Source organism: Orussus abietinus, unplaced genomic scaffold, assembly GCF_000612105.2.
Source record: "Orussus abietinus isolate OABI.00-Male unplaced genomic scaffold, Oabi_2.0 scaffold3, whole genome shotgun sequence".
Taxonomy (NCBI): Eukaryota; Metazoa; Arthropoda; class Insecta; order Hymenoptera; family Orussidae; genus Orussus; species Orussus abietinus.
Window position 1 is genome coordinate 520,348 of NW_019395984.1, and position 137,114 is coordinate 657,461.

General features: G+C 45.2%; 16 protein-coding genes and 1 long non-coding RNA gene across 30 annotated transcripts; 8 read left to right on the plus strand and 9 right to left on the minus strand.

The window, feature by feature from the left end:
- Positions 1-432: 432 nt before the first annotated feature.
- Positions 433-10,028, minus strand: LOC105699211 (tyrosine 3-monooxygenase). Its single transcript, XM_012424041.2, has 6 exons — positions 9,585-10,028; positions 4,625-4,736; positions 4,326-4,433; positions 4,184-4,237; positions 2,692-3,511; positions 433-2,128 (listed from the first exon to the last, which is right to left on the minus strand). Exons 1-6 carry the CDS (start codon positions 9,651-9,653, stop codon positions 1,600-1,602), a joined length of 1,692 nt encoding a protein of 563 aa, XP_012279464.1. The 5' UTR covers positions 9,654-10,028; the 3' UTR covers positions 433-1,599.
- A 15,007-nt stretch (positions 10,029-25,035) lies between these two features.
- Positions 25,036-30,951, minus strand: LOC105699222. Of its 3 annotated transcripts, none has more exons than XM_012424056.1 (3): positions 30,691-30,941; positions 29,552-30,616; positions 25,036-29,474 (listed from the first exon to the last, which is right to left on the minus strand). In XM_012424056.1, exons 1-3 carry the CDS (start codon positions 30,815-30,817, stop codon positions 26,059-26,061), a joined length of 4,608 nt encoding a protein of 1,535 aa, XP_012279479.1. In that variant the 5' UTR covers positions 30,818-30,941; the 3' UTR covers positions 25,036-26,058. The 3 variants fall into 3 exon arrangements, with proteins under 3 accessions (XP_012279479.1, XP_012279480.1, XP_012279481.1); XM_012424057.1 differs by lacking the exon at positions 30,691-30,941 and having other exon boundaries at positions 29,552-30,164; positions 30,257-30,341; XM_012424058.2 differs by lacking the exon at positions 25,036-29,474 and having other exon boundaries at positions 30,082-30,164; positions 30,257-30,616; positions 30,691-30,951.
- A 10,333-nt stretch (positions 30,952-41,284) lies between these two features.
- LOC105699233 (ran GTPase-activating protein 1) lies at positions 41,285-43,793 on the plus strand. The gene is made up of 4 exons (XM_012424080.2): positions 41,285-41,605; positions 41,700-43,009; positions 43,083-43,310; positions 43,404-43,793. The coding sequence occupies exons 1-4, from the start codon at positions 41,485-41,487 to the stop codon at positions 43,608-43,610; spliced, it is 1,866 nt and encodes a 621-aa protein (XP_012279503.1). The 5' UTR covers positions 41,285-41,484; the 3' UTR covers positions 43,611-43,793.
- On the minus strand, positions 43,760-46,661 carry LOC105699234 (protein ABHD16A). 3 transcript variants are annotated; one of them, XM_012424082.2, is made up of 11 exons: positions 46,522-46,661; positions 46,376-46,429; positions 45,984-46,294; positions 45,696-45,901; positions 45,487-45,601; positions 45,292-45,427; positions 44,912-45,076; positions 44,709-44,836; positions 44,445-44,644; positions 44,232-44,383; positions 43,760-44,164 (listed from the first exon to the last, which is right to left on the minus strand). In XM_012424082.2, exons 1-11 carry the CDS (start codon positions 46,591-46,593, stop codon positions 44,036-44,038), a joined length of 1,668 nt encoding a protein of 555 aa, XP_012279505.1. In that variant the 5' UTR covers positions 46,594-46,661; the 3' UTR covers positions 43,760-44,035. The 3 variants fall into 3 exon arrangements, with proteins under 3 accessions (XP_012279505.1, XP_012279504.1, XP_012279506.1); XM_012424081.2 differs by having other exon boundaries at positions 46,504-46,661; XM_012424083.2 differs by having other exon boundaries at positions 46,500-46,591.
- A 309-nt stretch (positions 46,662-46,970) lies between these two features.
- On the plus strand, positions 46,971-49,728 carry LOC105699019 (putative RNA polymerase II subunit B1 CTD phosphatase RPAP2). Its single transcript, XM_023433899.1, has 8 exons — positions 46,971-47,199; positions 47,320-47,434; positions 47,514-47,888; positions 48,402-48,743; positions 48,850-49,010; positions 49,113-49,286; positions 49,363-49,511; positions 49,598-49,728. The coding sequence occupies exons 1-7, from the start codon at positions 47,141-47,143 to the stop codon at positions 49,505-49,507; spliced, it is 1,371 nt and encodes a 456-aa protein (XP_023289667.1). The 5' UTR covers positions 46,971-47,140; the 3' UTR covers positions 49,508-49,511; positions 49,598-49,728.
- Positions 49,661-52,029, minus strand: LOC105699238 (negative elongation factor B). Its single transcript, XM_012424089.2, has 8 exons — positions 51,901-52,029; positions 51,343-51,819; positions 51,102-51,269; positions 50,896-51,021; positions 50,556-50,825; positions 50,195-50,479; positions 49,915-50,115; positions 49,661-49,825 (listed from the first exon to the last, which is right to left on the minus strand). The coding sequence occupies exons 1-8, from the start codon at positions 52,027-52,029 to the stop codon at positions 49,661-49,663; spliced, it is 1,821 nt and encodes a 606-aa protein (XP_012279512.1).
- Positions 52,030-52,606: 577 nt separating this feature from the next.
- On the plus strand, positions 52,607-63,794 carry LOC105699210 (type I inositol 3,4-bisphosphate 4-phosphatase). 6 transcript variants are annotated; one of them, XM_012424036.1, is made up of 18 exons: positions 52,607-52,911; positions 53,326-53,515; positions 54,804-54,896; positions 56,709-56,864; positions 56,970-57,170; positions 57,240-57,394; positions 57,666-57,838; positions 57,918-58,056; positions 58,133-58,248; positions 58,323-58,409; positions 58,468-58,628; positions 58,701-58,884; positions 58,969-60,020; positions 60,088-60,353; positions 60,422-60,639; positions 60,974-61,296; positions 61,444-61,711; positions 62,138-62,270. In XM_012424036.1, the coding sequence occupies exons 2-18, from the start codon at positions 53,398-53,400 to the stop codon at positions 62,268-62,270; spliced, it is 3,843 nt and encodes a 1,280-aa protein (XP_012279459.1). In that variant the 5' UTR covers positions 52,607-52,911; positions 53,326-53,397. The 6 variants fall into 6 exon arrangements, with proteins under 6 accessions (XP_012279459.1, XP_012279457.1, XP_012279460.1 ...); XM_012424034.1 differs by having other exon boundaries at positions 56,970-57,394; positions 62,138-63,794; XM_012424037.1 differs by lacking the exon at positions 54,804-54,896.
- A 3,199-nt stretch (positions 63,795-66,993) lies between these two features.
- Positions 66,994-71,311, plus strand: LOC105699020 (protein scabrous-like). The gene is made up of 3 exons (XM_012423718.1): positions 66,994-67,220; positions 67,914-68,253; positions 70,013-71,311. The coding sequence occupies exons 1-3, from the start codon at positions 66,994-66,996 to the stop codon at positions 71,309-71,311; spliced, it is 1,866 nt and encodes a 621-aa protein (XP_012279141.1).
- A 444-nt stretch (positions 71,312-71,755) lies between these two features.
- On the minus strand, positions 71,756-73,699 carry LOC105699215 (zinc finger protein 37). Its single transcript, XM_012424046.1, has 3 exons — positions 73,399-73,699; positions 73,143-73,307; positions 71,756-73,073 (listed from the first exon to the last, which is right to left on the minus strand). Exons 1-3 carry the CDS (start codon positions 73,513-73,515, stop codon positions 72,045-72,047), a joined length of 1,311 nt encoding a protein of 436 aa, XP_012279469.1. The 5' UTR covers positions 73,516-73,699; the 3' UTR covers positions 71,756-72,044.
- Positions 73,700-73,954: 255 nt separating this feature from the next.
- Positions 73,955-76,721, plus strand: LOC105699216 (protein ABHD13). The gene is made up of 5 exons (XM_012424047.1): positions 73,955-74,531; positions 74,614-74,845; positions 74,920-75,113; positions 75,200-75,360; positions 75,895-76,721. The coding sequence occupies exons 1-5, from the start codon at positions 74,366-74,368 to the stop codon at positions 76,165-76,167; spliced, it is 1,026 nt and encodes a 341-aa protein (XP_012279470.1). The 5' UTR covers positions 73,955-74,365; the 3' UTR covers positions 76,168-76,721.
- A 76-nt stretch (positions 76,722-76,797) lies between these two features.
- Positions 76,798-79,358, minus strand: LOC105699214 (leucine-rich repeat neuronal protein 1-like). Its single transcript, XM_012424044.2, has 3 exons — positions 78,097-79,358; positions 77,491-77,681; positions 76,798-77,149 (listed from the first exon to the last, which is right to left on the minus strand). Exons 1-3 carry the CDS (start codon positions 79,297-79,299, stop codon positions 76,879-76,881), a joined length of 1,665 nt encoding a protein of 554 aa, XP_012279467.1. The 5' UTR covers positions 79,300-79,358; the 3' UTR covers positions 76,798-76,878.
- Positions 79,359-85,769: 6,411 nt separating this feature from the next.
- LOC105699064 lies at positions 85,770-90,326 on the minus strand. Of its 2 annotated transcripts, none has more exons than XM_012423766.2 (7): positions 89,973-90,326; positions 88,783-89,145; positions 88,103-88,345; positions 87,661-87,727; positions 86,898-87,059; positions 86,726-86,831; positions 85,770-86,240 (listed from the first exon to the last, which is right to left on the minus strand). In XM_012423766.2, exons 1-7 carry the CDS (start codon positions 90,142-90,144, stop codon positions 86,151-86,153), a joined length of 1,203 nt encoding a protein of 400 aa, XP_012279189.1. In that variant the 5' UTR covers positions 90,145-90,326; the 3' UTR covers positions 85,770-86,150. The 2 variants fall into 2 exon arrangements, with proteins under 2 accessions (XP_012279189.1, XP_012279188.1); XM_012423765.2 differs by having other exon boundaries at positions 88,771-89,145.
- Positions 90,327-90,657: 331 nt separating this feature from the next.
- Positions 90,658-98,003, minus strand: LOC105699240 (xenotropic and polytropic retrovirus receptor 1). Of its 3 annotated transcripts, none has more exons than XM_012424093.2 (11): positions 97,823-98,003; positions 97,204-97,357; positions 96,371-96,627; positions 95,976-96,237; positions 95,713-95,888; positions 94,976-95,077; positions 94,667-94,904; positions 94,376-94,570; positions 94,133-94,302; positions 93,643-93,776; positions 90,658-92,411 (listed from the first exon to the last, which is right to left on the minus strand). In XM_012424093.2, the coding sequence occupies exons 1-11, from the start codon at positions 97,889-97,891 to the stop codon at positions 92,168-92,170; spliced, it is 2,001 nt and encodes a 666-aa protein (XP_012279516.1). In that variant the 5' UTR covers positions 97,892-98,003; the 3' UTR covers positions 90,658-92,167. The 3 variants fall into 3 exon arrangements, with proteins under 3 accessions (XP_012279516.1, XP_012279518.1, XP_012279517.1); XM_012424094.1 differs by lacking the exon at positions 90,658-92,411 and adding an exon at positions 93,219-93,279; XM_012424095.2 differs by lacking the exon at positions 97,823-98,003 and having other exon boundaries at positions 96,371-96,622; positions 97,204-97,227.
- On the plus strand, positions 97,573-100,796 carry LOC105699241 (methyltransferase-like protein 17, mitochondrial). 2 transcript variants are annotated; one of them, XM_023433917.1, is made up of 10 exons: positions 97,573-97,718; positions 98,344-98,384; positions 98,477-98,630; positions 98,750-99,146; positions 99,278-99,431; positions 99,497-99,640; positions 99,751-99,804; positions 99,887-100,025; positions 100,115-100,253; positions 100,328-100,796. In XM_023433917.1, the coding sequence occupies exons 2-10, from the start codon at positions 98,349-98,351 to the stop codon at positions 100,449-100,451; spliced, it is 1,341 nt and encodes a 446-aa protein (XP_023289685.1). In that variant the 5' UTR covers positions 97,573-97,718; positions 98,344-98,348; the 3' UTR covers positions 100,452-100,796. The 2 variants fall into 2 exon arrangements, with proteins under 2 accessions (XP_023289685.1, XP_012279521.1); XM_012424098.2 differs by having other exon boundaries at positions 97,626-97,718; positions 99,718-99,804; positions 100,328-100,795.
- A 362-nt stretch (positions 100,797-101,158) lies between these two features.
- LOC105699046 (actin-related protein 3) lies at positions 101,159-103,640 on the plus strand. The gene is made up of 6 exons (XM_012423744.1): positions 101,159-101,317; positions 101,759-101,939; positions 102,018-102,332; positions 102,428-102,742; positions 102,820-103,038; positions 103,116-103,640. Exons 1-6 carry the CDS (start codon positions 101,256-101,258, stop codon positions 103,293-103,295), a joined length of 1,272 nt encoding a protein of 423 aa, XP_012279167.1. The 5' UTR covers positions 101,159-101,255; the 3' UTR covers positions 103,296-103,640.
- A 786-nt stretch (positions 103,641-104,426) lies between these two features.
- On the minus strand, positions 104,427-107,408 carry LOC105699251 (transcription factor 25). The gene is made up of 8 exons (XM_012424112.2): positions 107,086-107,408; positions 106,527-106,897; positions 106,212-106,434; positions 105,886-106,139; positions 105,509-105,818; positions 105,134-105,427; positions 104,863-105,053; positions 104,427-104,788 (listed from the first exon to the last, which is right to left on the minus strand). The coding sequence occupies exons 1-8, from the start codon at positions 107,215-107,217 to the stop codon at positions 104,755-104,757; spliced, it is 1,809 nt and encodes a 602-aa protein (XP_012279535.1). The 5' UTR covers positions 107,218-107,408; the 3' UTR covers positions 104,427-104,754.
- Positions 107,409-107,689: 281 nt separating this feature from the next.
- Positions 107,690-108,690, plus strand: LOC105699071. Its single transcript, XR_001103985.2, has 3 exons — positions 107,690-107,820; positions 107,918-108,051; positions 108,254-108,690. It is a non-coding gene; the product is annotated as an uncharacterized LOC105699071 (long non-coding RNA).
- The last annotated feature ends 28,424 nt before the right edge of the window (positions 108,691-137,114 follow it).

A 137,114-nucleotide genomic window follows, 5' to 3' on the forward strand; every position in this document is an offset into this window, starting at 1 on the left:
AAGAAAACGAGCCATCCGTAAAAATAGGACATGTCGTCCGAGCACCCTGGAGACGTTCTTTCGTATCAATGAGCAGTCCTTAAAAAATATGATAACTGTAGGACAACCATGTAATTTGCCTCTTACCGATCCCGTCATGCTCCTTATCCGCTAAACACGGGCCCGCCACCGCGAGGAGGAAAACTATGAATTTCATAATTCCTAGATTATCACTTAGTCATATCCAACTAGACACGTCACCCGACGTTGTCAGAAACGGGAATTGCCGTGAAACAATATGTCATCGATGACCTGAACTTCCTTATATCGGTGTCTAAATATGTCGAAGCGATATTTACGCTATCTTACGTTTCATTTTGCACACTGCTACAATTATTCCCTTAAACTTTACGACTTATCAGGCGCGAAGGGAGGAAAATAGTGGAAAAGGTGTAAGATTCGTATCTTAATTTTTATTATGCTCGTACTTTACAATATAATACAAACCAAACGATTCGTATACTTGTCTCGCGGCAACATAATCAAGCATATTACGGTGCTCTTCGCGTACAGTTAGCAGAGGGTGGGTGCAGAGTGCATAAAAGGGCTCCAACTACTCTCTAGAGGTTCTAAATAGCAACTTTGGTCCTCTACACACGCAAGGGGCCGCTCCGGCGGGAGGGAGCCTCGGCGAGTCCTGGAGATTGTCTCGAAAATGGAACGCTCCCCGAGGTCCCGTCGCTCCTTCGAAAGGGTCCCGAGACAAAATGCACGGCTAACAACATCTAGAGTTGCACTTAAGTACGACAAAGACACCTCCTCTACTGGGGTAAACGAGGCCGCCACTTCGGCGGGACCAAGATGGCCGCCCGAGATCGACGCCGCCATCTTGGTCCCGCCAGAGGACTCGGTGGCACGCTGACACGTATCCGAAGGTTCTTCCCCCGAATCACTCGGTCTTAACACGCACGTACCTAATATCGGTGAGATCTACTCGAGAAGAGAGGTCGATTCCCGTCAACCGCGACACCTAGGGCCACAGTTGACGTTCTAGGTTAGTCGATTCTCAAACGCGGCCAACTAAGGAGGATCGGCGAGGCCTGGGCCCCGCGCGGATGGGTTAGGGCGAATACGATACAATAACAGCGACAATTATAACGCTTGACGGTCGTCCCGACTACGGGCGCGGGCGTATAAATAAAAAAAAAGAGAGAGAGAAGAGGAAGGACGAACGCCGCGGCGGGGAGGGGGACAGGCGAATGACGACTTTATACACGAGGCGAATTACGACGAGGGATGGCGATGAGGGATGACGGAGGAGACGGAGAGAAACGGAAAAAGACCTACCCGAAGCGCGGTGGCGCCATCTTGGCGGCCCTCCACCTCGGGATTTCCGACCCCTGTAACTCTTCGCGTGGGTGACCTAGCGCCACCCCCGACGGCTCGTCGGAAGCCTGGCTTTGGCACCTTGAGCGAGGTCCGGGAAAACGATGAATCCCGGGGAGGTGGCTCGGACGAAGCGAGATTCGAGGAGGGCCATCTCGGGGGTCCCTGGAGGACCCCGAGGTCTGCGCTCCTTCGGGGCCTGTGGAGGGTCGGGCGCGAGTGTGGCGGCCTCCTTTACGCGAAGGACGCCTTGATTTTGTTCAGGGCGTTCGTCAGGTGGGTCATCTCGGTGTTCAGCTGGGACACCAGACCCTCCAGCCGGTCCACGCTGTCCAGGACCTCGACGCGCTGCGTATGGGGGTTGAAGCGGACCTCGAAGGGCCGGCTCATGGTGCTGACCCAACGGCGGAACTTCTCCTTCGCGTCCTCGAAACTCTCGGCCACGTAGTACACCGGCTGGTACTCTTGGTCCTGGTAGGGCTGCACTGCCGTGATGGAAGGGTCGAAGGGCCGGTGCTCGCACTTGTCGCTCAACGAGTGCAAAAGCTCGCCGTATGCCGAGAGCAGACCGGCTCCATAGGCCTTCACTTCCTTGCCCTCCTTGCAGAGCCCGAACTCCACGGTGAACCAGTAGATCGTCGACAGCTTCTCGATCTCCTCGTCGGAGGCGCCCAGCGACGCCAGGCCGATCTCCTGAGAGAACTGGGCGAAGCTGGGGTCGGCCAGCAACGGCATGTGACCCAGCAACTCGTGGATGCAATCCCTGAAATCAGACCACGGCCATTCTCGTCAACGAAAGCTCGATTTTACTTACGAATATAGTTCTGTAAAAGCTCTCGTCCGAGAACCAGCCCCGGAGGATTTCCGTCATCGTCCGGGAACATTGTCGAGCTATCATGTCGGGCATTCTCGCAATTAGGAGCCCTGAAGAAATCGGAGCAAGGATGCGAGCAGCCTCCACGACGGGAGTTTAGGTCGCAGGACGAGTTCGGGACCCGGGAATCGAGTTATCAGCACTATCGTATCGTTAAAAGCCAATTAGAGTTCCATTACACGCTTAGAGAGGCGCGGTAATTCTATTATCATCGCTCCCTCTCTTCCTCGCTTTCTCCACCCCTCTTCCCTCTGCGAGCACGCCCCGGCGACGCATCGCCATAACGATATTGATTGCCGCGCACCAAACTCCGAATCAAGAGCCCCATAGGAAAATCTTTGTCTTTCGCAAGGTACTTTAGGAACTGGGGAAGTATTCGTAACCCTGAAGAACGCGAAGAGGACCCTGCTGATGGCCTTAAAGAGGCGAGATTTCGAGAAAACCATACTTACGGCTCAGGGGTGTGGTACGGACTGTTGATGTGGCGGACATATTGAGTGCTCTGGAATATCCTGAAGGCCAAGCTGGACAGGAAGTCCCTAGCCGTGAGGAGCCCCGCTGCAGGACGCAGAGAAAAGCCGGTGTTCTTCCTCAGGAAGTCGCTGACCTCTTGCAATTGCGGGATGCGGTGGGCCTCGAAAATCCGCTCTTCCTGGAGCTTCTTGAAGACTCGCTGGTACTCGATGCAGGCGTGCTTGGGCACCAGGTCGACCACTGTGTTGAAGACTCTGGTCCACGTGGCGTTCTCCGTCTCCGTGTAGGGGATGTTGGGGATGGGGTCGCCATATTTGTAGGCAAAAGCGATCTCTGCAATGATCTTGCGCCTGGCTCGGTACTCCTTGTCGGCGAACCCGGGATGGTTCATGTCCAGGTCGGGCTCGTACTTGGTCATCAGATGGTTGCAGTTGTCCAGCTCCGAAGCGTGTCTGGGGAACCAGGGGTCCTTGATGCTGACGGAGTTGTCGGCCAGCAGGGTCACCCCTCCGAGGCTGGAACTCTGTCTGAGGTTGCGAATCAGCTGAAGGAGGCTCTGCCTGGACATGTCGACCTTCACCAGCACGTCGAACTGCAGTCCCTCCTTCTTCGAGGGCCTGGACTCGACGTGGGTCACGGTACCCTTGAAGTTCTCCACCGTCTTCAGGATCCGGGCCAAGGACCCGATGCCCTCCCGCAGCCGCAGGACCAGAGCGGCCTTCTGGACCGTGTTTTCGCCCTCCGGAGTCTCGGCGATGGTCTTGGCCAACACCACTTCCTCCTCCGTGAGGCCGGAATCTGGAAGGTAGAGAAGGAACCGTGCAGAGACAAGGAGTCGATATAATGGGTGCCATCAAGAGAGATTTCGCGCCTACTCCGTGGAGAAAAATAAAAATGGACTCCCTACGGGGGATGAAGACCGCGGAAAATCCCCGAAGAGACAGTCCAGCCTCGTCTGAAGCTCCCTTTTCTCCGAGAAATCACCCGGGCCAATGATCGCGCAATTTAGAGTCCATTCCGAGTGGCTGGGACCGCGAGGGGGGGCATTGTTGGAGGCTGTAGCGCTTTTTGATTGCAGGGGGCGGCTGGGGGGTGGCAGGGTAAAAGACCGTCATAAGGCATAACCGCATTATATACTGCACTCGCGGAGACGCCGGGATCTGGAAAGGCTTCCTGGGCCTGGTAATACGACTCTAAATGCATCTCGACCTCCTCAGGGTCGCGTAATTCAGCAAAGTGCCGGCCAACCTCTCGCCCCGGACCTACCCCGACAATGGAGCTGTTTCACCCTCCATTTACTCGCCCTCCCACGCCTTCACCTAGTTAACTCGCCCCCGCTCGACTTTCGACACTTTACCCCAGAATTTCTCACTTTTCTGTCGATACCGAACAAGTGATGGATGGACCTCTCAATCGGGAGCAATCTGAATTTTCTGCACGAGTTGAGGGAAATGCCATAAGACGACTTACCGTCATTTCCTGATTTTCCTTCCCCGTCTGACCAGGATGCCTCCGCTTTGGCCTCTATGAATGTACAGAAAATGTCTCCATTTAACATTCGTGCACATGCAGAGGGTAAATTCTTGTCTTTTGACAAAACAATGATCCTTACCTCCTTCTTTGGCTGCGCAGGTGAGCGACTCCGCCTGATCGTCATCGCTCGAGGACGCATCGACGTAGCGTTGCTCCTCGGACTGATGATCGTGCTCGGAACTCGTGTCTATTTGTTAACAACAATGCAAACAACGATCCGTCATGCGTACGTCTACACGAAAGGAGTGAAAAGTGCACATCTAACATGCTGCGTTCGGAACATTTGTCAGGACATTGGCTACTTTAGTAATAATTAATCAATGACAACGATCGACTAGGGTAATAATTAATTAATAACATTGCTCGTGCCACACTCACCATTCGCTCGTTGACGTGCCTCTTCCAGCACACTCTGCTTCGTCTGTTTAACGACCAGAGTCTCGAAACGAGCGTCGTCTACAAGAGAACGACGGCGGGCAGGATAGCCATTCTGTAAAAAGAAAAATTATAAGAAATGTTTATTTCATTTGTACAGCCAACATTTATGACAAACAGAATCCAATTTTTATATTGTTAAAATGGAGGGCTAAAGAAGTGGCTCAATCTTGAAGGGGAGAAAATTCTGAAAATGACGTTTTGGTGAATTTTTCAAGTTATTTCTTTTGATCTCGTTTTGTATCCTGTCGAGTCCCTTGGGACAGGCTACGGGCGGTCCTGGGGTAGAAGAGGACAGAAATCAAACGCTGGTCGTGAAGTTAATTCAACTCTTAACGAGCTGCAGGAAATGGTCGGTGCGCCCCGGCGACATTTCCTGTGCAGCCGAGAAGCATTGAAGTCTCCGCTATCTCCTAACTGGCCCAAAACCAGTTCACTAGGAAAAGCGATTCTACACAGTGGACTGCACAGGGAATCCTCATTGTAGGAGCCGGAAATGAAATAAAGTCCCCGGAAATGAATTAAATCTCAGGAAAAGACGTGGTCGAACCGGGGTCGGGGGCTGCGGAGGACAAAAGACCGGTATCAAAGATGGAGCCTCCCGTAGAGGAAATTGGGAAAGGAAGTATCTATAATGGGACCTGTCCAGTCCTCTAGTGTGCAAAACCTCTCTTAATGAAATGCCTGACATCCAGAAATAATTTTGTCATGTCATTCCCCCCTCTCCTGCCCCTAATCTGAGGCCCCCTCTACATACCTCGAGGAACCTTCAAAGACCTCGATTTTCGAGGACTCTTAAAAGATCACTCGATTTTCTCCGCCAACGAAGCTCAATTTGACAAAAACCTTTCCTACCAAACTTGTACCCTGCAATATGACGAACAACTTTTCTGCTAGATATTTCCTCGTCTTCTTTGTCGTTAATGCAGAAAATCGAAAAATGATGGGTGTAGAGAGCAGACTGCAAGTTCGGCGGTCCCGCCATTTTGGCGCCGTTCTCCCGTGAGACAGAGTTTCGTTTGAGAGGAATTTGTTTTTCAGGTCCCTCGGACGTTGATAACGAATGTCAAGGAGGGAATCCCGCTTACAGGGATCGCTGATTACGAAATCATCACGGAGGAATTGCTCTATCCAGAGGCGTGTACGCCGGTAGAGTCGCAGAGCGATCGTTCGAATTCTTCAGGCTCGTTTCCAACTAACCGTGTTAATTCTTCACGTGCTCCCGACTATGCGGTTGGCACGGATTAGAGAATGTTTAGCAATTCTTTAATGCACGCCTCTTGAAGTGGGCCAAGTACTTTGCCGCCAGATGGATGACCGATGAGTGTGCGGCCAGTTGCATCACCGAACGATTATCCTTCTGGCGGTCTCTCGACGGGCTACTGTGTGCAGGTTCAACCAGGGAAACGACAGTTTAACCCTTTGCCGATTAATCATTCTTCTTCCCCCGACTACTTAACCTCATCGCGAGAATGGATCACCTCCTCTCGGAAAATGGCCTGATCGAGGCCCAGCTAAATTGTCCTGTATTGTCTGACTTGTAAGAGGGGAAACGTGACTCTCATTTTTCACGAAAAGATTCTTCTACACGATAAACACTTTTTTTAACAAGTTATCGTATATTGAGTGCAGTCGGTCAAAGGCTATTAGCAAGGCACAAAGAAAGGACCGTCCACCTTCGAGCGTCTTGTAAATGACCGTTCTGAACACATGCTCTCCACAGTCTGCAAACTTCTAAGCCGGCTCCGTGAAGCTCAGCGTCCCGGGAGAATGTCCTTACGTAAGGTGCAATTAAATAAAAACGAGCCAGGAACAGTAAATCAATCGACAAAGAACTGGAAAAACGCCGCCATCTCCCCTTATGGCCAAGTTGGCCAATTTACTGGAAGCTGACATAATTTATTAATAATTATATTACTAAACCGCTCGTCTGTAAAATAAATAATCGACGAGTTGTATGTTTGAACACACATGAAAACGGAAATGCAAAAAGTCCTGGGAGCAATTTCTCATCAACAGCACCGGATGCATTATTCAACACTAGTGGATCTCATTAACATGTATCGTTCGAATCGCGTAGAAGAAGCGGTAATGTGCTATGCACAAGTGCCGGCACGCTCCATTCGGGCAAAACACTTTAAATACAGTGATTAAGACCAGCGGGTATTAACATAGTGGATCATAGAGTAAGTGAAGCAATGGCGGCCGCTCGTAGAGGCCGAAGGAGTGGAGGCGAGCCTCCAAAGGCATAACGGTCCTCGGTGCTCAGGGCCTTACCACAATCACTCCGTTCTCATATTTATAACATATTCATAATTATCACGCGGCAAGGTCGATTGATTTCTCAATCCGATTACCGGCCGGTCGCGCTAATCGAACGGAAACGATTCCTGTGGCGTCTTTCAGTGCCGCCATATTGCTTTCCCGCGGCCCGACATTTTCGCCATACAACAAAACAATCGAAACGCAACAAAGAAGAAGAAAAAAAGAATACAAAAACTCGGAAATATTAACGAACGATATAACCTACAGTGTTAATGCGTAACATATTTTCAAGAGGAAGTAATTTGCGGCGGGATACCGACGTAAGGAGAAATAAGGCACGTGAATTTCGCACGTGGGATCTGCCGGCAACAACAAGTCAATTATATGTAATAACAAGGATTACAACTACATATGAGATTGGATTTACTAAAAAAAAAAGAAGAAGAAGAATAAGGGACTGATGTGACAGTGGCTCTTATCGGGATCAATGATATCGTGTCGGGAATCGATAAGAAGAGATTTTTGAGCATGGATGCTTCCTGACCGACCCGGGCCCCGATTTTCGAGTTTTCCATTTTTTATTTTTTCTTCGAAATCGAACGAAGAGGCTTTGCACATTTTTCCCGAGGTCAGGTGACTTCACTATCCTTAACCGATCTTTGCGTTCCGCGCGAATGGAACGATCAAGGACGAGTCGCGCTCTACTCGAGCCGGCTCGCATCCGTTTCGATTTTTACGGCGAGTCGATTATACGGCAAAATCGATTTTCTTTTATACTCCCCCCCCTCTCTTGGATCGGAACCTCGCGTTATGCAAAAGTAGAGTACGCCGGCCTTGGAGGCCGATCTTAAAAAGGGAAAAGAAACACACCTCCTCGACTCGAAGATCAAGGGCTGCGTCGCTATAACGAGGCATCGTTAAGGAGGAAAGGGAGGACAAGAACAGGATTCTTGGGCCGAAGGACTCTTAATAATTCAGTAACGATCGGGCAATTGCGCGTAATGGAACATGCCGGGAAACAGCCGGAGCGGAAACGTCGGGGATAAAAGTTTTCCTGAAAATTTCACCGATTAGTCATTCCCACGTGCGATCGGATCGCAAAGAGGCGCGTCTAGAATTCGTGATGAGTGGAGAAAGTGCCGGGTCGAAATACCGTCCTGCACGAGAAAAGACTCATATATGCACAGCCGTGGCACAAACATCGAGCTGGCGCTTCGGAGTCGTTAAATGCCGTCAAATTGAAGTCCCGAAATTTTTTGCCGATTTTTTTTTTTTTTTGTTCACGCCCTCGGCTATTTTCTTCTTAATTTCTTTCCTGAGATGACCCGCGGATTGGCGAACCAAGTGTACCGTGATAACAGGGTGAAGAAGAATTATAAAAAATTGCTTTCCAACCCAGGACCTTGTAAGACTAGTACAAAGACATGGCCGGACTCAAGTGCGACTTCCACCATGTCTGGCTCGATGGGCTATAATTTCCTTTTCGCTTTAATTCTCTTTTTCTTCCCCTCCAGTGCGATGACTCTTGCGCTGTTTACTCCCGTTGCAAGGTCGCAGAGTCGATCATGCAAGGAGACGCTAAAGCCGAGAAAAACGAATACGCTCTCCTTGCACTTTCTCCGTAAGAAGCCGCGAGATCCGCTCTTTTCCGTTTCACGCCGGCGGGAATTTCACTCTACGACAGTCCCGGAGAAAGAGCCGTTTTTCTGATGTAATTTCGTTCCCCCGTTACGAAAGACCGACGAAAGTCTCCTCTTTGCATCGGTCCTTCACGGCCTCCTGGTCGCGCGTCGCTCTTCGTCGCTCTCCGAGGCGAGAAATCGGCATTAAAGAATTCTCCCGGCCGATGTTACGCGAAGAAGCGACAACAAGGGACCGCTTCGAACGAGCAAAGAGAAACTCTTGACACCCGGTAACCTCGACAATCGGCAGATTCCCTCGGAACTGGAATTTTTATCGCCCATGATTCGACAATTCCCGACAAAACCCCTCGTACGGCAAATGGCGCCCAAAGACCTCTCGAGTTGATTGCCGGTGAGTCTTTGACAACAAATTCTCCAAGTCCTACAGACACGTTAACCGAAAATATGGGACATTTCTACGGCAGAAATTATTATTTCAAAAGAGAGCAGTGGCCTGCAAGAGCAAGTGTACCATTATCGCGATCATGTTCTCGTCAGGTTATTGGTCTAACAACCTATCCGGACTATGAGTCCGTCACGGAGACATTGTTCTCAGTCTCTATTGTGTCTGGCTCGCTATAGTACTCTGAAACTATTCCCATTGCAAAGAAAAAAAAAAGGATAAACGACCGACATGATACAAACTCAATTCTCTCCCAAATGAAAACCCTGCATTTATAATCACACTTTCCAGCGTGATTCCCGAATCTAAAGTGCGATCAACTAATTGCGCTAAGCGTCATCCACGGTAACCCGGGTACTCCAAGTACCACTCCATCCCTCAAACTCTACAACGACCTCCCAACCCCATTGGCCCTAAAAATGAGCCCGCCACCCAAAGGAACCGTCATCCTGGTGCCAAACACCCACTCAAAAACGGAATGAAAGTATTAAAAAAAAAAAAATGAACATAATCGCCATCTCATTCATCCTGTCCTTTCATCGTCTCTCCTCACCTCAATGCTGTAGGACTTCTTGATGGCGAACATCTCGCGGTTCTTCTGTGCGGCGGCGACGGCCATCATGATGCCGATGTCCGAACTCCTGGACGAAGAATAGGAAGAAGAAGAAAAAGCGCCCTGCCGAGTCTGCGATCTGGGTGGGTCAGCCTGATGCTCCTGGGAGTTCACTGCTGACACGGAGTCCGTGAGTCCAGACGCGTCTTCCGCGGAGTCTAGGAACCGGGGGTCCCTGATGAGCCCTCTCGAGCTGGCGACCACAAACTGATAGCCGAAGGGTCTCTTCGGCGTCTGGTCGTCTGTCGCAGGTCCGGCTCAGAGCGCGGCCCTCGGGGTCGGGTCGGGTTCCAATTACTCCGCGCAGCGACGACTCGGCTCCGGCCACGGCAGTTCCCTGCTGGGATCTCGAGGTGTTCTCCCTTCGGATGGTCGAGGCGAACGAGAGCGAATGCGTCGTCGGGGCGGGTTGCCGCCGCATATAAACGTTGCCTCCCTTCACCGTGCTCCGCTGGGGTCAGGAATGCCCCCACCGCGGGGTTTCGGGTGGTCCTCCACCCCCACCGCCCGCGACGCCGCCACGCGGTGGACGCCGTCGCGTTTCGTAACTGGAATCGCCGCCGCGAGCTCCCCAAAGGCCGGCTCCGATTGGCCGCCAGCTGGGGGATCCCGGCCGCTGGAGCTGCACCGACTGAGTCAGCTGGACGCCCAGCTGAGGGAATCCGACCGAGACCGCCAAAGGTGAGCCGGCGGCCGGGATGTGATGGCGTCGCTGCAGGTGCAGCTGCAGGTGTCGCCGGGACCACGATCTAGGGTTATCGGATCGTCACATCGGATGACTTCGCATTCGACATGGACTTACCCATGTACGCGATATGGTCGTCACATTTCTGCTCCCGATGGTCATGAAAGTGTTCCTTAGGTGACTAGGAGATTGGATTCGGTGATTTGAGGAACCCTAACCAGCAACATCGGTCTTGGTCCTGGTCTTGGTCGCCGGGACGACGATCTAGGGTTATCGGATCGTCACATCGGATGACTTCGTATCCGACATGGACTTACCCATGTACGCGATATGGTCGTCACATTTCTGGTCCCGATGGTCATGGAAGAGTCCCTTGGGTGACTAGGAAATTGGATTCGGTGATTTGAGGAACCCTAACCAGCAACATCGGTCTTGGTCCTGGTCTTGCCAACTCGAGTGTTGCTTGGTTATCCCTTGTTAGGACTCCGGGAAGGTGGACCGAGTCCACTTGACAATTAGTTGGGTTTAACCCCTTCAGCGACAAGCTCTTTTGACGTATGGGGGAACTTCATCAGGCCGTGCAAGCAATATTGGACCAAACGTCCGACGCATCTATGGGCCCGTAGCAATGAAAGGGTTAAGTCCTGCTGGAACGGGGCCATAGTCAATGGATATAGTAGGTCCTGGAGAAGTAACCATGGTGTTCCTCGTTTTCCTTCGACCTCCTGCGCGTCGTTCAAGGAACTCCCGGAAAGTGCGATTAAGTTTTCCCGCGGCCTAAGTCGTCACTCGTGACGTCAAAATCTCTCTCACGGCGTTACATCCTTGAAGTCGTTAGTCACGCCGACGTATATCAAATCTGCCTGACATTCGGTCCACCGTTACCATTCTGCTGGCAATCGTTAATGGCTCCCAAGGTCTCCCTTAGCGTCAGGTGCAAAAGAGCTGCTTCCTTATTGCCCCTTTCAGGCGCATTGTTCCAGGAAAATTTGACTCCGCTAGCTCGTTCCACGCCCTGGTAATCGTGATTGACTATGACCTATCGCAAACTCACCCTGAAATCGTTCGAAGCGTCTAAAGACAACTAACGCGTTACAATAAATCCTGGCGACAATTCCGTAATCCATGTAATTAAACCCAGTTCTTCTACAGCAACCACATGTTAGTTAAATCTGTACGGATTAGTTTGTACGGATTAATCGCGACGATTTATCGTCACGGGTGCACATTGATAAGAATGAATCCGGATTTTCATGCACTTTAACACACCTAATAACTGAAGTTTCACATAGAAAAGCGTGAAATGGGGTAACAATAAATTAGAAACTGTACAATTACACCTAACATTTTCTGCATGTTTACTTGACTTGGATGCTGAATGCGATATTTCAGAGTACATGTAATTTTACTGCAATTTGTAGTAGCATCAAAATGACCGATAGTCAAGTACGTAAATTGACATGGTCGTTTTAATCGGTGTAGCCACTTTAACCGCAGAACGTTTCAAAGATTTTTCTCGCGGCTCATCTTTTCCTTGTGACATTTCCTCGTTGTTCCTGGCCGTTTTCCTCTTCCCTGGTCCACCTGACCTGATCGTCAATTACGACGTCGGAATCGACCTGACGGTCACGTTAACGATTACGTTATCTCGGACACGTGTGGATCGCGCGACGACATCGATGGGCGTTGTCAATCACGCGTCACATATCGCTCGCAATTAACTCAGGGAAATCTCCAGAGCACCTGGAAAGCACCTATCATCGAGATTCCGGAGAAACGCATGCACGTCATCGAGGTGAAATTCCGAGAGGCTGGCAGGAATAGCCGGCCTTTCCTGGAAGGACCAAAGATGCTTCTCCGGGGGATTTCCCGGTCAAGAAACTCTTCCTCGTCGGTCTCCACCTCGGGTTCAAGAGACCGAGTCGAGAAGTGGCAGCGATGCCACTTAATTGCGGTTTTCCGGTGCGATCATTCGGCTAACACAACGCCAAGCTCAAAGAGTCATCGTGGAACTCTTGACCATACCCTGGGACGTCACATGGAATGACCATGACCGTCCCCCGAGGATTTCCAGAAAATTAATACAGGGAATTTGTCGATTACCCGAAGGCCTCGAAAATTCGTCGGTAATCGTATTCGTGCGAGTACGCGTCGGCCAAGGAATTGCGTGACGACCAAGACCAGATCGCAGGACTGGATCGTGAAGTAACGCCATATTTTTCTTTTTTATCTGACCGTTCACGTACGCGACACGTGGCGAGAAGTGGTCGCAACTGCGACGGCATTTCTTCTGCCGTGCATATCGTGTCGGATCTTTTTCCTTTATCCTTTTCACCGTCCCTGATATGCGATTTCGACCTTTCTCCGCGATCTTTCAAAAGAAAAAGGGACGCGCGGAGGACCTCCATTATTCCAGCCCGTCGAGTAGCTGCACCTCGCGAGGCGTTAAAATCCTTGAAAAATGGAGCACGCGGGTCACCGATTGGTCAATCCGGCTGGTAATTGGCTCTTCCGATATTTTCACGTAGATCACGCCGCGAAGTTCAGGTTCCAGACGAGTGCCGGTATTACTTTCATGTGCGAAGGCCACCGCGTGCTCGGAGACGGAGCGGCACTTGCTCCACGTCGAGACAACATGACGGATAACCTTCTACACCTTAACACTTCTCGTAGACCTACGACCATCAGACGTACCGATCTACGCCCATGAGAAACGGTGCACCTTGAACCCGAATTTCGAATTTTTACTGGATCCTTTTCGACGGTCACGAGTCGATCTGGGACACGAGGGACCATACAAGACCATTAGGATTTCGTCAGATTTCAGAATTTCAATTTATAGGAATCTTTGGGCGGGAAACGTGAACGGCCGTTGAGTGGATCTCCTATATTATGGGACGAAAGATCGGGAGAATTCGTCAATCGATTTCTCTTGGCCGTCGTTAAGCGACGCTTACGTCGGAGAATGGGAATATGGCGTCGCGATCCTTCGACCATTTGCGCGGTAGCCGTCTATTGGTCATTCTCAAGGGTACATATTCGCGAATTCGCGAGTGCTGACGTTTAGTTACGCGGTTACGACTCGGGTTCAGGAAGTGCGTCGATTACCGTGAACGCGATCGATATCCTTCGACCGGCTCCGGATCCGTTATGGCCAAACGATTAGCTCCTTAATATCCGAAGGAGGTGTCGCGCCGGTTTTTCCGCTACGCGGAAACGCCGACGAAACGCGCGGTCGACGCCCGTACGTCACGGCGATCCCCGGCGGAATTACAACAGGAAACTTCCAGATCGGCTGTAATTGGGTGATTCAACGCACGCATGCGCACAGTGGCCAACACGGGCCGGGAAAACTAGAGAAAAAAAAAAAGAAAAAAGGCCAATAAAGAATATTCCAGTCGGAAGATCTTCCGCGAATCGAGCCTTGCGAGGAGCGTAAATCGGCTTCGTTACATTTTCATGATGCATCAAGGATCGTTACATTTTCATGACGCCTTGAGGATCGCAACCAGACGCGGATCGCGTCCACCTCGAATTTTCTTTTCGCGAAAATGAAGCCAGGGACGACTCGAAGTCGGCGAAAACGACTCCTGAGGTTAGTCTGAGGTGGCAAGCTTAGGAATTCAGCGTGGTCGAGATATAAAAAATCATAGACTCGATCACGCGTTAGCGGTTATGATTTGAGTACTGTTATGTCAGCTGTTGTTGGGACGCCATTTTGCCTGCCGCCCCGATCGCCCGTTTTTGCCTGATCTAATTGCCTGTCTCTGTCGCGCAGCCTTGAAACGCGACACAAGGAGTTTCTTCCGCATCTTTTTATCGAAAAATTGAAAAGTGATCTCGCGGAATCGTGTCGTGTCTCAAAGCACGATCTCGAGCCGAGCGCAGTGATTAGCCAGGCAGGATCGCGGAAGTGATCGAAAGGTCGGCCGCACATTTATACGGATATTTACATTGTGTACATCAAAGGTGCACAGGTATCCTTACAGGTGTGCACAACGGTAAGGAGAGGTATGGATAGGACAATGCAGACATTTTCTGAAGATCTTTCCCGGTCTCTTGAGTTCCCCATGAGAAGATCAGTCATCGAGTGAAATTATTTGCGATGTCGGGGAGCACCCTTAGACGTTATCACGAGACCTTCCTCCAGATCCTGATCGCTCCTTATCTTCGAATGCTAATGTCCTGCCGTTGAGTTATGCAATAGTCGGATAATTGTTTCCTCAATGCAAATCGATCGATCGAAAAGCCTTGAGAGCCACGCCAAAGCCGGTTGAAATGCACGCGGGGGCTCGATTATGCTAAGAGAGTGTCCGGTAATAAAGTCGTCATACAATCGTCTTTTTAATTGCCGAGCCAAGTCGCGCACTTGGTTTGCTCGCGATTCCCGTTGTTCCTTGCCGGAAATCTGGAGTAACAATTAAAAACCCCAGGTACCTTAGTTCGTATTCCAATATCTAAGGCACGACCTTGCGGAAAAGAAGGGGACGCAAATATCAAGGTATAACATTTATTTCTTCGAGAAATTATCTTATTAATTAACATCAACGTGGATGCAAGTGTGTAAATGACGCCATGTTCGATTCTTTAAATAATTCCTTACGATTCTAAGGCGTTTGAAAAAATAATCGCAGATAATAACACCTCCCTCCGCGCTGTTAACCCAGTAACCCATATACTATTTCTCATTAAACATTTAGATGCAAATATCATAATTAAACATTGAACCCCGCTGATTTCGTACTGATTACCGTTCTGATTACCGTGTATAACTCACCGCATGACACACCCTTGAACATAGTAATTAAAGTAAATTAGTACTTAGGTCGAGCAGCGATTCCTTAAGCCCGGCTTAAACAATAAATTAGTGTCCGTACTAATTCGAGAGTGCCCAATTCAAGCACATAATTTCCTCCAGGGTTTTTCTTACGTCCTCAAGCTAATTATCCGCGGTTTACTGGATCCTGATGAAAGTGCGGATTTCTCATACCCCGGTAACGCCCGTTAACGTCCGCTTTCCATAAACGTAAATTAATATAAAAACCGTATAAATCCATATATTAAAGTCCTGAGTACTCGAGTACGCGCCCGTTTATTGAGTTATAAAATAGGGCAAATTCATACACAATATATGTATTTCTTCTCCTTCGGTGAGTCATATCGGCTGGAAAGCAATTATCCTGATAGACACGTACTTAACTCCGTATAAAACCGCGCAAGACTCGATGTGACGTGAGCGCGGAACAATTTGCAATTCTTTGGATCAATGTTGCGGACTTTGTCCGCAAGTGGGATTGCGAAACCCAGAAAACGAGAGGTCGAATCGAAATGACGATTTTCAGGACGGGAGGCTTCTCGATCAGAGGGTGGAGTTTCTCGACCCGGGCGTGGAACTTGAATTTCCGCACAATTCGCACAGAATCGGAGAGTAACGCGCGACAGGAGTAAAAAGTGAACGGAACAAATCGCAGTTACACCTTTCAAATACCTATCAATTAGTCAGACAAGGCATGTTTACGTGGACTCCGAGCGAAATTAATTTCCGCCCGGCGACACTCGACATGGAGGAATATTACTCCTAGAATCCATCCCAACCTTGATTAATCCTCAATGTATTATTACATTTTCCGGAAAAATGCGAAGAACAGTTTACCTCGTAACCATTTAGTCGTTTTTAGAATCGACGAGAGACGTCACGACTGGTCCCTGAATAATTAAAAATGTTAAAGCAGTTATCGCCATGATTTTCCTCGTTCCCCCATAAAAGTCGTTTTCTTCCTTTACCCTTTACTCTTTCCTCGTCGCTTAACTGCGGAAATTCAGATTGGAACGCGGAAAACCTGCAGGAGAACCTCGGATTATTCGTTCGAATTAACATCCGAATAAAGTCCTCGCGGAAGGATGTCCGATAATATTGGCAAGGATGGAATAAAATATTTTTAGTCTTTGCGTTATTATACACTCTTTTTTAGTATACTGTGCTAGTAGTGCCTTTTATAGCAGAGCTTACAGTACAGCATCCCGTGTATTGAGCCGACTATCCCCGTCCGGAGGGTTGAAAATGCATCCCGAGATTGACGCGCTCACAATGGCGTGCCATTGGCACGAGGGCCACTCCATCACGGCCCTAAGAGGATTTTTAATAATTATGAGCACCCCTGATACACGCTGATTTCAATGAGAATCAACGGCCTGGGAGTGAAACCAACTGTAGCCCCTTTACTTTGCCTCCTTTTACCTTGCGTGCAAGTACAATCGCCTTTTCCGAGCAATAAACAAAAATTGTGGCGCAGACCGCGTACTGCCTAGAAACCAAGCACCATTGACCAGCCAAATCGCCAGTTTCTCCATTAACGAACCATATCACAGGAAAATGCTATAAACAAAAGTTGTCCGGCACATTGTACCGGTTAACTTTTGTATCGCGGGTTTTTTCGTTCTATGTTGCGTTTACGTAGAAAATCGAAATGCTTAAAGATGAATACAGAGAGCGAGTGCAAGGACTGCGCCATGAGTGACATGAAAGTAATTTATCGAGTAGGTGTAATTGAAGAAAAATTAGGACCAAATTAGGATCTTCCGTAGAGACAGGTGGACAATTGTGGATTTATGTAACACGAAACAATGAATCAGTGTCGCTATGCTCGGGTGCCCTCACCTCCTTCTGCGCGAGGAGCTTTCGTTGAGCTCTCGTGATAAAACAGTACTTGATCCGTAAAGAATCGAACTTGACCCATATCCCCTGGCCTTGGCAAGTACTGCAATTTATAGTCGGATAATACCCGGGCGCTATTATTACTTCTATTATTGCTTCTCAATGGACCTTCGAGATCGATCACGTTTTATCTCGAAATCTATCATCTTCGTCTCAATCTCCGATCTCCGGCCTAAGAAAGATAACTAGAGTTCTTCGTAATGATTGTTTCGCCTCCCAGTAAACAAGGCCTCGATAATTACATCGATGCTCATGAAGACGAAAATTGCATCCGGGTACTTTATTTAAAAAAGAAATAATAAAAGAATAAAAGAAGACAAATAAACCCGCTTGTCCATCCGACCAATTAACACTGTTCCCGTAATAACTTTTATTTAAACAAAAAATGTTATAGCTAGAGCTCTTCCTTTCTCGGCTAGTTAAATCAGCCATCGTTGGGGCCATTACTGCTACAGTTGTAATTACGATCATCGCGGCTCTCGTTACGCCTTTACAGGAGACTCCAAGAGCCGGAGAGCTCAACGCGTGGAGGTGCACAAGACATGTCTTGAGACCGTCTCGCGTGCTCATGAGACGCACACAAGCAGCCATGATTGGCGAAAAATGACGGTGCATCTGCATAAATTTTCATCATGCATCAAGGTCCTAGGCTCTCCATCCTCTCGTTAAGCTCCAATTAAAATTATTCACCTAGTTGGAATGTCTCAAGAATCTTACCGCGGGCGTTTATTCCCGGCAAGGCGGTGCCGGTTTCTTGCGATTTTGCGGGAATTCCGCGGGGTCGAAAATTGCGGGAGATTTTTCGTTGTGACGTGCAAATCCGTGAACAAGAGAGGCCCGGTTCTATGACGCAAGTCCAACCCGGACTCTTAGTGGGACAATTAAGTACCCGACAATCGAGCGACCAACTCGCGAAAGTACCACCTCTGTCAAGGTACTCGACCTCTTCAAGGCGGTCTGGTTAGGGCAATGGACGATTTTTTTCGTTATGGCTTTTCCTTGTCACGTGACGGAGTGTGCACGCACTCGTTTTCTCCCCTAGACACCCAGCCGGATGTTTCACGAGGAAAGGATTGCAGGGATTTTTCCCGGCCCGGATCTGAAGTTGCGAAATGCAATTACCGGCTCATAAAGAGCGGAGAACAATTCAGGTACTTTCACCGAAAATACCGCGAAAGTAAAGGCTGGATTTTTTAACGATTTTCGGGATTACTTTACCCCTTACCCCTTCGCTTTGAAAGCGAAGTTTTTCTACAAACCTTATTCTTTGTATTGCTTTCCGCGAATTCGCTTTTCTTTTTCTTGGCGAGCGATTCATTTATTCCGATATCGGGAAAAGAGGAAGTCTGCTACAAAGGCTAAAAACAACCGATTTCCTCGATCGATTATCTCCGGGAATTGCGAAAGTCCAGACAGGGAAAATGTTTTAAGAATAATTTCCTTCCAAGAAATACAGGAAGCTCGGTCGCTTATTTGAATAAATGCTCCAAAAGCAATCCACAAAGCACGTTGACGTATATAAGTACATTTAATTGCAACGGCAATATCGCTTGAAAAGAAGTATATCCTCCGCTTGAAGATAGCAGAAACCTCAAAGCTTCCTTATCCAAAAAGAAAAAGAAACATGGCCGCTCGCGCAGCATCCTTTCCTCCCGTAACAAAATACTGACGCATCCGTCGACATATCGGCGAGTTATTTTAAACTTGGCATGGTTCACATTTTGGCCAGACGGGGAAATGATTTCCGGATCGATTGGCTGGTCCGTTCTGATTTTACGCGCAATTAATTCCTCGAGGTGGGGCAAAAACCAAACGCTACGCGCGTCCTCGAGGTCTTGCGAGAGGCGATCGCTATCTCTCTCGCGGATCCAGTCGATCGTAGAAATCGACCGGCCGGATCCCGGATATTCCGCGGATATTCTAGATCGATCATTGACTGTCGATCGCCGGGATCGACGCATGGCCGGAAGTCCGTGTTTTTGGGGGCCGAAAGAAAATCGGGGTCAAAGCCGAAAAGCCCCGGTAGCGACCGGCGTCCTCGGGCGCCGTCAAAAAACGACACTAGATAATCGGCAAAAAACGTGCCCCGGGATAAATCGGCGATCGTCGCGGAACGATTCCTCATGAGAAATTGATCGTGACGTCAACCGGTTATAACCATTCGCTTTTCTCTCCTCTCCCCCGTAATCGAAGGTGAGCCGATTTTTTCCCCGAAGTCGAATGTAACCAGGGCCGACACTTTTCCCACTTTGGATTTCGCCGATTCGAAATCGAGACGCGTCCCCTGAGCTCGAAAATCGGGATGTGAAACGCGCGCAGAATCAAATCGTCGATCATTAATCAATCGCAATCGTCTGTCGATCTTTCTTCCCGGGGTCCGGAATCGAGGGAGATATAGCGCGTCGCTTTTGAAATCAATCCTGCCCGATTGGGATCAGTGGAGTCCGTGAACCGATCCGCGGCTCGTTACTTAATTGCAGCCCTTTACCATATTTTTCCCGACGCCTACAATCGGAACCGATCGCTTTTTCTAGGGAAACCGGTAAAGATCTGTCGGGGCCTATCCGATAGATAGCGATCGAGAAACGCTAATCAATTACAATTATCTACCGCTCTTTTTCCCAACCGGGACGGAAGGTGAGGACTTTTCCCTTGCGAAATCGATCGGGTGCAATCGGAATCGGCGATTTTAATTTCCCCCTTATTCCGCATATCCATGCATCTTTCCCATATTTCCTGTAAAATCGGCGCATGTCCCCTCAACAATTTTCTGTCAGTTTTTCTCTCCTTTTCCCACCACCTGTACGCATCGAAGGTGAGAGTTTTTCCCTTGCAAGACCCGAGATCAGCGCGACCGGTAAGCCGATCCGCGATCGGCAACGCTTCGGAGCAGAAGCTGGGATACGACTATCATGCAGCTCTCTACTTACCTAACACTGATCCCGCCCACGTGGATCGCCGATCCGTCATCGATCCGAGATCGACCCGACTATCCGGCTACGCGTTAACGAAACCTCGACCTCTCCTACACCGAACTCGGCCTTCCAAAAATCGGCGACACAACACTTCTCTTCTTGGTCTCTTCTCCTTCTCCCCTCGGTGATATATACGCATACATACATTTAGAAACCTTATCGGTACACCCCATATATCACCGATCGTCAAAGAGGTCAAATGGCGGAGGCGCCGATCGAAGAACTATCAAAGGAAGCAGCAATAAATATACACCACGTCGAAGGAACCTCCTCATCCTGGACTGGTTTTAACGACAAGATGGAGAGATCGCACCTTTCCGGAGAAACCTGCGACCCCCCCGGGGCGAGCTTCGAAACCGAACATCGGGCTTAATTAATTCATCAATCGATTCATATATGGACTCGGGGTGAATTAGTGGGATCGTACCTTTCCGAGGAAACCTACGATCCGGCAGAAATATATCGAAATGACAGCGAAGTCTCTTTCCAAGAATGTTCTCTCTTTTTATTTGTCAAAGATACAGTGGATGTCAGGTGTTATGGTCAAGCGGGGCTACGTCTACTCTCTCGTTTTCCGCTCTTCTCCCGGTGTGTCTCGTTTTCCCTTCCGATTTTCTCGTCCCTAGTTCCGTTCCGCTTTCCGTTTAGATCGCTCTTCGCCGAGAGAGGCGCGACGGTCTACGCGGTTGTTTTTAATCTATGCCAAAGGACGTCGAAAACTCTCTCCCCTATCCTTCGGCCCCCGGTATAGAACTCTCAAGTGACGCCGCACTTCGCGCTACCGGCCTTTATATACTCGGCTACGTGACCGACGGCACATCCGATCGGCCAATCACCTGGGGCGGCAGAGTCCAAGGCTCCGGGTGCCTCCGCGTCGTTGGCTGTCTTCGGCTCCAGGGGAATCGGCCGCCGGGTCCTGCCAATCCTTCCTCCGAATCTCCCGAATCTCGTTTTTCTCTCCTCTACTTTTTTTTTGTCCTCCGTCCACCTTTCCTCTTCTAAATGTCATCCGCGTCATGCGGCGCGTGGCGAAATATAAACTCTTCATCGCGAGAAATATTAATCCTTTGTCGAGGACACGGGGAAAATTGACTCCTCTTTATGAATTCGTCAACTTAAAAATTATATCGAATTCAATTACAATTGGAATTGGACAAATGTCGAGTTACGTTATTAACCATCATTTCGACGGTCTGAAACCGATTTCGGACTTATGGCCATTTGGGAATAGATATTTTGCGGGGTACCTTAGGAAAGTGATCGCGAGAAATATAGATCGTATCGGGGAAACGGGGAAAATTGAATCCTCTTTATGAATTCGTCAACTTAAAAATCATATCAAATTCAATTACAATTAGAATTTGACAGATGTCAAGTTACGTTATTAACCATCATTTCGACGGTCTGAAACCAATTTCGGACTTATCGTCATTTGGAAATAGATGTTTCGCGGGGTTATCTTGGGAAAAAAATTCGATCCTGATAAAAGAGCAATAGATTATCATTTTCCGCTGATTTCCAGGACGAAGGGTTATCGGGAAACCTTGTTAACTTCTCATGCGAGCGAAATTTCGGTGAGTCAGTTGGACCTTGTTATCAATCAGTCAGAAAGAAAATGTTAACAGGGTTTCCGGCAGATCGTGCTCCGATTGTTCCCTTTACCGATTTCTCGCGATTTGTAGCCGTTCCGAGCTCAGATTCCGCACTGAACCGTAATGCGGAAGGCCGCAGTGACGGAAATGCAAAGGGGAGCGGTTTCCCTCGTTTTCGATTTTTTCTTAATTTTTCTTTTCCGCTTAATATTCTGCTCGCCGACAAAATTGCAACACTTAAAAATCAAAGTTGCGCATATCTGATAAGGGCATGTACCGTTTAGCATAATGGAAAGGAGACCGTACTGTAAATTAAATCACTGTCTCTTTACGTTTGATCCTAAACAGTGTGTACTATAATCTCCGATTTCCATGACTGTCATTTTAAGGTCTTGCAACTATTTCGGCGAGCAGGGTATAAGTGTCAAGATACGCGTAGATGATTTCAGAGGAATTTCCTTCGCCTACCTCCTTCGTCATTCTCCCAGGGCTCTTTTCCTTTTATCGGTAATTAGACGGACAAGAACAAATTGAATGAAATTGCCGGAAAGCCCTAAGTGCGCAAAACAGGGTCGGGTTTTTCGCCGCGAAATTACGTGACTTTTAAGGCGCCCGAGTCTCTTGACCGCAGGCGACACTGTCATTGAATGCCTTTGTCATTGACTTCGGTGATATCGAGTTCGTGCTCGGACTTCCTTCTTACCGAAACGTGTTACATAAAACGCGGTGGTCTATTGACTTGCCCCGACATCCGGAGTAATGGGCGTGACAAACGCAACGAAACGATCGATTGATTCCGCTCGAAGAGGTGACTGTCGTTCCGACATTTGCAAACACGTCGGATACGGTCTACCAGAAGCATAAAAGACTCCCCAAAAAATAGAATTTAAACCACCCCTCCAGAAGAAAAAAAAAATAAAACAAAATTATCAAGGCTCGCCTGACTAGTTCTTACATTTTGTTACTGCGGTGTAAAGAAAGATATATCTATAAATTCTAAAGAGATTCAGAAATCATTAGACGCGTTTTACGTCACCTGGGCTCCTGTTCTCGAGTTCTTACAAATTGTTTTTTCCATGCAAATCGCATAACAAAATGTCCCATGCAGAAATTTATGGTATGAACTCGAGAATCGCATGCGTGGTAATTTTATTCAATCGGTCTAAGGCCGAGCGAGGGTGGTAATTATTTTCAGGTAATTATACCGCGTGTCCTAGAGAACGAGCACGGCTTCGTCGGAAAACCTCGAGACGTCCCATTGGGTTGCAAAGGGATGGGGTCCCCCAAAAATGGCGCTAAAATAGGGGGCATTATTTCTAAATATATGTGTCAGAATCGACGAGATGGGGGAATAGTCGCGGGGCACTTTCAGGACTCGAGATCTCATTCTGGGACTATTGGGGCAATCCCGTGGGATGATGCCGGCAAGTGGGACACTTTGAGGATATGCCGGGAGATATTTCACGCGAGGCTAAGCACCGGGATTTTCACTTCGGGTCCATCCGGCCATTTCCTCCCGCGAAGGGGCCACTAAATCATGGAGTTCCGTTCCAGAAGTAAAAGTGAAGAAAGAAAAAAGAAAAACCCGGTTAAAGTGAAGATTTCTCAATTTTATCCGACTATTTGAAGGACAATTACGTGGCGTCGCAAATCATTCTAACGGAACGTAAGGATTGTTCTGCATGTATCATTTCTTCGGGAGGAAGGAGAAATGAAAAATCCATATTATACAATCCGTAAGTGTCTAGGGATAAATTGTTATTTTCACGTCAATTGTAATCCTGGCACAGGAGGGTGATATAACGCAACACGCGGGCGATGTGTGCTGGATGTCCTTGCCAGGATCGGTTCCCCATCTGACAAAGGAGGCACCCATCTAGGAATATTAATTGCAGGACGATCGATCGGGGGAATTATTTAGGACATGTAGATCCTAAACATTCCCACCGTGATTCCCGGTTTACCCGACTTCCCTGTAAGGACTCTAAAAAACGGGCGGCTTGAAAGTTTGCGTTGCAAAAGAGAAGAGAAAAAATCATTTCAGGTGGGAATAATAGGGAGGGTCGAAACCTATAATTAACGAGTTTATTTAATATCTGTTAAACTCAGGACCATTGTTGCCCGAGACAACAGAGACCACTATCCTCCTGCGATACCGGCATTAATGACAGACGCGTTTTATGCGCGCGAGTTATTTTGAGTACGTCGTAAGGATAATTGCAGCCTGCTTAATGTCACTCGCCTTCGAGCGGTACGTTCCTTTGTGCCGCGGATAGCAAAAAGTGGAATCGAAATGCGGGGATCTCCGCCAGTAGCACACTTCAGGTTCGAAGACCAGAATTTCTTCCTCGGAATACCGGTCGTCACGCGTTGGTATCCTTAAGGCCCTCCAAGGCCATTTTTTGGGACTGGGACCAATGGTACCAGCTACGCGGTGGCCATCATATTTCCGTCTAAAGTATCATGCCATATCCCTAATTAAAATGAAAAATAAATTAAAACCGTACCCAAGGACTAAGGAAGCGGAAGATATCTAGGTTGAAGGATACTCCGAAGGAATCTGATCACCAGGGCCATTTTTCGGGGGTTCATTGATACCAGCTACGCAATTGACGGTCGAACGAGTACAAACGTCAGGGTCCACGTGGTACCATGCAGATCCATACCCCAGGCAGTCTTCAAGGCTGACGAGAGGCCCGTCCTGATATGGTAAGTGCGTCATCTCGGGGGAAAAGAATGACAAGGAAACCCTAAGTTTAGCAATCCATGGGCGGTATCTCGTTGTCCCCTGGGTCCTTTGACCCCTTCGCTGACTTTAGGAACGGATGAAGCCTGTTCTTCGACGCTTTGCCGAAGAAATGCGGTCCATTATCTTGGACCCGTTCGTACGTCACGCGAAGGAAGAAAAAGGTCCTTAAGAGGAACTCAAGGATGAGACGCAGGATTTCGAGGAACCCGAGTTAATGAGAAAAGAAAAAATGAAATGAAAATCTCGACCGTGCCAGACTCCGAGAGAATTTCGAAAACCTTCGGCCTTTCCGTTCGTTCCGATCAGCTGCAAGGCTGGTGAATGAAATCAAGAAAGCCATCGTGGACTTTTGTCTTCGACACGCGACTTGTAAATTACGGTACTCGGACAACAAAGGAATTGACTCAGCTGATTTCTCTGGCAAATGCAACGACCTCGCCGTCACGTGACGGGATATTTGCATATTTCGAAATTGCGTAAGCGGGAGTTCCATTCGTGAATCCCATCTCGTCACGTCGTCCAAGTGACATCGGATCGTTACCTCTGAATTATCATTGAAGTACCTAGAGGCGATCCGAATGCGCGATATCACTCGGACGGAGTTGCAAAGGAAAAAAATTAATTTTAAATATCTTTCTTCTGTTATGATAAATTTTAAATGAATACAACACGATGTCCCTCTCCGTAGCTCGTTTTTATTTCACGCACAGAATACATTTAGGGGAACGAGCTACGATATTTGGGTGAACTTACAAAATCTTTCATTTTATCGGTTAAGTGTTCCACCTTTAATTCTAATTACAACTGCGGTTAGTTTGTTGTATCTTGCCCTCCTTTGCTTTTCCGATTTTTCTTCCTAGCCGCGCCTCACGAGTTTACGTAACCCGTGAGTCTAAATTGCGATTTGCGTAAATGAAAACGCCCTTTTCGCGGAACGATCGCGTTTATTGCTCGCACGGCGATGAAAAAATGGCGTTCCGCAAAAAAAGTCCATTGTGTTGGACGCGTGAATCATTTTTTTTTTTTCCATTAGCACAAACAACGACGATGACAATGGTAGCTGGAATCGTTACGATTGATCTTCAAACGAGTACTTGTAATCTTACATGTCTATCTATAAATAAGTTTTTACACTAAAGACGACGGGAGCTGGAATTCTCCATTGGTTTATACTATCATAGCTATAATAAGCTCACATCTAACGAGAATCGTAATAAATGAAGTCCTTAAGGTATTACTTAATAATCCTTATACTCTATAATTATAAAATTTTGTCTATGTGTATAAAGCGATTGTTTCTTTAATTTATCACGAGCTTAAAATCTGCACTGCACAGAACACGCAGGAACTGAAATCCCTACTCTAGGAATAAAATAACCATCCTTAAAAATATCCGATGTCCTTTTCCCGTATAAGAGTATGAAAAATTAGTTATTACTTGAAATCGGTTAAAATGAGGTAAAACTTTACATAAAACCATGGTTAAAATTTGTGGAAGACAATTCCCTTACGTTCCGCGCGAGCCTCCAAATATAAAAGACAAGAAAAAGTAAAACGAAGATGCGTTTAACAGAATATAAATATATAACAAAATACAGATAACAAGTGACTATTTACAGGAACATATGGAATGTATCTTTGAGCAAGCTTAATTTTGTAATTTAACAGTAGGTAACTTATCATTTTTTTCAAGACACTTTATGTAGCATCTTTTATTTGCATATTTGATGTAGAATGAGAAAAGTCGCTTTTCGAAGGCTCCTTTGAATTTCTAATGGAAAAGCTGACTCTCCTTAAGACTGTTTTCGGAAGTGCTTTGGTTTCAAGGATGGCAGGAAATTCCTCTGAAGTGCACAAATCGTGAGCTTTCAAATTTGAATTGAATTTCGAGTTAACAAGAGATTTGTCATAATTACTCGAATCCACCTGTACGTTCTGCGAATTATTTCCCGGGAATAATTTTGATTTCTTCGAGCTACCAAATTGCACATTGTCTAAGAACTTAAGACGCTTCAGTCTGTCGAAACTGAACTTTTCCGGCAGACTTTGGTAGATCTGCTTGATTGAAAATTTGAAAGGATTCGAAGAACGGGAAAATGAGTTCTTTAGAATTTCCTGCCGATCTCGGTCAGACTGTCCAGTTTCACTTAAATCGACACTTCCCTTTCGACAAGTTTCCACCAAGGGTTCATTAGATTTATTATGAACATTGTTGGATTCGTCAACCGGTGATTCGACTGACTTTCGGAAATTCGTCCAAAGATCCGCGAAGGAAAGCGAACGACGTCTATTGAGCCCATCCTCGAAATAAGAACATTCAACCGAATTCTCAGTCTTTTCTTTCTGCCCAATAATACTATTCGAAAAAGACGAGCCTCGATTAGGTTTTGATTCCAAGTTACTCAAATTTCTTGGCTCAGAAACTGCAGAAGATATGGCTTTTCTAGCCAGATTTTCCGTGCTATCAGCCAACGACGATTTTCCACGAGACTCGTGGCTGTTCAATTTATTCAACAGTGGGGAATCAACCGACCTCTTTTTCGAATTCGTCGGACAATTCGATGATCCATAATCGTTCCTGGCCTGCAACGTATTGGTCAATCTCGAGGTCCATAAAACCCGCCGTGGTGAAGCTTCACATTTGCGTTTTACTCGTTTCCTCGTCAGGGACCGAATTTTCGAAGTTTTAGAGGCCTCGGACATTTTCGATGGCAAATTTGTCAAATCTACCGAATTTTCGGAAGAACGACTCGACTCTGATTTTCGCGATTTCGGTGGTGTGGATTCATTACCAAGAATTTCGTACAAGTTTCTTGGGAATACCTCAGAACAATTGGAGGACTTGACCTTTATCACCGACGACGAAATCCCTGGCCCCGAATTATCACTTTCCGAGGCGGTATTGAAAATATCCGACTCGGTCGAAAGTTTCAGCTTGACTTTTGGCTTCGACTTTTGGGAAAATCTCGGAGACCGTATCAGCGCCTCGAATTCGTTAAAAGCCTCTGAAGAATTCCGACCTCGTACCTTCGGTGAAAAATGACTTCTACTCTTCGGATTTTCATCCGCGATTGGAAATCTCGGTTTTCCGACAGTAGGCACTCGAGAATTAGCGCTATCTATCGATTTGTTCTCTTGCGGAGAATCTTCAACCGGACTGTTGAAAAAATTCAAAGCCGAAATAAAATCAGAATCTACATGAGGCTTTAACTTGACTCGCGTCTTTTCCGGATTTTCCGAGAAATCTGGCAAACGCAAACCGATCAGCTGTTCGGTCAATTTCGTGATATCCAGAGTTTCCATTTCCGACATTTTTTCCTCCGGAGGGAAGTTGAAGTTACTTCTCGGGCCATTATTCGGTCCTCGATAAATCTCCTCGTTTTCCGAAACTGCGGATATATTCGAGCCAGAATCTCTGATAGGATTTGCGGATAAATCCGTCAAGGAGTCCTGAGGAAAATGAAAACTCGTCGAGGTCGAATCTGCCGACGACTTCAACTTCACTCTGGGCTGCTTTTTCGAAATTCCTGGCGACAATATCGACAGGTCTGACAAATCGATAGCCTCCGAAGTTTCCTTGCCTCTCATTTTTTCCGGTGAAAAATTCATGGAATTCTCCAATTTCCAGATACGGTCCGAAACGTCGACTTTTCCAGAGAAGGAATTTCCCTTTCCAATGGAATTCAGAAAATTTTCGACGGATCGTTGTACCGAACCCTTCGAAAATTCTGCCGATTTTCCCCGCGCTTTCGACCTATCCGATGGATCGGTAGCAATCAATTTCGATGAACCGCACACTACCAATTCCTCATCGGAGAGCAAATCGCGTGACTTGAAGTTTTTCGCAGAATCCAGACAATTCACGATATTTTTCATGAATTTTGAGCGGCCCAAAGAGGGGGCACTGTTCGACCCTACGAAATTACAAAATCTACAGTTCGACCGTTTTCCGAGGGACGCGGAATTTTCTTCGAGGGTGGTCGATGACAAGACCAGCTTGCTGTCAAAATTGTCAAAAGAATTGTCCAGAAACTCTAAAGCCTCGCAACAGGGCGAAGGTGTCTTCGAATTTGCCCCCTTATCAATTTTTCTCTCTCGACAGAGAAGAATTTTCTCTTTAAGATTTCTCGTCAACGATCCAAAACCGGAGTTCGCCGCTTTAGACAATTTCGAAGGAACACTTTCCTTATCAATGATCGATGTGTTACCCACCAATCGGGACTTCTTCGAATCTCGATCGGACGTTTCCAATTTCGAAGATATCGAAGTTACGATTCTCGGGGAACATATCGACTCGGCAGGATAGATTTTCGTCCTCGAGAAATTATTTCGCCTGCAGTGGGGATTCTTCCGAAAAAGCGAACGGATTTTCGACTTGTCAACGATCTTCAACATCGCCGAAGTGAAGCTGCGTTTCGGCTTAACGCAAGTACCTTTTAAAGGAATTGACGGATTTTCGGAAAATTTAGACTCGGAAGGAGTTCCTACTCGGTTAGCCGATCGTAATCCGCTTATCTCAGCGATATTCGAAATTTTCTCTGATAATGAAACCTTCGACTTGTTCGACGAACTCGAGGAGGTAGAATATTCCGACATTTTTAAAGAATTCATCGTAGACGTTGAAAATGACGAATTTTTCCTCTCGACATTCAGCGAACCGTGGCTTACCGAGCCGAATTCTAATTCGTTCAACGAATTGAAGGATACCGAGTGATTTTCGAAGATCATCGAATACTCTCTGGTAATTTCAGATCTTTGAGTTTCGGCAGATCTCACGGATCGTCGTGATTCTTTCACTTTCACAGCCGGAGTGACTTCGATATCCATTTTCGGAACAATGGTCTCCAATTCGGAAATCGATTCTCGCGACGAAACCGGAGGGATTATATTTATTCTCAGAGAAGTAAGGGTTTCCGACTCAGAAACCGAGATTTGCGAGTTTAAATCCCTTTTAACATTTCCGTTAACAGATTCAATCCCTACCGTTTCACCTGCATTCGATACCGACCTTCTGGAAGTTCTCGAAGTTGCAGACTTTCGATGATCCTTCGACGATAGATCTTCAGAGTCCGGATCACTTGCAATTTCCTCTGACACGTTATCAGCTCGAGATCCTGGGAATAAATGTCCCAGTTAATTTAGAAATCTTTCCATATATCTTTTTTTAACAGTGAGAATTCCACTTTCTTACCTGCATTTCCAAAATCAGAACGATCTAGGGAATTAACAAATTGAAGGACATCCTCGGCTCTTCCCCCGTTTTCTAAGAATCTCTCTTCGTGAATATCTGGTCGATTCCCCCCTAAATGTCCTGCAGGATTCGGCTGGCCACTACTTCGTCCTGGAGAAGGATCATCCGCCTCGGAATGTTGATTCGGCCTGTGTTCAACCGGATGATTATCTGCAACAACTTTCGAACACCCCGAAGGTATCCTGAACTCTCTCGATAATTCCGTAGGATTCCGTGAATCCTTCGGTGATCGTCCTGGAAGATTCGATGCCCCTCCATTAGTGCCCGTTCCAGGACCATTAGATTCAAGGACATCGTTCGCATTATTCCCAGATAATGGTGCACCGTTGACCTCGCCTGGACCTCTTCGCAGTCTCCTGGGAGGTCTCTCGGGAGGACATTCCCGGATATCCTGCGCATTCCTAGGTGATCGTCCAGCAGGATCCGCCCGTTCTCCATTTTCAGCATCCAGGACATCCTTTCCACGTTCCTCGAGGGACTGCTTCCGGGGGCCCCTGGGGGAGTTTCTTGACGACATCCTGTCAGCTCTTCGAAAAGGACACTCCTGGATATCCTGCAAACCGCTGAAGTGATTTCCTGCAGCGTTCGATTGTCCTCGATCCCCGGATTTGGCGGCACTACTCCCTCTCCCGAAGACGTCCTTACCCGCGATCCTATCCGGACCTTCGGGCGAGGTCCTAGGAGACCTCGAGGACCTCTCCCTCGTAGATCGAGGAGTCCTCGGCCCACCTTTCTGGTCCTTGAAATTAGTAGGCCTCGAATCCAAGGATGTCCCACCGGGCAAATCGAAGGCCGAGTCCGGCGGTGCTCTGCACCTCGAAGGTTTTATCCTTCTACCACAGGAGGTGATTTTTGTGCACCTTGACCTGCTGACCTCGGATATCCTCAGGGTGATTTTCGCCGGCGGGACGCACGATGTCGACGATGAATTTTGGCTCGATTTTAGGGACCTCTCCTTACGACTGCTTTCGATGAATGAGGGAAATTTTCCACGCTTCCGGTTATCTATTAACAGTGAAAATCATTTTATAAGCCAATCATTCTTTTTTTAGGCGGTTTTTATTGAATGTTCGTCTCACCGGCTCTCTCCTTGTTGCGGCACAACCAGGGCATCATGCAGACGGCGAAGACGCTGAATGCACCTGCACTGCCCGCCACGAGGACCATCCTCGAAACGTACTCTTCGGTTGCATCAGGTGGAGGCATCCGTTGCAGCTGCAGAATTCGGCGCCCTGCGCCGCATGCCGAAGACGCCGCTTCGAGATTGACCGATCTTCTTTCTTTCGCTTCCTCATTTCAACTGACCCCGATCCGAGGACTTCTCGCACGTTCCTCGACAGTTGAAATTCAAAGGGTCACTCGAAATGATAAACAGAGCGACGAGGCACCTCGCATTTCGCCCAAGAAATCCCGAACTTACCTTTGTTTCTCCTGACAACAGGAGAGGTTCGATCCGACTGTCAACAATTCTCCTCGAATTTATAACGTCAAGGTGATATGAAAGAGCCTATATACATCTGATAAGTCAAATCGCCGGTGAAAGTATTCCCCGAATTGGGTTTGCCGATTCGTTCGAAATTTTACCACGTTAATATGGAGAGCCTAAAGTAATTCCTGAAACTCAGGAAATTTCATTTTTCATAGAAAATTTATTTACTTCTCGTGGACTAGAACCAACATGACGTGGGCAGTGCACGTTTTCGCTGTTTTACGCTTCTTGGAGGCTTAGAATTGAAAATCAAGAGTTTCAGGACATAGCTCGAACAATTTAGAATATCTTAGATACGGAATATTACGGAGTGATATGGGAAAATATAGAAAATACTTTCGCCAACGATTGCAAGAGAATGCTGGCTTGTCTCGGGGCTAACACGTGTTTTTAGAGAAAAAATTTAGTTGTAGCTAAACGTCACAGATGGCGACGTTGGTCCTAAAGAGTCGTTGGAATAATGAATTCACGAGATTTCGACAGTTTTACGTCGATCTCTTTATCATTACTTTACCGAAATGACATATGGAACGCTTCAGTTCGTATAATCATCAACGTGGACTGTAAAAGACTTCAGCATAAATATAAATGTCGGTAACGCGACGCGCCAGCTTATGTTCCCACTTGTGTATTCAAAATGGCGTTCCCACCAAAAAGGGTACAGATGAATTTCAATTTATCGACCTCGACTAAATTTCTCAGCGCCTTTCATATCATCTTAAATCCTCGAAATTAAGTTACAAGTCCTGAGAATTGTCAAATAACGTGGCCAATTTTACAAATCATCCGAAATGTCGAACATTCTTTCTAAATACCATTTTAGGGCAGGGATATTTCTACGGACGTTTCTCCGCGTCATTTTTAATGGACATCCTCTGTAACGTAACATTTCGTAATAATTAGAGGTTTGTAGGAGTTAGAGGTACGAGTCGCGACTAATACCCCAGTGTGGAGATATTTGCATAAACTTTTTACCCCAAGCAATTTTCCCCTCCTCGCCACCGAGATATTCTAATAATTAGGGGTCGTCGAGGGAAAGAGAATGAAGTAATTGACGCAATCGGGTGGTAAACTTCCGCCGAGGCCTTGGCCTTGCACTTTTATTAGCTGTAAAGGAAGGAACGGCACGTTAAGAATGCGGCCTTGTAATCGTTGTCATTACGTAAACTTCCATGTGATCCCGTCGAAAGAGATCACAATGGCAACGCAACAGCCTCTTTCGAAAAATTATTAAGATAAATATTCTCCCCTGATAATAAACATATCAATGAATCCTTGAAATGGTATGAAAAGGTCCTTCTATATATATATATATATATATATATATAAAACGTCAAAATATTTAAAAAACATTTCTCCAAACCGAGTTCACCGAATCATTTGAAACATCAGCACATGATGACGTTTCAAATGATTCGGTGCATCCAGTTTGGAAAAAAGTTTTATAAATATTTTGACGTCTTATATATATATATATATGTAGAATGACCCTTTCATATCACCTTAAAATGCGGAATCATTTATATGTTTCTTTTAACACTAGACCCACCATTGGCCTGTCAAATGCCCGTTTTTAAATGGTATTCATAATGGGGTTATAAATAGTCAGTTCGTTCAGTGATGAAAAGATCACGTCAGCGGTTTACGTCATCAGTTTTGGAAAGCATTTTTTAAAAGTGCTGTTACTCGGCGTTTGATTTTTTTTCCCTAACTGTATATGCTAAGTGGCACAGCTAGGAATGAAATCGATGACACTCGTTTTCGCACGTCATCGAGAACGAAAATACATCGCGAATGTTGTAACTTGTCGATCCCCGAGGAAATGTTCGAAGTCATTTGGACGTCATTCGGACATTCTAGGGCAATGACGTATTAATTGGCTGACGACAATTCAGAGTTCCCCTGGCCATAAGGAAGCCGTTTAGACCTGGGAAAAAAGCAGAAAAAAGGAAAAAAGTAATTGCGGCACTTTGCGGTTTTTCTCTCCAATGACACCGAAGAGACGTTAGCCTATTCCTAAGGTGCAGCTGCAACAGCAGCAACGATGACAAGATTTGTCATCGTTCCCAAAACTCGCAGGACAAATCTTGCGATCGTTCCTGTTATCAGTCATCGCTCGGAAAAAGATTACGACCCCGAAGGCCTGAAAAGTCATTTTCCTAGGGACGTGGAAGAAGAAGAAAATCTCGAGAAATCTTGGAATTGGCATTTAATTATAATGCAATATTTACTGGACACTCGACGACGATTACCAGGAGAAGCGATCGCCGTGTGAGTTCCACGGGACTGGTTTTAATTAATCGAATTAAATAAGCCAAGGCCAGTCACTTCGATCTGTACGCATGCATAGCCAAGGGTATTAATTAGTATCGCGACTTGTGCATGGCGCGGCGTTCATGTCGCTCCTTACGGGCACCGTAAGTGTTACCTCTTCCGACTTAATCGCCGCCATTAAAAGGAACGACGTGGGAGTCCCGATCGCGAGATATGTCCACCTGGTTAACGACTTAATGGCCCTCGCCTGAGTTGAGCCTCGAAATTTCATCTCCATGAGAGCCTACGATACGTGAACAAATTATAATCCACTGTATAACCACGCGGCATGTACAAGGATACCGCGATTATGAGTCCATATCGACATACACTGAAATACAGGAAATAAGGAATTTTCCAGGAATGTTTCCGTCTGATCGAAAAATTCTGTATCTACTTATCATAGAAGAGGAGTACTCGGATTATATTCAAGGCATGTGAGCATTTATTGGTAATGGCTACACATGTGTTTATACGACTAATTGGTGTTAAGGTGATATAAAAGGATCATTCTATATATAAAAATCCGAAAATAATTATAAAACTTTTCGCCGAACTGAGTGCACTAAATCATTTGAAACTTCCCCACGCGATTATGAAGGCCGTAAAGAGAAGATCGTGATTCTCGTTGAATTTAATGTTTGAAAAGAACATTTTTTTTATTTATCCCATACTAGGACCAAGAGCACATTTTCTTGTGAAAAATGAAATTACACGAGCATCGGGTTTTTCCTTAGGGCCTCCACAACCACGTGCTGAAGTTTCAATGCACCCAGTTTGAAGAAAAGTTATATATATAATATAATATATATTTTTTAACGTTTCATATATATAGAATGTCCCTTTCGTATCACCTTAATTTTATGTATATCATGAGTTTGGAATTATTTCGGAGATATTTAGTCTCGGCCGTCCGTTTCGGCTCCAGCGCGATCGGTCTCGGCTAACTCTCTACCAAATAGACGGAGAGCGGTAAAGGGAGAAAGAGAAGGATAATGAAAAAAGAAAATGCCAGGCTTAGTAGAGCAACAAGGCCTTGACTCGCAACTCCACGCCCACATCCGCGCCGCGTCAACCAGGGAATGTGTATCCTGCACGTTTATTGTCCTAGCTCGCTCCCGACAAATTTCCCCTCGGTCATTCAGGACTTTCAGGTCCTTTCGGCACGTCTGGTTCAGCCTGAAAATCGCGGCTGAATTAGACAGGAAAATCACCGTCGAATCCTCTCAAAGGATGCAGAATGGCCTCGCACCTGTTCGGAGTCAAAGGACCAATTTTTCTGGACTCCGATAACGGCTACGCGATAATTGATCCGTCGTCCTTTCGTGAGGTTTAATCCCGATAAGCTTCTGAATCACGCCGCGTGAATGCGAATGTGCAGTTGCACCTGCGAGCCAATCCCGCAACGGTGCAACGACGCCCCCGTCGCGGTGCAGATTCAGTGCGATCTAATAACCGGTCCAATCGCTTCGATTGTACCGTTGCCGTTCAATGATCGATCCGATCGCAGTCAGCTGCAGCTGGCGGTGCAACCCCTTTGATAACAGCGATCGGCACTTTTCTTTGTTCACGGGTTCCCCCTTGCTACATATGGAATCCTTCGGAAAGCATTTTCCGCGGGCATACGATTGGCTATGACGTCTGCGTTAATTGTTTTCTCATTATATTATTTTTCCCGGCATTACGGGGTAGCAGTTCTTTGACTCTCCGACTGCAGCGCTGGCGTCGCTCCTCGTGAATTCCACCCAAATGGCTCTTTTCTTTGTTTGAAGATCGTTTCTCCCTCACCATGTATGAAATCTCTAATAGAGCATTTTCCGTAGTTATACGATTTAGTGCAATGTCAGAATGAATTGTTTTTTTCATTACATGATTTTTTCGGGTTATTTCTTGGTAGCAGTTCTTCGACTCTCCAACTAAAGCGCTGGTGTCGCTCCTCATGAATTCCACGCTCACGCGCCTCCACTCGCGCGGTACTTTCCGATCGGATTATTGCCAATCGCATCTATCTCGGCCTGATATACGACATGCAAATCTAGAGTACCGGAGCGAGGAGTGCTTTAATTTAAAAAATGAACATATTTTCCTGCGGTGGAATTCGAAAGAAAAAAAGAAAAACGCCGGTAGATCGCTCCATTGAATGTTATTCGAAGTCTTGAGATTTCCGCTCGAAGTCGGAATCTTTTTTTTTTCTCTCTAAAATGCCATCAATGTGCAATGGGATTCCTGATATTGCAACATCTCTGTTATCAGACTTCGAAATGACATTATCAAGACTTGCAAGAGAGGAGAGAGAGAGTACCAAGACTCCCACGGTAACTAATTACCTCAGCCTGATTACCCGCGAGAAATGTCGTCGCAATAACGTCGTAATCCCGTCACTCGTCGATAACAAACTTGCTGATGGATACCTGATCGAACAGAAATCTGTAAACATCGGCTCGGTCTAATGAACAAATTAATCGCGGGTACTTAGCCTCGCCGACTTTTATCGACTTGCAATCCCAGGAATGCCGATTGAAATTACAAATCGGGGATTATTTGAAAAATCGGTTTCCTCATCCTCTGCATGAACACGTTCATTTAATTACCTGATAAGGCAGCAAAAGACCTCAGGCAATTTCTTTCGTTTTTCTTCGCTTCGCCTCGCCTTTTTCCCGCTTTTCCGTTTCTGTTTTTGCGGAGCAAGGAAATCCCACCTAAATACGAATGTGTTGCGTTACATTTACTCATTTAAAAGGCCTTTATGCTGGGTCAAATCGTGGAGCAAGGACGATGCCGTTGCAACATTGTACACAACTTCCGTTAAATCCACTTAGACAATATACTCGAACACCTAACCTCGAACCGTATCACGATCGAGTTGACATTGTCTGTAGACAAGGTCGTGTCGATCCATCGCTCGATCTCTCTTGGAATCGAGGTAATTGACGTGCCGGTTAAAGTCCGATCTAAGCGACACATTTAATATGGGAAACGTTATTTCCATGTCTATAGGACAATTTATTAACAGGGTGCGAGCTTCCTTAACATCTCTCCAAAGGGCGTCGCGAAGAAGACAAGATGGCGGCCGAAGACGTAAATTCGCCGCTGAACGCTGTTATAGAAAGATATATGTACACATACAAGGGTGTATATTTGGCGTGAAACTCTACCAAGTTTCCTGACAATGATAAACTAGATACCCTTAATCTTTATTTTTAAAAAATGACGTATTTATTGATAACTACCGAAATAATTTAGTAAATCATGCGTTTGTCAATGAAAATCCTGATAAAGTCACACACGGAAGTGACGAGGACAAGCTGTCGACAGTATAGTCTGCAGTGTTAATAAACTTACGTGCCCAGCTCGATAAATATTGAACCGTCCGACGATTTGACTTCCATTGAGCCGCGAGTGGAAGATAAGTTGTCATTAGACGTGCTGAACCAGCGGGGAGTCGTTATCGAGGGAAAAAATCATATCTGCACCTGACCACACCTCCGCCTGCAACAAGGACAGATTTTTATCTCGCTCCTCCAGTATGCGCCAACTTGCGGAATATCACAATCATATCATTTCACCACGCCCCCTCGATCGGCCGGTCGATCTACATATTTCATGATCGATCGGTACGATTCTCTGCGCAATAATTCCTCCTGGACCCGCGGGAGGGTCCCTAAGGAATAATTAAAACCGCCTCCCACCGTGACCAAGAGATGCAACTCGTCCAAATGGAGAAAATTTCTGCATAAACATTTAGGGCGGGAATTCATCCATCCCTAATCACCGCAGGAAAAAGTGATAAGAAATATATTATAATCCTTTCAAATCAATTCCAATGAAATTCCACATCCTTGTTGAATTGAACGCCTCGTCGAGGCATTAACAAGTACATGACTAATTAATTCGATGTTCCTCCTATTGAATTTAAATGTTTCATACATGATAACGAATATCCATTTACTCGCATTTAACGACGGTATATCACCAGTTGAAGTCACTCGGACGAATTGTTTATGACAATTAGTTAACAAAAAACCTTGTTGACGTCGCTGCCGACAGAAATAAGCGTTCTTCGAGTTCCCTCTAAGCTCGATCCCTTTTCGAGATTACTTGAAATCGGAGTTGATCTTACTTATCTGCATTCTGGACTATTTTTAAAGAAAACAATTGCTAATGATTGCGATATCATTCCATATATTACCATGTGCAGTGGGAGTTAACCGAAGGCAGGGATTTTTGCACAGAGCTCTCGAAGACTACTGACAATGTCCATCTTTTTGCGCACTCGACGGCGACCATGGTACAGGGATATGGTTTTAGGGGTATCCATCATGGGGTGACGTCACAGAGAAACGCGGGGGTGTTAGAAATATCTCGGTAATTTATTGCCGCTTGTCCTATTTTTATCTTCGCCTCGTAGTTATTTATTAATATTCCTGCTCACCGGTTTGTTACTGAGCCGCGATACCAGAGCGTCTTAAAAATTAGGAGGCCAAAAATATCAGCATTATTTTTACTTAATTATCATTGTTACAGAACAATGGAATTGCGAAATTAAGGCGGGAGCATAATTTTTCTTCAGCCCCCGAGTTTTCGAAGGACGTAGTCCTTGATATTTCACGTCTTTTCCCTGAGACCCTGGTCAGGTTTCTGGTCACGCCGTGGGCCATTTCCGGTGCTTTTAACCCGGCATTCATCCCAGAAGGATTCGTCCTGATTTTTCCACTTTTTTTTCTTTTTTCTTTCTCTCCCTCAAAGTGCCGACTGCACCCGCCACTTCGAGGGGGGATATAAAGTCGCACTTTTCAAGGGGCCGAGTGCACTGCGCCCGATTCCTCCGCTTGTCCCAGGGAGGAAGAAGCGGATAATTGTATTTCCCCTTTCCCGCGATCGAGAGCTCTCAAAGTCGAAACGGAAAGATAAAAGAGCCGGAAGCCTTTGCCGGGGACCGGAAATAAGGTCCCACCAGGGCGGACTTCCGCCTCGAGATTCGAGCCTCCGAGAGACTTAATTTATGATAATGGAAGTTGCGGGGCTCGTCGCCAACGCGCTCGCTACGGATTTTATAATTCCACCTGCAGCACGCAGTAAGAATGTATGGTAAATTATGGACGGGTGAAAAAAGCTAATATTTATACGACACGACTGGTGGTGAGTAATTAATTTCAAGAGTGATTAATTAATCAACTTTCACGGACCGGACTTCGATTCCCCGCCATTGACTCGGCTCAGCCCCAAAAAATTCTCCTCGATTTTTACGTCTCTGAAATTCTCAAATATCTTTTTCTCGTCAGGAGTTAAAGATCGGTCCCTGTGGCTTGAAAGTCGCACTCCAGTCAACAATCGTACTTGATAGTCCGTTAAGTGCGCGATTAAAGCGTATAAAGTGCTGAGCCCGAGTTGCGTTAAACAATTTGTCGACCATGTGCGCCTTCACTCGCCGATAGTTGTCTTGTTTAATATGCCGTATCCGTTTAATGGAGCGGATACATGGATATTGTTGCGCCAGGGCAAATACCCCCTTAATCCCTGCCCATTTATTCTACCGAGGCTGAATAACGATTACGTTCATTTAAGGCGACCTTCCCGCTAATAAAAATGTTGATACGGAATATTAAAAAAAAAAAAAACAATTCAGATGGACTACAAGAAGCGAGAAATTTAAGAAAGGCGGTCCTCTTGAAGCGCTCGAAGTCGGCATTGACAAACAAAGTGATAAAGCAGTCCAATAATTATAGATCGTTACGCGTGCGCACAGGCCTCTCTTTTTCTTTTCGATCTTTTTTCCATATCTCGTACAACCGCGAGATTTATTAACAATTCAAATGAGATTGCCACAATATCACGTTCCGGAGGCCTGCCTCACCTGCGACCAATCGGAAATCAGTGGCGAGAATAGAAGCAAATCGTAAATCTCTGCTCTAATCTCAATTAGTTTTCCTTCCTTTGCTCATTTTTCTTCACCGAGCTTGACTTCCCTCATGGAATTGACATGGAAGGCGCGTAAGAGAATATGTCCTCGCGTGTCCGCATATCTGCGAACCGAACGCACCTAGCGGCCGCCTCGAGAACTGCCCCCGTGCACTAATGACCGGCCAATATCATATCCTTCATTATTATTAATTAATTCACGGCGTAAGGACGGGAAGTTGCGAGCTTTTTTTTTCCCCGATGAAATAGTTCAGAGCAGTAGGCGAGGCTGGAATTTATTTCATCAAGAAATAATGTGCGTACAAGACATTACCCTAGCGCAAAGTCTCGATGTGGCGCGAAAGAGGAAGTCACCAAATCGATGCTGAACTGCAAAACAAAAGAGTCTTACGAGTCTTACAGTTTCACGAGCAGCGATACTTTGCTTTTATTGTTTTTCCCCGATACTTCCTGAATTTTTTTTTTCAATTTTTCTTTCCTGCGCAAATCTTTAAGCCGGAGCTGCTCCGAGTTCCTGGCGGCCGTGTTGTTAACCATTTTCTTTGCTAATGGTCGGCCAATATCATATACTTCATTATTATTAATAAATTCACGTTGCAAGGACGATGGAGAGTTGAATACTTTATCGCAATGGAATAGTTCACGCCGGTAGATAAGACTAGAGTCGGTTTTGTTGAGAAAGAATATGTGAATAAGAAATCACCAAGCCGCGAAATCCCAAGGTGACTGGATCGAAAGATCACCGGTGTAAGAACGGGCATTTCCTTGCACGATTTATCCTAAAATTGAGGGTAAAAAGTCATACCATGAAATCCCGTAAGGCGGATCGGGGTCCCTAGGGTCCTTCGTTCGGATTGAAGTCTCTGAATTGAACGAGACAAGACCTTAAGCGGATAATGTCGATTGATCCTTTACCTTCATTCCCGATAATTAACCACCGCCACGGTCTAACGCAACCGTTACATATCGCATTTTCTCATTAACGTAACCGAAAATACCGTCGATACGTTCGCCCTGTTCGTAAGAGTCTTTTTTATTTTAATTTTACATCGCTGATAATTGACGATGACTTCCGCAGATGACGATTATTGAAACGCGGAAGGGCCTTGGAGTGGAGAACTCGAAACGGCTCGAAGCTGCATGAAATATGACCAATAATTGGATTTATGGTTGAACCTGCTCACAAACGTTTAAGGGTGTGCAAGCGGTAAATATGTGGACGCATTGCGAACTCGTTTTTTTCTCCCTTTTTTTACCAAGAATCTGCAGCTCGTTACCGCTAAAGGATATTGGAATGCATATGGCCGCGTGAGTTAATAACGTGAATACATACTGTCGATCGCTACCTCAATCAACAAAGAAAAAAATCTGCAGGTGCTATATGCCAGTTCAATCCTTTATGCAATACCCACCTTAATTACCGACAATGGGACTGCATACAACAAAGATTCGCTCATTACCGATTGACTTCGGAATGAACAGTAGCGGGATTCTATACTACGGTCTCGGTACGTACCGATATCGTTAACTACCGACAGTTGGCGTTCGCGCGACCGACATTATCGACTCCGGGCGATTCTGTACATACTTGCAGCTTATGGAGACTTGTCGATGCGTTTATTACGTATTTTTGACGTGCGCGCTCACTTCTCGCACTTCCATCTCACGTGGGTTTATTCGCCGAATTACGTATTCGCTATATGAAAGAACGAGATCACTAGCACTTCCGGTCTAGTAATATTTCAAATAAAGGTATATACCTTGTAAATCGAACATTGTTGAGAGGTGTGGGTTGTAGGCAGGAAAGATGGAAAGATGGAAAGCCGTTAAAAGTAAAGAAGAGGACTCGAGTCTATTCATATTTTTTAAATATGTATTACATTCATCTCTGATTTGACTTACCCAACCCTACCACCGACGCGATGTGGGAGATAGTCGAACCACGACGTTCGGACGGGGTTGAAAGTGCATGACAGTCTCTTTCTGTCTACCTGTAGATTCATGGTGAAACGCGCAAAATTTCCCGCTTTTGCGCGTCTAAACGTTTGTGATTGTGTCGGCTTCGCATAGTTGTGCTTGTTAGAAAAAGTGTTAATGTCTTTTGAATTCTTAACCTCGATCTCGCGAAAAGTAATCCGTTAACTGGATAGAGATGACTTTGTTTAATTTGCGAGAAATAAAAGAACAGCTAAAAGAGGCTAGTGGTGAGCTGAGCCGTTCCGATGGCGTCTCGTTTACCGGCAAATCGCTTAAACTCGATTCAGAGAAGGATGGTAAGTTTACTTCGCCGATATCTGTCTATACAGCCTCGTAAATTATCGAGTGCTCAATGATATCTAAAGCAATTATGTATAATTTTCCAAATAGCCGATCCAGTAGTACACGCGATAGAGCAGTGCAAGCATCTGGTATTCTTGGATTTAGAAGGGAACACATTGGGCCCCGATGCGGCAAGAGCAATAGCTGAAGCCTTGAAGAAAAATGGCGTACTGTTAAAACGAGCATTATGGAAGGATATGTTCACAGGACGATTAAAGACCGAGATACCGGTGGCTCTTGAACATCTAGGAAATGGATTGTGTGCAGCTGGCACTCGCTTGGTAGAACTCGATCTCAGTGACAATGCCTTGGGACCAATCGGCGTCAAAGGACTGGCATCATTGCTGATTTCCAGTCCTTGTCATACGCTTCGAAAACTGCGTTTGAATAACAATGGTCTCGGAATATCGGGTGGAGAGATGCTGGCCAAAGCTCTTTTATCTTGTAATGAGAACAGCATTAAAGAAAATGGAATGCCATTGATGTTAAAAGTCCTCATCTTGGGTAGGAATCGTCTAGAAAATCAAGGTGCAACTGCTATTGCAAAGGTCTTCAAAACCATCGGTACTCTCGAAGAAGTACAGATGCCACAAAATGGAATATATCATATTGGAATAACTGCACTTGCCAACGGTCTTTCCTATAACAAGAAATTAAGAGTATTAAACCTAAACGATAACACAATAGGTGCGAAAGGTGCTATAGCCCTCGCGGGTGCACTGCCCAATTTTCCAGATCTTGAGAAACTTGATTTAGGTGATTGTTTACTTAAGACAAAAGGTGCCTTGATTTTAGCCGATGCACTAGGAAGGAAAGATAGTCACCCTGGTCTTGCAGAAGTAATTTTAAGTTCCAACGAGATTGGCATTAAAGCTGCACTACCAATAGCCAACGCTATGGCTGATAAAACTCAACTGACAAGTCTACAATTGGATGGAAACGAATTTGGGGTAAAAGGACAAAATGTCTTGATAGAGGCCCTCACCAAGTCCGAAAGGATCGACTCTTTGGGTAACTTTGACGAAGACGACGAACAATTTGACAGTGACGAAGGGAACGATAACGATATTGATGACAATGGGGACGAAGATGGCGAGGACGAAGGAGAAGACGAAGACGAAAAATATGGAGAGGAACAGGAAGATGAAGAGGAAGATGACGAGATCGACGATGACGAGGACGATGGGGAAGACGAAGAGAACGATGGAGAAGACGAAGAGGACAATGATCACGTTCAAATAAGCGAGACCATAGTTGAAAGGAAAGTTACTGTAGAGGATTTCCTAAGAACACCTACCGGCGAGAATTTATTATTATTGGACGATATCGACATTCGAGTATTTGCGGATCACGCGAAGGTATCACGATTGTTTCACCAAAATGTTCCTCCGTTGATCATAAATTTTATCTCAAATTGCAATATCCTTCCAGAATCTATCCGACAACCGGGACATACTTCGGAATAGCTCTTACCTCGAGGAATTTGCGAAAATAATCATGAAAGTGTCCTCGCTGTACGACAGCGATTTTTATGACGTTAAAATGGTAGCCCAAAGACTGACGGATACTTTGTACGCAGAATTCTTTGCACGAGCATCCAGAGACAACCAAGTATCCATCGCGAGCAATGCTTTGCTGGTCAGTCTTGGACTGATTAAGGTCGGTAAAAATGATCTTCCCAATCGAATCGAATCATTGACAAAATGACAAAAAATCATTGACGACTTACGATTGATATTTTCCACTTTTCAGGGAGAAGATGGCAAAGCGGAAAGGATAAATTGGAACTTGAAAGGTTGTTTTAAGGCCTTAGAGATAATAAGTCGAAAAGACTACTTTCCTTCGCAGACAAGAGATACGTTGAAGTTATTCATTGAGAAACCTGTAAAGACGAGTAGGACAAAGTTCGATCCTTACCAAGATTCCAAGGCTTCCTTAAAATTGGCATTGGATCGGTAATAGACAGTGTACGCTATCGGAAAAGGATTTCTTCTCTCGTTAACATCTCCTCCTCGGGAAGTTAATGTTTTTCTCTTCGGTTAGCTCCACTGATCGTGCCGCGGATAATACGATCTAAATTCAAGCAACGAAGTCGATTCGGATGGATGGTCAGAATAAAAACTTTATTGATAGATGGTTAAATGCCACGTGTCTACCTATTACCGAATAGTCATATAAAGTATCGATCGGCCAACTTTTCCATGGAACGAGCGACGCTGAAGTGATCCTCGGGAGTTTTGCTAGCTCGATCGTATTTAACCTTTCACTTAACGAGTTCTTAATCCCATCGAAACGAAAGATCTGCCGTTCTTGGTTAAAAATAATTATTTTACCGAATAAGCGGCGTTGGCGTATCCTGAATTTTGAATGCCTCGCGAAGTCGGTCATGTTTGGTGCACGTTAAGGTTGCTCTTCGTCGGGACTATAGACCTCGGGTCCCAACCGGGGTGGAAAAGTTCTATCGCGAGAGGATCACAATGCTGTGTCGCTTGATCTTCCAAGTATTTGCTTGCCTGAAGTAGAATTTGAAAAGCGTTGAAAGAATGCTCGCGAAGCGATCGAAGACGGACTCGTACTTACGAGGAAAACGGTCAGCTGTTGCCTCGTAACGGAGTCGCAGTCCTCACCCAACGTGGACGGGTAGCTTACGAGACCCTCGTTTCTCTCGATATCGAGGGCCACTAACTGTCTGCAACTCTCCTCGTTCACTCCTATTTCCCTCATTAACGTTCCTACGATACGAGCTACGTACAATGTCCATCCTTTCCTCCTCGATCCATCGATCGTACTTACTTTTTCCTCGTGGAGTCGCCAAGGAAAGATACCTCGAAAGGACTAACGCGCTCTCCGTGCCGTTGCTAAATAATCGAGGATACCTCCTTAGAAGTAGTTTCGTTAGAAGCTGATTGCCTCGATTGCCGGACAGGCTGTTAACCGGTACGCTGACCATTTCGTCTTCGATCCTTCTTATCAGCAACACCGTGCCGTTATACCTTTCAACGTACAATCGAATAAACATACAGGGGGAGAGGTAGCAAATAGAAGAGGCCGACGAACCTGTTTAGCTGTTCCGCGATGTTTAAATTCAGATATTCTCTGATGATAGTTCGTACGATGCCTTCAACGGCTGTTGGCATTCTGTCGACCGCCAATGGAAGGACGTCGTCGAAGGTAGCATCTAACACCTACAGGGATTAAATATGCAGTCGTCGTCGAATCCCCGTATGCTCCGTTTTGTAAAGCTTTCCGCGGTACGTTACCACGCTGTGCACGGCAGGATAATTCATGGCGGCCCAGGTAGTCGGATATCCCCCGATACTCCATCCGTAAAGTATGACGTTGCTCTCTTTGAATCCGAGATACTCCACTGCGAACTGCATTACACAATCGATCGCGTTTTGCTCTTGAGCTGGATACGGGGCACCCTGGACAATCATTTCAAGTTTTTCGAATAATCAACACCGGCTTACTAATAATTATATTAATTATCTCGAAGAAGTCTTGCCGTTACATTAGCTAGTCTAAGTACTCGTACTCACTAAGTCGTCTCCGCGTTCGAATACCCGAGAGAGCAACGGCAAACCTTCTCATCGACGTGCCCTTTGTTCGCTTTCCATTTTTATCGCATGACTACACTTACGGTACTGCCCCCAAAACCTGGATGATTCCAACCCAAGACGGAATAACCCTTCTTTGATGGGGTCGCCATTATTCCTACTTCGTAAAAACCGCAGTTTCCTTCGCTAGTTATCACTAGGATGTCTCCATTGTTAGACCTATAACGATAACAATCCTCTTATCCTCTGGAAAAGCATGACGACGCAAAAATACTAACTTGTTCCGTCGGTCAACGAACAATGCATCAATTTCGTTGCTCTCCACGGTAACGAGCTTGAACCTCTCGCCACCTTGTTTAATCAAATCGATTCTACCTTGTAGCAATGACGACCCTTGAAAAAAGAAACCATCCGTTTCAATCCGATACATTCTCTAGCAGGGTCTCGAGCGTATAAAAAGTCCTAGTCTGCGTAGACGCGGTCTTACTCATTGCCCAGTTAATGAGTGACATACTGCCAGGATACATCAATTTAAGTGCAAACGTATGAGCAACTATGTATGCAATCAGTCTGCACGGTAAAGCAAAAACTAAATCTTTCCCACTCTGTTGTCGAGTATGATTTCTTGGACGTTCCCTGCTGGTACCGAGAGCGTTATCCGTTTCTAATCCGATGCGTCTCCTTTGGCTATCTCTAAAGGAAAAAGTCAAACCGATGTAAGCAAGAAAAAATAGCTAAGACGAATTTGGAGAGCGACGAGCTACTTCGATCTTACCCTGTGACATCTGCGATTCGAAAATCGACGGGCCAAGCCCAAAATTCAAACTCGTATTTTTGCAACTCCTGCTTGGATTCTGCACTATGACGGGTCTTAGCCTCTGTCAACGTTTTCATAAACTTAGTGTAAATTGGATTAGTAGCTCTAGAGTAACCTCGTGCCACTAGGGAAGCTACCAAAATTGCCCCAGCTCCTGCTACTAATTTGGACAGGGAATACGCGTTCTCGGCGAGCGTAGAGTTTCGTCGATACATGAACGGAGCGAGCACCGGTAAGGCGTATAAACCGACGGACCACATCATGATGAACTGTGGAAAAGAATGACATTTCAGGTGTAACGATCACGCTATAATCTTGTCATTGCGATTTTACTTCGTAAAGCCACTTACAGAGGTGACAACTTGGTCTCCCCATCGTTCCAAACCCTTCGTCTCGTACGGTTTCTGCAATTAAACGGTATGAACATAACCTCAAGAACTCGCGAAGTGTTCAATAGAAATGGCGAAATTGTACCTACGTCCACGAGATGGCCTACCCATGATATCTCGTAGATACGAAAAAGGCGAGGACTGAGAGTACATTGCCAAAGCGTTCGAATTAACGACATTTCGCATCGAGCCCAACGAATTATTCGAATTATTAACAGGTCTCAAGGTTCATGGGTGACGATGGGTGACTACCGCCCAGGGTTGCCACTACACTCCAATCGGAGTAGATCTACTATTAATGTGACTTTACTACTCTACTCCAACTTCTATGTTCTCTGCTCCATTTTATGAAATATATTCCTGACTGTGAGACAATGAATTTATTTTACTATGAAGAAATCTGTCTAGTTTTCCCGGTATATAAGTACACTTCTAGTTATGTTTGCATTCATCGGTTAAACACATCTGATGACAGAAAATTTTAAAATGGAAAAAGAACATTTCAAATATCCCGCCAATATCCGCCATATTAGATTTTAGTTTGACCGTTTCCAATATGGTGGGGGTAACTAATTTTACTCCGCTGACAGTGAATCTACTCCAATTTTCGATCAGAGATGAGTTGGGAGACACAAACATTTGCCTGAATTTTCCTGACCGGAAAATCCTTACTGCAACCTCACTTTTCTTTAAGATACACAAAGTCAAGAGTCGAATTCTTTGGGAATGAGTTCCACATCTCGGGGGAATGCCTCTGGCCAGGGAAAGGTTAAGAAAAAACTGAGGTTAGTACAACTGATTACGGTAAACTGTAAAATAAGTGACGGTAAGTTAATGCGATATGTTTTTACTAGTACCGAGTTATAACTACTTTCCTGATTTTTAATTCAGCATTTACTTTCAAGCAAGGCACAAATCCAACTGGCTCTAATCAAGAAGAAACGGTGTGATGCCAGAGCTTTGACAATAGTCGAAAGACTTATAGAACCCGATGTCGAAATATCATGGTTACTTGAAAATGTATGTACGGTACATTTCATCATTTTTGTACAGATATCAGATTTCAAAGTTCTCCGACACGACATCTAATGTTTTACAGCTTCGGCATATTAATAAGAATCACATGGAGGATGTTATCGAAGAGAGAGCCATATTAAAGCAATGTGGTTATGTCCTATGCAACAAGCCTATCACAGTAGTAATTAATCAGCTTTACCATATTTCAACAAAGAGTAACAAGGTCTACGATGTAAGTCGCAGAAAAAATTTCTGCAGTTCTCGTTGTTACGGAGCGGGTAATCATCTATTGGGACAATTGCTCGAGAGTCCTCTGTGGCTGAGGGACAAGGAAGAAATTCCAGAATTTCACCTTTTACAGACGGATAATGACGTACAAATAAACTTGCCAGGTGATGAAATTAATATAAAAGGAATAGATCTTTCTGCCGATGAAAAAACATGTGGAACTGAAACTTAAGGGGGGTGGTGTATGTTTATATTGTATTCGAGTTTGTCTTGCAGTTAATGTCTGAGATAAAGATATTTGTTTATAAATAATGTGCATGCATGTTGTTTTCTTAATCTGCTTGACCAATTTATTATGTTCCTAAATGTATAAGAATAAAAGGCAGTCAATGCCCCTGGTATAATCGCGGTGACTTTGATGTATAAGAAAATTAAGGATTTCGGTTTTGCGTAATGACCGTTTCCATTACAAGATCCTCATAACTACCAAACTATTTCTCAACGCATTCAAATCTCTGTGATACTAAACATCGTTTAACATCTTTTAACATCGCGGTCATCCGGGTCATCCTCCACAGGGAGGCAGCACAGGACGCGATCGCGCAACCCTGTCCGTAAGCAGTATCCTATCGCATCTCTGCTTTCTATCCTTTAAATCGCGCGGTGGCAACACTGGATAGCACAGTATTCTCCAGTATTTTCCTCAGAGGTTATGAAGGCCGAGGGATATGGTTAGGAATAATTGAGGATGAGTTCAAAGCGTAATAAGAATTACAAATTAAAAGACTCAGACAGTTTTAAAGATGAATCTAATTTCGTTAACTTGGCAATATGCGTAGAAGAATCATTGAAAGAGTGGGTAACTGCCGAAACTGTGGAATTATTATTTGGAGAGGAAGAAGTTAGGAAACGGATATTAGAAGGTGTAGCCCGAGCAGAAAGGTACTCGTTGTTGTGTAAAAAATTGAATAGACTACAGCTCGAAGAAGAAAAGCAGGATCGAGCAGTCCTGTCGAAGGAGAAAACTAAACCACTGCCACATTACTCTGTTCTTCAAGAAGAAGGCAAGAAGATGGAACTAAAGGTAACAAAACTAACATCGGTATCTTATTCATATTGATTCTAAGGAGTATTTCATTTTATAATAATTTTGCATATTAAATTCTTTTATCATTTTACCAATAATATAGGTTCGAGCATTCTTTGAGGGCCGTACAACAATAGAATTACATAATGAGAGTAACACTGAGACTGATAAAGACGACGAGTCAAGTGCTATTCTGCCTCTGACTGAAGCCCATGCACCTAAAGCGCTTAGAAGACGCATTTTCTTAGATAAATTAAATAAAGTGTAACGTCTTTTATGATATATTATTCGTAAATAGCATGTTACCCGACATAAGTTTTCTAGCTTTAAAAAAGTGATGTAAATACAGGTGTTCATACATTCTAGGCTGTCAGATTTGTTGCGCACTTTAGCTGGTAGAAATCATATGGGAGATTACGTCTACGATGGAGACAGATGTGCTTTAGTTAAAGTACTTGTTCATACATTTTCCTTATCTCCAACCAACATCATATTTAGAACAGCTGAATGGACTCTGGTCGGTCTTGTAATCATCAAAATGTATGTACAGAATTTAAAATGAAATGTCATGTATAAAGATATCGTTCTTTAGAATTCCATAATTTGTTATTTACAGGTTAAGCTTAATAGACCCACATATGAAAATGCTACTGGATATGAAACAGGCATCAATGTATATATCAATGATCCTAATGTCTTACAGATTAGACTCAAATTATCTCGACGCATTGCTTCTCTCACTTTCAACTTCTTACCGCTGAAAAGGTAATTTGTTAAATAGTTTATTATACGCTGAAGCTTATACCTGTAAACACTGCAGGATCAATAGTTCGTTCGATATGTTCTTCCAGATATAAACCGCAGGCCAATATCTCAGCCTGGAGGTCATTTGAATAAGCAAACTGAACGAAATCTTAAAGTGGCCCAGACGCAGAAGCAGATACACCAGTAAGGGGAGATGTAGGACAGTCCATCACCAAAGCATCCATTTGTGATGACGAAGTCAACGGATCATCATTGGTTTGATTCCCTACTTTTTCACGAAGTGCTTCATATAGTGTATGGACAGCTTCATGGTGCTGTAGTCATTTTGAACAGTTTTCCATTAAGTGATCATATAAACCATATAAACTCTGTATGTTTCCCAAATAATTATTGACAATCGTACCTGACTAGTAGGTTGAAGTGCTTTCATTAAGGAATGTAGACGTGCTGGTGGTAATTTGGGATATATGTACCAAAGTAATTTAAGCAAATGACGAGTCACGTTATCTCTTCCTAAGCCGGCGAGGAAGAATTCGTCAAAGATCACCGTGCAGAAAGATTCATTCGAAAATTCATCAGCCATGTTTAAAATTAGTAATGAAACCTTCAATATTAAATAGTAGGTATTAAAGAATAGTCTTATCGAAAGGTAACACATATTATTACGTAGTATTACTACATACTAGAGTGTGTAAGAAAGGATCTTCGAAAGCTCTCTGAGCCTGACAGTTTGGAAGTGTGGCAAGAACTCTCATCAGGCCTCTTGCATCGCCTCGGCCTCTTCCTACTCCACCACCACCTCCTACATGAAGGGCATAATACATCGATAGTACAGCAGCTACTCCTGACAACTGGGAGTAAGCTTGGCAGGCATCTGGTGGAGGTCCTGAATGTTCAATTATAGCTATTGCACTTTCTCTCTCATCGGGTGGAAGTCTACAGTTAAGTTGTCTTATTTGATCGTCCACCTAAAGGAATAAATGCGCATAATTCAAATGACAGTATTTAGTGACTAAAATTAATGAGTATACATATATTTATTACCATGAGAGACATTAAAGCTGGTAGGAACTTAGTAACAACTTGACTGTCCAGCTTTGGTTCTTTAAAGTCTTGTGAATCTATCATTTGCCAAGCGGAAAGTCCCAGAGCAAGCATTCGCAATAACAGTACTAATACTGCATTTTCTCGGGGCAATGCTTCACTATTTATAAGGTGAAGCGCTATCTTAATTGCACTGCTAGCCAAAAAATTCACTGCATATGGATCGCATAAAGTCATGCTTAGATCACCCAAAACCTGTTCCTGTCCTCTCTAGAAATGAAGTAACGTTTGTTGTCTTTCTAAGTCATATTATTGGGTAAAATGTAATTTTAAATCTTACCTTAATACTGTCCAGGAAACCCTGCAATTCTCGAGATCTCTTAACGTCCACATTCTTCTCTCTAATGCATGCATCCAAACACCAAGTGAATTTATGGCAGGGATCTACTGAAATGATATCTTGTACCTAAAGAAATTTAAATAGAAGTTAATATACTGTCTAGTTTATAGCAGCTTTACAATAAGATCTAACATTCAAACCAATACCTCTAGATCATGAAGTGCCATTAAAAGCTCTGCCCTTAAAGTACAATAATGAATATTTTTTGTCCTTAAAAATAGAGTTCGCAGAAATTGCAAAACCATGTCATACAGTTTTACGCTGTGGCCAATCATGTGTGCCAGTTTTTGAACCACTTCTCCTTGCCTTCTCACCTGGAAATGATATATCATATAAACATGTCACTTGGTATTTGCCACATTTTCATCTGAAATATGATATACTAACTTTAGGAGAAGGCATAAAGAAAAGACTATTCAGGTTACGATGATCAAATAGAACTTGCTCTTTCTCAATGATATATCTACTAAACAGTGGCGATACTTCATCCCCAAATAAGCTTTGATTATCCTTCCAAATTTGTCGTTTCACCTCGGTGTCTGCATCGTTATAAAGCTCCTTTTCCCTTACCAACACTTGGAGATATTTATCTTCTATATGTGGCGTATTCCTCAAGATACACATAACTACAGGCCTTAAAGCAGCGACTCGTACTGCAGGGAAACTTTTAGACAACAGTTCCTTTAACCTACGATCCCCGGTGCTCTTTTCAGTCCTTTCCGCTCCAATTTCATTAATACGATTTACTAGTTTATCACGAAGTTCTTCCAAGACAGATGCATGGAAATCCAGTCGACGTACTCCATGGAGGTCTAGAAGCGGCAGCATGGGGCGCAGCGAAGGCAGCAATATACCATTCTCAAGCTAGTAAATTTACGACCAAATTGAATGCATCGGAATTGGTTAAACAGAATCAAGCAAGTTCAAAATATGTTTAGCTACTACCTGAAACTCTTCGATCGCTTTTAAGGGGTCTGTGCAACTTGTAAGAGCATCTCTAAGGAATACTTGTCCAGGTATACCCAAATCCTCCAGCCCATCACTAATACCTTTATTGTTCTTAACCGTATTCATCGTGCTGTCATTTGTGTCACAAACAGCGACGTTTCAAGAAATCCATTCAAAATTCTTCGAACACGGCGGTATTTATTTGAATCATATGTTTACAGGTTAGGCGAGGCTGTAACATTCTCTAGTTGGACAAACTGTTATGCAATATTGAAGTCTTCTAGTGACGAAATGCAGTAATAGGGGGGTGAGATCAATTTTACCGCGATCTGTAAACAGGGGGTCTATTACGTGAAGCAAATTGAGCGAAAATGTGAAAAATGAGTAACAGTTATTACTCTTTAACTAATATTCTGCTGACATCTAACATCCTTTTTTCTATAAATATATAGTATATCTTATAAAAAAAAGTATGAATTACCATGGTATGCTTTCTTATCATTATTATCTAACCTTGATAAGTATTGTATACATAAATCGTTGCTATTCTTCTTTGTCGCTGAAGAATCTGATTCTTTAGTAAATGTCGTCTCATGAAAATTCCAAACTGGCGGGCTATTTGCTATTGGTTGTTTCTTTACAGGTTCCACGGCACTTGTGTCACCCTTTCACAGGTGTCGCATCATGCAAACAGCAACAACGAATCAATTGTGTGCTGCCCACCCTGAAGATAATACAGCTCATTCACTGTGGTGACCGTCCGTGACGTTCGAGCGAATCTACTTTGATTTTGACATTAGTTTCATACATGTATATTCCGAATCATCTGTGATGTCAATTAATGAGTCTTCCTTCGGTCAGCACCTCGTGCACTTGTCACCCAACATTGAGTTACTCGTTAAGTGAATGACGTGAGGCCCTCCTTATCCAGCCTGCAAATGTGAAAGTGAGAATGAAGATGGCACAAATAGTTTAGATCTCCTACCTTGATTAAGCTTACCAAACGTGGTAGGTGAATTAATGTTTAATTCACTTCTCCACTTCGGAGCACACGCTGCAACTTTCACTGATTTATTCATTTCATTTTCTTATTTCTAAAGTCATGCATAGCTCTCGGTAGCAGGAAGCATCGACTTATTGCTGGTTCGGTATTGCTTGTTCCTTTTCTTATCGAAACTTGCTATGGAAGTCTGCGTTCGATCTGTAAAGTAGTTTCGTTCCAAGTTTACTCTGCCTTTTGTCTTGAATTCTCAACTGTAATTCTCTTAATCATTTCTGTTGTTGTATACTTTGGAACGGGCGAGCTGCACGTGAAATCTAATGTTTTGCAATTTGATCTTACCGTTGCTAAATCTTTCGAGGTGATACATTATGTGTCTGGGATTTGAACGATGGAGGAATGATTTCCATATTTGTTTCTAGGTCTTTAGTAATGAGTAGGGAAATAATTGCCATTGGAACCTGGTAAAAATGTGGTTGTAAATTATTTCAAAAATGCGGTTCAATAAGCAGGAGTTAATGACTTTGGCAACGCAGCCGTCGCAAAAGTTCGAAAAGGAGGGCATATTGTATGTCCGCGAACGACAGGAAGGCTTCTTTCGTCGAACAGAGAGTGAGTCGTGATATAGCTGGCAAATATTCAGGCGAATTATGCTATGCGATAGATGTTTTCCTGAATTAATATATACATATTTCATAGGCTAGATCGATGCATGTCCGTTTTATATCTGTATTATATATGTTTGATTATTGGAAATAAATCAATGTGACGAAGTACCGGTTCATTATTAGTTGGACTTAGAGTCTGCCTTTTCATTCAATGCTCGTTCGATGTGACTCAATTATGTTTTTGGATGAGCTCTCACTTCAGGCAATAGAAAATTTTCTCCAAACTTTATACTCGTCATATATACTTTATTCCATATTTCGTTTACCAGAATTGAACTAAGAAGTTGTGACAAAATATATTGTGAACAAATTAATTTTTCAAAGATATCCAAAAACGTTTCGATAGCATGATCCAGAGTTATATCATTGTTCGATTTCTTTTTTATTACATTACTTCAGAGAGTCGAAACGATTTTCAAACTTCATAACGCTGAAAGTTAGAGTAAAAAGGAATTCCTGATGGCATGTCTAGAGTAGATATAGCGGAATGTTTTCCAACAAACCATTTCATTTTTCTAATTGCAGTTTTATTAAAGAAATTAGATTTGCAATTTGGCCATTTCTTTACATCCGAATATCATAAAACATTTGCTATTGCATTGACAGTTTTAAGAGATAAGTGATAGTTGACTTAAACTGTAAACAAGTTTCTTAATTTCGCTGAAGGAATAAAAGAGGCATGTATCGCATCATTGTCATTAAAACCTACGTTTATAATAACTTAACACGATGTTGCAGTAAATGCATGAAATCAGATGCATTATGATTATAGTGACGAAACAGATTTACGCTAGGGAAGACAGGCACAAACACTAACAGTGAAATATATCTTGCGCAACGTGCTAATGATATCAAGAATGGAATCTAAAATTAACACTGGGACAGAAGAGACCGAACAGCATATATGCACTAATGGCATTTCCTTATAAACAACGTTGTATCGATACAATAATTTTAACATACAAGCCTTATGATGTCTTTACTGGAAATGCTGTTTGACATATTATGCTGACTGTATCAAATGTAATAAATTAATCTATCCGGTCTGCCATTCTTCTTTTGAGTAATTAATTCAACGTTTAAAATTAACTTGGCGAAATCGACTTCGAAAGCTGCGATACTGATTTCCCTACATTTCTGTATAAAATCTAAGACTTTTGTGTATGTATATTCCTCCTACTGTATAAAAGGGGTGTGGTTAATCATTATCGGTGCCTCCGTGCAATTTCCAGGTACAAGTAAAAAAGTTGAGAGCAAAAGACAAAAAGGAAAGACTCATAAGACTCTGCGGGACCTGAGTTGCGTTTCCGCCAGCACGAGTAAAGGTATCGCATCGAGTGCATTATACCATTTTACCATTTTATCAGCCACTGTTATTCTAATCCACCATATCCTGCAACTAATAACGCCATCACAGAACCACATTAATGTTTCATGGTGCAGTAATACATAGGTCTCCACATGTACCGTTGTCAGAAGCTTGCTTCACCTTCGACCCTACAGAAAGAAATGTGCGACAATAATTTAAAGGAACATGTATTTTACAAGGTTGTGTTTCCCTAGCTTCGACAGTAAATACCATTGGTCATTACAATTGCAGCATGGAATTTATGCAGAGTTGAGTAACGTAGTTTGATGCTGCGTAGTTTGTGCTACGATGTCATTTGGTGCTGCCTTCCTTCGATGGAAAAAATTATTTCATCCAATTATTCAATGTCTCTGTAAACAGTGTTGCATCAAATTACCTTATTAAACTCTGGATTTTGTCAACCGTGAAGCAAATTGCATTCGTTTGGTGTACACATTGCACTCTTTGTCGAAGGATATTAACATTCACCAGTTAGTCCGAACAACTCCTCGCACTTCTTTGCCAACCGGAGTGCAATTATTTAATTGGACAGAAAGTTCTGCCCGAAAATATGGAAAAAGCCATTATTCTTTAGTGGCGCAACGTTTAATTTAGTGGTGTTTTAGTGGAGTAACGCTGTTAAATAATAATGACTTCCTGAACATTTTGGCGCAAGACCTTTTGCTCAACCCAATATCACGATGCCCAGTTATTTGATAGTACAGGTGCCGTACTACTAGTACCGCTTTATCGTAAAATTGTCCTTAACATTCGTAGTACATTCATAGTACATGGCTGCAAAGTACCTACAATATTCTGAGGTGATGGTTTCTCGTACGTGTACTTGGTGTCTTCGCAAATTGTAAATATACTCGGCGAAGGGATGGTCAATTATACATTAGGCAGCTGTAGTACGTAAGAGGAAAGTGCAAAATACGAAAGGCGAAACCCTGTATACAGATGTATGGATGGAAGTCCGAGGTAGACCCAATTAAAAAACCAGATCTCCTGCAACGCAACTGATTAACACCTGCATGGATATGCTGAACGTCTTTTGACAAGAATCCAACTAATCTACGTTTCTATGCACGTCTTGTGTAACATTATATACTGTCAATGCATATTGGGAGTACAGGTCGAGTTACTTTTTGCGACTTATGCTTGTCAATACATTCCTTTTACATTGCTATTGTGTTTTGTGTTCTCTGGGTACAATGCATGTTTCTGTGTTTGCACGAGTACATATTGCTCGGTGTATGTATTGTGATCAGGATTAATTAGAATCAATATTTCTCGAGTTTTGAGAGGAGCTTAAAGGGTTTCTAAGTCATAAAATTTGATTTTATTCTAAGTGAGTTTAATAGACAACAAATTTAGAGGAAATATTTGCTTACGGGGCTGTTTTAATTCATGTTTTAAGGGGAATTTAAAAGAAAATAAGCTTTAATATATTTCAAAATAATGAACTCGTGGTCGCTGGAAATTTCTGATTTATTTTCTTCTTTTTTTCAAACAGTTTTTATTTTAAATTCTCCATAGAATATCAGACTAAAAACAGCCTCGCAGGCAAACATTCTCTATATTTTTTATTCTCTTTTAAACGCACTTTGATAGAAACGCATTCCACAACATATTAATCCCTTTAAAGTCTAAAAAATCGAACAGAGAACATTACTGACACATTTTCGATCGTTGCGAAATTGTTAAAGAATTCTGCTAGTTTTCTGAAGGACACTGAGGCCTTTTTTTGTTAACTCCGATAAAAATGGAAGAACATTTTCTTGTACAGTAAGCTCTGAGAGATGGTGCAGACTGCGGGGAAATCTTCTGTTTTACTTTAAATCGAGGGAACAATGGTCGGAGCCCTTGGGAGTAATAATACTTGAACAATGTTCTCTGCGAGTGGAACAGCCGACGAACCAAATTCCTTATGGATTTAGTATAGGTATGGACTAAAATCATCTCGTTCTACATATTGCTCCTAAGAAAAAAGAAAGTTTTAATTCTATTTAACCGTGGTACAATAATGGAGTTTCATTCGCCTTTTCAGTTTTCGATGGAGGGTTGTTCCAACAATTAGGTGCCAATTCCATAGATGAGAGAGACAGTTGGTTGCAGGCGCTGCAATTGGCCAGCTACGAGTGCATGCGAAGTCAATTGTTGGCTTTACGACAAAGAATCGAAGCCTGCAGTGGCCATAAACACGATACGGACATACAGATGTTGCGATTGCAGCGGGGGATCACTACAGGTTTTAACCGGGACATCTCCTTGAATAATGGAAAAATTAATATTCACGTTAATCCCACCCTTCCTTCAGATCCCGCGGAAATACCTGTGTGTGAGATATCGTTAGCTTGTGATAATCTGCTGTGCGATGGACATGGCAGGCCTCCGAATCCTGTTTTAGAAGTAGATGTACAGCCGATCCGTTCCAAGACTTGGATAAAGTACGCCAGAACGGAAGTAGTGGAGGTACTTTTCCGATATACGACATTCATTGCTGAAAATATCTCGATATTTCAAACACTTTCTAAAAATACAACTGTGTATGCACACGTAATTGAAAATCAGTACACAAAAGTATTCGAGTTTTCATATACATATCTTCTACTTTCATATACATGCCATCTTCGATCCGTATATATACTTTCGTACACAATTGCCTATGAATTCTTGAAATAGCGTTCCTTTATAGAACGAGATTTGGAAAGACAATAATTTTCACTCGTGGCTGATGTTTCAGAGGAGTAGCAACCCCGGTTTCTTGACAACAGTCAGCTTCCGGGCAAGTGATGGTTTGACTACTGAGACGAAAGTAAGAATTACTGCTTACGATGTCAGAGAAAGAGTCAGCCAAACTGCAACTCCGATTGGAAGTGCCATAGTGACGTTCAGTGCGGTGCAAGACACCCCCAGGTGATTTCCTACCTAGACACGTACGCAAAGAAATTGTCAAGGGGAGTTATCGATAAAATGGTAATTTTTTAAAACTCAGACTGAGGATCCCTCTGAAGTCAGCGAGAGCGATAACCGTGGGGTTCCTCACGATAAACGTGTGGAATTTGGAGGCCGAAGACAAGGGTAACAGCACCGAAAGCACACCCTCGAGAAATGTGCCCACCACTAGTAATCAGGTTTGCGAAAGTCATCTCTTGAATGACTTGTAAAGTGTTCGTATAAATTGCGACTACTATAACTAATCGTGTGCAGGTATATTCGCACAGGAGGTCGCAGTCCTTGCCGCCGAGATTGGGGACGAAAATCAAATTGCCGCATCAGGGGCAACTTAAACTCCTATTCGCAAATCCCTACGTCCAGACCTACAGGTCTGTTATTAACGAAGGATAGAAGATAATTAACGAAGTACTAGACCCCCTGCACGATGGATTTCCTTTTGCAGATTTCATTCCGGTCTCGGAGGGGACATCTGCGTGCATGAGATCATGGCGGAGAGCAAGCTATGCTTCCAGTTTCCCCAGCAATTACTGTAAGTATTCATTGATTCTCGGTTCTGTACGGCGACATAAGCTAATCACTGATCATAGCGGAATTTGGATACAAGAGGAAAAGGAACTTCTACAAGAAGTGGCCGGCATGGGCGAATTGCGAGAGCCCTGGCACACGAAACAAGTGGAGCTCCTCGACCGGCACTTGCATCTTCTGCATTTATATTCACAAGCCAAGGAGAACCTATCTGCATTTAAAGGTAGCCGAGCGCGATCAAAAAGAGCTTTAATGGCCTCCGAGAGACGCTAACGATGAAAAATCGATTTTGCAGGGAGTTACTTCAAACAATCCTCCCGAAAGAACGACAGGTCGTTGGAGTTTGCTCCTCTGAATCTACACCTGCAAAGAATGTGGGTTCACAATGACACCCTGAACAAGTGTGGATTTTATGATTTCATCAGCGTGGGAGCATTCACCGCGCATTCGCATAAAAGCAAGAATGGCGGCCTTATAAGGTGGGCCGCGTAACGTAATCGATGTACGCATTGAAATTCAAATTTCTATAAGACGAAGGGGAATGAAAAATACATTTATTGCAGATTGGTGCAAGCACTCAAAGAGTCCCCCACGCGATGCAGCCAGTTGTATCAAGGGACCTCTAAAATAATAATGGCTCACGATGCCATTCAAGCCATTAAGCAGCTTCGCCGAGACGTCGTGGAAGCGATGCGGTCTTTAATGAAGCTAGCCAAAGAGAAGCAAACCAGCGGCATGCTGCCGATATGCGAAGACATGATATCAAAAACAAGAATATTGCTGAGCCTCTGGGACCCTGGACTGGTGGAGGAAGCATTAACGTTCCTGGAGGAGCACAAGGTAGCCAAGATCCAGGAAGAACTGAACAGCGATGACACCCTGACCCTGGACTTCAAGACGAACCAGTCACTATCTCCCTTCAAGAGAATAACCCAGCAATTAAACTTCGACCTGAAGAGCCCGGATTTCGACGACTTCGTCACTCCCGACACTCCGGAGTGCGTCCAAGACATTTGGACGAAGGAGAGCGCAAAGAACAAGTACTCCTGCCTGGGAACTAGGAACGAGATCAACAGCAACAACGGTACTCTGCCAGAGGAGAATTTCGTGATATTTCCGGAAGTCGAAGACGACCCTAAGGAAAATGAGCCCCAGGAAAACGGGACCGACGAGGACAACAATAACGAGGAGGAGGAAAAGGACGACATAAGGGGAGAGATCGACCCTAGTAAACGGTTCCTGGACACTCAGAAGATGTGCAACTCGCCCTCTGCCAATTATTACAAGCCCACCGACGAGCCGGAACCCTGGGACCTCACCCAATTGAACATCGAAGCTAGCGTAATGTGTCTGGTGTCGAAGGTAAAATTTCTATGCGGCCGTTGTAGCAGTCCTGCCGTTAGACTGCGCAATAAAAACGGCCTCGGGAGGTCCCAAAGCCTGAAAGGATGTCTGCCGAACAATCGGGTCAACTCAGGGGTTGTTACGATCCAGCCAAAGAATGGTGTCAAGAGTGAGGAGTCCAGTAAACTCCTCGACAACTCTAATGCTTCCAGGCAGCAGACCAGTCCTGGGATGGAGAAGCCCACCCCGGCCTTTGCCAAGGCTAAAGAAGGTATACCGTTACCGAAACGAATACTGTGGACGAAACATTTAATTCTTATATCATGATTTATCGGTAGTGTGCCAAGCTGTGGACTCTATGACCAGAGTGATCAAGAGTAATTCCGGCCAGAGGAACAAGTTCACGGAGGGTTTGGATTTCGCTTCCATCGTCGACTGGACCAGTGAGCTCAGACCGAGCATGAAGAAACTGCGACAAGCGATGGACGGACTTTTAAAGACGGCGAGGTTGACGCACTCCGTCTTCAGGGTGCAAGAGGACGCGAAGAGCGCCCAAAGAGCCTGCAACGTCAGATACAGACGCGACGTGTGCTTCAGTCAAGCGGTATTTTAATAACATGCATTTTAATAGCGCTGCTCATTCAAGGCATTTCATCTTATCTATTCTTTCAGTTAACGTCGCTGGTCTCGGGGCTGATGGCCAAGCTTTGGTGCCAAAGGCCGGATCCCATGTTTCTTCTGATCCTGACGACCCTGGGGCCTCTGGTCTCCTTCGAAGGGTTGCTGAGCTATTATGGGGATGAAATCGATATGTGGGGCGACATGGCGGTGGCGGTGGAAGACATGCACACCGTCACCTTCACTCTGTCCCGATGTGGCATCCCCGCCAGGTATGGAAACTTATGGAGTGATAAATAAAGGTGCCATTGATAATACCAATAATATACTTCGAAGGGGAATCAGTACTCAAAACTTAGAGAAATGGCTTCAAAGCATCTTTCGATACGTGTTTTATTAAATATTTTGAATAATTTTCATCGACTGAAAATCATCATTGTTTAACGAAAGTTATTTACGCTGATTGGCTTCTAATTTGCTATATGAAAAGTTATCGATAGGTGGCTGATGTTATGGATGAGTAGAGATTTACCGAGAATTATATTGGTAATTATCGATAATCCGTAAGCAAACTTCTAATTGAATGCTCATTATTTAAATCTGTAGAATCGAGGGAAAGAACAGTGGGACTTCTCAGCTACCTTTGCCTCGAGTGGTCGGCTCGAGAACTGCTTTGACAGTGATTCTTCCAGTACCCGATGCGATATACTCCTTACTACCTCTTGTGCCATCATCCAGACAAACGTTGTCATTCAATGTCACGCCCGTTTTTTTCAACGTCGGCATATGCGAGACCGCGTCCTTGGCGGAAAGCCTCGGGACTACCAAACCTCAGGAAAAAAGTAACATGGACAATTTCGATAGGCTAAACGAATATTATCTTAGATTCAAGAAACTCAACCTACCGACAGAGCCTGCCTCCACCAGACGTAAGTTCCTGGAACTATTGGGTTGAGGAATAAGTTCCGCCGTTTTAATTATGTTATGTTGCGTTAAAAACCACGGGAACTTATTTCTCAATCTATTATTTCACGAATTCTTTTTACAAAATAGATTTTGTCATTCTTTCCTTTCAGTGGGCACGCGATCTCCTCTAAATCAAACTTTAGCCGATATGGTGACGAACCTGAAGTCCTGCGTCCACGCAAAGGTAAACAAAAACGTAGAGATTTTGCAATTGTCCTCGCAAATATGCCGACGAATGAGAGGCCTGAGATTCACCAGCTGCAAGAGCGCGAAAGACAGGACCGGGATGTCGATTACTCTGGAACAAGTGAACATACTCGCCACGGAGTACCACTTGGCGGAACATGAATTTATGCGAGCCCTCGACTGCATGCGCAGGTGAGATAATCACTATTCTCTGATTTTTTAAATGTTCTTACAGTTTTTTAAGGTGACATAAAAGCGTCACACTATATACACAAAATGTTAAAAATTTGTTAAAACTTTTCTCCAAGCTGGGTGCACCGAATCACTTAAAACTTCAGCACGTGATTGTGGAGGTCTTAAGCGTGGTGCTCGTGAAATTTCATTTTTAATAAGATCTTTTTTTTTATATTATTTATCCCAGACTAGAACCAGGACATGTATCTTCTGAAAAATGAAATTTCGTCAGCACCACGTTCTTTCTTAGAGCCTCCATAATCACGTGCTGAAGTTTCCAACGATTCGGTACACCCAGTTCGAAGAAAAGTTTCATAAACGAGACCTGTTTGCCGCCACTTTTACATCACCTTAATTACCGCAAACGACTTGTTCCGATTACAGCGAGGGCTGCCGAAGGGAGAACACGTGGAAGAACATCGGCGTCCGGAAATTCGCATTCAACAGCTTGCAGATTTTAATCCTCCCTAAACTGTATCGCCCACCTACAGGCTCGTATGGCTCAGCGCAAACTTAAACTAAGTACCTATACGTGTACGATATAAATAATGTATTTAATTGTCTAGCTGTACAAAGTAGGTGTTCGAGTGAAGAAGCTGGGCACCCGGTTGGGGCTCGACATTTCTGGCTGGTCCGAGAAAAGACTTTTTGAGAGTTGTCCCCGATTCTCTTGCTTCCTCTCGTTTACACGTTTACACGGTAACTTTTACCGTGCCCTTCCGACCAAGTTGAAATATCCGGGCCCCCTCGAACTACTCGTGGCACAAGGTCGATCTTTTATCGAGGTGCTAACAACCGATCGAATATCCTATCAGGCGAAGTTACTGTCGTACAGGGAATTTCGGTCGAGTGAACCTTTCTTACTTTCGTTTGTCGAGGTACCGAAACGAATATTTATTTTTTTTTTTTACGTTGCGAGCGAGGTCAGCCTCGGAGAGTTTGGTGCCATTTTTCGCTAAGTTCGCGAGAGAAGAAGGAAGATGTCGGAGTTAATCGTCACTACGAACGCAGGGTCCTTAAAAGTGATTTACTCAAGTCATGTACATAAAGCGTGCATCATGGAATGCAGATTAGTCTCTTAGAAGTATAATTTCCCGTATTACTGTACGCGTGCGTATCCATTGCGTGTATCGCAAGGACTTCTCTTCTTTCTTTTCTCTCCCTCTCTCTTGAACAACCTTCGTATTGCTCAGTCATCCAATTTTCGAGAATCCATTTCTGCACATTATCCACAACGGTTGTCGCGCGATAGAAAGTATGTCGACCACCCCTCATACAAACCTATTGCATACGTTTGTTGCACATTCTTTCGTAACCCGAGAAAAGACAGAGACATTGAGAAGCTTGTGATAAATCGATTACCGCTGAATAATCGCAGAACTGCCGTAGTTTTAATAATCAAATGAAGTACATATACCGTAAAAGATTGCTATCCCCTGTAACTGAACGGGACTAACAATGCCCGATTAAAGTAGAGCGTTTCTCGTTGGACTAAATCGGGATTTATCGTCTAAGGTTTAAGAATCTTCCAAAGAAATCTCTCCAATAGTCCCCAACTTTTTTTACTCCAATACGTTCCGGATTCCATATATGCTTTGTTCAAATAGAAATTTTAAAGCGCATTGGTATTTCCTTCGGCAAGACTTTATCCGTTAGAATTGTTTAATCGCCGATGACCGTATAGAGGGGAATATTATAAAGGGATCGGATATTACGCAGCACTTTGCAATGTACGAGGAATATCTTAAAGTTTTATAGCGTTATTGTTACGACCCTATCGAACATATCAAGCAGGTCCAATTATGAGTATCTTGACAAATGATTCGTCGAAACATACACGAAGATTCCGTCGAACGGTGTGTCCCCTGTCGATGTCACTTTACAAACAGTTTTACCACTTAAACAGGACTACATTATGTAATAATTATACTCCACGATATCCGATTCGCATATAATGTTCCTTAAGGGGATGTGAAAGTGGCATCCGACAGGTCAATCGTTCATGAAATTTTTGCTCCGAACTGGGTGTACCCAGTTTCAAATTTTACAACGTGAACATGGAGGCTATAAGGAAGGTCCTGACCCTCATGAAATTTCAGTTTTTGTAAAAAATTTTGAAAATAACTATAAATGGAGGGAAAAAAAAATTGAAACTTCATGGTTCTCAAGACCTTCCTTACAGCCTCCATATTCACGATCTAAAGTTTGGAACGATTCGGCAAGCCTAGTTCGAAGAAAAATTTCATGATCGAGACCTCTTTGACGCCACCTTTCATATCACCTTAACACGTAGCGCGAGGTACAAATAAGCGCCTTAAATCCGTTCATCCATCGAATCTCTTGCTCTTCCGACTCTCTGATTGAAATTCTCCTTTTTCCCTGTTTACTTAGTCTTCGACTTCCAGGAAAGTCTTCGTTCTCCGTGTACGACATCGAAGGATATTTAAATATAACTTATACCGCGCGTGAAAAACCGTGCATCGTTGCAATGTAATTACGAGAACTTAAACGCTGTGTTACTTCCCCTATGCATAGACGCGATACTTAGGGATTTCTTGGAGGAGATTATTGTTTTCGAATAAATTATTAATACTATCGGCGGATACACTTTAGTACACCCATAAACCTAGGCGGATTGGCTTTGCAGGTAATCCGTGAAGAGTCCGTACCGTACACTGGGAGACATCAATGCCCTCCCATCCTGCACAGGCGATGCCGTATCTGCAGGGGAGGCATTCATGTCCGCCATTGTACACTGGGAGATATCAATGCCCTCCTATCCTGCACAGGCGATGCCGTATCTGCAGGGGAGGCATTCATGTCCGCCATTGTACCTTGAGACCTTCCTCGGAATACCGTGGCCATAGACATCCGTTAAGGGTCTTTTGACAAACTGCATCGGGGCGTTTAAGTACGCCTTAGGTATAAGACGGCCATTTAACAGTCCTCAAGAATCTGGTCCGCCCGCGGTTCCTTACAAATGTGAAAAATCCCCGAGACCCCGAAACCACAGCAGGCAAGGGCCGCCGTACATTCCAGGAGGAATTCCTTCTGCATTTTGAGAGCACCTTCAAGCCGATCCCGAGAAGCGCATTCGCGTCTTTAAGGTATCGGCTTGCTTGAACTGTAGGTCCGTACCCGAGTACCCTCTGCCATTGCAAATATTTCCTCGAAATTAAAAAGAAAAATATGTATATATAAGCTATTCTCCTTTTACGAATTTATCTTTACGAGTGGTGTCTATTAAAATTTTTAATTTAAATCGTGCTCCAGCACATTCTGTGTCTTTGCAAATATCTCCAAGAAATCAAGAAATATATATGGTAAGCAGTTCTCCATTTACGAATCTTCATCTCCGCGAGTTCTCTCGGAATTTTTAATTTAAATTATACGCGACAAACTACGAATTCTCATGAATGCCTTCCCTGCAGATACGACATCGCCTGTGCAGGGTGGGAGGGCATTGATGTCTCCCAGTGTACATATGCATTTAAGATATCGCCTGTATATATACATTATGAGTAGACGCAGTTTCTCTCGAGGGTGGAGATAATTTGGACACCCAGCAAGGGGTGGCAGTTGATTTTCGTTGAATTCGATTTTGAGAAATGCCGGCCGTGCCGGCCAGCTGGCGGCCGGCTGACTCGGGCCCTCTATCTCCGTTTGATCTCGCCTCTTCAGGGCTCTGCCGCTCGGTTGGGCACTTCGGCGACTTTGGGCACTTCGAGCACTTCGGGCCTCGTGTGCCGGCCGGCGGGCAGCCGGCCCAAATGGATTTCACCTCCGCCGTTTGTCGCGTGGCGAGCGCGCGACCGCTGCAGCTCGGGAATCCTCCCAAGGCGGTGTAAAAATAAAAAAACCGACTCCGTAACACTTGCACGCGATGCACGGGTAGAGCCAGGTGAACCCGGGATGTGCGGCTGCAGCTGCCCCCGAAGGACCGGCGCTCCGCGTCGCCCGTTTATCAACGTCCCGGGGTCGCATCTCTCCGACTACGATAGCGACCGGGTCCCTGATTTCCCTTAGTCCTCGGCGATCCAGTTTCGAATTTCCGGACATCCCGATATAAGGACACTTTCTCCTTAGGAAGGAATCGCGCTCGCCTCTTTCACCCCGCGGTGAAATCGCCGCCGACGGCGACGAGGGCCTGGCTGGGAAGCTAAGTCTTGCGAAGACAATGGTACAATTTTACGGCCCAATGGAGGTACAATTGGGTACAATTCCTCGCGTTTCTTGGCGCGTTCCGTTGAAGGACCTAACCGGGATTATCCTTTGCGATGAGTCGGCAGGTGTTTAACAGGACTCGATTCCGATGGCCGATCCTCACGTGCCGGACGAGGCGCACTCGAAACTTCACAGAAATTATGCGAAAATCTGCGGCCGTTCCGAATGAATTCCGTGTAATCCCTCATAATTATCATATCTTAAGTGGGAGTACATATGCATCCATGAAAGTTTGATAATAATTATTGATGGCGAGTCTTTTAAAAAGAAACGAAGGATAATGGAATATATCATTCAAGTCCCTGTAACCCTTCAATTGTTCTTTTTTCCTTTTTCTCACGGCGATTTCAAACTGAGTGGCAGCTGTGAAATATAAGTTTGTATTACAAAAGTAAACTAAATGTCATGCTTTCTATTTTTTTTTAACCCGGTTCATATATTTTAAATATTTTCTTCGATAATTTTTCATTAATTTTACCTATAATCATTCGGTTTGAAGGAGTGCGGCGCGGGAGCGTAGATAAATGATTACATTTTCAAGCTCCCCTTTTTCGAGCCCGGTTCATATATTTGAAATATTTTCCTCATTAAATTTTAATTAAGTCCACCGAGGATTTCGGTAACAGAGACTCGGGGCGAGAGAGGGAGTACGGCATGTGCTGGCCCGGCCTTCGAAACTCGGGGGGCCTGTAGGTGCGCTCGCCGGCATTTAGACGCAGGGTGGTGCGCGTGGGGGTACAATATACCTGACGGCCTGGTGTTAGCGAACACCTGCTCTCCGCACCGGGTACCCCGACCCTTTGTCCAACGTTAATATAAGAGCCGCACTTCGTTTTCCGTCCGGCAGTAAGCTTCCGATAGCTTAGGGACTCGCCTCGAAGGGAGAGACGCGAGTCTTCATGGTGCAGCTGCAGTAACATCCTGCAGTCCGAAGAGCGTAGTCCTCTTCACAAGGGTATTCCCGAGGAGTGCGTTGCTCGGTTGTTCCTCGACATCTTGGAGAGTCGTGGTCGAAGATGAGACCAAGGATGCTGCGAGTGGTGCTGGTGGTCATGCTCGTGGGGGTCGTGAACCATGCCACGTGCTCAGACCTCGACTCCGCCGTCAAGTTCCTCCAGGAGCAGGTAAACGCTCTCCTGGACCATCGGCAGGAGGATTACAACGCCCTGGAAGAAAGTCTCAAGAAAGCGATCGAAAAGAACACCGAGCTGATCGTGCTAAGAGAGGAAGTTAAACAGCTTAGGTACGTCTAGTGCCCCGGTTACGTTTAACTCCACCTACCCCATATAAAAGGGTGATCCTAAGGACCTGGTCGAACTTCCCAATATCTCAATTAAGTAATAAACAATTCAGGAAACATCTGTTCGATCCGACTCATCGGACTGAGCCTCGGGGATAAATACCGGCCGAGTGTCTCGCATCCACGCGCTTATATAATATATGTATTTGGCGCGAAACTCTGCCGAGTATTTCGGCTCCTCAAGGTGATATGAAAGTGGCGGCTCGTTTAAGGCAACGTTTCTCTCAACTGGATGCATTAAATCCTTTGAAATTTTACGAGGTGAACGTGGAGGCCCTAGCAAAGGTCCCGAGACCCATGAAATATCCCCTTTCTATTTTATTTCTTTTTTTTTTTTTATAAACATTCCTTTATTACAATGTAATACTGAAATTTCGCGGATGTCGGGACCTTCCTTAGAGTCTCCATAATCACGCGGTAAAGTTTAAATCGATTCGGTGGACCCAGTTCGAAGAAATGTTGTATAAACGATTGACTCCTCAAGCGGCACTATCGGTTAACCTTAAGCATGCGTTAATTAACATCAAATTGCATGACGCATTTGTCGTTAGAAGTCTCTAGTCGTAATCGGTATCCCATCGGCATCCGCGCACCTGCGGGTTCCCCTTTGATTAACTCTGCCGATTGTCCTCGCAGGAAGGAAGTGACCGCGCTGCGTGGCGGAAGCGGCAACGAAGCGAAGAACGAGCGGCTGAGGGTGCGGTGGCTCGGCAGCGCAGTTGCGGAATTGAGGAGCGAGGTCGCCGAGGTCCTGCGCGCGCGAAACGCCAGCGAGGAGCTGGCCGAGCGCGCGCGCATGCGCAGCGAGGTGGCCCTCCTGAAGGGCGACGTCGCCGAGATCGGGCGCAGCATCCGCGACCTTGGAGGACGGATGACGAAGATCGAGGCGGCCCTGGGGACGATCCGAGTGGACATCGCTGCCACGAAGGAGCGCTCGACCCAGCTGTCGCGCACCTGCGCCGACACGATCAGTCAGGTATGTCGACTCCACTTGAACCTGAAGAAGGGGGAACGTGACCTTAGATCCTCGACCTCGAGTCTTTAGATCTTCCACCTGGAAGAAAGAGTGCGATGAAAAGAAAGTTTATAGTACTCTCACCTTGTAATGACTCTCGGAAAGGAACGACTTCGGTGAGGATGGCGATACTCCCTAGGTCCTCGACCCTGATGAAAGGGGGCGATAGATGGAAAATTGACGGACTCTGACGTTTTAACGACACTCCCACCGACGAGTAACATTGAGGATGACGATGTTCCCTTGATCCTTGATCCTGAAGAAAAGACCCGATAGATGCAAAGGTGACATTACTCCCTCCCCTTAACTCCTCAGGTCATACAGACTTAGGTTTAGTTTTTACCGATCACTTGGTACGAGTCCTAAATGCGTACTTTATCAAATTTGTAATGTAAAGGATGATTTGAAATTAATTAAGCATTTAAATAGGACCTTTAGTATGCATACCAAATGATTGGTATAAAGTAAACTATAGGGATACCAGCCCATGAAGGGTATACATGTACCTCTAGGGTGTAAGGGTTAACAACGCTCCTGGAATCAAATGATGGCGATGAGGATGAAGAATCTTCAATCCTGCAGAATGGACAATCCTGAAGAATCCTTGAATCTTGAAATCCTCACTCCTAAAGAATCTCCGCTCCTGAAGAAAAGCTCAAATGGACAGAAAATTAGTGGTACCCTCATCCCTTAATACCGAGAGAGGTTTGGACGACGACGAGGTTGACGATGACGATCCTCCCCGTTTTGGTTGACGCCAACGATATTTACATGCGCGGCCGGGTGCACCTGCGGTCAGCCAGCAGCCGGCACGCGAGGTTCCATTTCTCGTTTTGGAGGCCGGCAGCTGCGGCGACCGGTGCCCCCTCCGTGCCCTGCGCGTTCCATTCCGAGGGCATGCGGCCCCTTTTTCTTTCCATTGCGGATGCAGGGGGCGGCTGCGTGTTACCTCACACAGGACTCGCTCCCGGCGCACCTGGCGTTCCCCTGGCCCGGGCATCACCTGGCCCTGAAGTGCAACCACCGAATGATCGATATTAACCCGCTGGGCCCGCTAGAAGTGACCCGAAATTCGAGTCACGCGGAATTTCCTTTTTCGCGTCATTCGTACCGGTGAGACGAGTCGCGCGACAGGTGCGCCAGGACTCGCGGTCCCGGAGAAACGCCCGGTAGATCTTCGTTCCATAAAATTGTACCAGTTTAAATTCGACATGGTGAAACCTTTCTGGTACACTCCTGCCTTTTCCATTGCATTGGGAACGCAGGAGCGGACGGGTGTTACCTCACGCACGGGAGCCGTTCCTTCGGTCACTCTCGTTCCTGGCGCACCTGGCCATCACCTGGCCCGGGATGCACTCACCGGATAATCGATATTAAGCATCGCTCGCCAATAGATCGATGTAGGCAGATCGCGTGGCGACAGCCGAGCCCTGTCGTAACTCGAGGAGAGGCGAGCGCCCTCGGAATTCGGAGTTCTTCGGAGTATCGGCTTGCGACTCCGTCTACATAGCCGGGGAATACACGGTGCCCCCTTTTTAATTCGACCACGTTGACCTCTTTCCTTTGCGATATTCCAAGCCTTTACGAAGTACGAGCACTCGTGTGCCGACGATTTTCCAGATCCTCTAGAATCCGCGGTCGACAGTCTCTCCCTCTAATTATTAAATATAAGTTGTAGGAGAAAGCCGCGCCGATATTGACCGAGGTCTTTTCGTTGCAGCTCAGCGCGGTGCAGATGGAGATGAAGTCCCTGAAGTGCGAGCCAGCCATGGACCAGAAGAGCCACCAGTTGTCCCGGAACGAAGTCCGCAACGAGATGAAAAGGGAGCATTACAGACGCCACTTGAGGAGGAGCTACCTGAGGTCTTCCCAAAGTCGGCGCATAGAAGAGCGCCTAGGTCATCTTGAGCGCAAAATAGCGATAGTTGCTCGAAAGCGAGCAGTAGTGGAGAAGCGAGTGGTCTACGAGAACCAGGAAGACTTGACTGCCCGAGTGTCCACCCTGGAGAGCAGACAGCACGACCTCTCCCGACAGCTCTTCAACGTGACCAGAGAAGTCTCCGCGATGGTCAAGCTAGGGGACTCGATGGTGCAGCTCTTCGAGTCCGTGCAGGCGCTGGAAGACAAGGTAGACTCGGGTCAGTCGGGCACGAAGAAGGAGATCTCGCGACTGGACATCAACGCCGCCAGGAAGGCAGCCGAATTGTCCTTGACCAGAGAAGAGTTGAACAACCTGAGACGTACGGTACAGGCGCTGAGCGTAAGCGCCTCGAAGCTGCAGGAGAAGAGCGACCAGCAACAGGATCTTATCGCTGGTTTGAACTCCACGATGCTGAAGCTGGACCTTTCCAAGTCCCTCGACAAGGCGACGAATATCACGCACGAGCTGGAACACGTGGAAGATCAGTACAGGCTGATGGTAGACGCTCTTCCAGGCAACTGCGAGGAGAGGGACGGACTCACTCTTTTAGCACCTGGTCCCGGAGCACCTCTGATGGTGTCTTGCCATGAAGGGTGGATCGTCGTGGCGAGGCGCATCGACGGCATGGTGGATTTTGATCGAAGCTGGAACGATTACGCGTCTGGATTCGGGTCCCCGGTGAACGAGTTCTGGGTGGGCAACGAGGCTTTGCACAGACTCACCAGAGACAACTGTACCAGGCTCAGGATCGACTTGATGGACATCTACGGGACTCGCTGGAGGGCGGATTACGAGCACTTTAACGTGGACTCTGAAGAGGAAGGGTACAGGCTTAGGGTCTCTGGGTTTAGTGGGAACGCTACCGATGCGCTTTCCTACCAGAATGGAATGGCGTTCAGTGCCAAGGACCGGGACATGGACATCAGCTCCACAGATTGTGCCGCGAATTACCATGGGGGTTGGTGGTTCAGCCATTGCCAGCACGCGAACTTGAATGGGAGGTACTCCTTGGGCTTGTCCTGGTTCAAGTCGAGCACCAACGAGTGGATGGCCGTGGCGTCCTCGGAGATGTCTCTGCAACGGAAACATGATTGCTGAAATTTAAGCCCGCCGAGTTATCTCTGACCAGAATGGAGCTAAATATCTGAGATACATGGGACAGGCACTGAGCGTAGGCGTTTTGGAGCTGCAGAAGAAGCCATTGACGCACTTTCTTACTTGAACGGCATGGCGGTCAGCTCCAAGAATGAGAAGATAGACATCAGCTTCAAGGATCAGAACATGGACATCAGCTTCTGGGATTGTGCTGCGGTTGGGCCTCTTCAAGTTCCTCGACAAGGCGACCGATACGAGCTGGAACACGTGGAAGATCAGTAACGGAAACACGATTGCTGAACACGGAGAGTCCAACGCTTGGAAAGTAGCGGGCACCGCGACTTCCTAATACTCAACGACACACCAAAGACTTAATGCTAGGCGCAAACCTTATGTAAATATAGTGTACATTGACGACTACATGATAATATAATTTTCCATTTTTATTAATTAAAGTTTCCCCGAAGAGACTGTGGCGAGTTGCTATTTAACAGAGGTGCGCTCTCGGATTTCAGCCGAAGTTTGAGAACAATTACGGAAAGTGCACCTTATAGACCTTGCAAAAGGTTACTCGATTGCATTCAGTACACGACGCTGTTTGCACAGAAAGTACAAAGAAACTGCCTACAAAGATAGTTTCTGATTAAGACTATGGTCAATAAATAAATAAATACAGCTAGGAAGGATTGTTTCGTTTCTTTCGCCTTGGTAACGGAAGCGGATCTTAGAAGCGTCCTCACTCAATTTTCGCGTTGTTAGCCGTACCATTGACGTACTGCAATTTGCATTTCTTTTCGTGCACGAATAAGCTTCCAGAATTTCCGTAGGCTAGGCCGCATATCCTGCATGCAAATGGCCTTTCCCCGGTGTGAGTAAACGTATGTTCCTTCAAGTATTTAAGACGTCTAAAGGATTTACCGCACGTTTCGCAGTGATAATTCGCCTCACCGGTGTGAATCCTTAAATGATACTTTAAGCCATTACTAGATGCGAACGCAGCACTGCATATGTGACAGACGAAGTGTTTGTCTCCGGTGTGAGTCCTTTCGTGTCTTATCTTATAGCTAGGTATCGTGAAGCCCTTGTTACAGTATTTACAAGTGTAGGGTTTGGATCCTGTGTGAGATTTCAAATGAAATCGTAGTCCAGATTTGGAAACAAATGTCCTACTGCAGATGTCGCAGAGATATTGCTTCTCCGTGTTGATCGGAGGACCTTTTCCATGAACTCGTAAATGAAAATTTAATTTGACTTGTTCCTTAAAAGGCATATCACACACGTCACATTTGAAAATCACGGAATCACTGTGTTTCTTATTATGATTTGCGAGCTTATCGTTGGAGTTAAAAGTCTTGTCGCACCCATAACACTTGAAGGGACCATTGTTTAAGTGAGTTTCAGAATGCTTGACCAATGCTTTCTTCGATAGGTAGACCTTCTGACACATATGACATACGAAAGATTTCTTCTGCTTTGCAGTACTCCATCCCTTCCGAATGGCTTGTTTCTTAGGTTTTGTTTGTTTTGTTTCTTCAGGCTCTTCTTCCAAATTCCAATCGTTATTCCTTAAATCCCAATTATTGCCATTTGTTGAACAGTTAGTTGTGGTAGTTATATGACAAACTTCAGGCTTAATTACATTCTTATTCACTCCATCGATAGAAGTCGAAGAGGCTTGTTTAACAACTTTCTTCCTTTTTTTAATAAGGGAACGTCTTTTCGAAGCGATTAGGCTTGGCTTATCCTCAGTTTGTACACCGGTACTCTAAAAGTAATTACAGTATTAGGGCTCACTATTCATTTACTCATTCAGAAAAACTTTCTTACAATATACCTGAACAGTTTGAGTTCTATCAATTTCTTTTTCGACTGGATGTTCATAATACTCCCTCAGTTTTAAGTCTGACAGTTTACATTGCTCTCTGAACTCTCTGATCATAGTGACTCTGCCTTTGCATTCGATGCATATAAATTTTGGCAAGCAATCGTTTTCTACCAACTACAACATGAAATAAATTGAAATCGTTAGTACACAATTTTATAGAGAATCGATACTGCTATAAGAAATATATGAAAATACATTTACTGACCTCAATGGCACAGCAGTCCTTAATTTGTAATAGAAATAATGTTGAGTCTTCGTCCTTGCCAAAAATGTGTATCATATTCTCTTGAGCTCGAAGGCATAATCTACACACCTTCTCCATAATATTTAAGATTGATTAATCAATTCCATGCATTTAATTAATCTGATACTCAAGTATATTCTTAAAGCAAAGTTAGCGCCATGAATTTATCTCTAACTCATATTATAATAATGAATTACGATAGATTCCAGCTGTCATAACAACTGATAACAACTTTGTAATTTTTCGTAGACAATTTCGTACTTTTTTAATATTATTTCCAGTTGTTTGGAGGAGCTTCGATCGCACAGCCACTTTCTTTCTTTCGCAACCACCAGATGTCGCCAAAACACAAAAGCGCACTTTACCAGAGATCTGCGTGTACATACATACATACATGCATACATGTATAATACATATACAGTTTATCCAAATGCTATATCGCGAATCTTAGTTTCTTCTACCTAGTTGCGTTCTAGGATACATTTTATATTCATGGACTATTGAATTCTTAGATTCAAAATGAACGTAGTGATACTGTGAGGTTAGGAAGTCAAAACATTCGATGACATTGACCGGGGAGCAATTTGTGCTGATATCGATGACGTTTCGATATAGCCACTATCTAATGATGGTAAAATGAATAAGATAAGTAAATAGTCAATCGAAAACTATAGTAACGCTGTTAAGATGTAATAGTTACAGATCAGAAGAGATCTAGAAAGGAATCAGTGCTCTGATTAATCAATTTTATGACTGAGCATGGTATATAATCTGAAGAGGAGGAAAGTGAATACTCGTGCGTGCATGTGCTCCAAAAGAGGCGACATTAAATATCTACATTCAATGACTTGACAATGTATATAATTAGCGTAATCGAATAGTCAATGTGAACACGTTGTTGGAAATAATTATCAGCAGTCGATTCAGAATGTCTTTCAAAACGCGTGTGTCACGCTGTTGTCCGGTTAGATTTGTTGGGAGAATCATCTCGAAATGCTGGGCATCCTGCGGAGCCTTTGCATTCATTTGTTTTATATTGTATTGGCTGTATGGCGGCATCTTCTTGTTCTTCCTGCTATGCTTTGCCACAACAGGTATGTAAGTTGTATCAATACCATATCGAAGCATATTATATACCTCGTTAAAGTTTGTCAGATCTAAAAAGAATTTACGCAGGTGTATTGTACCGGATGGAAGACCTGTTACTTTATCATCCCGAGTTACCATCCCATTCACGCGTTTATGTTCCTGCACCATCTATGTTCAACTTGCCTTATCAGAGTGTTTACACCAGAACTGTAGATGGAACGATGTTACACATGTTCTTCATATCACAGCCAGATGACAAAGCGAAGGATGTACCCACGGTGCTCTTTCTTCACGGTAATGCTGGAAACATGGGCCACAGGTACAAAACCATCTTTTAGACAACTGTTAAGGCTTCTCAAATTATTAAATTAAAGTAAAATGTTTCATTAACAGGCTTCAGAATGTTTCTGGACTGTACCACAACATACAGTGCAACGTCCTAATGTTGGAATATAGAGGATATGGTCTTTCACAAGGCACTCCGTCCGAAGAAGGTCTATACATGGATGCTAGAGCTGGCTTAGACTATTTAAGCTCACGGAATGACATCAATCATAACGAAATTATAGTCTTTGGCAGATCCTTAGGTAACCTACTGTTTCTCATGGCAAGGTCTTATAAGCTGGACTCGTCAGAGAGAAACAATCAACTTGATTAGCATATAATTTCTCAGGAGGAGCAGTGGCCATTGACCTGGCTACAAGACCGGAGAATTCTCACAGAATTTGGTGCCTTATTCTGGAAAACACGTTTACTAGCATTCCAGACATGGCAGCCCTCTTAACCAGTTCGAAGTTGTTGCAGTACGTTCCACTTCTTCTGTACAAGAACAAGGTACAACTTTATCAATTCCTATTGGTTTGGGACATCCGCAATGTAAAAATCACCACATGCATTTCTGAAAGGGATGAGTAACATTAATTGCATTTAAAATTGAATGACATATTTAATTCTAAATTACATTTGAATTATGCAATTTAAAAAATGTCGTTTCTAATATATAATTAATTTGATATGGATAATCAATGACATTTAATTTGCAACTGAAAGGAAATTAATTATTAATTATGTACCGAACATGCTATTGGTTAGAATTTAATTTTCAATTACTTTTTCATTAGTATTTAAGGAGATTATTTCTGGTTTAATTAAAGAAAGATACATAAATAATGATCTTAGATTACAAATTTATAATGTACTTGGTCATTTAATTCCAGCTAATTTCGACATAAAAGTAATCGATCATGACTGTCCCGAATCAATTACAAATTAAAAATGTAACCGATTTTCCATCAATTATATATGAAAAAGGTAATCAATAATTAAATCAATATTACAGTTGTGCCATTTCCTGACTTCTGGTTTCAGTACATGTCATTGCTGAAGATATCTTCGGTGAGTGTGCCAACGCTGTTCGTGTCTGGCCTAGGAGATGCGTTGGTGCCGCCACGCATGATGACGGAGCTCTATAAACGCTGCAACAGTTCTTGCAAGAGGATGCTCCCCATCCCGGGGGGCACGCACAACGAGACCTGGAACCAGTCCGGGTATTACAAATCCATCTGCGACTTCCTCGCAGAACTGAGGCAGAGTCCGCCCTTGCGAGTGCCGCCTAGTCATTGGCAAATAAACGAGATCTAAACGGCTCCGGAAACTCTGAATTTACGTCCAAAGACCAGTGCGTCGCGCCAGGAGCACGCTAAGGAACTCTATCGACTTGATACATTTCGCATTACGCATTATGAAGTACCTGGTGCAGTGGTAATAAGATTCCCCGACTGCATCCAGGTGTTTCGACCAAATAGGTATCGGCACCTATCCACTGTTACTCCGCAACGTGACGTCGCCATTTAGCACAATGTACATAGCGATTCTGTGATGCTAACCGATCAACGTTGATTTAGGAATTTGTAATAAATATCTAGGCCATTTAGGGAAAAAAAAAGTCATCCTTCGGATTAATGCGACCAGCGACTCGTTGCCTCAACTCTGAAACAAGTTTTGATATTTTCTTATCGGAGGGAAACAGGAACCTTGTCGAACCTGACCAGTGAATTCCCTCCCAGGGATCGAGATTTTCCACTTCGTACCTAAGCAACAATCGCGAGGCTTTAACGTGACGATTTTTATGACGACGAAATGTTAAGTCAAGTACTAGAACTTAAGAAAATAAAGAGGGAAGGTGTTTGTTCCTATTTTCAACGCTTCTGCCTATGTTGCTAATAAAATGTGCCGCGGGAAACTGCGGTGTGGTTTATCGACGAGCGGTCGTTAAATATAAATGTTTATTAGAAAAATACTGCGAGGGGGGGTGTATGTCAGTTTTGTAAGGCGATTCACGAGGAAATGATCTTAAAATCTCCGGTTTTGTCGGGACCGCTTTTTGGCCTTCCATTTTGCGAGCACAATTCCTACGATGACTAGCAATGAGAGGAGCACGGTTGCTCCGATTAACACGATTATCATCCCGGTGCTTCCCTTGATGTTGATCTTCGTCTCCTCAGGAACATCCTGGACCGCTCTTTCCAACAATGGAGCCGACTTGTCCCCGCAAAGGACTCGTCCTGGCCATTTGTACCAATGCACCATTCTCTTGTTTCTTAGGCTTGCAGGTGATGCGCACCTTTGTGTCAAATAGGAAATAGAGAAAAGAAACCGTGTCAGCATTATTATTAAATCATATTTTAAGGCGATGTGAGAGTGGCGTGAAAGAGTTCTCGTTCATGAAACTCTTCTCGAAACTGGGTGTACCGAATCGATTTAAACTTGTACAATATAAATATGGAGGGTATAAAGAAGGTCCTAAAACTCACGGGATTTAATTTTTGATTCATTTGTTCGTGGATATTGTTTAAATTTGTTATGAATATTTATATTTCATTAGGGTAAGGACCTTCCTTATAGCGTCCACATTCACGTTGTAAAGTTTGAAACGATTCGGCACACAGGGTCCAAAATGCTCACCTGAGGTCGACCAACAATCCCTGATGAGTGGAATATAGCAGGGGCACGAAAGTGTCCACCATCCACTGCAAAGTGCAATTGCAAAAGAAGGGATTCCCCTGGATATCAATTCCGAACTTTTCCACGTGTTTACTTTCAAGGTTGAAAAGCTTCGGATGCACTTGCGAGAGATTGTTGTAACTGAGGTTCATCTACATTTGAAAAAAGAATCATCAACACGTCATTATTATTTTTATAATATTTCGAAGACATTTGAATACAAGTGTATACTAAAACCGGAAACAGCGGCGCTCGAAATAAAAACGTATATATATACTACGTTTCGAAGAATATTTCTACGTGAGGATTCGTAGAAAAGTAATGAATGTTTGTACGACGAGAAGACATTTCCCTTAAAATGCGGCATTGTGTAAAAAATGATCTAACATCCTGAAGCCAACTGCACACCTCGATTTCGAAATATTGTATCTCGAAAAATCATCGACCGTATGCGTAATATATATTTCAAACGGATATTTTTAATATTCTACATACATTCGAGAAATACATACGCTGTATTCAAAAGGTAATTACTATTTATACAGTGGCAAAAGTAACTGCACTTACATAACAAACGTCGAAGGACTCGAAAGCGTCCTCGTGGATGAAGCTCAGCCTCCCATTGCCAGAGATCACAAGATCAATACATCCTTCAGGATCCCAGCTGCTAATCTTGGAGAGATCATAAGCATCGATCGCCTCCAAAAGAGGTAGCCTACTGGCGACGAGCTTTTTTAACCGAATTTCTTCCTTGAAGAACAACTTTTTAATGGGATTCCCACTGATGAGGAGATCCCTCAGTCGAGGGAGACGATCCGCCCTGAAGGACTCCGGTATCCTGGTAATACTGTTATCAGAGACATCCAGAGTCTCCAAATTATCAAGGGAGTAACTCGGGAAATCGGTCAGTCTATTCCCACTAACATTAAGGGATGTCAATCCCTGAACCGAGTCCTCGATGACGTTAAAATCGCTGACATTGTTAAACGCGATATCAAGGACTTGGATGAAGGATAAATTACGCGGACCCTCCTCGATAAGATTGTAGCCCGCGTTTAGCCGCGTCAATGTAACTGGAAGCTCGGACCATAACAATCTCGTGATATTGTTGTTACTGATATTTAACGAAACCAATTGTTCCAGATCAAGCAAGCAGCCTTCCTCCACTTCACGGATGCGATTAAAAGAAAGATCCAGGTGCGTTATCCTGGGAGTCGACTCGAAGGAGCTCGCAGACAACGTCTTCAGGTTGTTGTAAGAGAGGTCCAGACGAAGAAGTCCAGAGAACACTTCCTCGGAACTCCATTCGAAGGACTCGAGGAGATTACCATGTAAGTTAAGGTCGGTCAGGCCAGGATTTCCTTGGAACCAAGTGGGGTCAAGAGATTTTAATTGGTTACCAGATAAGTCAAGGATCTGCAGACTCGGCAGACCCTGGAAGGCACGTGGATCGACTCCACGGAGGAGATTTGACGATAAGTCCAACTTCGTCAGGTTCTTCAGCTCCCCGAAGACGTCTTTCGGTAGCCAGGCCATCTCGTTGCTGGAGAGCTGCAACTGGACCACATCTCGAAGACCATCGAGTTGAAGAGTGGATCCTCCCTCGCGAAGTTTGCCTCCACAGTCGACGATTCTCCTCTTCAAGGTGAAGGCACCACCGAATCCGGTACAGGAACACGTTTCACAGGTCCAGGAGTCTGTACCCGGCAGGAGGACCAGCAACGCCAGCGCAGATGACATGAGATGTGTTCCTGAAGAGATCCGGTCCATGCTGACGTATGTGGTCGACGGCGCGAATGCTGAGCACGAGCCGAGCTATGTCGAATGCTCGATGAGTAATCTGCACCGGCGTTCAAACCTGGCTGCCGATGATATCATATCGGAGATAACGATACTTGATGATGTTGCTCCGATAAGTGGAATCAACGCCGAGCGCCAATGAGGAAGCTACCTTGAAGGCACAAGTGTTACCTGGCGGGACTTTGGAAACACAGATGTCGAGGAAATGCTGTTTCTTTCGGGTCGAGATCGGGATTCTTGAAGAAGATTCCGAAGGAATTAAGGGAGCTTTATATGGATTAAGGACTTGAGAAGGTGGCAGAGAAGTCAAAAGAAGTCGTGGATTGGTCTCGCCGACACTTTTTGACGATTGCCCGAATTGTAAGGATTCAAATCTCCAGAGTGAGACCTTAGTGTCACCCGTGAAGAGATACTTTTGAAGGCACAAGAAGTTTTGACAAGACAGGTGTCAAAGAAATATTAATTCCATGTCAAAATGGGGATTCTTGAAGGAAATGTCGAAGAAACGAAGAAACCTTCACATGGAAGAGCGACCCGAGGGGATATCGGAGAAGTCGAAGTACTCGTGAACTGGTCTCGCCGACATTCTTTGACGATTGGCCAAATCGTAAGAACTCTGGCCCCCGGAATGACACCTTGGCGGTGTCATCCTTGAAGAGACGCTCTCCAATATGGCAGACAGTCTTTTGCTGCACTCCTTAGCTTCTTTCAGCTCTTCAGAAGTTAAATAACAGAGACGAGAGTCGCCGGATATCCTGGCTCTTCCTTCAGAGATCTCGAAGGACGAGGCGGGTGATTTGAGTCCTCGCCTCCTCCCGGAGCTGAAATCTCCTGCCTCGAAGAAGATCTTGCCGAGGCCATAATCGGTGCTCACACTATCACTGGAATCTCGACTTCTGTCCGTACGACCGGAGTTGTTCTTCAGCGGGACTCCTAATACTCTCTTGGTCTCTTTTTCAGCCCCACGAACCTCCAAGGTGTTCTCCAAAGCCTCCAAGGGACGATTCCCCATGTCTTCTGCATCTATGACCTTATCAGTGAGAAAGACTATAGGTTGCGAGACGTCCATCGAGCTCTCATCTCCGTTGCTGGTCTCTTCCCTAACGATCGTCAGGTACTCTTCTCTGTCCTCGTTGAAGATGCCTCGAGGATCCCTATCTGTAATTCCTTTATCAATAACCAGCTCTTTTCTCCCACAGGTGCAGTCATCGCTCGAATGCAGATCTCTTCCTAGGTGCATCTTCCTCTCTTCGGCATCAAACGGGGAATACTTCCTCTCAATGGCCTCGATGGATGTCTCACCCTCCTGCGAGAGAAAATAACCGCTGTTCAAACTATGGTCGTACCAAGTCCCATTACTAGAAGAATTCCCACTAAAGATGCTGCGCGAAGTCTCCGTCGAACTCCTCGAAGTACTCCCCAAGGATCCTTCCATGGGAAACGTCTTGCCCTCCTTCTCTTCAGGAACCTCCACGTCTTCTCGAACTACCTCCAAGCTGCTCTTGTTGCAGGTAACCCCTATATCGTCATAGAAAATGCACTGGCCAGTGTCCAGCATGAACTTTTCAACCGCAGGATTAATCCTATTCCTGTAATCGATAGCACCATCGAATGACGAACCATAAGCACTGCCAATGATCGCTCTGGAGCCTCGGTAACTCTCGGAGCCTTCCCTAAAACCATTTGCATATTTCCCCGGGTCGTTGGAGAATCGATGGAGATCTCCCTGTAGCTGATTCTTCAGCTCGAAGCGCTCTTCAGCAACGACGTCGCACCTTTCGAACATCGACGAAAGGGATGAAACTTCTCCATTAGTGAGTACACTTGCATTGGTCTCGAGGTTCGTTGATAAAAAGTCCTCCCTTCTTTCAGCTTCCGACATCCTGGACCTTCCGGAGGTCTCGCCAGAGTAACGCCGTTCGCCAGAATCGCTCAAGGTCGAGATGCACTGTTTCCCGGGATTTGAAATTTCCCCTCGACGTTCACGGACGTACTTTGTAGGGTCGTCTGCAAATCGACAGAGGTCCTCTGATCTTGGTGTCCTGGGGTTTCCTCGATTGCGCTTTGCAGACTTGGGTCTAGACCTCGTCGAGACGTTCGCCAAGAAGGTCGTCCTGGTTTTGGACCTCGGGGCCGGCGAGCCGACCAAGGTCAGGTTCAAGATGGCCTCTTCGGCGTCTTCGATCGGTCTCTTCGGCATCGTTGATCTTCCGTTGGGAACTCTTTTACTACACATTATCCTTGGTGACGTCGACATTGACGCTTGCGATGACAACTTAGTCGACATGTCCTCTTGCGTTAATTATTTTCTTGTGGGAGATCTTCAGGTACCTTTGCGCCCGGCGAGGCTTAGCAACCTGACGACAATGCGTTCTGTATAGATTATGCTATGACACATTGTGTATACCTCTCTGTTTCCAACTCGGCTGCAATGAGCATTGTTGATCTCCATGACAACCCTGAAGAAGGGTGCCGAACACATCGTGCACCCTTCAGGGTCGGTTCCCAGGACGATTCTTCGATCGCCAGTCCCATATTCGCCCCGAGATCGCACATTGGGGAGTGATTCTATAAAATAAATCATTTATTTACTAAAATAATAGTACATTATCTTCTAACACACTCTAAGCGCTAACGGTTTCCTTTTAGCGAATGGAAGAAGAAATAATAGTACTCCGATTTTCTGCCGTACATTATATGCCATTAATATGTACGGTACGTTTCATCACTTGTACCTGGATAATAACGCAATATAAGAAACATCTGCGAGGGAACTTTTCCTTCCGACCTGATTACAACAGGACACTCGTGCTACGTAATCACTGTCACTTTTGACAGCGATCAATTTATACAACCATTCCATACAGGTTCTAAAAACCTCCATATACTACACATACGCAACTAAAAGCGAACATTCGGCAGGAAAAGTTCGCGGTAAGCGAAAGTACGTAATCATTGTAAAATATAATTAATTACCTACGACGCGTCTGTCGTTGCGCAACATCGATAGAATTCCATCTGTTATCATCTATGGTACAAATATCATTTAGTTAAGTACCTCGGTAAAGGACTCGTTAGATTAAAGTATTTAGTGCCTCTAAAGTGAGCTCTGTACTAGACGGGATAGTATGACACTTAAAAATCAATTGTCCATCGAGTTGTTCGGAACAGCTATTGTCCGCGGCTTAATTCTTAATTACACATATTTCCATGCCAAAGCATTGTTATGATAATTCATCGCTCGGAGGAAAATATTCCTGACAAAGTGTTCACCGGATACGTGTCGTCTCATTACGACGTAATGTCTAATATCTGATAGGAGGGACTGCAATATACGGCCTATAAGAAAAATCATTGTAAATGTACGTGTCGAAATTCTTGATAAGTAGGAAAACAGCTGATTCGGGATTTAATAAAATGCCGGAAGATAAAGAGACGTCGAACCCCTCTGGTCTATTTACGTATCTTTATGCAGACCTGGCCCCAGTCTCCAAATGGGTGATAAGATTATTCTCTTCGTTTGTCATCTTTTCCCGTCAATAGACGTTTATCGATAATCGGCGTAAGTCAGAAGAACTCGTGCAGTCGATCGATTGGCTTAAGGCTGTGATTAAGGTGATATGAAAGGGTCATTCTATATACATATATATAAAACGTCAAAATATTATTAAACTTTTCTCCAAACTGGGTGCACCGAATCATATGAAACTTCAGCACGTGATTATGAAGGCTCTAAGGACGAACGCGATTCTCGTAAAATTTCATTTTTCTCAAAAAGAAATGTAATCTTGGTTCTAGTCTAGGCTAAATATAAACAAATTTTTTTTTGGAAAATTCAAATTCGGCGCACCCAGTTTTAATAAAAGTTATATACTAATATTTTCACGTTTTGATATATAGAACGATCCTTTCGTATCACCTTAAAAAGATAAAAATTTCTTCCTAGAGGACGGTCAGTGATCCCCAGCCAGGCCTGCCTGTGTCCGTTCTAAATAAATAACATGTACATATAACTATCACAATATATATATGTTTATATATTATATATAATTATAACGCTTCTCCGTGTAAATAAAATATTCAACTCGTTCCTTTTTTACATAATTTCTTACTCTCTTTCTTTCTCTCTCTGTCTCGGCTAGCGATAGCGATAAAAGTACAGATATATGATATATATATATCTCGGCTATTCTCCAGATAGTTTCTTCCGAGGGGGTATTCCCTCAGGAAATCATGGATTTTAACGTTTCTCAGATAGACAATGTGATAGAAAATTTACATAAAATTTGCCTCATGAAAGATCATGAAACGAGTTACGAGGGTGTTGCTTATGAGTTCACATTTCATATCTGCGATACACAATGACGAACCAAAAATATTTAAATGTGATACAAAGTTGAGTACATGCAATGTCTCAATGTTTGTACACATGTGTACAGCTAAATTTATCTCACGCATTGCCGATAAACAATTGAAGCGTCTGTAGCTCATATTTGAGCCATGGCGTGATAAATTGACCGCAAATTTTTGTTCCAATTTATTGTGTAATGTGCGTACATATATTCCAGGCATTTCATGCGGCAAATGGTCTGCAAATTGTTAGCAAATCGATTTTCCTCATCATATGGTAATGACGAATTTCTATCGGGATTGAAATCATGTGGAAATGATTTGGAAATCGCAAGCAGAAACCACTGAAAATCGTTCGAAATCAATGGAAATGCTGTCGCAATTTTAAGGCCGAACGTCACTTGTTACCGAATCGCATTGTTGTTTACTATTTGAAATCAAAGACAATCGATTCTCAAAGAAGGAAATCAATTTCATTGATTTCCAAGTGAATAGCCCCTCGGTTTTTTCTCTCTCGCGTTCTCCACTCTCTACGTGTATACAAATTTGTATGGTGCTCATTTGACCCAACCAATACGTTTAAAGTTAACAATGTTCACTTGGAAGCACACGTCAGCTCACGATACTTCCAATGGTCCAAAATCGAAGCTGTTTGGCCCGACTTAAGCGTATTCGGAAAATTAACTGAATGTCCTTGTCGAGATTCACATTTTGCGAGGACAAGACCGAGATTTAGCATCTGGGTTTGAAGCCAAACGACGAAACGCTCGAATGGAGGACACGGTGTTCCACATATAGACATCTGCGTGTACAACATTAAAAATGATGAGAGAAAAGTAACCCTAGCGTATAATTAATAACACAGTGGAGTAATTACGTCTATTCCTCAGTACTATTTCAGGACTAGTCCGTTTCTCATTGTCAACTTTAGATCATACCGGAACCTTCGAACTGAAGTAATAATTACATATAGTCTTACTTATCCGATAAGAAGACTGGAATGGAATGAAATAAAAAATATTAATGTCAATTAATATGTTCTTAACGGAATTCAATATAAGTCAATACATTGGGTCGATGCATAAGTAATGGCGTTTTTAACACGTAACGTAACGTGTAGAAGACACGCCATTACATATGCATCAACCTAATATTATAGGAACAGAACCGAATTAAGATTTAGAGAAAATTTATTATAATAGAACTTGTAGGAAAAATCCAGTATTAAGTAGGAAAATAAAATCGTCAGTTTTACGTTTAACTGAGAAATTGAAAAAAAAAAAGTCGCGTTCAAGACTTCTTACCGAACAGTCTTGCGAGACATTTTGCAATTTTGACAATGCCTGCACCTGTCGTACCTTCATGTCATAATCAAGCATCCGAAAATTGAATGCACCGAGCATTCTCACAAAATGAGAGTCATTCCATATTTCAGAATGAAATCAAAATACCGTGATCATTCCCGAGATGTGCATACGCGCGTCGACTAGAGTCATGCAACACATGCTCTAGGAATTCCGATTTCAGCGTATCATTTCAATAATGGAATTGCCAAAACCTGGCAAGGCGACTCGACGGAATCAATTGCGGGGATGTACAAGCTTAACGAATAAGCGAATCAATTATCTTTCCACGAAAGCGAACGCTCCTCTAATCGACAGACTTTTCGATGCTATGCAAAATAACCTTCCCTCTGTCTCTGGAATAAACGCTGGGCCGCCCGAATAAACCAGGGAATTAATAAGAAAATCCTTAAGGTGACAAGATAGGATCATTCTATATCTATAAACGTGAGAATATTTATAAAACCTTTCCCCAAACTGGATGCACCGAATCATTTGAAACTCCAGCACGTAATTATGAAGGCCCCAAGGAAGAATGTGGTGGTCATAAAATATCATATTTAATAATTTATTTTACTTATCCCAGTCTAGAACCAAGAATACATATTTTTTTTTATGAAATTTCATGAGTACCACGTTCTTCCGTAGGACCTTCATACTCACGAGTTGGAGTTTCAAATGATTCGATGTACCTAGTTTGGAGAAATGTTTTATCAATATTTTTATGTGTCATGTATGCATGTAGAATGACCCTTTCATATCACCTTAATCGCTCGAATTAACGAAAAAAAATCCGTCCCCACTTGCATGATTCATTAGCAACCGACTGATTGAAAACAATCTCAGGAGGGCGGCCGGTGATTCGATTTGACAGCGAAGAATGATTTTTTACTCCGTCGATTTAACAGACTTATAGTTTCCCTTAGCGTAATCGTGGGCAATGTAGTCGATCAGTCGCTGTAGTCCTGGGAGTCCCTCGGGACTCTCCCGCCCGCCTCGTCGCGCCTCGTGTAAATAGTAAAATTGTATAATCCAATATATAGGTAAACATTGTAGATATGACAGTTGAAAAGTGAACTAAGCACCGGGGGTAGGTTCTGGGTGGCCTGTGACCGGGATTTACGAGAGCTACATGTGGTCCCCTTCGTTATTTTGCGCCGGCGTGGCAGGCGTCGGATCGTCCTGGAATAATGGATTCTTCACCTCCATTTCTCCGGTCTGAAAAACGGATTTCCGGTTAAAAAAGGTTCCTTCGATCCTTTAAGCTGATATGAAAGAGTCATTCGATACACATGAAACGTCAAAATATTGACAAAACTTTTCTCCAAACAGGGTTCACCGAATCGATGGAAACTACAGGATGTGATTAGAAGGCCCTGAGGAAGAACGGTGCTCGTGAAATTTAATTTTGAATAAAGACATCTTTTTACTTATCCCAGACTAGAACCAAGAATACATATATTCTTTTTGTATGAAATTTCATGAGCACCACTTTCTTCCTCAGGACCTCCATAATCACGTGTTGAAGTTTCAAATGATCCGGTGCACCTAGTTTGGAGAAATGTTTAATAATATTTTGATGTTTTATATATATTGAATGACTCTTTCATATCACCTTAAGCTTGGCAAATGCGTTTTCATTCTTTTTTAATCCCATTTCGATTGACCCTCTTAAGGGGATTAATTAAAAAAACTAAACTTACAGGTGCAAGTCCTGGGCATTCGTATACCGTGTAGTCACCTTCTTCGTTCTCTTCGTCGCTTTCGGCCTCGGAGACGGAACCAGGATCACGAGCTGCAGCCGTTCGACTGAAGAAATTTGTAAGAAAAATCTCGTTATCGTTCACTTGACTCCTTCACGTTAATTCTACTTACTTTTCCATGGCGATAATCTGCTGCTTCTGGTGCTGGAAGTGATACATCTGCGCCGACTGGGCCAACCTCTGATCGCCGGAAGGTGATACGTCCTTGTTGGGACCTGTTATGCCATACGCAGGATATTCGATATCTGCTGCTGCTTTGACCCCACGTTGCAACCTGAACGAAGGATCAGACACAGGGGGTAAGAATGAGAAGTAACAAATTATCTAACCAAGACACCCTGACCAAAAAATATACTTTCTACGTGAAATTTACTTGCAGCAATCTAAACGTTTCTTGCTATATTTTTTGGCTTCGAAATTGATTTTATAGACAGTATCGACAAATGATGACAATTTTGTATCAAGTGGAAATGATTTTACGAAAAAAAAAATGCAGGTATTGTACTTATTAATAAGAGTTATATCATTTTTTTTGGGCAAAACTTTGTGTCTGTCAAACAATTTAATATTTGACGTAGAAAATTAAGTTAATATAAGAATGAGTTCATCGGTGAGTGACAGAGTCTCAAGAGAAAGTTTACTGAAAATCTCGGGAATTCTAATTCCAAAATGTTTATATACAGAAAATCTAATATTAATTAATTAAGGAGCTAAAAGAAAGAGGATTGAATATCGTGTAAAAATTGTATTAATTTCATTCAATCTGCTCTACAAATTGTGTTCATGACATCAAGTAAAAATGTTTTCTTTTACGGAATACCTTTTTTTTTTTTATAAAAAGTGATACACTCATTCGATGCAGTAATCCGTCTTACCTGCACCAGGTGAGACCGATAAGCACCAGCGCGAAAACAGCCGCAGCACTGCATCCTGCCACAACAGCTGAAGATAGAAAATTTCTGTATCAACACTTCTGATAACTTAACGCAAAACTATATAACAAAAAGAGAGGCTTAAAGCCCCTGCACGCAGAAAATTTCGGTTGAATGAATAAAATTCATGTGGGTTCAACCATATGCATAGCTATTATGCGGACGACCAATTTTCATATTGACCCAACAAAATTCATTAAATAATATTTAATTGTCCGCATGAAATATTGTGGTAGATCGCACCAAATATTAGAGTAATCTCGCACATTTAACCGAAACCGAAGTTCGGTTCATTCGGCCAGACCGTATTTCTGAAATTAACCAAATGTAATCAAACTATTTCGTTTAATGAATGATTTTTTTTTTCAAAGTGTGGGTGACATACCGATGAAATATATATCATTGGTGAATGCCTGACCCACGGGGAGAACCAAAGGATCGTGTTGCGCCCTCCTGTGAGGTTCAGGCATGGTATCTTCAGGTTGTTCTTCCTTTTCTTTAAATTTCCCCTGCTTTGAGATGACCTCGGTGTCGGGCATGAAGTCCGACTCCGGAAGAGTCATCTCCTGAATTATTTCCTGAGTTGTTCCTTGAGTTGTTTCAGTGAAGCCGGACTCCTCTTGTGGACCTACAGATAAGGTCGAAGCCACTTTTAACACCCACAAAAAAATACTTGGTTTATTCGATACAATTTATATTGATTCAATCGTAGAACATAATTATTACCCGGCCATATATTTGATAGGACAAAATTCATTGGTAAGTAACTTTTGGTTAATTACATCAAGTACCGTGGCGGATGATATCAAATATTAAAGAAATTTGGTACCTTTCATAAAAATACAGGGTGTATCGACTAAAGAATTTCCCAAAAAATTAATAGCTGGAGTGCGTGGCGTTTACTTTAGTTGATTAAGACAAGATTGGTCAAGTGAACTGAAATTCAGTTCGTTCGACCATTTTCTGAAATTAACGAAATTCGGTCAATCGAATGAATTTGTTCAATGATTAGATTTGGGGGGCTAGGAAGACGAAGGTTAATGGTCCACCTACCTGTATCCTCACCTTCGTCGAAGGAAGTATCCTGATAATATCGAGGATCATTCGGTCGCACTGCAAAAGGTCTCTCCTCTTGAGGATTCGCCTCATCGAACTCGAAGGTGAACTCGGGCCAGGTTCCAAGAACTGCTGTGTCCAAATCCAGGAAGGGCGCATCCTCGTCTTCTGGACGACGCCTTCTGTGGCTTGCCTGCTTCAACCAGGGAAAAAATCTTCCTCTGGATTGCTGCATCCTCTCTAGCTCCTGTAACGCGTCGACCAGGTGCGGATTCTGCGCCCGCCACTCCAGGATGGCTCTTATGATCGGTTCACCATAGAATCCACGCGACTCTGGGTAACTCGTGGCCAGGTCATCAGGAACCTCGCGATCTGCGGATGAATACACACATATACTGATAATGTAACATTAATCATGTAATTTTTTAATCCCAGATTCTATGGAGAACCGATTAGGGAGATTCCATAGAATCTCCCTAATCGGTTCTCCATAGAATCCACGCCTCTCCGGGTAACTCGAGGCCGGGTCTTCAGGAACCTCGCGATCTACAGATGTATGCACATATATATGGATAATGTAACATTAATCTTCCTATTTCTTAATCCTGGATTAGGAGGACCCTGACACCTGCCGAGCACTTATCACCACTCTTCAAGGTGCGAGCGTTCAAGATAAAGAGTTCTAGGAAGGGGTATAGAGAAAAAGAGTGCTCCAGATCGACTACCGACCCGAGGTCTTCTCTTCAGGGTTCGACCTCAAGTGCATAACACCACTCATCAAAGCGTGAGTATTAGAGATGAAATATTTTAGGAAGACTTTGAGAGGGAAATCATTGTTGCAGATCGGCCGCCAACACCGGGTCCTCTCATCAGGGTTCGACCCGAGCGCATATCACCACCCTCCAAGGCATTGAAAATGAAATAATGTAGGGAAAAATTCGTGTAAAAAAAATCGTTCTTCCAGGTCGACCACCGACTCTAGGTCCTCTCTTCGGGGTTCGACCTCCATCACTTAGGACATTAACACCCCTCTTGAAAGCTTGAAAGTCAAGTATTCTAGGTAGAATTCCCGAGGGAATTTATTGCTCGAGGCTCGACCACGGACACCAGGTCATCAAGGTTCGACCTCGCGCCGTCGAGCACACTCGCTCCTTATCAGCTGCCTTCCGGTGGGCCGATAGGAGCCTTGGCGGACGTACCTCGGAAGTAGCGAACCTCGGCCAGGCCGAGGCCAGCGAAGAGCGCCACGACGACGAGGAACTGGCGCCCGGTCATCTCGATCCCGAAGAGGGGCACCCGATCGCCGCCGACCCTCCTTCCCCGATTAGCACTCCTGCCCGTCCACTGGCACGTGTATCGGCCGCGAGTCATTCATCGAGAGAGCGAGCCAGGGAGCTTGCGTGTACCGGGCCTCCCGACAATCGATACCGTCCTCGGCCACGACCGTCCCCTTCCTCGGCGCCTCCTCTCGCGGACCCTGAAGAGTACCTCTTCTCTATTACCACTCGCTCGGCGAATCGCTCGCACCTGCTCGCAAGTGTCCCCAAAGCACTTGCGACTTTCCTCTTGCGATTCTCCGCGCACTTCTGCTCGCTCTCGAATTCCGCTCGCACTCGCTCGCTGCGTTTGCGCGTGCGCCGAACCGCCCGCGTCTCTTTACGCGATGCTACGTAAGGTCATGGTAACTGGCCTTAAACTGGTCCCCCCTCGAGTTTCGTCACTTCGTGAGGAGACTCAGATTTCCTTTTAGGTCTTTGCCTTAATTATCTTTTTCCACTTTTTTTATTCAATGGGGATAGCAGTTCGCCGCTCGGTCGCGCGTGCGCCGAGCGGTCTGAGTCTCTTTACGCGACTCGACGTTAAATCTAGGTAATTGGCTTTAAATTGGACGATCCCCTCTCAAGATTCGTCACTTCGCGAGGAAGATTTTTATAATTCTCTGTCTCACTTATTCCTTTTTATATTTTTATTCAACGTGGATAACGTTAGGTTGTACTTGGTGCTGAGTCGCGCGTGCGCTAAACCGCCTGCGTCTGTTTACGCGAAACGATGAAAAATCGAGGTAATTGGCCCTTTCCTTGAGTTTCACTTAGCGGGGGAAGGGACTCAGATTTATCGAATTCCCTGCTTAAATAATTCTTTTTCCATTTTTTTTATTCAACATGAATAGATTCTCTTAATGGATGCTTGAACGGATACACGCGAGTCATATTTCGGAACCGAGGCGGATGCACCTGGTGCGGGATTTTTCCTTTATTTTATGCACCCTTTGCATCCGACCTCCTCCAAGGTCTAGGGGCTGATTACAGCTAACGATGTCGTAGAAAAATAATATACTCGAAATTATATACGGTATCACGAGATATCGCGGGACAAAAGCTGCACTGAGAGAAAAATTTCATTGAACCAAAGAAATATTTCTTTGAATAGTACCAAAGAATATATTTTGTTAATTCAAAAGATAATTACTTGGCTCGAATAAACTCCCATAAATCGGATGCAACGTTCCTTCGGAATTATGACAATTTATTTGAGTCAAATAATTATTCTTTCTTTTAACGAAATACTGGTACTGTTATTAGAAATATTTCTTTGGCTCAATGAATTCTTTTTTTCTCAGTATGGCCCGAACACCTTAGAAATATAATACAGCCATAATGAATCCGCAGTAGCGTCGAGATTTAAATATTTACATTCGATGTGTCTTGCACAGAAAGTACAGTTTAGAGTTCAAGTATGACTAGAGCAGGTTTGTTCGCCTTTTGATTTGTCATTTGATCGTTCATCAGGGACGAGCTAATTAACTATTTCCTATGTAAATGCGAAGAAGCGTCGTATTCGAGGGGCTATTCACTCGGAAGTTAGGCAATTCGATTACCTTCTTCAAGAATCGATTACCATTGATTTCACGTGACAAACAATGAAATTCAATAATGACTTTTGAGATTAAAATGTCCACGGCGTCATTTCTGCGATTAATAACGATTTCCTCTGATTTCTGATATTCTACTTGCGATTTCTCCCGTACCGAACGATAACAAATGATTCTTTACAAGTTTTATCGTTGCCAATTGTTTCGAACAATTCCAACGTGCTATATTATTTAATAATCAATTGTTTCGAGCTGATTTTCAGCATCTAAACGTGTGATATCGTGAGTGAATAACGCTTCGGTCGTGTTACTAGAACGATAAGATTGCTCCGATGAAGCGCACATGTAATCACAAACATTAACATCTGTAAATCTAGTAATGACAAAGTCAACTCGATAAAGTATCTTGACAAAAACCGGGTCCTTAGGCCACGAGTGAGAGTACATCTTCGTGTCTTTCCGGGGCGACCCTGTGCAACTTTCTTCCACCTTTGGTCTTGACTATTCTGCTATTTTTTTTATTTAATTCTCAAAGTCGTCTATCAGTGCTTCTCCTTCTAGGAGAAGCCTATTTGGTCTACGTTTATCCTTTTCCTTCTGCTTCTTCCTTCGATTGATAACTCCATCTGGTGCGTCCATCATCCTCAGAATTTGAATCTGGTCGGAACTGTCGACCGGAGCGACCGAAATGTCGCGAACTGCTCTGAATTTACCGCAATTGTTTAAATGTTCGTTCTCCAGGCGAAAGAAGTTCCACATAAAACGCCTGTTCGTCAAACGATCGTTCATTAGCGTCTAGCGACCCTCTACTTTATATTGAGTTAATCAAGATCCACAACTAGCCACATGCAGGCAAGCAAAATTTTAATCTCAATCCGACTATACAAGATGATGATGATGATAAAGTGAATGTGGCGTCATGAAATGTACAGAATTCACTTTTGCAATTAACAGAAAAATCGATGATACGTCGACTGAACGTTTATTTAAAAATAATTGTAAGATGGATTAGGCACAGATATTTATAAAAGTAGTCTGTGTCAAAAATACGTCGCTTCGGCTTATTTATCAAACGATCGTTTAATAACGTTGAGCGGCTGTATTTCTTTTTTTTTAATTATTTAATCAAAATCCACAATGAGTCATATTTCGACGAGCTAAATTTTTATCTCAATCCGAATCGGGAGAACATACAAGATGATGGTGATTGTAAAGTAAATATGGCGTCATGAAATGTACAGAATCCAGTTTTGTAGTTCGTAGATAAATCGAAGATGCACCGTCTGAACGTTTATTTAAAATTAATGGTAAGACGAATAAGGCATAGGTACTTCTAAAAATAATCCGCGTCAAAAGTGCGTCGTTTTGGCTTGTACTTCTTGACCAATTCGCGGTCTTCGTCGTGATCATCGTCATCGCAGAGTTGATTTGCAAACTTCCCATCCGATGTTTCGTTATCCAGTCCAATCGGTCCTATGGATATGTTCCGAACCGCTCGGAACTTGCCTACGTTGCTCAAGTGTTCGTTTTCCAGTCGTAAATAGTTCCATACGTACCTTCTACTGATTTGTTCACCAGGTAAAATTAGTATGAGCGGGGTGATCATATAAAAAGCTTGCATACGCTTCAGCTACCTACTTTAAATTACACCGTTTAGTGGAACAAATTAACAATGCAAATTAACATTAGTCCCATCGGTTCGACCGTCGACTTTGGTCTTTGTTTACATTTTTACTTAATTATTCTCAAGCAACATTACATAGCAGACGAGTGTCGTACCGAGGAGATTAAAATTGACACGAGCAATAAGAGTCAACAAAACCGAAAAACTGCAACAATGACTAGTGCAATGTTATGTTTAACTGAAAAAGTATGAAACAACGTTTTAAAACGAAATAAACACACTTTGGCGAACGATGCACGTCAAACTCGTAAGACTTGCAGAGGAATGGAGGGGAGTAAATCTGTTAAGGTTTAAAGACCATTTTATTGCGTACCTGAACACTTCTAATGGCGCCACAATAGAGACCATTAAATCCGCGTGAACATATCCCATTTCTGTGAGAGATAAGGAGAAGGCCCATCCGAACCGCAGGATGAAATCCTCGACGATCGCGAAATAATAGTAATACTGCGACAGAAGTGAATCAATTATATTTCTGGAGTCATTTGGAACTCTTCGATTAAGGTGATGTGAAAATGGCGTCGATGAGATTTTGTTTATGAAACTTTACTCCTAAATGGATTTGCCAAATCTTTTTAAACTTTGCAATGTGAATATGGGTATACGAGTGAATATTAAATTGTTAATAAGTATTTTTTAAATTTTGTATTAGAAGTGAAATTTCATGTGTCAGGACTATCTTCATAGACGTCATATTGACGTTGTAAAATTTGAAACGATTCGATACTCCCAGTTCGTTTCATGAACGATCGACCTCTCAGATGCCACTCCTCACATCCCCTTAATTAGCAGAATTAACTCACCGGGGAAGAATAAACGATTTCTTCGCGCAGAAATTTATTCTCTCCTATGTGGGCGTCGAAGAGACCCCAATCGAGCTTTACGTCCCAAGTGTACGCGAAACAAGAGCTTACGATACTCGCCATCAGCCAGAGATAAAAGTATGGGTTTTCTGTAGACACCTCGTAATTCTCTGTGAAGAAAAACCACCACTTGTTAGGATTTACAAAGGGATAAATCACCTTAGTAAATAGGTCCGTACTTACTGGCGTAAGTGAGGTTCAGGTACGAGAAGACGACGACGAAGAAGCTCGTCGCGTATTTTGCGGCGTTTATCAGGTGGGGGAAGGACTCCTTTGTGTCTCGATATCGCCTCAGACATTGTGCAAAACGAAACCATGCTGGCAGACACGCCACAAACGGCCTCATGGAGTGTTCGTGTATTATACAGGACTCCACATCTGCATAAATCGTTCGGTAAGTATATTTTTCATAAATAACGTTGCCAGAAAGGAGACGGTCCACGGTCAGAAGTACGCGTGGGAGTAAAGATTTACCGTTGACCTCGGTCCAGGACGAATTCTTAATGTAAAAGCAGACGAAGTACTGGAGGTCCAAGAACACTGTATGAAGAGAATTCAGTTGGTCGGCGACCCAAAAGTCGGCAAAATTGACGTAGAAAAAGGGCGCGCAGAAAATCCGCCCCAGGACGCTGAGGGCCCAAAATCTGGCCTCGTGTTTCAGGGTCCTCGTCGGGTTGAACAGAAACAGCGCTACCAGCGTGTAGAATATCACCTGGAACCGGACTGCTTTATTCCCAGGATATGTCATTACCTACTATTTACCGGACTCTGGAAGGCAATTACCGGTTGCGCGAAGGGAGGTACTCCTAAAGTCTCGCTGTACAAGAAGCCGAGGATCGATAGAGACCATACCAATCCGAACACGCTCGCCATCTCTATTATGTGCTGAAAGTGAAACCCCGACGTAACGTTTAAAAAAGAATTGTACAAATTTTTCATGTTAGAGAAAGAATGATGTATTACGTAACGAGGGAGGAAAATAAGCAATTACGCACGAGGGTAAGTTTCCCACAGGAGCAAAGCGAGGGCGGAAACATGAGTCGCAATCGCTTACTGAACTTCCGAGATATGCATGCTATTTTTCATCCTCCCTACAAACCGAAAGTCCGGTTGTTGAATGTCTATCTAGTAATGACGAGACCTGACAATATAGCAGTGAAATCGATAATTGGACAATTTTTCGAAATTGTTTATACATTTCTTTTAAACAAGTATAAACCATTTAGTGGTACAAGAAATTTGTTAATGAAAACGCTCCACCCAGCATCCTATCAATCCCAAGAGACTGATAAGCCACCAATTGTCCAACAATGTTTTTCTTCTCAAGCACCTCTTTATGTGAACAAAGAGTAACTACTTTCTTCCTAAGGAAGGTAAAATGTAACATAGCACATAATAAGCAACTTTCGCCACGCTCGACGAGCACTGAAAATGGGACTTTCGGTGGAGAGATGATGAAAATATATTTAAAGGCGTTCCGCTTTGAAGAACCTAATCTCTTTCGAGTGATGAGGCATCACCTGTTCCGATAAGTGATTCCGGGGGTCAAGCTCAAATATCAGGACGTGGTTGACGCCGGAAGACCTCCATCCATAAACGTTAATACCGATCAAAAAGAAGAACTGTATCATAAGGAGCGGGCCTCTGTAAAGTCGGCACAGCACCCTCCAGTCGTTTCTGTTTTTGTAGTACACACCTAAAAGGGAACGCATGACGGCGTTATTGTATGACCCGAGTGGCATGATGTATTGGGCACTTTGGCAGAAAGGTTTTTTTCACTCACCCGAGAGAACGACGGTTACGAGGAGCACAATAAACGCGCCAGAAAAAAGGCCTACTTTGAAAGTCATCCACGGAGAGAGCTGCTCTCCCAGAGGAGGGACGCGGAGTCTCTTCATGGCCCTTTGGCGGTCCCCGTGTTCCAAATCGCGGGTGAATACGGCCTCGGTTTCCGAAATGAGCCTATCTATGTCTTTCCGGGTGTGGAATAATGCCGTCTCCACGTGCTCCGCCCTCCATTTAGCGCCTATGTCTATATTTAATAACTAAAGCCAGCCGAAATTTACTAAAAGCCGTAGACAACCTTGACGATATATGAAGATATGAAGAATATGATATGACGATGACGAATCTGGAAAAGGATTTAAGAGCTTTTCCACTGCACACTTGGATACTCACTTTGTCGTGCTTCTTTAGAATTTTTCTAAACCCTGTAAAATTGAGATTTTGGTAATTTTGGAGCAATATCAAGGAGAGATAGAACTCGGAAAAGGCCAGCTTGAGCTCTTGTAACTTGCGCGCCGAGACGGGCTTTTTGTGCAGAATTCTTCCCTTGTATCCAGCTTTCCCTGACCGAGGCATTTCGGAGGCAGCTTGGACTTCGCTTAATTCACTGCTGAGATTCGCAAACCTCCGGGTTGCTTCCGCCAGCTTTTCTGAATACGAATGATTCTTATAAAATATATTAGTCTAGAATGAATAAGGATTCCCAAGCGTGGTGGGTTTAAACTCCACCTAAAAGCATGTATCCACAATCAAAGAACTTTGTCAAAGATCCTTGTCAAGATCCTTGTGCCTATCTGGTAATTTCTCGATGCCTTTCTGCAAGTTTTTGTCAAATTTTGAGAATAAAAACGTAAAGTAACGCGGGACTTTATAACTAACGGAATAGAAATTTCATCGTCGACACTAGCGCCTTGGATAAAAATCTCCGATGCGATACATTGATAGATAATTTAAAAATATAAATACATACAAGATATAATTATGTATCCTCGTCGTGATATAAAGTGTATGCAGTAATTGAACAAATTATTGAACAAGCGTAAATCTTAGTTAAATGATGTGGAATTGTGTGGCAGCATTGAGAAACGTCTTCCCAAGTAGCAGCGCCATCTTAAAACGTCCAAGAAGAAGTAAAAGATTTGACAAAAAGCTTTGACAATGTTAATTGAACATGGACACAGGTCTTAAGATTTACAAGTAATTAAAAGATAAACGGGCCTTCGTACCTGAGTAAAACGTATTAATTTTGGTCAACTCTTTGTCACAGTAATGAAAGAATTTTTCGTCAAATTTGCTGAAGTATCTCTCGAGAACGTGGGGCTCTGTCGCGTCCGCGGCAGGGGCTTGCTCGACCGCGGCATACAGCAAAGCCTTCATTTCCTAAAATATACACATTCATTTAAAATGTCCAGCCATTAGGCCATAATTTCATCTTAAACATACCGTTTTACTTCACATCGCGATAAATTACGTTCTAAACTTCCCTGCCTACGTTTGAAATCGCGCGCCATTTTCCCAAGATGGCGGCCAACTGGGAACCTCAACCGCGATCGGGTTCGACGTCTACAATTTTCACGCACAGTGGCACATCGCCTTGCGTCAATGCGTGTTGATATAGCTATGCTCAGATAACCGATAGAATAATTTCACGTTTGTTTATCACTGACAAGAAGGCGGGAAATAAAGGAAAGTTCGAGAAAATTCATCCTCGCGACTCGCGACCTCCGATTCTCCGAGTGCGGTGAGTATACAAGCCCTCTGGAGACCGGTCTCAATGGCTTTCAAATTGCATACATTCCACAGAAAACGATACCAACTCATTCCCATAATCTCCGTCTAAATTACCTCGTAATTTATATATTGCTTTCTCCATTCTGGCGTGATATGAGCACTCAAATGTTCCGCGAATTTCATCCTACTTGGCAGGACCTGGACGTGGTCGACGCGCGATCAATCTCGCGGATATCGCTCGAGAATTTGAAGCACCGTGCTAACGCACGGTCGGGAGAAGGCAATCAAAAGTTATTTATAAAGAATTAAAATGATCGCAGCACACCGTTCTTGGGTAGCTGCTAATATACACAGATTCGCAGGTTAAGCCATGAGTATCTGATAGGGACCTAGACGCTAATCTGTTAGTGGACAAACTTTCTCGTACCGCCGCGAGATGGCAGTGACGTTGCATCGAACATTTTGTTTGAACTACGTACATAATGTTAAAGTCGACTATTAAGCAATTATAATTATAATTATAATTATAATTACTAGGATCAACTAGGATATAAAAAAAACGCCATAGATGTTATGTGTCTAGGCAGATCCTTTAAAAATTATTTTTAACGTTTTCTCCTTTCCTTGGATTTCAGGAATCATGATAACGCGACCGACGTTAACGCAGATTCGGCGGGTAAGATAATATGCATTCAATGATTTAATGAGAAAAACGTCATTGTTTTATGTAGCAATTTTATTTAATGTTTCTTTGTATTTGTATGATAGTTTGCGCAGAAGGTCAGCGTGAAATTGAACGCCGAAGTGAAGGAGCTCATTGAGAAGGAGGATATAAAACCGAGGAAGCATCCAGGGATCATCAAATCTAGTATCGTTGAATTGCCTGAATGGGTTAAAAATGCAATCAACGTTTTTATGATAGGTAGTTGGCTCTTTATATCGTGAGAAAAACCAAATGTATGAATGGTGCTAGTATTTCCGTAATAAGAAAATATTACATGAATGTTGAGAAGTATACATGAAATTAAAAATTGTGTTCAGATAAATATGGGAAACAAATTCGAACTGAAGCACAGAAATTCGGGAGGAGTTTACAAGGACGACTTGCACCCATCGAGTCGGGTGAGATGAAAAACAAGTACGAAGACCTACAAAATGCCGGTCTGATAAAACAGAAGCTGCAAGACGCACCGCTGGAGGACATGGAGAAATTCAGGAACAATAACCACAAAAAAGTATTAAAACTACTCAATTCCCGAATTTGTAATGCCGGCGCGATAGAGTATAACACGCATAGAGGCAAATTGTATGCGGTGGCGAGGGCAGCGCCAGATTTTGCCATATTATCTAGGGTTTTTCAAGAAATAACAGCAAGGGATGCAACTTTCAGGCCACAGACTATATTTGATTTTGGATCTGGCATCGGCACAGTTTTGTGGTAAGCCCTTACAATCACGGATTAATAACCCGATCTTGATAATTCTTTGAAAGTGTTCCATAACATGAAAAAATGCTTCTTCTGCTCGATATAGTCGGAGATATTTTACAGTAACATTTTTCCTCAATAAGGGCAGCAACAAAAGCATGGCCGGATTCAATCAAGGAGTATTTTGGCGTGGATATTGCGGTAGAAATGAATGATCTGTCTGAACAGTTGGCAAAAAACGCCATGCCGAAAGTTCGGACGGTTTATAGACGTCAGTTTTTTCCTGCCTCGCCTACCGTAAGTATTTTAAATTTGCAAAACACGTAGACATGGTAACAGTCATAGAATAATCTTTATTTCAGCCGTCTTACGATGTCACTGTTAGCGCGTTTTCCTTACTAGAGCTGCCGAATGCCGAGGCGAGGCTCGAGTCGATATTAAAGCTCTGGAGAAAAACAGGTCATTACATGGTTCTTGTAGAACAAGGGACAAATGCAGGTTTCGGAGTATGTATTACATTATAGTATCTCGGGAGAAATCCAAAATACTATCCTGCGTTTTACAGTTTATTGCTCTTAACTAGGTAATAGTCGAAGCGAGGGATTTCGTTTTACAGCTTCAAAAGTCAGGGATGGAAAGAGATCCCAAACCAGCCTACGTATTCGCCCCGGTAATTATTCACTTGAACAGGGGAAATAGTTCATAATCTGAGGATTAACTAGACTTGCTTCATAAGTTACATTTGTTTGCAGTGTCCTCATGATCTGGCGTGCCCAAGATATCTATTGGACCATACTCCGTGTAACTTCAGCGTCCCGTATATGACTAACATTCCTGGACCGAAAAGTCACCTCTACAATGCTCGGTTTTCCTACGTAATCATCAAAAAGAGTAATGCCTGCTTTTAGCCTTTATACATTTTGGGAATTTCCTTGATGGCAATTAATTCAAACAAAATTTTGTTCATCTATTCTGAGTAGGTGAGCGCCCGGACGCCGACGAGAAATGGCCCCGTATCGTGAGGCCTGTTTTAGTTCGTTCCCGACATTCAGTATGTCGGATGTGTACAGCTTCCGGGGAGTTAAAAGAAGTCATCTTTACTGCTTCTAAATTTGGCAAGTTTGTATCAAGTGGTCGATGGTCCTTTCCTATATTCATTGCTTCATTCTGTATAAATATTTAATTAATTGTAGAATGACGTACCACTGTGCGAGATCCAGTAACTGGGGAGATCGACTGCCTGTATCTTTGGAACAGATCTCTGAGGAAAATTCTGAAGAAAATGGTAGTGACGGTAGTGATAAGGACACTGAATAAGTTTGTAGAAATACCTAATTTTTACTTTTATGATAAATTCATGTATGAATTGCTATAAACTCTTATTTTCCCCAACTGTCATTCAGGGATGAATTCTGTACTAAATAATTGGTTGAGGACTAGTGAATTTTAGTTACACGCACTGAGATATACTTTTATCAACTATTAAACCATTATAATTATTATTATTATATATAATATTTAATATATTTGTTATCACAGATGAGTTGGAAGCAGAGATGAGGAGGATCCCTGAGTTGGGCCGCCCCTGGGCAGAGTTGAGTTGGCCCTGGGAGGTATCAAGTGGGAAGTGCACGAGCCGCTTGCATTCTGCTGCACCTTTGGCAGCACAGAATACGATCCCGCTGTCCTGTCCGTGACCAATCTTCCAACTCATCTCTGTTCCCAGGTGCTGCTCTGGATAAGCTCGTCCTGCATACGCGTACGCCTCTGTAGATCGGTGTCCGGTTCCACTACCATTTCATCAAATAGCATTCTAAAACTGTACGAAAATGTATTCTTAGTACGATTTGATCTTTCCTACAATTACTTGCAGGCCGATGAGCGATATTACCATCGATTATGGCAATAAAATTATCCTGAAATACGTTTAAAGAGAATGTGGAACTCTGACAGTCAGATGCACACGAGCGTTTCCGTTCAAATCCGTCGAGCGGCGCTACCGTCGCGATTCTGAATTTTGTCGAGCTTGAACGTACCAGAGGTGTGGTGCGGTGTGGTCTTTTGCGGTTAAAAAGGCCGTATTTTCGGAAAGAAGGAATTTTTTTTAGACCGAGGCGTTTAATGAATCAACAGAATATGGTGCTCGGCCGCCTTCCCGCCTGCGTAATTGACGTAGGAACCGGGTAAGTGGCTTGGAAAACTTCTGCAGCAATCTTGAAATAACACGGCCGACCGTGACTAACCCTATGAAACTTGACGTTTCGAAACACGCCCAGATTTCGAACGTCTCAGGCCTTTTCATGGATTTCAATGCTGCTTTATTAAATTTAAGTATCGAGATGTCGAGACAGGCACAAAGAAACATGTACATTCAGCGTAATAATATTTACAAGATCAGTGAATTAAATCAGGGCTTTTGAGGAGCTAGACATACTCCAAGACATAATTTGCTTTATTTATGATTTAAACTTTATAGAACAAAATATTGAATTGTTGCCTCAAAAAAATGTAACGTCATGGGACAAAATCTTTTCACAGTTATGGTCGCTTCTAGTTTTACATTAGGAGATATTCACTAAATTCTCCACTGTCACCTTTAAAGTTAATTAATTTGGAATATATAGGTACACAAAGCTTGGCTTTGCTAGTAATAAAGAGCCACAGCTAGTGATACCCTCTGCAATTGCCATAAAAGAAACTGCGAAAGTCGGTGACAATACTGCTAGAAGAGTAACAAAGGGTGTCGAAGATTTGGACTTCTATATCGGAGATGAAGCTTTCGAAGCTACTGGATATGCTGTTAAGGTTGTTGCTAGCAATATCGCTAAGACACAGGACTGTTTTACATATCAGATGTATCATAGAGCTTTTTTAACGTTATAGTATCCCGTAAGACACGGTATCGTGGAAGACTGGGACCTGATGGAAAGGTTCCTAGAACAGTGCATCTTTAAGTACTTAAGAGCTGAGCCTGAGGACCATTATTTTCTACTGACAGAACCACCTTTGAATACTCCAGAGAATCGGGAGTATATCGCAGAGATTATGTTTGAGTCGTTCAATGTTCCTGGACTATATATAGCAGTACAAGCGGTCCTAGCTCTGGCAGCTTCCTGGACTGCTGTGGCAGTAAAGGACAGAAAGCTAACAGGTGTTGTTATTGACAGTGGTGACGGTGTAACTCATGTTATCCCTGTGGTAAGAGCACATTGAGATCAAGTGTAGATACAATGCATCTGCATTTTTTTTCCTCCGTACAACTCTTGAATCAAAACTCTGTATTTCCAAAACAGGCGAACGGGTTCGTCATTGGGAGTTGTATAAAACACATTCCGATAGCAGGGAGAGACATTACCTACTTCATCCAGAGCCTTTTGAGGGAAAGAGAAGTCGGAATACCTCCCGAACAATCCCTAGAAACTGCCAAGGTCATTAAGGAAAAGCACTGTTACATTAGTCCAGACATTGTAAAGGAATTCGCGAAATATGACAGTGACCCTAGCAAGTTCAGGAAATACGAAGGCGTGAATAGCATAACTAAACAGCCCTTTGCCGTGGACATTGGTTACGAAAGGTTCCTTGGACCAGAGATTTTTTTCCATCCTGAAGTACGTTGCACCGATGCTTGCACCTACCAGCTAAAAAGCTCAGATGTATCTCAATGACATTTACGCTATTCTTGCAGTTCTCTAACCCAGATTTTACAACGCCGCTGAACGAGATTGTCGATGACGTCATTCAGAATTGTCCGATTGACGTCAGAAGACCTCTATACAATAACATCGTCCTATCCGGGGGATCTACCATGTTCAAAGATTTCGGTAGGCGGTTGCAACGAGACATCAAAAGGACCGTCGATGCTAGGCTCAAATCGAGTGAGCTCCTAAGTGGTGGTCACATTACGGTAATTTATTTCAGACAATTCCGATCTAGCGAATTCGATGGCGCAAGATCGAGTTGGCTAATTTCTTTTCGTTACAGCCAAAGCCTGTCGATGTCCACGTGATATCTCACCATAAACAGCGCTGTGCCGTTTGGTTTGGTGGAGCACTCTTGGCGAGCGATCCACAATTCTACAGTGTTTGCCATACGAAGACTGACTATCAGGAACACGGGCCAGGGATTTGTCGTTACAACCCCGTGTTCCGTAGCATGATTTAATTTCATACGGCACGAGTTCGTCGCAATTGGCAATTGTAGGATCATGAAAGGCTCGTCACACAGATACTGCCAGGATTCGGATTTCTAAAGGCGGGAACGCATTGAGCGAACATCCTCCAACGAGCGTGCAACTATTGCCGAACTTTTGAGAAAAAAGTCGCGGATCGGTTGAACCGTTCGGACCTTATGACCTAAATGTTCGCTAGTGTGGCAAAATTGGAGAGCATGTTCGCTCAATCCGTATCCGCCTTAAGGTGATGTGAAAGTGGCGTCAAAGGGGTATCGCCCATGAAACATTTTTTCCAAACTGGGTATACAGAATAGACTATGACATTACAATATAAATATTAAGGGTATAAGGATGGTCCTAAAACTCATGAAATTTCAATTTTTTTTATTTTTAATTTCTTCATACTTTCAATATTTTTTAATGCAAAACGTAATTCCCGAGTTTCAGGACCTATTTTAGGGTCTCCTTATTCACGTGGTAAAGTTTGAAACGATTCGGTACATCCAGTTTGTAGAAAAGCCATGAACGATCGACTTTTTCCGGATGGCACTTTCAGATCCCCTTAAGATTCTACCGCAGGAAATCGAAGTCGCGCTGCAAAACGTGGACGAACTAGGCGGGCATTCAGGGAACTCGTCAGTTGCCGAGATCGGTCGGCGTATGAGGCGGGTACCGTGGCATTTCATCGAATTCTCTATTTTTTACGTTAGTTTGGCCCACCTCTCCCGAGGGAGCTAGTGGGTCTCTCGGCTCCGCGAAATGCCCAATGAATTATAGCGTACGCACACAAGCACATCATGATGCTCATCGACAGTATAAGGAACTAAACTACGCATTTAAAGAAAACTTTAAACATTGATAATATACTACGAGTATTAAAGAAAGGGAAAAAGAAAAAAAATCGATAGGAACAAAACCGCAAGAGCAAAGTAACCGAAGGATAACTGTATAGAGCTGTACATACGAAAAGTGTGTTGGAAAATAGAAATTCGTTTTTTAAGCATGCTCGTCTATTTGCGGTGGCCTCTCTTGACTTACTCCTCGTTCCTGAATGCACATAAATATAGGAGAAGAATACCTAATTCGAAGGACAGGGACAACGATGAGCATGTAAGTCATCGTTTATAAGTAGAGCATCGTCTCGGATACAATCAGCAACCGATCTATCCATTAGCTTTTATAGATTCCATCGTGTACGCTGTATACAGAATATTACAAGAGTGGACTGCACTTAACTTAATAAGTCATTGGTGAGTTTACAGATAGGTCGATTACAGACTTCTTAAAACATGATTGAGTTAGCACCGTCGTGCAGGTGTACTGCAGATATTGTTTCGTCGCACTGGGGAAGTGATCGTACGTACACGTGAACAGCTAGCTTCGGAAAACATTTGTAGACCACTGATAACAATCCCTTTGGAAAGATATCGACCCTCGGGTTCCCACGTATTATGCATTTTCATCATTTTGGCCGTTCTCGTTGCTGCGATGTAAGGTCAAAGTTATTTAATAGATTGTTTTTTTTTATCCGTGGAAGATTTTTTACGGTTAACTTACAATAGATTGAAGCCATTTAAAGCCGCTGCCACGACGTCTCCTTCTACGTCTACAAAAAGGGACGAAAAGAAGAGCGACAAAATATTTGAACTTTGCTGGTTCCGTCTCTCCCCTGACCTAGGCCTTGCATACAGGTCGATCGAGTCTGTAGGTGGCAACGGATCGTGTGACAACATCGGTCTGTTGTAATCCTGTAAATATAATAATTTAAGTGACATATACGGTTGGTATAAATATCTAGACAAGGCGTTGTAGAGTGTCGAAAAAGTACCTCCTGCAGTTGGACCGTAACTTCTTTTATGTCGGAGAGTATAATGTGCCTCACGATGTTCCTAGGAAGATTCCCTCGGTACCGTTTGCTTCTCTTTTCCTGGCAAAACTTGACGAACTCGTCACTGGAGTCCGCCCGTGCCAACACCACGTGGACTTGCTCTTCCAACCACGGCAGAATGTCGGCGTCTTTCCATAAAGGAAAACTGCGAGCTACGTACAATGTTTGTAACTTCTCGAGAGCAGGACTGGTCGAGGAGGTGGCTTTCATGGTAAAGAATTCGTGTTTCGTGACCTGGTTGTTATAATCAACGGGAAATTAAATTAAAATGAGATCTTTCGGAGGTATAAAAATGATGATTTTACAGTCGCTCACTTGAGTGTCGGTTTGCACGCTACATTTATTCAGCAGAGGAAATAGAACTCCTGGAAACATAATCAGGGCGTTCTGAAGAAGCTCATCGGCGATTTCTCGTTCTCCCAGGTAGTAGTGGCTGAGAGCTAAACTGTACGCCACGTTTGGTAGCTGGGTCAAGTTCCTCGCATTGTCCCAAAAGCTGCAAAATTCGATGAACCACTCGTATTCGCCAGCTCGCAGCGCGTAAAAGTCTAGGGCCAGCACTACTGCCAGTGGATCACCTTCTGGGTCCAAGGATAGGAGGAGTTTGCAGAACTCCAAACTAGTCCTTTAAGAAAAGAACGAACTTTAAGGGCGAATCCTGCAAACGGGAAATGTATAATTATAAGGCGTACCTGTAACATCCTCGACCACCTAGGAAGGTGAAGTGCTTAAAGAGCGTTATGAACAAGGCACGATTTTGCTGTCTTCTGTAATTTAATCTGCAAGTAGCCGTGGTCACATTGAACAGTGGATGGAACGCACATTCTAGACAGTACAAGGCTCTCTCGACTTGCTCTGCTGCCATCGGGAGATCCTCGCTGAGTTTGTACAAATCCGACAGCTGAAGTAATCCATCCACATGGTAGGGATGCATATTTATGACGTTCTAAAATTCAGAAATCAATTTCAACTCGGGCTAGTGGGAGGAGTAATTAATAAATGTAGAGCAAGTGCTTACAATTATGTTCTCGGGGTTCATGCTTTCCACTGCTTGTAGAAATTTCAGCTGTGCCTGTTGGTAGGATGACGTGTGTTCGTATATAAAATACTGGATGCCATCTCTGGTCTCCGTGGTATCTAAGGACATTGTCAACCCAGATTTACCAATTGGAAGCCATCTATCTCGAGGTGACACCAACCAGGTCCTCTTCAAGTGAATGCGATCCCTGTTCCTCCTTTTACTAATTTTTTTATTAGACAGATTAAAATCATGTAATGTACGCTACAGATTTCTGGCTAAATCTGTGCTGAAATATGGTGAAATACGACGTACCTCTGATCGGCTTGAACAGTTTTGGATCCAAACATCCTCTTGAGTTCATTGAAAGGGTTCAAGTGCTTATGTTGGATTGTAAACATGCTCTCCTTGGATTTTTTTAGAGCTTCAGAAGTCTCCGGGTTTTCTTTACTGGTTCCAGGAGTGGGTTCACCGAGCAACTTGTTCACTTCCTTGACCATCTTCTCGATTTCATCTTCATTCTCGCTATCTTTTAATTTACTCTTAGGGCTATCTTGAATCTTAGGAGCTCCAGGCTTCTTCCGCTTTTTCTTCTTCTTCTTTCGTTTAGTCTCGTCAGGGACGACATTCTGCTCGGTAGCAGTATGTTCGTCCTCATTACTGCCACTTACCGAATCCTCTGTCAACTATGAAATAACGAGAGATAATTGAGCACTCAAACGGACTGTACATACCATCGTACGGATTAGAAATAACTTTACCGTCCCACTATTCATTGTACTTTGATTCATTGATAAGACATGACACGTCAACAACTTAATTTGTTAAACTTGCCTGATATTTTCGGCATTACAGTTTTGTCCTTGGTACTCACCAGATTGAACACATTAAAATTCTTATCATCTCCAGCTGCAACTGGTGAGTTCTCGCTGTCACTTTCCTTACCACGCTCTGGTTTCGATATCAAATCGTTCCCATAGACCTTCCTAATATACCGCGTGGACATGTTCTACCTGTGTGTCAACTTCAAGCTAAACTCGAGTGAACTTTTCCGAAGGTTATGACATATGGTGAGAAACAACTTAACACCCCATCTGCAAACTGGCAGCCTCCGTTGTTCTCAGAAATATCTGTTTGACGACCAGTTGACAGCCGTCCAGGTCATCGATAAGGTGGGATCCATTTGCGCCACCTCAGTTCAATGCTATGCTCTCAAACCTCTAACTGGGGAAACCCCACGTGGCGCCATCTACCCATTCATTTCTGCAACTAATCCACACTTTATACAACCTATGACGGAAAGAAAACATTCGTGCTGCTCTCTTACAAGACACATGAAAACCGCGCGAATTCGCATTTTTACAAAACAATATTTTTTACGAGTTATGTTTAAACGAGTAGTTAGTAGCCGTCCAAATCACCGGAGAATGGGATCCGTTTGCGTCATTTTAATTCGAGTTTCGCTTTCACAGATTTTCTTGAACTGGGGAAAATTCGAGTGGTGCCGTCTAGCGACCGTCTCTTGAAACTAATCCACATTTTGCAGCGCCGCGTAGATAGGTTTCGAGTATTACTGAGAAGTCACACGTCGAGTGTCATACTGAAGACGGTGCGTCAACGCGGCGGAGATGAAAAACCAATTGAAACTAGATTTACCCCATGCGTCACTTCCCCCGCAGTTCTGATTTTTTTTTTTGTCACTCTAGGCATGTTAACGCATCATACTCAGCGGGATTACATACACCAAGAACCCTTTCATGATGCTCTCTCACGAGAGGTGGGAAAAGTGCACTTTTAAACCTTATAGAAACGGATTTGACTAGATTTGACCTGTACCTGGGTAAGCTTAACGTTTAAATGTATCCATGATAAGTTCTCTTAATTGAGAAATAAATATTGCTCGAATTGACGCGCCGAATTTCCGCGTCAAGTATTCGGTGCCGTTCGCGCAGGCTTTTAAATGTATTTGTCGCGCAACTCTACCGAGGTTTTCCGACGTTTGTATACGAGCTCGATACTGGAATACTTTTCTGTTTTCATAGGCGAGGTGTAACAGCGACGTGCCGGTATTATTTGTGGGCAAAGACCGCGAAGGCAGAACCAAGCGCCGTTTGGAAGTCGGATCATTTGCATGTCTACGGTTTCATCCAAGGTTCTTTCTCGAGTTCCAATAACCGACCCTGATCCGGCCCCGCACCGCCCAACGCATCTCGGAACCACATCGGCACTATCACTTAGACCGAAATTCCACGTAGTCCTTTCGGAGCTGATATCCCCTTTAGGGGGTTTTGCTCTAGGCTACTTCTGCCGGCGAAAGAATCGTTAATTATAATGATCGGAGCTCCCACGGGGAATGTCGTCGCCAGCATAGAAACATCAAGGCCCGAGGACATTTCCCGGGGAGGAGGAGGATCCTCTTGGAACGGAATTCCGAGAGGATCCTCCGTACCGCAGACTTTAGGAATGCACTAGATGGACCGTCCACCCCCGAGGTGATGGGCCGAGGTTTACGACGAGGTCGAGGGACTTCGGCTTCCCCGAAGCGGTCTCATTGACGAGGACACGGATTCGTCTGGATGGATCCTCTTTGCCGAATCGGTCGAGAAGTTCTTCCTCCGATCGACGAGCGAAATTTCTCACCGCAACGAGTACACCGATTCTAACTTGCAGAACTCTAAACCCACCCTAATCATCGGGGGACTTTTGACAATGAATTGTTACGTTTACGCTGACAATTAGCTTCCATTATTCCCTTTAACCCTTAACGCTCCAAGTGTGCCTTTCAAGCACCACCGATGTGCGGCTTTCTACTCCAAGTATGCCTCTCCAGCACTACCGATCTGACCGACTTGCAAGTTGAAGTATGATGAGAATAAGCTGGAATTCCCGGTCGATATTCACAATTAAAAGTCGGAGCGTTAAGGGTTAAGATGTACTCGGCTATTTTTTATAATATTTATACCGATGAGGAAACGGATTTCTCTAGGTGGAACTTCTTTACCGTGACGATCGGCTGAAAGGAACCTCTAATCGCTGATCGAAATTCTTCCTCGCAATAAGTACTCTAATTTTAACTCGTGAAATCATCAACCCGCCCGAATCACCAGGGAAAGTTGGACAATCGATTGTTATGTTTGCGCTAACAATTCGTCTCCATAAAGTCATACTCTTAAGGTCGATTTATATCATCTGTTTAGACATCGAAATTCAGCTTAATGTTATTAGAAATCATTTTTGTCGACAATGCCGAACGGTGCACGTATGAAACGCAACGTGGGTGAATGGATCCGATCCGCTATATAAAATATATATGTATGTGTATAAAATGTATATAAAAAATATTTCTATGTATATAAAAAAAATTATATAATGTATATAAAAAAAATATTTGTATTGCCGAAAACGCAATGTTTCCGCGCCTGGACAATATAAGCCGACCTTAACTAGGTTTATGAAAACATGAAATACCGAAGATTCGCAAAACTGGCGAAGAACTCGCCGAAACCAAAACCGCTGGCTCGCATTAGGCTAATTTCCGTATAAATAATTCATTACGTACAACCGTTTAGATTAATGGCGCGTTACAAGGGCCATCCAAGAGAGTTGGGCCCTAGGATGTTACCGTTCGCCCTGGCACTATCATTTTGGCAGGGGTTCTCCCTGGACGCAGGTACGACGTTAACAATCACACGTATCGCTCTTATCACGTAATACCAAGTGCATAATGCAAATTAAAAAATTGAGATTATTTCCTTAGAACTTTCCAGGGTTCCCTTGATCGAAGGAAGCTTCTTCAAGAACCCGAAGACGATCGTTGCGTGTCCCAGGGTGGGTGCTCCAGTTTCGGGGCACCACTGCCAGTCCAAATCGCATTCAAATGAGGAAAGGGTCGACGCGGAACGATTGCGCATAATCATTATTTCAGAAGAGGGCTATACCAGGCCCTACACCAAGGGCCAACCACCGGGTGGATGATAATAATTTAAATCCCACCACTTAGCATACGTGTAATTTTCGCGAGGGCTCGAAGACGATTCCCCAAGGAGGATACACGGTGCCCCGAAAGTTGGTAATTACCGAAGCCCCCAGGGCCCGTCAAAAGACATAATGGCCGTGATGTCCGAATAAAATCCGGCGAAACGCGTATAATCGGAATCGGTGACCGGGCGTTTAACTTATGTTCTATTTCCAGGGCCACGGCACCAGGGTACACGTGGGGGCGAGGGATCGCTTTTGTTCAGCAGAGTACGAAGAGGCGGCCAAGAGACGCCCGAAGAGACGCAGTCGAAAACCGCGAAGAGCCCTGGGTCCCTCCTTTTGGCGTAATTCACGGGGGAGCAATCACAATGATTCCCGCGGTGGGTCAGGTCATAAATCACGGTAATGGCTAATATCTCACGGCAGTCGTATAAATGTGAATCGGTTACTAGTTACTACTTACATGTGGGAAGATTTATTGCGAGCTGCGTGCGCGCCCGCGCGTAAGCAGACACACGCACGTAGGGTCGGAGCTAAACCGGGGGAGCCGTACAGTCAATTAAACCCCACTTTTAATCACCGCTCTTTAATTGCAGGGCCATTATATTGTCTCTCCTGGGGGCGTCCCGAAATCCCCTTAACGCGTCCGGCCGCAAGGAGCGCGAGATATCGACGGCTTATCCGGGGGGTCGCCATTTTGGAGAACACCCGGGAAGAAGACGAGCGCGACGCCTCCTGGCGTTACGACTTTTCCGCATACCTGGGCCTCGTCGAGATCATTCAAAGGCCCCTTCGGGGTCTTCAGGGTTTCCTGGAGGTCCCCGGAGGTGGCTCCGTTACCTCGAAACGGAGCGTCTCATCATGGCGGTAAGGATTTACTCCGTTTCTAAGGAAAAACGAGGCTCGACCGCGTCTCTTCGTGACTCGATGTCCCAGAATGTCGTTGTAATTGGGGATTCCGTTAGTTCTCAGGACGCCATGATTCGGAGGTCTGGGGGCATCCATCGCAGAGGGTACTCATCGTCCAGGTGGTACGCCATGGAGTGCATCTCGTCGTTACGTGCGAGTCTGCGGATGCGGCGGCGATGTCGATGCTAAACGGAAACGCAGGATTCGCGTGCTGGCCCCGCAATTGCGGGATCGGTCCGGTTCCAGGGAAGCGGGGCATCGGAGTTACCTGGCGAGGTGGAAGGTGCCCGAGGTGAAGGTGGAGCTCTCGATGTTCACGGTCGAGCGTCCCGACTGCGCGGACACACGGTTCCAAGATGGAACCGGTCGCCGTTCCTAATAACCACCCTCGCATGGCCTAAGGATCAAGGCGACCTGCAATCACGCCATAGACAACTGCAGCGACTCGATCATTATCACGGCCAATAATCACCGGCGTATTCCACTAAGTGCTCTACTCGATCCTCCCACCGCGGGGCCTCCGCCCCCCGCCGCTGGTCCCTCCTTCGGGAGAAACATCTTGCGGGTACGCACGATAATCAGGGACCGTTCCAACTGGCCGAACGGCATCTCTAATTCGGAACAATTACCGGGCCGATTAAAAGGATTTAATTGTCTAATGCCGGGCCTCGGCCACCGAGAGCCCTCTCGGCACCGGCGCGCTCTTTGTGGAGGCCCGTGCATCACCGTCTTACGACGTCCATCCGGGCCCAGGATGAAGAGGGTTCTCCTCAGCTATGATACCTTGCCAAACCCGGAGACGTGCCTTCTTCCTTTTGATCCCTTTTCGACCTCGGCCAACGGATGGCACCCCCGAGGATGGTCTTCCCTTTGGCTGCAGCCCCGGTCTTCGCGTGTGTCGCGGTGACGGCTTCTCTTAGGGGTGGCTAAGGCGGAGGTGGGAGTCGCGGGTTCCCCGGGGGTCCTTGTTTAGGGCTCTTCTTTAGGACTCTCCCGGGTCCCGATTCGTCTGGGCTGGCCGCGATACTCGTCTCGATGAAATCCATCTCCTCCTGGGGCTTCTTCGCTCCAATAATTAAAGAGGCTCCGCTCCAGCCCGGATTAGACGCTGCGAAGTGGCCATCGAGGTCCAACAAAAGAAGGCTACATATGTAGTAAAGTGCTGGGGCTAATCACAGCCCAGGGCACGGCGCTCTGAATTGCATAATTGCAGGCTGCGAGCGGTCCCTTGCGCGTTACCATCCTTGCACCCGCAAGGACTCGCGCAGTAGATCCTTACCGGCCGCAGCGGCGAGGCCCTTGCACTCGGGATTTACGATCCTCCGCTCCGATGACCCTGCCGCAGGTTGTCTCTGATTTATCAGGACGTGGCATTTTTCAGACAATGCCCGCTTTGAAACCGATACATCCGAAATGACCGTACCTCGGGCCTCCGGGATGACCTCGGGATCGCTCTCCGTTGCGGCGACTAATACGGATTTATCGGGCCCCGTTTCATTACTTCTATATCCCGCCGCTACGAATCTTACAACTTAACTTACCGAAAATCCGGCCCTAATGAAAAAACAATGTCCTTGATTTTTACACGGGATCCGGCGATCCTATTCGAGATATACTCGAAGCAACAGGTAGCGGGCGGCTCCCAGGTGATGAGGATGGGATGCAGAAAAATCATTCACGCTCCTGATAAAGGGTGATACTCGCCTCGATAAATGTAACTGCAAATAAAAACAGAGATGAACCGGCAAAATTTCTTTGCAGAAATGTTTTCGCTATATGACGGTAAAAAAAGTTATACTTTACCGAGGAAACGCAAATTACGTTAATGGTTGCAATATGCATTGCTAGGGACAACGAACGGGTATCGCTGATTTGATCGAGGAGGAACAACATTTTCTTTACCGGTTGCTGTAAATGTATTCGTTGATTTAGCCAGCAGTTTTTCTAAAAAAAACGCATACCCGTGGTTACGTCTACTAGTGATGCAAGTGCAAACTCGTTGCTACTGATGCAATTATTACCGCACTAATTGCAAGAGCAAGACTTCGTCAGCAATGTCGTTCTTCGCAAAGACTGGAAATGTCTTTTTTTTACATGGAACCTCTCAAGACATTTCTTGCTAGAGTAACTTGAATTTGCGGGTACATTATTAATAAATTTACACGATTTCAGTTACAAAAACACCTTAAAGTAATGATGCCTAAGCTAACCGGTACCAAATGAGTCATTTGAGGAATTAAAATAATTGACAATATCTCATAATAATTAATCATATCTAACATTACCTAAAAATATCAAATATCTCATAATAATGAATCATATCTAACATTACCTAAAAATATCAAATATCTCATAATACCTAACAATATCTAATAGCGTCCACTAATATCTAGCAATTCTCCATAACTCGGAAGACCTCTCATCCAACTCGGGGGCCACGCACCGACTTTTCTTTCCACGTATCGCAATTTAAATCCCGGTAGTCCGGCGTCACGTAGGCGCGGAGGAACTCCGGGAGCTGTCCCGAGGGATCTGATACGCCGGAGATCGGCCGGAGGCGACCCTCGTAGATCCGGGAGATCCCCGGGTGCTCCGCGGGGGTCCTCGCCCGCTCGTAACCCGGCGTCCGCGTCGCCGGGGATGCCCCGTTGTCGCGCCGGGGAAGGCCAGGTAGGGCTCCCTCAGGTGCAGCGGGTGCAGCGGATGCAGCGGACGGCGCGGCGTCGACATCGCGACGTGATACCCTGGGACGTGGAATGCCGGGGGACGGAGGGCCTCGCCGCTAATTAAAATTAACGATTGCCAGCCCGGCCGATCCGGGCTTTCCTTCCACCTGCGCGAATATACGCCACCGCCAATTAAGCCGGATATCTGCGCCGGAATAACGCGAATAGGACGTCCCCCGCGGTTCCGTCGCCGCGGTGTCCTGACGGGCTTCGTCGTCGAGATTAAGATATCGCCCGGCCGCGCAATCCTGGGCGTTTCCTCCTGCGATCGTAACCGATCGCACTAAACGCTCGCCCGGCCGCGGCGGAATCGTTGCGCGGAATTAATGACCCCGGTGTGGCGTACCGCTCTTCGGCCGCACTCGACCGCACCCAATGCCAGGTGGTACGGAACGCGGAAAGGAACCCGGGTATCGGCTCCCGTCGTTTCGCGAAATTCCGGGGTCAAGATAAGGGCGCATCCGCGTGCGGATGAGATATCGATACCGAGGGTATCTACCAGTTGGTATTGATTTGGTTTTCCCGGTATCTGTATATTATATATATAATATTATGTTATTATACATATATAATAATTTGGCTGGCCGGCAGAAACGTGAGATTTGCGTTGTATGTTCCTTTCCTAACATAGATGATCGCTAAAAAGGGATTTTTCAAAGTTCAACCCCTAAGAGGGTGAAAGTTTTTATATAAATTAAGCACACGTATAAATGCCTGATAACCAATTTCAGGATTTTTCGGTAAGCAATCCTTTAAGGGGAGAAAGAGGGGGTAAATGTGTGTTTTTCAATTTTCTACTTGCACATGTTGCGAGTGAAGCTGTGATAGGGCATGATAGTTTCGGATGGATTTTAATGTCCGAAGTGGAAAGCAGCTGGTAATTATTGGAAATCAATGAAATATTCGGTTCTCAAAGAAGGGAATTGTTTTTAGTGGTCTCCGAGTGAATAGACCTTTGGATGTCGTTTATGAGTCGTATTTGGGATATTCGAGACGATTTATCGAATCTATTCGAGATCCGAGATAGCGGGCGGGGAATAAACCTTCGATTTAATTCGGCACTTCGGGGTGCAGAGTATCGTCTCCTATGATCTGCGGATTGTTCGCCGAGTCGATCGCCGGCCGGGTTCGATCCGCAGGGCTCGTAAAACGAAGCGCATCCACGCTAATTGAATCAAGGACCCCGGCAAATTTTATTATTCGAGGTATAAATTCCCGCGGTTTATTATTCGGGACAGCGGGGCGCTCGTTAGGCGATGGCGTCGCGCCGGCTTTCCGGAGACACTGCGTCGGGTGGCCTCTGTTCCTCTCTCTGTATCTCTCCACGGAGAAATCTCGGGGACGGGGCGATGAATTTTCGAGGAGCCAGCGACCCGACCTTCCCGGTCCGCGCAATCAAATACGATAAACTACCGTAAACTATCGGAAAAGTTTTACGTAAGTCTCCGTCTTATACTTGCGTCCATCCAGAGTGCAGCGCCGGGCGGCGCTGCCATCTCGCGGCGGAGCGGAGAACCCGGTAGCCAACCTGTACGAGCTGCGCTACGCGCCGAGGGATGGCGCGCGCGACGCGCCATCTGCAGCCGGCAGAAACGCGAACCGCGAGAGGAAGCGCTAAAAGGAGACTCTTGCAACTTTATTCCCAGATAAAATGCAATCGGTGTCGGAAATACGGGTCTTATGTCGAGAGATAACGGCCTTCGACGGTAGAGAGGCGAGTTTAGCTCGAAAAAGCGAGATTTGAAAATTGTTACGACGCCTCTCGATGTCTCGGGCGATACGGGGGAGACCGGTTCACAAGAAGCGACGCCCCGACGTTTCGTCTCGCATATACGCGACATAACGAGGCCTCGAAGTGCGCGTCGAGGCGACGAATAGGGAGGATCGAGAGGGACCGTTACGGAGTCCTTGTCGGTCGATTTATCGCCCGATGGAGCGGGGTAACGATCGATTAATCACGCGATCGCGATCCGCCGGCAGCTGAAACGCCCAGTGGCGATTCCCCCCTCGACTTTTTCCAGATCGCGCAATCTTGGGCGCCCATCGCAGGGCGAGGCGACCCGTCCAGGGGTCTCCTCGCTCGAGGAATCCCACGACGTCGTCACGGTCCTTTCCCGCGGCAATAATCGTCGCGATTATTCGTCCTGGAAGCCGAGAGACTCTCGCCGCCTCTTTCGGGGCGAATGATCGATGGAGTGCGGACGCGGTCGCGGGGTTTAAGCCGGATGACAAATTCGCGTCCCACGCGTCGGCGTTGCCTCCGAAAAGGAAGACTCCGGTGCTCTTCTCGGCGACCTCGTCATCCTGAGCCTCCCCTCTCCTTGGTACCGATTTCATCCTCTACTCCCGACATCATCGAAGCCCTTAAGGGTGATGATCGACGGAGTACGAGTGAAACTGAATTTGGCAAAGAAAGAGGAACATCCCACCACAACACGCTTACGTAACAATAATATAACCGTTACATAATGTTTGTAACATGTAATGTAACATACATATAACATATAAGTAAGATTTGTATTACTATTTCCTCCGTAGCTATATAAATTGCATTATACAGTGACGGTCATGAATGCTTCCCCTGCAGATGCGGCATCGCCTGTGCAGGATGGGAGGGCATCGATGTCTCCCAGTGTATTCCGGAAAAAAGGCGTTAGGCGCACATTTTGGTTATCGCTGTCCATGGTTATAGAGGATTGGAGGCGAGGGACGTAAGATGGCCGCTCCCTCGTTTATATGCTCACTTTACGTTCTATTCATTTCTTTGTGGATCTATGGAAGGGTCCTCTCCACCCCGCGAAATCCGCCCGGGCGTAAAAAGTCCCAAATGCGGCCCTCGGTCTCGCAGGACGCCACCGGCGTAATGGGCCGTAAATAACCGTTTCCTCGGGGCGGACCGTTCAATTGTTTGCGATAGTAATTGTAATGCTTCCCGGATCTCATTTGCTGGCTTTCAGCCGCTAATATACGGCGGCTTCGGACCGGCGGGCCGCGGCCTGGACATAACTCACGGAAAGACCGAACCCGCGGCCGAGGAGCCGACCGACGCCCCAAAGCGTGGGTGCGGAACCGCGACGTTTCACTCCGCGACAGCCAACGGCGCCGTCCAAGGACCTCCTATCTCCGGCTCGAGGTCGCTTTCCTCCGGTCGCACCCCTTTCCTTACCGCGAGTCTCGGCTGCGCGCTCCTCTCGCACTTTTCCTCCGTCCGACGACCTCTTCATAGGTGAGACTCCTCTGGTTTTACCTCTGCGTGGGAGGTAACTCTGACTATTGCGTCCCGATTTAAATTCCTCAGAATTTTCCCCAGGAAGGGGGAAAAAACTGTTCATCGTTGATCGACTCGGCAGATGAGAAATTCGTAGGTGAATCCATGGGGATTTTGGGATTTCTGGGTGAGAGATAACTCTATCGCATGCTGATTTCAATTCTTCAGAACTTTCCGCAGGGAAAGAGACCACCCGTCACTATTAATTTCAATTTTTCAGAATTTTCCACGGAAAGGAGAACACCTGTCCAGCACTGACTGGCTCGACAGTTGACCTCTCCGTAGGTGAGTTTTCAGAAATTTCATAAGCTCGCGGATGACAACTCTCCCCCTCATTTGCAAATTCACTTCTTAATACTTCCACCACATTTTCCAGGGAAGGAAACGTCCATTTCCCCCCGCTGATTGTCTCGACCGAGGACCTCTTCATGGATGGGTCTTTCCGGATTTTACGACCTCGCAGGTGGGAGATAACTCTCCTCTTCGTATCCTGATTCACATCCTAATCCTTGAGAATTTTCCCCAGGTAAAGAAAACGTCTCTCCTGGCCCGCTGATTGGCTCGACCGCTGATGAGTTCCCGCGGAGTCGATCTTCGAAGTCGTCGGCGCGTCTTCAGCTTCCATTGTGTCCTGAGCTTGGCTAATTTCCACGGTGACACGGGTAATGCCTTAGCACCTGAGTAGTTACGCCCGTGGTTACCTGCGTCTCGATGCGTCGAGACCACTGCGTTACGCGCGTACGGGGCGTGACGCGGAGGCGTAGACGCTTAGGGCGCACTCCGCAATTATCCGCGTCATTACCGACATGAATATTCATGGGGTTTAGGCCGAAGCCAGCGGGGCCCGGTATGGAATATTTACATTGTCGGTATTGCGGAGAGTCCGCGGGTGGGCGGCCGCGTGCCTGAATCGCAAATCCACTCGAATTACGACTCCATTCCCGGATTTCATTAGGACGGAATCGGGACTCCTCGTCTTGTAAAACATTCAGGAAGTAGCGGTGATCGGTAAAATCGGTCTTGGTCCTCTACTCTTGGATCCTGTTTATAAGCTCTAATTGTAGGCCTGGAACGGGTTTTGAGATTATATAAAAAAGGCTAACTTCTATATCGAGGTCTTATCTTAGATTTTAACAGTGGCGGATATTTCCATGTCTTCTACATGTAGGCTTAAAATAGAACTTCCTCGGAATTTCTGTCGGGTTGAATGTAGAAGATGGAAAGTAGGATTTAATTCGTCTTACGTGTATCGTCGAGAACAGGATTTTAAGAGTGGAACAGGATCAAAAGAGGTTTGTCTTAGGTTATGCAACTTCAAAGTGAGGCTTAAATTTCGACCTTAAGAGTGGGAGACGTTTCCATATTTCCAATTTGCAGGTGTAAATTAGGACCTCATTCGAATAAAATAAGACATACAAGGTTGACGGGAAGACTTAAAGGAGTGAAGCAGGTCCAAAAGAAGTCTCAGGTTATGCGACTTCAAAGTGAGGCTTAAATTTCGACCTTAAAAGTGGGAGACGTTCCATATTTCCAATTTGCAGTCATAAATTAGGACCTCATTCGAATAAAGTAAGACATACAAGGTTGACGTGAAGACTTAAAGGAGTGAAGCAGGACCAAAAGAAGTCTCACGTTATGCGACTTCAGAGTAAGGCTTAAATTTCGACCTTAAAAGTGGGAGACGTTTCCATATTTCCAATTTGCAGGTGTAAATTAGGGCCTCATTCGAATAAAATAAGACATACAAGGTTGACGGGAAGACTTAAAGAAGTGAAGCAGGACCAAAAGAAGTCTCAAGTTCAGAGCAAGGCTAAAATTTCGACTTTGGCAGTTCTGTTCGGTTTCAGTCTTGGTTTAGCCACCTCAATCGCGCCTACGTCTTACCCTTTTTCACCTCCTAGCGCTTTTCCTCCTTCTTTCACTGGTAGACCAAGACCAAGACCGAATCGCTCATCGCTTATTCTCCAGCATCCCCGCGAGCGTACCCGTAGAGAAAATCCGCAGACCGAGGGAAAGCGCGTTTCTTGGAACCGCGTCCCGTACTTTCCGCAGGTCCTTGATTGTTGCAAACGCGGACGCATGCTGGAAACGCCACGTGGGATATTTATGGCGCACACCCACGTGCAGTGGTTCTCCCGACGTCTTCCAGGACGTCGTCTTCGATGATGCACGGCGCGGAGGGGCCTTTTTATCGAGACGGGCTTGCAAATCGGCCTTCGGGCCCCGGTCGTGGGCGTCGTTTCGCGTCTACATTCCCGGACAGTATCTCACGACCTTAAAGCGGCTAAACGATTCAATTCGTAGTAATTATAATGCAACTAAGGCCCTCCGCGCCCTGGCGGAGGCCAAGGCGGCCGAATGTCGCTGGTGTGCGTTTTTCATTGGAATCACTTAAGCCGCGCTCGCGTGTGGGCGGCGGGATCGAAGGGCTCTGCTCATTGAATACGGACTTCGCATACAATCTCGACTTTCCTCGAGATTCCGCTAACGATCGTGAGATCGACGCCCGACCTGGCGATTCCCCGTTGCCGCGTTGGGAAAAAAACATTAGTTCACCGGAGGAAGTATGAATCATAGCCTTAATCATGTACGATTTCAAGAAACGATTCTTTTTTCAGAAGAAACATGTATGCCGTTGATTTAAGGGGATGTTAAAGCGCCATCCGAGGGGTCAATCCATCCTGGAAGTATTTTCCGAATTGGGTGTTCCAATTTGTCAAAATTTACCACATGAATAAGGAGACCCGAAACTCGGGAAATTTCATTTTTCTTTTTCTTATCAAAACTGTTGGAAATATGTATAAACAAATTACCTTAAAACTGAAATTTCATGGATGTCAGGATCTTCCTTACAGCCTCTATATTCACATCGTAAGGTTTAAAATAATTCGATGAGCCCAGTTCGGAGATAAAGTTCATAAACGAGACCTCTGACACCACTTTCACGTCGCCGTAATGAAATTTCGTTTTCTCAAACTGATATTTCATTCGACGTATTTCATTGCAAGATTTTGTCGCCATAATGCATGAGTCAACCTGCTCTTTTTTTTTTCTCTCTGGGTGGCTTGAAGAATAAATCAATTGCGGCGACTCGAGGCTTCGGAATTACTCCAGGAGGTAATTAGCAATTTATTGGATCAGGGAAAAATTAATAATCCGTGGAAATCGTATCAGATGCCGCTCGTGTCATCGGACTTTTTTCCTCTCTCTGAAAATAGGCCTCCTTGAACCGGGAGGAATCTGGACCACCAATGGCGAGGATTAATGGAAGTCGAGCCTCGTGCATACGAGTCCACCCACCAGGTCGTAATGGACCTGGATCGACGCCTTTCACCCTTTTCGTCCGATCAATCCGACTCTCGAACCTGCATCGTCAATCCGCAGGTGCATCGCGTGCAATCTCGAAAATCTAGAAGCGCAGCTGAATCTGCTCGCGTAAGCCGCCCGGCGGCTCCGACCAAGTGAGGTCAATTAACCACGAGGACCTCGCTCGTTCGCTCCCACACTCGATTTTATTGTGCGTCCAATCGGGCCGACGCCGACGACGCCGACGTCGAACCTAGAAATCGGCCCCGTCGGTCTCATCCTCTGCTAAGATCCATAGAATGTTCAGGGCGTCACGGAATTTCTCTGCACGTCTTGCACGTCTCTATCTTTCTTGAATATGCAATCGAAAAGTCACGTGTCATTTTTATCTACGGTGGAAAGATTGTCTATAATAATTTATTTAAAAATGGCCGACCGGGCGCGTTAATTAGGGCAACGCGAATCAGGTGACTGCGACGTAAGGGCTAGGTAGATTTGATGATTTTATTGAAAATGGAAAGTGCTGTACAATTTTTGTTCTACGGTCCTTAGTGTGTCTATGATCATTTATTGAAAAATGCCAAATGGAGCTTGTCGATCAGGGGAACACGAATCAGCTATTTATGACGAAAGGCATGAAGATAAGATACATGAGCCGCAAGCATTCAATCACTTCCTATTCTTAAGACTGCAATGAAAATACAAGAGACCGAACAAGGGACGATCCTTTCTCTTCCTTCCTTGTATCTCCTTCGCCATTGCGTTCCCCAGCTGTTTCGCAAAATCGTTGGGAAAGGTCATGGAAGATCCTCCCTATAATCAACGCTTAGCAAATTTTCAATGAATTATTGCAGGTAAACGCCGCTCTACAGAAAAAAAAATAAAAATAAAAATTGTATAGGACTTTCCGGTGTCATTTTCAGCAAGGATAGTGATGGGCTTGTATAATATATACTTCCCTGTAGAAAGGGGAATCCGTCATTCGATTTCCCAGGTCGCAAAATCGCGCACGTGGGTGACCGGCCCACGCTCGCTATTCCTGGAGTCTAATACCCTCGTGCCCGACGAATGCAAAGTACGTCTTTGTCGACCTGGCGCGTCTGCGGCACTAATGCCCTCCCTCTAATCAACGCTTAGCTATTTTTCAATGAATTATTACAAGTAAACCACGCCCGGCAGAACAACATTGTATAGGACTTTCCGGTGTCATTTTCAGCGAGGATAGTGATGGGCTTGTATAATATATATTTTCCTGTAGAAAGGGAAATCCGTCGTTCGATTTCCCAGGTCGCAAAATCGAGGGCCCCATCGCGCACGTGGGTGACCGGCCCACGCTCGCTATTCCTGGAGTCTAATACCCTCGTGCCCGACGAATGCGAAGTATGTCTTTGTCGACCTGGCGCGTCCTCGCGGCCCTAAGGCCCAGCTTCGGCCGGGCATTCCTCGGGAGGATTTTCCTGGGTTCGCCTACGACCTCCGTCGGGCTCTCGGGTCGGAATGCGACGGTGGGCTGCCCTAAAGTCGCGCTCGCATGCCAGGCTAATCGCCGACATCGAAAGACACTCGCCGCGCCGCCTTTAAGCTCGCTCCTCCACCGGCCGAGGGTGACGTTATGACGTCGGATTTTAGCGCCGGCAATAACGCTTTACTGCCACCGCTGATAATATCGCGGTTATTCCGCCGCGATTAAGGCACTCCGACCTGGGATCATCCTGAACTCGGGGAGCGCTCCAGAGGTCCGCCCTAAGAGTGCATACAGACTTGCAAAGCATGCAACGCTACCCGGTGGAGTGGCACCAACTTTGTACTTGCAACTTCGACGCCGATATGGAACATAGAATAGCATGGATGGAATCTTGAATTTCCCTTGTCCATGATAACATGAACTGGGTAATCGAATTTTTCAACATTTCTCATGATTGACAATTGGCCAATTCTTGCTTCTTATCGTTATGCAAATTATGCCTGTAGAACTGGAAAAGAGAATTTCTTCACTATATTTTCTTCATTTTGGGAAAGGTTTCGGTTGAGTGAATTTTCATTCACTTGACCTAACTCGTTTGCCTCAAGCAATTAGAGTGTTTGCCCAAGCCGGTTTGGTAATTTTATACATTATTCCAGTTAATAAGCCGAAATATTTGATCGAGTATGTCAGATTACTTGAATATTTTTCGCCGTCTGTATTTTACGTACTTAACCAAACATTGCTAGCCAAAAAATGTTGTCAATTCAAGCTGTTTAGTTGTCCGTATAATCAAATTCTATGATTAGACGATAAAAGAAATCTTGGTAATTGAACGAAATATATTTCTGTTCGCGAAGGGCGGTTTCTAATGTGCGGTCGCATTAATTTTATGTAAATCCTTGCGGATAATCCAAGACATGTCATGATCTGTCGCTTTGATTCGCGAAAAGAACCTTATCGAGATTCGTCGCTTTAACCAATCTACGCCCCATAACGCATGCCGCCGCTTGTCTGACACGTACTTTCGAATCTACTTCGCCGAAAATCAAAGCTCACTCGATCAGTACCAATTGTTACGTGTATCAAAAGCAAGACTATACGTACACCCATCCTAGGACTCGCGATTCCGCGCGAGATGTCTTCGACAGCTTATCAAGCGCCTTTCCGCGTCTAATCGCTCGGCGTTAAGTGTCGGCGAGCCGGCAATATTATTCTATAACAATTTTATCGGGGGTTTATGTTAACATTAACCAAGGAAAGCGATCCTCCCTGGGGCACTTATCCGTGCATTACGGAGATAGGCATCACTCGGGACCGCATATCGCGAAGATACGCCGGGGGGTTTTTCTCACGCGGGAGAACGCCGTGCGCATTGAGACATTCGACGGGTTGCATCGCCGAGGAGTATTAATGTCGGATACCGGGAGAGGAGGAACTGTTAACGGGGCGTTATAAATCGCTAATGCATAACCGAATTGTGCATGCGCACCGGTTTTATGGTCCCGCGCGCGGTCCTGCAACAATGTGTGGTTACGTGGGGCCTCGCGCGGTGCAGCAGCGGAGAAGGACGCAGGGAAGCGAGCGCGCGTGTCACTGGCTTTTATTGGCGTTGCACTGTTCGGCTTTGTACCGCCGGCGCGTTTATGAGCGCGTAATTGCACGTACTATACCACGAGAGAGCGTACGCGCGGATTGTTTGCCCTGCCAGCTGAGCGCCGTGCAAATATCCTGCCCAATAACGCGAACGACTGCATTGATTACTGTCTAAGTGGTGGACAAGAACTTTACGCCCCTCTAGGGCCTCCTCCGTCTCTTCGTGTTCCTCTTCTAGGGGGAGGCGCTCGAAACTCGCCCCGGCCGCTTTGCAGTTAAATCCGCATTCCTCCAACAATGATTGCGGCCTCGCGGAAAGGGATTTCCGCGAGCGTCTTGTACGGTCTGCAATGTCGGTGCGTGCAACCAGGGTGGTAACCGCAATTAATCCCGGCTGCAGACTTTACATTGGCGGAGTAATCCTGACGGCACCATTACTGGCCATCGCGGCGAGCTTTTCCGTGGACACTCCCCACCGAGTGTGTTTTCTGGCGCGATTATGTGTTACGGCGATAAATCCGCCCTGGCGTGTTATGGTTCACTCCGCTGCGGAACATGTGGTAGTCCCGGCGACCCTGGACGCGGTACCAGGAAGAGACGCAGAACCTAGAGGCTGATCCCGCGGCGCGATTGTCCTTGGGTATTGGCTGGGAGGATGTTCCCTGGGGACCCTCGTATTTCGGGACCTCCGGGAATTCGAAGCACCCTAGGGACTCGTTATTTCGGAGCCCCAGGTTTAACACTTCGCTGGTTATGAACGACCCCTTGCCGAGAAATCCGTCCGCTGTCTTCTTAGGGGGCTCCATTAAGGTGATATGAAATTGGCATAAGACGGATCAGCTGTTTATGACAGCTTTCTGTGAACCATGTATGCCGAATTGAAATGTTATTATAGAAGTTTGACGTCGAAGAACCGCGTCGATGGTGGCTGATCGAGGTTCGGTGATCGACTTCATCGACGAGTTCATCCTTAGGGGATCGATAGATCCACCTGTTTCGCCTCGATTTTGCGGATCGATCGATCCATCGAGCCACCTTAATGCCTCCCTTGTACGCGAGATGTAGATGTACCTTCACCTATCCATCTCGCTCTTTGCTTCACATGGCGCCCGGGAAAACGCCAACTAATTTCGGGGATTTAATTCCAGGTCCTTCACCCTTCGAGGAAGAGTCCTGGCAGGCAGAAGGACGGCGCGGATTCGAGGCAGAGGACGAGGGAAATAATTTATCGGGGCACCGGCCAGGATTGCTGGAGAGAACTGCCTCGTCCTTTCTTGGTCTCGTCGCCTACGCGGGTACGATTCCCCGGGAATTAAAATTCCTGGGTGGTGGTTGGACGACGCCGGTTTGTAGGGTACTTAATGGTCCCGGTGACACGGTACTAATATGTCGGCGGGTCCCCAGGGTACGGCGGTATCTTTGATACCTTTCGCGTAATAAATTAATCTATTAAGGCCCAGGCCGGCCGTATCTCGCGGTGGCCGGTGTAAAACTGGGCCCCGCGCCGGCGTCGCGGTGTAATCTCCAATTAGGCCCAAATTGATTATCCCGGATTAATCGACGCGGCTGTCGGTGTGTCGGGCAGGCCAAATTATTTCGCCTTCTCTCTCTCTCTCTCTCCGTTTCCCTGCCCCTGTCCGACCCCAGGACCAGTCTCCGTCTCGCTTCCTGCGAGAAATCCGCGGAAACAGAAGCGCGGCTCCTGCGGGAGTATCGCGATCCTGTCGATACTTACCGTCCACCCGATAACGAGCAATAATCGCCCCCTGATCGGTTCCGAGTGTCGATAACTGATCGCCGCATAAAACACATTTATAAGATGGGTCCGCCTGTGTGGCGCCTCCGGGCGCTCGCTAATCTCTTCGCTCCCCATATGGATCCGAGAAGAAACGGATGAAAGTAAAGTTGGATGAAACTCGAGATGAAAGGAGAAGGAATTATACAGTGGCTGTATTTCGTTCCTACGTATACACACGCAATGTCTTCGTGAAAGACGGCAGCCACAGGGCACATAGGGCGTCTTTTTTGAAGCATGACAAAGCGTGTGGCAAAAAGTATATATATATAAAACATCCAAATATTTATAAAGCTTTTCTCCAAACTGGGTGCACTGAATAATTTGAAATTTCAACACGCGATTATGCCGACCCGTTAGAAAGAACGCGTTGCTCGTGAAATTTCATTTCTCACAAGAAAATGTGATTTTGGATCTAGTCTAGTCTTAAAAAATAAAAAAAATAAATTCTTTTGAAAAATGAAATTTCACGAGCACCGCGTTCTTCCTTGGGGCTTCCATAATCACGTGTTAACATCTCAAATGATTAGGTGCACTCAGTTTGGATAAAAGTTTAACAAATATTTTGACGTTTCGACATATAGAATGACCCTTTCATATCACTTTAATATCATGGAATTGCGTTGCACATAGGTTTTAAGGATCTAAAAATCGGAAATGACAGTGACAGTTATGGGGTACTTGAATTTTTTTTCTATAGTAGGACTATTGTATATAAGTGACCCTTCTTCATATTACTTCAAAATTCATGTAAGGTCTACAATTAGAGTTTCTGGGTACATTAAGTGAGGTGCAGGTCGGGGTACGCGTCTCCGGACCAGGGCGCCACCTCTGCGGCTTCCTGGCCCCCGGAGGAGATGCACAGGTGACGGTAACCAGCACGTACCTTGGCCTAATGGCGCGAGGAATTAATAATGGTAATTCGGGCTCGCGGTCGAAGAAAGGAGGCTTGCTCGAAATACCGTGAGTTCCGAGCACGCGCGTACCGCAGGGCGATATCGGCGGGTGCCGGTCGGTCAGGTGAGCAATGGCGCCCGGAGCGCCGCTGATCACTTCGACCCCTGACCCCATCAATCATCGCCAAATCATACACCACTTATCCGGCCGTACACGCAACGGGCGCGCGCGTCCACGTAATACGTAAGGGCGCTCGTGTACGGTCTCCCTCGCAACGCGAGCGGGCCTCCGTAATTACGGCGCAAGGCCCAAGGGCCCGAGGGATCGGGCCGATTCAGGAATCCTCATTGAACCTTTCGGGCCCCGACGGGGAGAATGATTTCCCTCCTGTAGTTCCTTTTCTCTCGGGCGGAGGTCGCGGCGTGCCTCCTGAAGACCGTTCTCCAAAATGGCGGGGGCGAGTTTACGGGGTTCACCGAGGTGAGGGTTCAGGAACGGAGAAACGCTCTTACAGCCGCTTCGCGGAAGCGTCAGGGACCGTTCGAAGTGATTTATCGCCGGCGAGGGGTATAGAGAAGCAATAGCTGATTTAAATTTCTTAACGAATACCCCGACAGATATCCCAGCCGCTCATCTCGCCGGTTAATTACCTAGGATTCAATGCGGTCGATGGACTCGGTAATTATATCCCCGAAATTACGGTTCCGAGACTACAGGATGGGCTCGGAGGAGGATTCCTCGTTATACCGATCTTCCTGTTCCTCGTCACGTCCCTTCGAAAAATCCCCTGGAATGGAAATCCTCGAAATGAAAAAAAGATACTTCCATCTTGCAACGATCGGTGAAGGTTTGCGATAACAATTGCACCATGTTTGCGAGAATATGGAATTTATATCTAACCACAGGAGAGCGTTTTCTAGAGGAAGGCTTGCTAAATTACAGCTTATTAGTTTATCCTTAGCTCTTTGAAAAAAAAAAAATATGTTCTCGTCACGAGCGATATAGTTTACCGTATATAGTAAAGAATACTGGAACCGTAAATAGAATTTGCGTCGCTTCAATGAAGTAATCGAATCGTAGTCCGTATACCAGGGACCCGATTCTCGAGTTGATAATTAGAATAGATTTGCATAAATAATTTCGCATTGTTACTAAGTCACGTAATTGGTCAGAGGTTGAAAGTCGTATAGGAAACTGTCAATGTCACGTGCGAAAGTTGACGGCACGACCTCGAGAATCGAGTCCCAGAAACGTTGCCGGTTAATTTTCTAGTACGTCCCTGAAATTTGCGGAACGAGCGAAATATCTCGTCAGGACTGAATTATTTTAGCTGGGGGGGACGCGGAAACGTCGAGGACCGTTCTACGTGATCGATCGGCCGTAAAGGCGTCGAAGAGCGGACAGCTGATTTCAGCGTCAGCCTTGACGCAATCACGGCTGACCTGGGGAAGACGACCTTGCTTGTCGACGCGCCGACTTGCGGCCTTCCGCGGGATGCTGGGGTCGATGGCTCACCGTGAGGGCCCTTTCAATGAAGAATCCCGCCGGAAGGTTATTTTCTTAATGGGCCCAAGACGAGCAGCGAGCCCCGGGTACGTGGGCGCACAATATGGCGGCCGGCCGAAGCGCCGACCAGAGGGGCCCTTCGGATCTGGGTGCTCTTGACACGTCGATTGTCCCGATTCAGGCCCCTGCTCTCACACCCACGGGCCCGTTCTCGTCCTGGGCCCTGAAGAGCTGCGACGACTCCTCGGGTTCGCCACCTGTGCCCGGGACCACTTTCTACCCGAGAGCTGACCGACTCTTTGTGCCTCTCTGGGTGCCCGCGCTTGATTTACATGTGAATGCCGGGCGCTAACAGATGCCTCTTCGGCTACCAACTACCGACCTGCCAGGGCCGTACCTCTGGGCCCGAGAGGCGCAATGGAGATGCTTTCACCCGGACGACTCAATTTTCTAGAGACGTACAAGGAACACGCGATCGGATGTATCCAGCGACCTCGCTCAGGGTGGACCCCAAAAAGGGGTGGCTTCACCCCTAATCAATGGCAGAACTCTGGGGCTTTAGGGGGTATTCACACAGGGAATCAGGAATTTTAATGCTTAGGTATTCAGTAAAAAAATCACGGATTTTAATGCTCGGAATCATGTGATAATCAGTCCGTACGCATTGCGGGTGTAATTATTTAAGCAACATTGTTTCTTTCCGTAGCATCTACTCGGCCATTCCTTCCAGTACCTACACCGGTGAAATCTACACCTTCAGAACGCTAATGAGTCGCCGCAAACTCGAGATCTCGGATCGAGTTCCTCGGAGTCTGGGAAGAGGTTTCGGCCAAGAGGGTGGAGGTGGAGGAAAGAGAGGAGAGCGGAGGAAAGGGAGTCGGAAGGACTCGTCGGGATATCTGGACGCCCCGGGGGCCCCTGAAAGGGGAATTCTAGGTGTGGAAGAATCGATGAGGTGCTCGAGGCCCCGAGAGGCCCAATTAACATCCGCCGTGTAGCGAGCTCGCGTCCGAAAATCCATTGGGCCCGTTTTTATGCCCCGGCCGAGTAGTTCTCGGTCGGCTCGGATGGGCCGCGGGCCTTAGGGTCGGCCGCATGTAAGGCCGTCATTCCTGTCGATCCTCTCTGTCAGATTACTAATTCCACCGTGTGTCCGACTACAGGTGCGGGCAACTTTCCTCCTGCAGGGATTACACGGGTGTTCTCACATTTTGGAAGATCCCCGGCGATCTTCGCCGATCCATAACCGCGTCCAGCAGGCGGAGTCATGGGCCCAGCCATTTTAAGCATCTCACGTATCTCCAGCACTCGAGTTGGTCTTGACCCGACTTAACGGCGGACTAGGCCCCGGCGTCGATTGCATGTAAGCAGTCATTCCTCTGGATGCCTTTTGTCAGCTTACAAATTCGACTACACGTCCGGGCCCCGGCGGCTCCCTCGGAATTCGAAGGGGGCCCCTGGGACCACCGCCGGCCTGGCCCCCTCGAATTTCCGCATTGCGTTCCCAGGAGTTCGGTCGCGCCTCTGGGCGACAAAAATCGCGTGCAACGACGCATCCTCGCCTCCAAAGCAATAGCCAATAAAGCCATAAGGCCTCATTTATACGAGTGCGCATTAAACCGCCTTTGAGGAAGTCACGCTCGTGCGATTGCACTCTATATAGCCCCACACGCATTTGCATATACAGATATACAAAGTGGCCGAACGAACAATTTCTCAACGCCCACTGGGAGTACCTTCGGACCCCTCATTAAATATTGCAAAAACCACCCGATCTAAGGATGGCACTGCCGGCCAACAAAGTCTCTCGAACCGGTCCCTTTCCGAGGATTAAGGCCTTCGACGCATTGGGCCCATAAATTTACTTAATCTTGTTCTAGGTGGAGTAGCCGCAGCCTCTCTTCAGCCCTTTAGAAGCACTTCCTGAAGCATCCACTCGAAGCTGAGCCGAAATCTCTCTCGGCAGGTTTTTTCGAGGATCACGTCCCTTGAGACACGATAGAGGAACGGATGAGGGAGAAAGGTCAAGATACATGGAAGATGTAGGAAAGCCTTTTTCACATTAGGCCCATAAATTTGATTAACCTTGTTCTAGGTGGAGCAGCCCGGGTTGAAATTTAGATTCTACCTAGGACCTCTAATCGTTGACCGTAAATGGGCTTTCAGACATTATACAGAAGCGTAATCTGGAAAAAAGCGTAATTCCATAGAATTAAAGGGATGTGAAAATGGTATCTGAGGAGTCATTCGTTCATAAAACTTATCTCCGAACTGAGTGTACCGAATCAATTCAAACTTTACAGCATGAATATGGAAGCTGTATGAATGGTCCCCGCACTGAAATTTCATTCCTGGTAACAAATTTAAATAAAATCTACAATCTTTTAAAAAATTCAAACTTTATGGGCGTCAAGTCCTTCCCTATAGCCTCCTTATATACATTGTAAAGTTTAGAACGATTCGGTGCACTTAGTTCGGAGGAGAGTTTCACAAACGAGACCTCTTTGATGCCACTTCCACATCACCTTAAGATCCCTCTTTAGCGTTTAAAAGTGACAAATATTTTTATTTCTTTTATGTATAAACCTAATGTAGGACATAATTCGAACTAAATAGGCCTACGAGATCGAAACTAGAGGAAAGTAGAATTTAAAAGAAGGCTTGCATAGATTCCAAGTAGCGCAAAAACTTCCACTTGGGGAGCCATAATCTCTCTTTAATCCCATACCCGATATATTTCGGATCGAAAGGATATTCAGCCAGAAAATCCCAGATTTGAACGCTCAAAGTCGCATTGTTTATCATTTGAAGTCAAACGCAGTCGACTCTCAAAGAAGAAAATCCTTTTCACTGATCTCCGAGTGAATAGCGTATCGAGTACTTCCCGAAGTGTCCACTCGGAGTACCTCGAAAATTTCTCTCGACAGGATGTTTTTTTTTTCTTCGTGGATTACGTCCCTGGGAGGAACAAATGAGGGGGAAAAGTCAAGGTACAAGGAAGAAGCAGGTCATCGGCGCCGATCTGCGCGATCGCCCTCTCCTCTCGATCGAGGGCCGCGGGCTGTTTGTTACTCGCCGCGCGGCGCTACTTATCGATCGTAATAACGATCGATCTTTTATCGGGGCCCAGATAACGATGCAGTTTAGCACATCTCAACAAGGTCCTCGTCATCGTAGTCTACCTTCCTCGCGGTTGCACGGTTACACGGCCGTGTCGATGCCTATCTACCTCGGCGCCCCGGCAGTCTTGGCGTACATCCGACTTCGCGTGTATACACGAGTGCCACCTCTGGGGACCTCCCGTAGTCGCGACTTAAGGGGCCCCCGGGACCTCCTCATTAATCTCCGCTCCACCAGGTAAGTGCAACCAGCCCTCCGGAATATAATTCCTCCGTGGAAATGAATATAACAATGTTTCCTCGGATTTACTTTAGTTGAACGTTAAGCGGGAATATTCCGACGAGGACTAAGGATTTCGCAAGTTGCTAGAAGGAGTTGTCGGGGACCGAAGTGCTCCTCGTTAGTTTCTTCTCGCCACGGGTAAGGAAAAGGTAAACTAAATTGGACTTCCTTATTTTGTACCGATTTTTCACCTGCCGGTACATCGAAAAGTTCAAGAGAGGACGTCTTCTTCTCGCTTTCTGACGTCTGTCCGTTGTGTTTGAAATTTCCCGACGATGATTTTCTTATACAGGCACGAATGAACAAACGGACGAACTTTAGTAAAGCGCGATGATATTTCCTTGGGTTTACTTTAGTTGAACGTTAAGCGGGAATATTCCGACGAGGACTAAGGATTTCGCAAGTTGCTAGAAGGAGTTGTCGGGGACCGAAGTGCTCCTCGTTAGTTTCTTCTCGCCACGGGTAAGGAAATGGTAAACTGAATTGGACTTTGTCGTTTTCTACCGATTTTTTAGCTGACGATGCATCGAGAGGGTCGAGCAAGGCGATTGGAAGTGAATATGAAACCTAGAAGACCGCAGTTAACGCGACAGGGCGATGAGTGGGATTAACGTCCGGCGAAGGTGAATTTGTGGACTTCATTAAAATTGAATCGAGAAAGATTGAGCTCATTGTAAATCCGAAATCGGCGCCGGGGAAAACCTCTAAGTTGAAAAAACCGACTTGACCGTATCTCGCTAGTCCTTATACAGACCCAAGACTGTCACGAAATTTGTTTACTCGATCGGATCTATATTAGACCGACTTGACCGTATCTCGGTAGTCCTTATACAGACCCAAGACTGTCACGAAATTTGTCTACTCCATCGAATCTACATTAGACCGACTTGACCGTATCTTGCTAGTCCTTATTTAGCCCCAGACTGTCACGAAATTTGTCCACTCGACCGGGAGATCGGCTCTTGGAGTTCGTCGCGAAGAAGCTCTCGATCCCACCGGGGTTCAGCCCGACGCCCAGATGCGTATTCGCCGTTTATGGCGCGAATTGTAACACTCGTTTTTCCCGGGAGGCCTTTTTCGAATTCTGGTCTCGGCCAGCTGGGGGAATTCGAGGCGACTCGGACCCCGCGGATCGACCGCACGCGGCAAAGGGAGAAGAGCCGCGCGGCCTTCTTTTGTCGGCGGCCATTCTTACGCGGTGGAATGTAGAATCGTAGATCCCGGGACCAGGCGGCAACCCTAGATGGCCACTAAGGACATATTCCTGGTGACAGTGCGCCCGAGGACGCAAGCAAGATCAAGATCTGCCTCTTATATGTATAGGGAGCCACGACCGGCCGCCATGTAGAGCTCCCTCCGCGGATCGGTTGAATAATTACGAGCGCACAGATCCGCGGATCAATTTCCTCCAGATCGAAATTTCAAACCGCTGCGTTTTAATCGCGGGATTATTCACTCAGAAAATCATGGACATTACCCCTGGAAGTCGTGTAGAAATCGATGGAAACGGTGTCGTAATTTTCATTCCTAATGTCAATTCCTACCGACCACGTGGTTGTTCTCATCGTATGAAATCGAAGGCAATTCTGGAAGAAGAAAATCGCTTTCCCTGATCTCTGAGCGATATTTCATGCACCGTGGAACGTCATAAGGAAAATCCCTTTTCCCCGAAATTTCAGGTCTTTCCATGTCGGGATTGCGTGGATGTCGCGTTGTCGATTTCACGAAGCGGTTTGCTCTCTAGAAGATGTCGAGGAGGGGAGTCAGGAACGAGTCGAGTTCCAGCCCTGACCGGAGCTCTTCGGGTTCTGAGTAAGGGCGTTCGCAAGGAGTGCCCGGATCACCGGTTGCACTCGGAGGCGGACAGTGATTGGACGATGAAAAAGCTGAAAACGCGTCAACGACGTGTCGCACTCGTTACTTGATTGTATGCAAACGAGCCCACGGTAGTCGGCGAGTCGGGCGCACGCAATGGTTAAGTCCCGGCTCCCTCGCCGATATATATCCCGTAGACATCGGGAGAGAACGATCGATGGATCGTCGCGCCTCCGGGGAGAACGTGACTGCGAGATAAACGGCCGATCTTAGGAGCGGTATTCTAATCGACACTGAGCCCACTGATCGAACCCACCGAGGGCAGGACGTACCTATCCGAGAATGCGGTAAATCCGATTGCACCAGGCTCGACTGTTCCATTTACCCGGGAAACAATGCCACCGAAGGTGGCGGAGATTTCCCAAGTGCCTACAACGTGTATGAAATGAAACATTTTTTTTTTCGATATTTAAGGGGATGTGAAAGTGGCATCCGAAAGCTCAATCGTTCATAAAACTTCTCTACGAACTGGGTGTCTCAAATCGTTCCATACTTTAAACCGTGAATATGGAGACCCTAAGGTAGATCCTGAAACTCGGGAAATTTCATTTTTTATAAACTATTTTTAAAATACCTATAGACAAATTTGAAAAGAATTGAAATTTCATGAGTCACAGGACTTTCCTTATAGTCACCCTATTCACGTTGTGACGTTTCAGATTATTCGGTAAATACCTCCAACCTATGCATATGTTTCAGGTATCGATGTGGGATTTTTTCAAGATTCGGGCATTCGTACCGCATCAACTTTGCTGTGGTGTTCGGTATGGACGTCCTCTTCCTTCCTCCTGAGAGGGGTTATACTCTGACCCCCACGTAATGCCAGCGTATCTATCATCGGGCGGTGAAACTTGAACCGGGACGCGTGCTTCGATATATCCTGCTTAAAATAATGGCCGCCATTTGTCGACGAGACGAATCTTAATCGCGGATCTTTTTCCCCGCATCCCCGTTGGTCCTGTGCGGTCGGATCCGCGCGGGCTGACGATATTCCCGTCACGAGTTCCGCAAAGCGGGGGAATCCTCCGATCTAGCGACTCGGCGTGTGGCTCTTTTCCTGATCCTAACATACGATCCGGTTGCAGCCGAGGGTTTGCAAGAATGCGCTTAAACGGTCGACCTGGAGCCCCTCCACCGGAGGTTAATTAATGTCCGGTGATCGATCAATTTCGAGTCCGACTCGAAATAAGAGGACCGCACGGTTTGGACCGTAATGGCGTCGCTCGAACCAATTACACCCAATGAAAGTCGCCCCAGGTGATTTATGCGCGCCGACCACCACGCTCCAGAAATGGAGGCTATGCTAGTCTGCGTTTCCTCCGGCGGGCCTATGAAAATATTCGATAAGTGATGGATCTCTTTGCCACCCGCGAGGAGTGGACGCGCGTCCACCGCCGCCATCTTGGCGTCGCTAGAGAACTCGAGGACCGACCTCACGCTACTCGATCAGGATCAATGACATCAGGCTCGCTACTCCAGGTGACTTGACGAAAACTAGTAGGACTAGACTAACCACGTCTCATTTGGTGGATCGGCAGTGGTACCAATAGTGGTACCAAGAACGGTACCACCTGGTTGCACCGGAAGGCCTGACCACGAAGAACCCTTAATTCCCTACAATTTCGAGAAAGCAATATATCTCGTGGGATGATAATTCCTACTCTTGGTAAAAAGTTACACTTCCGCAAGTATCGAACTCGTGAAAATGGGCCGGCGACATTCCTCTTCATAAATGCCCTTGTATGGACGACAAGAAAAGTATTATTTAAACGAGGCATTGTAAATGGTATTCATGGTAGGAAGTTTTCTTGCCAGCGATAACACCGCTCATTGAAGAGTAGACACAATATTTTCTTGACTCTCCCTCTAAATTAAACTGCTAATTCAGGAAATATTTTTTTTAACGGAAGATTTTCTACGGTTACATCCAGAACCGATACGGTCGAAAACTTTATTTTTCAACAATAGTGGTAACGTGTATCGCTATTCTTTTTTTTTTTTTTCTTTTTCTCCGTGCAGTAAATCCGGAGACCGTATGCCTCGTTGGCGAACACCGGTGCGTGGCACCTCGACAAAGAAGGCGAATAAATTCATCGGTAGACGAAACGGCTCATGGCGCCGCCGATTGTCCATGCCAATTAGGTTAGGTTCGAGCCGCGTAACGGCGCTGGCGCTGCGCCTAATAATCACATTATTAATGAGCCCTCCGCGCGCACCTCCCGCGCCTCCGCCAGTAGAACGCACCCGGGTTGTGTAACGATCACTGCGATAATGACGATAATGACGATAATGATAATGGCACGCATAATAACGCGTAGCCAAGCGAGCGAGCGAAACCCCGGCGCCCTGCTGTTGCGCTACCGTTGTCGAAGAGCGGTCTCTCGGCCGCCATCTTTCTCTGCAGAGACCACGTAGGCTTAGAAAAATGGAGACATAACTGCAGTAAATGTACGTCCAAGTGTTCGAAGGAGGTTAGACAGAGAGAGGGACCTTCTCTTCCACCGCCGGAAGGATGCTGCGCGTATGCCCTGAAATAAAAGATTCCACTGAGCCGTAGAAACATTTCTCTGAATGGTCCCAATGAATTATTTTGATAATTCAAAGAATAATCACTTGGCCGGAATAAATTCCACGCGACATTTCCGCGGAATTCTGACAATTTATCTGAGTTTATTCTTATGAAATTCTTTGAATGCAGGAAATTGGTACATTGAATTTTCCTCGATGTAGAAGTCTTGATGCGGGAAATTTAGATGATAGATTGAACGGTGAAACATGCGATGGGACCTTTTTTCCTGATCTTTTCTTGTATCTTTTTTTTTTATTCCATTTATGCAAAATAGGGCAGTATGACATATGCTACACTTTCGGAGTAAGAACTCCCGTCGACGTTTGGAGAGAGTAAGGGACCTGTGTTTAATCTCCTCTGGACATATCACCCTTATCAACGTCCCCTCCGATTCTATAAGCTATAAAGCTTCATAAGCTGTCATAAGCAGAGACTACTGGAAAATGAGCGGCGAGATGCCGGAGGCTGAGAAAAATCGATCTCAATTTCTAACCTCCGTTTCGCCGTCCTTGGGCTTTTCGATAACTCGGTCGAACCCGGATCCATTCTTGGTGAACAATTTCCGAGCTATGATAAGTCCTCTTATCTTGGAACAAATCCTTCACGCGGCTTTTTCCCCTTCGCCGTGTACACGTGTCGAGCATGTCGGCGCCGTGCACTAAACGTCAGCGCTCCTAAAAATCCGCGGGGACGCGTGAAGAAAAGCTGTCGGGTTAACTATCGCGTCCGCGGTGCATAATGTTCCTCCCTATCTAAATGTACGACACATGTACGCATTACTGTCTATCTGCGCGGTATCGGGGCATAAATCATGAATTATCCATCTTCCACGGAGGGATTTTTCTTCCGGCCTCTCCCCCGGCCGACTCCTCGGGGTAGATACACGGATCCGTGACGGAGGTAATTATGATAGTATGTAAATGCCTCGGTGTATCGCCGATGTTTCCCGGCCGGATACCATAGCAAGTCGTGTAACGAGCTGCCGGTTTGTAAATGAGGTGTGAGGCTAGGTGATGTACCGGCGCGGACGGCCGTGCCAATTCGTGAATGGATTTTCTTCAAAAATATTCACTCCCTCCTGTGATCTCTAGGGCCCCGTCGGTTAATTCGTTAACTCGGGTTTATCCCGTTAAAAATAGTACACCGTACAATGCGTACTCAAAATATAGTATAGAATAGTACATAGGGCGTAATCTTAGAGTTTCCTTAACATACAATATTTCGAAATCTCTTGTACAATCTAATTATATTACAGTGCACAAGTGTATGAAGTTCAGTGTGTACTAACAATAAATCTCAAAACCATTTGCGCATTCATTTTCCAATCACATCTGTGAGAAATCATCGGTAATTGCGCACCGAAACTCGGATACTCTTGTGTGTCAATTTTCAATAGCACACACGACTGTATATACATCTAAATTGAAAAAGTCATTTAATAACAATTTGTACGGATTTTTTTTCTCACTCAATCGCAATATTTAATTTTTTTAATTAATACTTTGCAACACCTACTATCGTGGGAATTGTCACGTTGAAGCGGTGTTCATCGAAATGTGGTACACAATAGTTGGTTTGACATTTGTAGCGCTTTTTGGTTTTGGTATATATTTA

Bases quoted from the DNA above. Each gene is read 5' to 3' on its own strand.
- LOC105699241 (XM_012424098.2), top strand. From the start codon at position 98,349: ATGATAACGCGACCGACGTTAACGCAGATTCGGCGG. The intron at 98,631-98,749 runs GTAGTTGGCTCT...AATTGTGTTCAG, and splicing joins AATCAACGTTTTTATGATAG to ATAAATATGGGAAACAAATT. The intron at 100,026-100,114 runs GTAATGCCTGCT...TATTCTGAGTAG, and splicing joins CTACGTAATCATCAAAAAGA to GTGAGCGCCCGGACGCCGAC.
- LOC105699020 (XM_012423718.1), top strand. From the start codon at position 66,994: ATGAGACCAAGGATGCTGCGAGTGGTGCTGGTGGTCATGCTCGTGGGG. The intron at 67,221-67,913 runs GTACGTCTAGTG...TTGTCCTCGCAG, and splicing joins GAGGAAGTTAAACAGCTTAG to GAAGGAAGTGACCGCGCTGC. The intron at 68,254-70,012 runs GTATGTCGACTC...TTTTCGTTGCAG, and splicing joins GCGCCGACACGATCAGTCAG to CTCAGCGCGGTGCAGATGGA.
- LOC105699216 (XM_012424047.1), top strand. From the start codon at position 74,366: ATGTCTTTCAAAACGCGTGTGTCACGCTGTTGTCCGGTTAGATTTGTT. The intron at 74,532-74,613 runs GTATGTAAGTTG...GAATTTACGCAG, and splicing joins GCTATGCTTTGCCACAACAG to GTGTATTGTACCGGATGGAA. The intron at 75,114-75,199 runs GTAACCTACTGT...ATAATTTCTCAG, and splicing joins AGTCTTTGGCAGATCCTTAG to GAGGAGCAGTGGCCATTGAC.
- LOC105699222 (XM_012424056.1), bottom strand. From the start codon at position 30,817: ATGCCTCCACCTGATGCAACCGAAGAGTACGTTTCGAGGATGGTCCTC. The intron at 30,617-30,690 runs GTGAGACGAACA...CACTGTTAATAG, and splicing joins CCGCAACAAGGAGAGAGCCG to ATAACCGGAAGCGTGGAAAA. The intron at 29,475-29,551 runs GTAAGAAAGTGG...ATTTATTCCCAG, and splicing joins TTCTGATTTTGGAAATGCAG to GATCTCGAGCTGATAACGTG.
- LOC105699211 (XM_012424041.2), bottom strand. From the start codon at position 9,653: ATGATGGCCGTCGCCGCCGCACAGAAGAACCGCGAGATGTTCGCCATC. The intron at 4,737-9,584 runs GTGAGGAGAGAC...TTCTTTTTACAG, and splicing joins AGAAGTCCTACAGCATTGAG to AATGGCTATCCTGCCCGCCG. The intron at 2,129-2,691 runs GTAAGTATGGTT...GTCTGATTTCAG, and splicing joins CCGTACCACACCCCTGAGCC to GGATTGCATCCACGAGTTGC.
- LOC105699064 (XM_012423765.2), bottom strand. From the start codon at position 90,144: ATGACTCGCGGCCGATACACGTGCCAGTGGACGGGCAGGAGTGCTAAT. The intron at 87,728-88,102 runs GTATGTCACCCA...TTCTATCTTCAG, and splicing joins CAATGATATATATTTCATCG to CTGTTGTGGCAGGATGCAGT. The intron at 87,060-87,660 runs GTAAGACGGATT...TCCTTCGTTCAG, and splicing joins ATCGGTCTCACCTGGTGCAG to GTTGCAACGTGGGGTCAAAG.
- LOC105699240 (XM_012424093.2), bottom strand. From the start codon at position 97,891: ATGAAATTCGCGGAACATTTGAGTGCTCATATCACGCCAGAATGGAGA. The intron at 94,905-94,975 runs GTAATTGCCTTC...GTCCGGTTCCAG, and splicing joins TACCTCCCTTCGCGCAACCG to GTGATATTCTACACGCTGGT. The intron at 94,571-94,666 runs GTAAATCTTTAC...CGATTTATGCAG, and splicing joins GTCCTGGACCGAGGTCAACG to ATGTGGAGTCCTGTATAATA.
- LOC105699214 (XM_012424044.2), bottom strand. From the start codon at position 79,299: ATGGACCGGATCTCTTCAGGAACACATCTCATGTCATCTGCGCTGGCG. The intron at 77,682-78,096 runs GTAAGTGCAGTT...TTTCAAATGTAG, and splicing joins AGTCCTTCGACGTTTGTTAT to ATGAACCTCAGTTACAACAA. The intron at 77,150-77,490 runs GTGAGCATTTTG...TTTGACACAAAG, and splicing joins GGATTGTTGGTCGACCTCAG to GTGCGCATCACCTGCAAGCC.
- LOC105699019 (XM_023433899.1), top strand. From the start codon at position 47,141: ATGAGTTCCACATCTCGGGGGAATGCCTCTGGCCAGGGAAAGGTTAAG. The intron at 47,435-47,513 runs GTATGTACGGTA...AATGTTTTACAG, and splicing joins TATCATGGTTACTTGAAAAT to CTTCGGCATATTAATAAGAA. The intron at 49,287-49,362 runs GTATGTACAGAA...TGTTATTTACAG, and splicing joins GGTCTTGTAATCATCAAAAT to GTTAAGCTTAATAGACCCAC.
- LOC105699234 (XM_012424081.2), bottom strand. From the start codon at position 46,593: ATGTCGTTAATTCGAACGCTTTGGCAATGTACTCTCAGTCCTCGCCTT. The intron at 45,902-45,983 runs GTAAGATCGAAG...TTTTTCCTTTAG, and splicing joins CGAATCGCAGATGTCACAGG to AGATAGCCAAAGGAGACGCA. The intron at 45,428-45,486 runs GTTAGTATTTTT...TTATCGTTATAG, and splicing joins TTCGTTGACCGACGGAACAA to GTCTAACAATGGAGACATCC.
- LOC105699046 (XM_012423744.1), top strand. From the start codon at position 101,256: ATGAATCAACAGAATATGGTGCTCGGCCGCCTTCCCGCCTGCGTAATT. The intron at 101,940-102,017 runs GTTGTTGCTAGC...TTAACGTTATAG, and splicing joins CTACTGGATATGCTGTTAAG to TATCCCGTAAGACACGGTAT. The intron at 102,333-102,427 runs GTAAGAGCACAT...TTTCCAAAACAG, and splicing joins TAACTCATGTTATCCCTGTG to GCGAACGGGTTCGTCATTGG.
- LOC105699233 (XM_012424080.2), top strand. From the start codon at position 41,485: ATGACTTTGTTTAATTTGCGAGAAATAAAAGAACAGCTAAAAGAGGCT. The intron at 41,606-41,699 runs GTAAGTTTACTT...TTTTCCAAATAG, and splicing joins ACTCGATTCAGAGAAGGATG to CCGATCCAGTAGTACACGCG. The intron at 43,010-43,082 runs GTATCACGATTG...ATATCCTTCCAG, and splicing joins TATTTGCGGATCACGCGAAG to AATCTATCCGACAACCGGGA.
- LOC105699210 (XM_012424034.1), top strand. From the start codon at position 53,398: ATGCGGTTCAATAAGCAGGAGTTAATGACTTTGGCAACGCAGCCGTCG. The intron at 54,897-56,708 runs GTATCGCATCGA...TTTCTTGTACAG, and splicing joins TTCCGCCAGCACGAGTAAAG to TAAGCTCTGAGAGATGGTGC. The intron at 58,629-58,700 runs GTAGCCGAGCGC...TCGATTTTGCAG, and splicing joins GAACCTATCTGCATTTAAAG to GGAGTTACTTCAAACAATCC.
- LOC105699251 (XM_012424112.2), bottom strand. From the start codon at position 107,217: ATGTCCACGCGGTATATTAGGAAGGTCTATGGGAACGATTTGATATCG. The intron at 106,140-106,211 runs GTAAGCACTTGC...TCTGAATTTTAG, and splicing joins TGAACCCCGAGAACATAATT to AACGTCATAAATATGCATCC. The intron at 105,819-105,885 runs GTACGCCTTATA...CTTTTCTTAAAG, and splicing joins GGTGGTCGAGGATGTTACAG to GACTAGTTTGGAGTTCTGCA.
- LOC105699238 (XM_012424089.2), bottom strand. From the start codon at position 52,029: ATGAATACGGTTAAGAACAATAAAGGTATTAGTGATGGGCTGGAGGAT. The intron at 51,820-51,900 runs GTAGTAGCTAAA...TAAATTTACTAG, and splicing joins AAGCGATCGAAGAGTTTCAG to CTTGAGAATGGTATATTGCT. The intron at 51,270-51,342 runs GTTAGTATATCA...TATCATTTCCAG, and splicing joins TCTTTATGCCTTCTCCTAAA to GTGAGAAGGCAAGGAGAAGT.
- LOC105699215 (XM_012424046.1), bottom strand. From the start codon at position 73,515: ATGGAGAAGGTGTGTAGATTATGCCTTCGAGCTCAAGAGAATATGATA. The intron at 73,308-73,398 runs GTCAGTAAATGT...TTCATGTTGTAG, and splicing joins AGGACTGCTGTGCCATTGAG to TTGGTAGAAAACGATTGCTT. The intron at 73,074-73,142 runs GTATATTGTAAG...AATTACTTTTAG, and splicing joins ATAGAACTCAAACTGTTCAG to AGTACCGGTGTACAAACTGA.